We start from the raw sequence: 136,477 nt of genomic DNA on the forward strand, positions 1-136,477 counted from the left end.
TTTGACTGGGGGGGGGGGGGGGCAAGATTACGAAAAAAGGGCACTTTTTTTTACTAAAAGGCAATTTTTTTTCAAGTTTTAAGATAAGATATAGCGATAATGCTAATCTATCAGCTCACTATGTATTGAGTAATGATAGCCTACAAGTGTCCAGTATACAAAGAAAGGCATCATGCTATGTTATAATGATGTAACCTACTGTCAAGCCTTAAAGCAGCCGGTGGCCATGGCCGCTAAGTAGTGCTTGAATGACCACCGGTGCTACCTCCTCAATCGGCCAAGTTTGGCCGCCGGTCTCTTCTAGCCAAATATTTAATTTCGCAATAGAATGATCGTGGATTAACTGTCAAAAATATGTAGTATCAAAGAGTGACGCAAAATTAGGTCAGCGCGTCATAATCACCACTGTTGCATTGTGCGGGGATATTTGTTATTGATGGAATATATCCATCTGCGATCACCAGCGCTGTAAGTCTTGTTTGTAATTCTCGACGTTTATTTTAACAAAGTCTTAATCCCAAGTGCTAATTTACATCGGCTGGCAAAATGGTCGTTTTTATGTCGATTCGATGTTGTCGGACATTGAATCGTTGTTAAAAAGGAGAACTAGGTTAGTTGACATCCAAGGGGAAAACATTTTTTGATCATATTTTGCAAAAATTCTGCTTCTTTTAGTAATGTCCTTCACATCATTGAAATACTTATTTTATTACCTTGTCGTCATCGTCAACACAATCATGTCGAGCGTTGTTTTTCGTTGCTAAAAAAAATTCTAGGGGAGTGGCGAACTTCTTTAAAATCAGCCACATTGGAGACACTCGTGCGAGTGTCGTTAGATGGTCCCGCAGTACTGGATTACAATCCCGATAAAGCAGTTATTGCGTGGTGCAACGATTCTATTGTAGGACGTCGCCCAGGCCCAGACTTCAACAACGCTAAGTGATCATTTTAGCATTGTTGCAAGTTTAATTCTATTTACTTGTGCTATCGTTATTTTTATTTTGTATTTTGGCCTCCAAGCACACAGATTTGGCCGCCGAGAAGGAGCTCCCGAAAAAAAGACCTGTACTGTGTTGCAAAATTTTCTGCCGTAAATATTATTTTGAGGGAAAAATGAAAGATTATTATTAGGCTAAAAGCGAATAGCAGAAATTGTTATATTGCAAAATGTGCAGTTGCTTACATGACTTTAAAAGGGCACCATTGCCCTTTTAATCCGAAATAATCATTCAATCCGAAATAATCGTCAATGTTGTGACAATAAAAACAGTCACGGACCAAGTTCATTCATATAATAAATTTTTTCGTGAAAATTTTAATACTCGTAGCCCCAACTATTTCTGAAGGTAAATCATTCCATATTTTTGGGCCTAAGAATTCCAAACTGCCTTGACCTTATTTTCTTGAGCTGACACTACGTAGACTAAGTGAAAGTTATTTTTTTGAGAAGCTCTCGTGCCATGGCAATATACTTCAGTACGGTATTACTGATAGAAAGTATGTCGAGATCTTGGTACCGTACAGTGGTGAAAGTTTTGCTCTTCTGTTGCTAAAGGTTATTGTGCAAATGATTCGATTTTGCATTGTTGAAATTTTCTTGAGGAGTTTTTGTGTGCTTGAACTCCAACATAAAATGCCATATTGTATTACTGAGCGTCAGGCCCGTAGCCAGCCGGGGGCCAGGGGGGGCCTCGCCCCCCCCTGAAAAAAATTTCGCCCCCCCTGGCAAAATCCCAACATTCTCGAGCAACAGCTACAACTATAATGATTCAATTTTTTCGCCCCCCCTAAAAACAAGTTGGCCCCCCCTTGCTCTGTGGTCTGGCTACGGCCCTGCTGAGCGTGCAAGAGCAAATTACAGCGTTAACATGCTTTGTTTGTTTGTGTAGTTTCTAATTTTATAAAATATTCCAGATATTTTCCCCAATCTCCCAGATAGATCTTCAATGTGATAATTCCAACTTAGTTTGTCATCAAGAAATATGCCAAGATATTTGATGTTGTTTGTTTTTTGAATTTTTGTATTGTTTAAGACTACATTTAGTTTAGAAGTGGATCTCCCTTTTCGTTCAAGTAACATGTAACACGTCTTGGAGTAGTTGATGCATAATTTGTTTGCATTGAACCTATCAGTGATAGGCTACGCTGCATCTCAATTTCAATGTTTTGTTGCAATTTCAAAATAGATGTGGCTGATGTAAATAAAACAGTGTCATCAGTAGGCCTAGGCTAAATAGCTGAGAATCGAAAGTTAAGTTATTATAAGAGGCAAATCATTTATGTAAAGCAGAAAAAACAATGGTCCAAGTACAGATCGTTGCGGAACACCACATGTGATATTTTCATGTTTGATTTGAAGCCATCAGCAAAAACATATTGTTTACGGTTGTGTAAGTAAGATTTTATAAGGCCTCCCATTAAGCTTCTCAAGCCATAACACTCCAGCTTTTTAATAAGTATTTTGTGGTTAACGGTGTCAAACGCTTTTGCTAAGTCAAGAAACAACAGGTAAACGTAATGATTTTTTTCTTTGAGTTTAATTAGTCTTTCATAAAGATTACTTATTGCTAACGTTGTAGAATGACCTTCCCTAAATCCAAATTGTTGATCATTAATCTCATTGAATTTGTCAAGAAAGCTTATCAAGCGTTTGTAAATGATTTTTTCTAGAAGTTTGCTGATATTTGAAAGCAAGGAAATAGGACGGTAATTAGTTGGATCTGTTTTTGCATTTTAACAGAAATAACTTTTGCAATTTTTAGAGTGTCAGGAAATATTCCTTGTTTTAAGCACGCATTAAAAAGTTTAGTTAAATGAGGTGCAATAATACTTTTTAATAACTTTAACATTCGAGAAGAGATGTCATCTGGTCCATCTGATTTTTTAACATCTAGTTTGTTTATTAGACTTTCGACTTCACTTTCATCAGTTTCATATACCGCACATGTTTGTTTTAAAGGAGGCCCCATGAATGAATCAAAGTTTGACTTTTGCAAGTTAGTTTTTTGCCAATATGTGTAAAGTGGTAGTTAAGTTGGTTGCATATTTGTTCACGATTTTTGCATGAAATGTTTTCTGCAATAAGTTCATTGGGAAGAGTATCCTATTCGCTTTAGTTTTCCTTTTTTGAAGAAGTTCATTGATAGATTTCCATGTTTTTGATGAGTCGTGTCTCGATTCATTGAAGCGATGCTTGAAGTAGTTTTGACATTTGTTTAATGTGAGTTAATTTGTTTCTATGTTTTTTGTAAAAACTTATTTTTTCAGGACAAGTTTTTTTGTAGCAAAGTTTGAATAATTTATTTTGGTGTTTGATTGAAACCAGAATTCCTTTTGTGATCCATGATTTGTTGTAGCCTACAATCCAGACTTTTTCCTACTGAGTTTTTTTCTAATGGGAAATGAGAGTTGATTAGTGTTTGCATAATAAGTAGCCTATGAATTTATTAGTGCTGCCGTTAACATTTTCATAGCTTGTTATTTTTAGGTTTTCAAGCTGATCTGAAAGATCGCTCAAAAAACCATCAATTTTATTTTCTTCAATTTTTCTTTAAAATACTGACGTTTTTTCGTTTTGTGTGGCACAGTTTTGATTAATAAAAATGTTGGTAAGTGATCAGATATATCATAAGGCAATACATTAGTTTGTGCACTTTCACTGTTGGCTATTAGTATAAATGTGATTCCCGGATGTGATCAAGTACGGTAATGTTGAAGAACTTTCGGTAATTCTGGTAGGCACACTAATCAAATTTGAGCATCCCAAAGCAGTTACACCTTGCCAATAAGAAAAAAATTCTGGATTCTTTGTTAGATTTGGCTAAATCAATGTTGAAATCATCCAAAACAAAGAAGTCACAACGTTCTTTTTGAATCACGTGTAAAGTATCACTGAATTTATCCAAGAAAACTTCAAAATTACAGTAAGATGGATGTCTGTAGGCCTATAATAATTTTTTTAGAATTGGTATGAGACAGTACAATACGGTAGGCCTACATGAGGCCAGCAGTTTGGAACCAGCTTCCACGAAAATGAATATAAAAACTGTAAAAGGCTTTAAATAAAAATTTGATGCTCTGATGCTTTAAACCCAGAAATCTCCTTTTCTTGTTTGATTATTACAGTGAAATGGTGAGCTATTGGGCGCAGAAATTAAAGCTGCCTAGGACGTTAGCCTTGCGCCGGCCCTAATGTAGGCTTAGTCGTTCCGTCTTGCTTCAACGATTGGCACTCCAGTTGTTTTAAGGAACGAGGAGACGGCTGATTAAAACAAATCAGTTGCACGCTTTCAAGTTGCGTCAGTAACTTGTCTGGCGGTAGTTTCAAAAGCTGTTGGTTCAACCCCAATTGAGCACACATAACTATTTCTTAGAAAGACACTTGGCAAGACATAGCCTAGTCACTAGTGCATGCCCCAACTGTGATGTCTTACAAACTTTTTACCAAAGTGAATACAAGTAATCTTTCAAGTAAGTTACATGTAGCTCCACACAAAGTGAAAATTATGTGACTTGTTGACTATTTTTTAAAAGTATAATCTCTATAAAAAAATTAGCAGCTACGGTATAGTATAAAGTCTAGCAAATAATTTTTAAACCTATAGATGCTTGGTTGGTTTTGATTCTTTATCTTTGTACTGACAAAGCCTTTGATAGGTTGTTTCTCGGCAGTAGAGTGCAGCAAGAATTGACAGCGATAGACACGTGTTCGGCTGTTCGCCCATGAGGCTGGGCTTATTAGTATGGCACTACAAATACATGCCACATAGTTCTCAATCGCTGCTTCTGTTAGTCAAGTGAATTCTTACCTTGAATTACAAATGGGCACATACAAAAATATTCAGCTTTAAAATCCACTGATGAAAACATGCGTGCCTGATACTGACGTTGATGAAAAGCGATTGAGCTAGCAAAATATTTTTCAAAAACGGCAAAAAATTAGATGTGTCTTGTCGGTAATTGGGAGAGCACCTGACCAAGGGGACCCCTAGAACTGGCTGTTACCGTTTTGTTAATCTTAGCCCATAGCGTACGCAATATAAAAAAATACAATAAATTTTGACTGTTTAGATAAGGTGTAAGACGTAAAGTGACAATACAAGTCGCATAGGCTACCTTAATAATTGTTTACAAAAATAAATTCCAACGAAGTACCAATGCATTTAGTCTGCCAGTCACCACGTTCCTCTGCATTGAAAAGATCGACAAAATAAAGATGCAAAAGCTTTATTTCTGGAGTAGGTGATATATCATAGAAATTACGACACACTAACCATGCTGGTGTTACAGTTCGCCAATTTGAACGCGCTTTGTCATTTAACCTATTAAGTTAAACGAGAAAAACTGGGTGCAAATTGAAAGCCAAACAAAAAGTAACAATTTGTTTAATTTCTTAATCCAAACTGACGGACACGAAATTTTTCTTCAGATGATATGTGACAGAATAAAACGGGATGACGAAGGCTGATCCCATAAACAGAGACATCTTCATGAGAAGCATCCATCTGTTCTGTTGCGGGTTGAAAGGAAGCATATCCTTGCTTGTGGGTGGCCCATGACCTCCAGCACGTCTGGCCGAGCTGCTGAATCCACGTCGAAGAAGAAGAGCGGATGTCCGTCCAATCATAGTAATTCTAAAATCCCAATGAAAGTTACAGTCATGCAGCTTTTAAAATGCATGATCTGCACATGCAGTGAAGCCGGAAAAGGAATAAAATTGTAGAGTTAGAGATAGACTTGCGAACAAATTATTTTGAAATCACAAGAAACTTTCTTTCGATAAAAATTTGTACGTCTCTAATGAAGAAATTTGTTTTGTTCACATTAAATTCATTTTGAACACGACTGCCGAGAAACACATGTTTTTTGGGAAAGTCTTAATGGCTAGTGTGGAGGCTACACTGGTATGGTTAGCGAAACACAATGCTCGCTGTTCTATAGTGAGTAGTCAGGTAGTGTTAACGCCAGGAAGATCGCTCCTTCTTAAATGAACTTTATTCACACTTGTTTTTATAATCAAAGATATCAGTTACTTGGTATCCTGGTTAAACGCAATTTTGAATTGTAAGCCACATTCAATTGCAATGGCCCGTTTTGGCGAATCTAATTTGGAGAAATCCCATTTCGAAGACAGCCTTTTTCCGAGAATTTGTAGGGATTATTTAGGTAGGTCTTAACCAGGGATAGATATCCCTGGTCTTAACCCTATCTTAATACGAGCTGTTTTCGCCGGAATGGCCCGTTTCGGTGAGTCCGATTCGGAGAGTTCGATCCCTTAAAGGGGGATTTTTTCAATTTTTTTTTTAAATTATCGGGTACCGTAGCCTAATTATCATTGCCGTTTAAGGGTTAGGAACTCACCGAATCGGACTCACCGAATAGTAGCAGACCCGTTTTCGCAGGCGGAAAGCACGTCACGAGCTATCTTAGCTCCGTGCTAATTAATCGCTAATAACGGGAGCTATGAAAATCACAGAACCAAAATATTTTACAAGGTAATAGCCATGTGTATTGTGCGGTTATAGGCGAATTCTTCGTAAACAATTCTTCGTAAAACAATTGTTCGTAAACAGTTGTTGGTGAAATGAAATCCGTAAAAGAATTTTCCGTAAAGCATTTCTTCGTATACATGAAATCTCCATTGCATGCAGGAATAAATGCTTTGGGAAGAATTGTTTTACAAAGAATTAACTTTACGAAGAATTGTTTTACGAAAAATTGCTTACGAAGAATTGCTTTACGAAGAACTGTTTACGAAGAAAACGTCGGACACCGTATTGTGCGTATAGAAATTAAATTTTTACCCAACAAATATATTGAAATAAAGTGTTTGAAATGAAAAAACGTCAGAAAGTCGGTTTTTATTCTAATTTCCTGAAGATAGCTTCAAAATTGAAATTTTTGGATTATAACATAAAGTAATACTAAACTAAACAAAAATTACTTTTGCTCATTAATATAAGGCGTTTTTGAACGTTTCTACATTTCAAAGTAATTACACTACCATTTAGATTGCACTAACATTAACATATATATAACTAGCATTGCACGAAAATGTCTAGTCACCTGAGACGAAATGCTTATTGTGAAGGACAGGAAGGTAGAAAAATGACCAGTTTAGGTTAAGAAAATTCGCAAATAATAAAAACTAAAAGTCAAGAAATTTAACATTTCTAGTATATTTCCTTCTGTGAAATATTTCACTAATACAAAGGGGCGTCCTCATAAAACCCTGTGTCGCTACAGATAGGGTTGGTTAAACCATTACGGCTTTGCCACTTTTAGCTTTTGTTTGTTATATCACTGCATTTTTATTTCAACAATATCGTTTCTTCTGCATGACAAATAAAAATACATATGCACATTGCACAGTGTACAACTGCAAAAAATGTATGTTTTAATGGGGAGGCTGTTGTCGCAAACAAAACTTTGACTTTATTTTGCGTTTGCTGGGATTTCTCCAAACTGGCTTCTCTGGATAATAAATAGCAGACTGGCATTAAATCAGGTGGTGTAAGGCAAGCTAAGTGTAATACTGTATGTACTGGTATCTTGTAAAACAAAGCAAGTTCATTAGCAAACATATTCTGATTTGAACAACACCAAAATTCAACCAATAAAATAACCTGAACAAGTTGTGTTATACGGAATTCATAACATATCAGAGCTTGGAAGACATAAGAGCAGTTTAGTAGAACACTCATGTCAAAATTAATACTATAATTATGTTACATTGTTAAGTTTATTTATTAAAATTTCTGAAACAGTTCACTTACTTTTTTCCAGCCAAATCAGAACAAATGTTTCTTTTTTCAAGGAAAATGCAGTCTATTATTAAACTTTAATACAACTGCACTGAAAAATATGTAACAAAATTACACTATTACAAGTTACAAAGGTTTATAGGAAAGGCTAATTAAAAACTTTTGTATTTTTGTTAAAAGAAGACTTATTATGAAGGATCCACAGAAAGTATAACGTTTAAATAGGATGACATCTTGAATATAAGAAGGACAATCACCATAACACTTAAAAATAAAAAAAGCAGATATATATGATTGGTTTGGTTATGAATCTTTATCCTGGGACTGACAAAGCCTTGATAGGTTATTCCTGATAGTTTTGCATAGTTGTAGAGCAGTGGTTCTTAACCTTTTTTCTATCTAGTCCCCCTTCAATAGCCTAATGGTCATGTGCCTCGCGCCCCCCCCCCTAGATTTTAAATAAGTATCATATCAAAAAAATTGCATTTTTGCCTGTTTATTGTGCACATCAGTGAGATACTTGACACTGCTGCTTAGCGACTAGATTTTTAATGCAAGGTTTAACTCCAGAGAGTGAACAATGTAAGTCTACTTCAACTCTCAGCCTGTTTCTGTACTTGGTCTTGATAGCAACGAGAGCAGAAAATGCAGCTTCAAAAAGATACGTGGATCCAAACATTGTTAGAATTCGAAGAGCATGAGTTGCGATAAAAGGGTAAATAGGAAGGTAATTGGCTCAGAACGTCTTAAGTTCTAGTTCTTTGAAGTCTTCTTTAGCTTTGGAGTTGAACTTCATCTGAAGAAACTCCTCTTGTCCTTCTTCGAAAATATCAACTACTTTGCATTGAAACGGGTTTCTGATGGACTTCCAAGTTTCACGCTTCTCATCCAAATCTGGAAAGTATTTGATGAACTCAGCTTTCAATTCATTAAGGTGGGTTGAGAGTATGCAACTCTTCAAAGATGTCCACGAGGTACGCTTGTGCTACTTGAAAGCCTTCGGACTGAAACTTGGCCAAAAGTTTCGCATTCTGTTGTGATTCCAAAAGTATTGAGACTTCTTCTTGTAATTCATGAAGCCTTTTGAGCATGTTACCTTTGGACAACCATCGAACACTCGTGTGGAAAAGCAAGGCTTTATGATCGGACTGCATCCTTACACAGTAGCTTCAAAAGATAGCTGTTAAAGTGCCCCTGACAGGTTGGACCCACGTATAGTAACTTTTCTAAGCATTTCCTAGCGCAGAATTATGCTTAGCGAACGTTTTAATCTTAACCTCGAAGCTCGACTGGTTAGGGAAAAATTTATACAAACGATTTCACTGCTCTGAGACGACTTTGGTGGTGTTACGTCATCCTGGGTGGGCGTCGTTAGCGACGGATGAAACAAATGCTTTCCAGATGTAATTGGTGGATCACAGTTTGGTCGGAGTTGGTACAAGCGGTTGCTTTTTTCAAAGACTTATTGTTTTTTGCAGTTTAATAAAACTGTATTGGATGCGTTCCTACAAAACCTAAAATATACTTGAAGTGAAAAATGAAGAAATCGTAGGCTACGAATTATCATTCATATTTAATTCATCATCATTCATCACTATTCATAAATAAATAAAAGTTCTCTCATAATGTGCTTTCAGTTGGCCATTGAAATCCGGTGTAACAGCCATCTGGACTTGAAAATTGTTTCAGGTTCGCCAAACAATGCATGACGGCAGCACAATCCGATTGTTGCTTCCGAGAGCATCACCTTGTAGTATCCACTCCAATACATGCCTGTAAGCGACTGATTACCAATACTGCCTGCAAGGAAATAAAATCACTTTTTTTAGTGTGCATTCATTAGCGTTTAGAGTATTTTTAGCCAAATGTAGCATCCTTACTCTTTTGATAGGTCTCTGTTTTCTCCTTTCAATTTATTGCTTTTTCTCCAGTTCTTCCTGCTCCTCATAAAAAAAGTCCTCAGAACTGAAGGATGTAAGTGTGCCTCAAAATCGGTCAAATTGGTAACACAGCTAGATGCGTCGTTCTTCAAATGTTCTTTGGTCTGTGGCACTTCTTGGCAATATACACATTCATTGGGCTGGGACATAGACTCGCACTTGTGGCAAACGCACCACCTAGAGTTCCCAGCACGCCACTCATTGCTGGGAAGATCCAAATCGGGTTGGTGGTGTTAACAAAATCATCACCAGTGAAGTGAAGAGAACATATACGACTAGTTTTGTTTGGTCCATCCACTTTCGAACTCTTGAAGAAAACTTTGACTAATAATATTATCTTCTCAGCACCTTGTTTGTTTGAAGGCATGAAAAGATAGCACACGTCTTTGTCACTGACACATAAACAGCAATTTGCAGGCATTACCTCAACCATAAATTAAGGATACTGTTTATGAGATACTGCTGTTACACTGCAAATGGCTATAGGCAGATTAGAGCAAATAAAAAATTATCAAAATTGTAGCCCTACAAGAGTTTAGAAAAACTGCAATTTCAATTGAATTGAGATGCTGTTTGATAAAAATAAACTCAACCTATTTGATCTAAACCTGATAGTAATAATAAGTTGACTTTCATTTCGGTAATTCTCATTTTGCACATGCTTTAGACCAATAGAGCCCGACACATTGACGTTTTGTAGTAGTCGTACCGTACCTTACCAACTCACCAGTGAGTCACCACAGAGAAAGAAAGCATCCTTCCCACCCATGGTGACGTCACAGCGGTGTTGCCGTTTTTATTTTCACAATTAAATGAGTGCCAGATTTGCCGAAAGTGAACGAAAGTTTGCAAGCGTGTAACTTAGCAGCCTGTTGATATTTTTTACGATTTTCTAGTCAGGGAAGTTTGTTAGAGTCATCTCTTTGGTATGTTAGGTAAATTTAGCGAATTTATTTTCCTGTCAGAGGCACTTTAAGGGCTCCGGCTTTTATAAAGTTGACCAGTTGACCACCTCGATAGCTAAGTTCAGGGCATCCTTCATTTCAGGAGGCATAGTTCTGGTAGCTAAGGCTTCACGATGAATTATGCAATGAGTAGGCTACCAACAACAAAATAAGAAAAATAGTTTTGTCTGAGTTTTGTGAAGTTCTGGTCTAACTAATAAAGCAAGAATTACTGAATACAATATAAAATAAGATAAAATACAAACTATGACGAACAGCATAGGTCCTAGGATATTAAAGTAATTAAAATAAAAATTGAAATTGTTGTAGAGCTCGCTTCCCCCCTGAGAGATGCTTCACGCCCCCCTGGTTAAGCACCACTGTTGTAGCGGCTTTTCACGCAGGGCAGGTCACTAAGATTGACAGAGTGAAGTTTTTTGATTGTTGAAATGTTGTCGGGAATTTATTCTATCCATTAGGTGCCGCTGAATGAAGAGCAGTCCTTAGAATGCGTTGCTCAAGCGCACACCTCGAAAGTCGAACCAGCACCACTTCATCTTGAAGCTTCTTTGTTCTTGAAGTCAAGTGCTAACCAACTAAGCTATCGAAATGAACTACCAGTATATGTAAATATATTAAGACAACTTATTGCCTTGACTTATTGAAATTTTGATTGGTGTGTAATCAAACAACTTTTTAAGTTGCATTTAAAAGCATATCTGTTTTCAGACATTGCAACTTGATTTGTTAAAGTTTTCCGCTTGGTAATCGATCAATTTAAGAATTAATGTCCTCGAATATTTGTTTGATAACGTTCTTTAGCTTTACATATATAACGGCTTGAAATTTTTGATTGTCTTTGGGTAGATGCCTGTTGACTTACAGTTCTTCAAGTACCAGATTGGAGCACATGTGTGGCCAAACTTCTCAATGACTCTCATCATTTTCTTTGATAAAGCAAGGGTTTTATGGCTGTCAAAGGTTACCGTACCGTATGCAATATTATAACTATGGTAGATAAAACTTGTTGTTGCTTCTTAATCTAGAATTTTTTCTTGGGGGGAAAAACTTATTTGTGTGCAAGAATGGTATGTATATATTTTAATTAAATCGTTTTTTTCGTCTGATTGCATGACTAAATATGTCAAAAACTATTTCTTTCTGAGGAGTATAAGATGCTACTGAACTGGGTATAAGATGCTACCAAATTTTAATAACTTAGTATCTATAGCCTATGTATCTAGTATATTACACCTAGGCTACATAGCATCAAGCGAGTATTTGAACACAATTGAAATAAATTTTGCAACCGAACAGTTAAACTGATGTAAAGTTAAGTTATCATTTCTATCCCTCCTTATAATTATATCCAGAAAATCATATGAGAAATAAGTATTTGCCAATTTGATTCTATAATAGAGAAGCTCTCTATGGTTCAACAAAGCAAACTCTCTACCAAAGCTTTATGATTCTATAATAGTACACAAAGCTTACATTACAATAACATATTATTCAAAAACATAGAGAAACGCTCAAGTACATTCAGTGTTGAATAATTCAATCTGATTAGCCAGGAGCAGCGAAAGACGATTATCGTACCGTAGGTCATCCAGTCAGCTGCTCTCATTGAAGGCTGTTAAAGTCATGTTCAAGAAAAACTGTTTAGTTGCAGCTATTAGCTGATGATAACCGCATAAATTTTACTCAGGGACCTATTTCAACTCAACTTTTACAAAAAATTGACCCACTGCGTAATCCCAGATTACTCGCTAATCTTAAATCTCGGTGCTATTGAAGGTCGCAAAACCAGCGTTGCCATACCTTACAAAATCAATTTTCTGTTGGGAAAACTTTCAATTGCTTTCTCATTTCTTTCAGTTGTCGCTTTTCACAACTTATTACTTTCCAGGTCTGAAGGGCAGGTTTTACCTTTAACCTCCTTTCTCTAAATCTCAAAATTCTTAAAATGTCACTTGTTGTTTCCAACAACTTTAAAATTTCTAACTTATGTGAGTTCAGTGTTGTACGTTTGTAGGGCTTTTATCTTTGAACATTAGATATATTTGTTATAAATAAAAATTACAATATTAAATATATTTGTTAATTTAACCTTCTCGTTCTGCCGTTCAGTCCGTTCGCTTTGCAAGTCTATTTCTGAGTTCTGAGTGTTTGCATTTTTCAATTCCCCGCTTATATCGTAATATCCTATAGTGCCTTTTATCAGCAATATAGTGGGAGCCATGAAAACGATACCGGTTACATAGTTGTGTCGTTTTAGAAATACAGTGTGACATTGGTTAATTCCGTGTGACATTGGTTAAACAGGAAGCGTGACCTAAGTTTCGTGGAAACTTAGGTTTTGAATTTGCAGCGTTGAAATGCATTTTGCAATTCTGATAAGTTTCGGTTAAATTTTAAAATATAAATTTGTTGCTTGAAAACATGGTACATGTTACACGTTGACGGCGTCAACTTTTTGTTGACGCTGAGGCTAGCGCCGTCATTTTTTTTATAATTGACGGAATTGATAGCGCCGTCAACTGTTTTGCCGATTTTAAGCGTCAAGCGCTATGTGTCATTTTTTGTTATATCGTTTCACAATGAGAGTTTCATAATGTATTTTGGCCAGCGCGACTCATCCGAATCACCGGCTTTCGCGTTGGTTGGAATGGCTACATGGAATACGAGCGGAAAAAGTTCACCAAATGGTGATTAGGCCTACTCATATCGTGAGCAGTATCGAGAACGAGGGATCAGAAAGAGAAAGCGAAAAATCAATGAATGTCATCGCGGAGGTTGAAGAAACTTTATTTCAAGAGCTCTATGCCCCTGAAAAAAGCGATTTTGTTGCAGTGGACCTCGTTAAAAGATTTAGGGGAGAGTGTCCAACAGTGCCCCGCTTTTTGGAAAATTGAGGTTTAGACATCAAAAAAAAAATTTTTTTCAAAATTTTTTTTTCTATTATGAAAATTCATCCTTTTCTTTAGTATTTCCACATAAAAAAAAGTTTAAAAGTTTTACATAAATTTCATAATCAGGCGTTAAAAATCACCTGTCAAAGTGGGGCACTGTTGGACATGGTATCCAACAGTGCCCCGAGTAGGATCCAACAGTGCCCCTATCAAAGTAATTGATGTCTTTAGTTGCAATGTTGAGCCACTCTTTTTGCAATGATTACCCTAGGTATAAAATTTATGTTAGTACCGGTAGTATTTCACATGATGGATGTCACTGAGCTGGTCAGGTCAAGACAAAACCTTTAAAAAGTGGTACATAGGCTAGCCTACACAGTTATCACAGACACAAAATATAACAGCAACAATTATCATAACATGTGGGACACGCTGTCTACTCGTCGTGGTGACTGTGCTTAAACGAAAGATAGCGAATAGGTTCCAAGGAACCGTACGAACCCACTGACCTTTGGTGTTATGACTTAACTACCAATTGCAATGACAAGGAAGGTGTTTATTCAACAGTCAATCAGTAAAAGAACATGCAATGCAGAAGATTAAAGACATCATTGATTTGGCCTACATAGAAGGTATTAACACAAGATACAGACACAACACACTTTGGTAGGCCTATATTGGCATGTGGTTTACAAGAAATGGCTTGGTAACCTTGGTTTATGGAGAAAAAGAACCAAATTTGACAAAATTACTAAACAATAGGCCTTCATTTAGTTCTATAGCGAGTACGTCTTGCCATTTCTTAACACAAATAGCTTTTTAATTCAGAAAATACCTACAATCTGCAATTTAGAACATAAAATGTTGATAATCATTTTGGCACTGTACATTGATTAGTAAAATCTCATGGCTTCCAACAGTGCTCCACCGGGGCACTGTAGGAGACCTCAGGGTGGGGCACTGTTGGAACCACGGGCCTACAAGATAAAATGGCGTCAGTTTTTTTTTACCCAGGCCTACGATCTGAAACGTTATTACTGAAACCTAGTCTAGTGACTGACCAAACATAAAAAACTAGTGAAGCATCCCTGAAGCCACTGTAAAAACTGTAACAAAAAAAGTAATAAAGTTCTGAAAATTTACTTTTTACCACCTAAAACAAACTTTCCTTTCTGCCAATAGCAAGCAATGACTTATTTCTGCCTAACTTAGTTTCAGCAGCTTCTACGGACCACGTGGCCATGGTAATGCACGCTTGAGTGAATAATTTGTCACGGATTGCGAAAAACGATGGGAGGGGCACTGTAGGAACCCGGGGCACTGTTGGGCACTCTCCCCTATATATGCTAAACCACCCATCACCCATCGCTTGGAACAGTGATACATTTCCGAGTGAACGTTTTCAAGGCTTGTTTTTAAAAAACAACATACCAATACCATCCAGCGCTGCTGTGGAACATATATTTTCACTTGGAAAGGACATTATGCGTCCCAAACCCAGTAGATTGTCACACAAACGTTTTGAAATGTTTGTGTTTCTACAAGGGAATAACTAATAGGCCAAGCGGCTAATTACAATACAATCTCAAAACACAATACCTACCCTTTTATTCATAGCTATTGTTAAGCCTAAACTTGGTTGAAATACTTCCGTTTTGTGAGACCCTGGCTAAAATAGCGCTAGAAATTAGCGCTGACGTCGTCAATTTCTTTGAGAGCTGACGCAGTACTTTACGCCGTAAAGTTATTAGGCAATTTGCACTGACGCTGACGCCGTCAATTTATTTCATTGACGCGTAGCCTACAACACTGTGTGAGTTACAATTTTCTCTCAGGTAACCTTGCACCAAGCCATCTTTATCAAATGTTGCCAGATACCATCAGTGTGAATTTCCTTGGCAGCACTTGCAACAAGTCATGTTTCTCAAAAGATAATAAGAACAATTTTTACTTTTTAGAGATGGTATTTTCACATGTCGCAGTAAAAACTGTGCTCATCTTAAAAAAAAAGGTTCTGACAGGCTAGCGCCGTCATTTTTTTTTTTAATTGACGGAAGTGATGTAGCGCCGTCAACTATTTTGCCGATTTTAAGCGTCAAGCGCTATGGTTAAAATGATGATTTTATAGGTCAGCGTGGTCCACTGCAGGCCCGTGGGCAAAACTTGGCCCGCGAGCTCCGTTCTTTTGGCTCGCGAACTGATAGTCAGCTTTGCTTTAATCTAGATTCTAGCAATATCACAATAGTGATAATCACTTCAATTTTTGTTTCTTTGTTAATGTAATTGACAAAAAAACTTTGTGAATGATCCTTTGTGATGCATACTAACCGCTAAGCCAATCGATACGCAATGCGAATGTAACCTTTTGATAGTTATGTTAGACTTCCCGTGACAGCACCGAGTATTGAACACGAGCCGGTTGAGTGAGGCACCACTCCACTAACCGCTAAGCCAATCTATGCGCAATGCTAATGTAACCTCTTAAGAGTTATGTTAGACTTCCCGTGACAGCACCGAGAATTGAACACGGGCTGGTTGAGTGAGGCACCACTCCACTAACCGCTAAGCCAATCTATGCGCAATGCTAATCTCTTAAGAGTTATGTTAGACTTCCCGTGACAGCACCGAGAATTGAACACGGGCCGGTTGAGTGAGGCACCAATCCACTAACCGCTAAGCCAATCTATGCGCAATGCTAATTGGTCACAGCGGTAAACCATAATCTCTTCGTGGGAAAATTGTAACGTAAGATTCCCAAATCCGTTCGTCTGCATGCAATGACCCAAAAATAAACACACTTTCGAAACGTCTATTCAAAAGTGTATTCCAGTAAAATTAGCCCGAGGCTATCGAAATGACTGGTGCAACGCCGTACACCTAAAAACTGTCACTACAATACAAATTACTTGGATAAAAGACGGAACCTTTGTCCAGCTAGCAAGCACTAAGCCAACAGTTAAATGTGCGGCCAACTTTCAAACAATCATTTTACGAATGACCAGAATAGATAGCAATATCTCAAATTCACGTATGCAGTACTGTGACGCAATAAATGAAAGACAATTATGAAGTCATTCCAACAGGTGTTTAAGCTGATGTAATATTTCCTGTTTAAACAGGCCCAAACAGGTCCAAACAGGTCTTATGAACGATGGTGCAATTTTGGCACATGCTTTAGGAATTTCCATGACGTAATATTCAGTAGACTTGAACGGTTTTATATGACGTTTGATTTGTACAGAGATTGGCCGTAACATAGCGGCCCCTAGTTATGACAGTCTAACATGGCATAACTAAAAAAGAATTGAAGGACAATCGTGAGCCAATGAATAAAACACACGATACACAAATTTTTTGAATCACTCACGTTTAAGTTAATACGCAAATACAAAGGGCATGCAAAGAATGAACAGCAATAAGAATAAACACGACGATACATGAAATTGGTACCATAGGTACACGCTAAATGACGCTATATACAATAGTTGCGATAATAACCGACTGTTCTGGGCTCAGACAAGGGTCGGCCACCGCAGACAAAACCAGGCTCAAACCATAACACTTAGGTGTTCTTTACGGGGGCGAGGCACGAAATATCCCTCAACACGTAGTCTACTTTCACTTTCCCCGTACTCTCATCATAGTTGCAGACGGCAACTTTGGCTCTACGAACCACAGGCTTCCCTTTCCTAATTTGTGGAACTACCTCATGCACCCTCCCAAGTTGATACTTCCCACGTTTACCAATGTCTTGGAGAGAACCTACCACTACAAGTTGACCAGGCTCCAAATTCTCGGCCATTTTTAGCCATTTTTTCCGGCCCTGAAGACCTGGCAAGTAAAAATCGATCCATTTATTCCAAAACTGCTGAGAAAGTGACAAATTGAACCGATAATCCCTTCTTAATTGGTCACGATCATGTGGTTGCCCAACAGCACAGTATGGGTCTAAGTATGGGGTCAAAAGTGAGGCAGGGGTGATGACAGTAAAATCCCTAGGATCGTCACTCAAAGGTACCAAAGGGCGTTCGTTCACGATCCGAACGGCACTACCTGTGTACGTAAGCAGTTCAATAAAATTGGGCTTACGAATTGAAGAGTCCAAAATGTGAAAAAAGTATTTGGTCACATCAGCCATGAAACCAAATCTTTCAAGCCGAAATCTAGCCAAGATATCTGCCAGAGGGTTTAACAAGTCAGACAAGTCAGGGCAAGAAGACATTACATCATTTACACAAGTTCCTCGAAATTCAGATTGTTTTAAAGCCTTCTTCCTTAAAGCAGCAGCTCTATCTGACGCCAACACAAAATTGTTAGGTAGATCAATATCTTCCTTCAACGGAACAGGTATCTCAAATCGACCATCTTTCAACTCAATATTCGGTTCGACAAGTTCTCTAGCCAAAATATCATTGCGAGACAATTCACAGGTTTCATTTTGCAAAGTCAAATCCTGAATGACTTTATTCAGGTCTGCTATTTCCATATCACGAGACTCAATTTTACGCTGAAAGCCAGAGATGACATCCGACTCTGAAGACGTCTGCACTCTGCACACTTTAGCAACGCTTTCAACTAAGGGTGACTTACCACCACAAGCCAACCAACCGAGAGGAGTGAGTAAAGCATGCGGTTCACTGCGATTTTCACCAACACGTTCTTCTTTTGCCCACATCAAATAAGCGTTGTCATTGCCAATCAGTACATCTACAGTACTACAATCATTCACATGAAACATATTCATGTCATGGAAATGACGGAAACCACTTAAATCTTGTTTATGAGGTAAAGTTTTAACATCGTCAGCCCAAGCTGGGTTAACCACCGAGGTTATATCACAAAACAGTTCATCAGTCTCTAACGACTGGATGTTGAGTTTAACAAGGTCAGCACAAGTAGGTTTCTGACCAGCCAGAGTATCTATTTTAAACGACGCTTTATCATACGGTTTAAGACCAAGTTCGCACACCAAGTCACTCGAAACAAAGGTCAACTGCGAACCAGGATCATGCTGACAATACACCAACTTCGATTTGCCAGTCATTGGATTCAAAACACGAGCAGCAGTAACGCGGTTAAAGGCTGCTTTAACATTTCCAATCTTAACATTACGGACAGGAACTCTGGCACCAGCATCATCTTTATCGACCGAATCCAGAGAATCACGTGACGTCACATAAAAATCATGCAGAAGAAAATAGTGTTTCCTATCGTTGGTAGGTCCACACTTACGACAGTTATTTGCATGATTACAGTCTCTAACCATATGCTGGCGCAAACAATTCAAGCATTTGCCAGCTTTCACAATGACATCTCTCCGATCTTTAGGTGTCAAGCGCAAAAATTCTTTACAATTAGACAAAAAATGATATTCAACTTGACCACGTGACGAACAACAAAAACACGCCGGTATGTCACTATGTCTGGCCACACCGCCGCGCGGTGCGCCAACAGCAGTCGAGTACTGCGAACTCCCTGAAATCACATTATCATGGGGTTTTACCGACGTCTGCCTAACCGGACATGAAGGCAATTTTCCTTTGCCAAACTTTTTAAAATGCTGCGACTCACCAGAATCGCCCATTAGCATAATGCTAAAATCAGTCGACTTGCGCGTTTCCTCCCGTACTACAAAATCAAACAAACTCTGAAAGGTAGGTTCCTCAGTGCTACCATACTGATCACCTAAAAAGTCAAGATAACGCTGCTTAGCGTCAAACGGGAGTCGCTTAGCCAAATCCAAAACAAAACGTCCTTCTAATTTATCACGCTGACCATAAGCTTTCGCGTAAAGCAAACACTGCGACAATTCATCTTTAAACTCTTTCAAATCACTGGAAGAGATAGAAGTCAATTTGCTACCATAGCGATACTTTCTAATTTCTGGTTCTGCGAAAAGACCTCCACGAACCCCAAAACGTTGGGACAAGCGAGCTAACGACATTTCTATCCTGTCTTCCTCTGACAAGCCAGGAGTGTCAGAAACCAAATTAGCAATCGTTTGTGCAGCTGTTCTAACACAAGCTGCTTGCAACAAAGTCAAACGAGTTCCCTTAAAGGGCGAAGCTGCCATCAAGGCCATAACACGATTTTTAAAGAAGACAAATGGCATATTATTACCATCGTAACCAATCAAGGCCGCCTTATCGAAGAACGTCCTACTATTTTGGTATTCAAAAAAGCAATCCTGCTGTTGAGAACTCGATTTAGCGGGAGAAGACAAGCTATATCCCTTAATGGGCTGAGTGGGCTCAGTCACATGCACAGCCCGATCACGATCCTCACATACGTTAAAATCAGGAGACACGATACGCCTCTCACAACCACCCAAATTACGTGTAGCTGGGCGATCAAAAACTAGCGGCGCTGGAAACTGTGAAGGGGGCAAAGCATTACTGCTAATGGCGGCCCCGTGACCTGTACGCTCTGGGGGAGGAGTTCGGTTGTAATTTGCAGACCTTGGCTCTACAGCCTTCGGAAGATCCTTAACCGCGGCCCCGAGACCTCCTGAAACAGCTGGAAAACATGTGGATTGTACAGGTCCACTTACGGATTGAACAGGCGTGTGGAAAAGGTTAGGTAAATTAAACTGTGATTGATGTTCACTTCTGGAATGCCTAGAAGAGCCCTTCCTAGAGCTACGCCGGGAGCCCAACTCAGAACGATATTCAGCTAAAACTACCTCTTTACGTTGTTCGGCCCTCAACTGAGCGTCTTTGAGTGCGAACTCAGCAGCTCTAGCTTCGGCTCTCGCGGCGGCCTCAGCAGCTCTCGCTTCGGCCTCAGCAGCTCTCGCGTCGGCCTCAGCTCTCGCGGCAGCCTCAGCTCGTATGGCCTCAGCTCGTATGGCCTCAGCTCGTATGGCCTCAGCTCTTGCGGCAGCCTCTGCTCGTGCGGCAGCCTCAGCTCGTATGGCTTCAGCTCTTGCGATGGCCTCAGCAGCTCTTGCTTCGGCCTCAGCTTGGATCTGGAGCTCCTCTCGTCTTAACTGTAGGTTAATTTGTGCAACTATCCGTGACGAGCTCTCAGACATCCTAGTGCTTACATTTGAGGCGCTATCCTCAGGATGTATGTCAGCATCCAACCTATCTGACAATTCACTTTCTTTTTGTTCGAAGTTATTTTTTAACGAGTTAAATTCGGGATCTACCCTATCACGAAGTTCTGCCAAGATTGCAGAGTTAACAATTTTACTCAAAAGAGCATGGAAATGCCGTAATTCCTCTTCTAAAGTAGATAAGTTAGATCTAAAAATTAACAGTTCCTGCTTATCACTCAAAGAACCTAGGGCTACAGAAAGTTTCCCAATTTGAGTCAAAATATCCCGTCTAAGATGCCGGGCCTCTCGAACTGACTTAGCCTCATCGTTAATGGGCCCCTCCCCAGAATGGCCTGCCCGACCGCAAAGAACATCATCAGGCTTAAACTCAGTCGAGTCGACGGCGGTCGAGTCCCTGTCACCACCGAGTGTAGACATATTAAATGTTAGGGCTAAATTTAACAATTAAAAAATTAAGTTACACAAACACACAAAATTACAGTAGTTATAAAAAACTTAACTGCAAAGACCGTAAAAAATACAAAAAAGAATTTAAATGCACGATACCGTAGCTGTACGAGTATGTGAAGTCCAAACGTCCACAAAACTTGCTTGGATTCTTCCACTTGAATCTTCAAGCACAGATGGATTGCCTTTAATCTTCTTTCTTGCCAATAAATGTCAAAGTTATTTTTCTTCTGTACCAAACTGAGAAGAAATGTCTTTACTTTTCTTTACTTCTTTAGACTACCAACCAATAAGATCTTCTTTTATTATTTCTTTGCTTCTAAGTGCTTCTTAGCCTACCAACTACAAACTTCGTCTTTTATTTTTTTGCTTCTAAGTGCTTCTGTGCCAAACACTAGACAGAGAATCGTCTTTTATTTTTTTATGCTGCCTGTGCTTCCGTACAAACACTAGCCAGAGAATCGTCTTTTATTTTTTATGGTCACAGCGGTAAACCATAATCTCTTCGTGGGAAAATTGTAACGTAAGATTCCCAAATCCGTTCGTCTGCATGCAATGACCCAAAAATAAACACACTTTCGAAACGTCTATTCAAAAGTGTATTCCAGTAAAATTAGCCCGAGGCTATCGAAATGACTGGTGCAACGCCGTACACCTAAAAACTGTCACTACAATACAAATTACTTGGATAAAAGACGGAACCTTTGTCCAGCTAGCAAGCACTAAGCCAACAGTTAAATGTGCGGCCAACTTTCAAACAATCATTTTACGAATGACCAGAATAGATAGCAATATCTCAAATTCACGTATGCAGTACTGTGACGCAATAAATGAAAGACAATTATGAAGTCATTCCAACAGGTGTTTAAGCTGATGTAATATTTCCTGTTTAAACAGGCCCAAACAGGTCCAAACAGGTCTTATGAACGATGGTGCAATTTTGGCACATGCTTTAGGAATTTCCATGACGTAATATTCAGTAGACTTGAACGGTTTTATATGACGTTTGATTTGTACAGAGATTGGCCGTAACACTAATGTAACTTTTTGATAGTTATGTTAGACTTCCCGTGACAACACCGAGTATTGAACACGGGCTGGTTGAGTGAGGCACCACTCCACTAACCGCTAAGCCAATCTATGCGCAATGCAACCTCTTAAGAGTTCTGTTAGACTTGCACCGTGACAGCACTAACCGCTAAGCCAATCTATGCGCAATGCAACCTCTTAAGAGTTCTGTTAGACTTCCCGTGACAGCACCGAGTATTGAACACGGGCCGTTTGATTGAGGCACCACTTCACTAACCGCTAAGCCAATCTATGCGCAATGCTAATGCAACCTCTTAAGAGTTATGTTATGTTAGACTTCCCGTGACAGCACCGAGTATTGAACACGGGCCGTTTGATTGAGGCACCACTCCACTAACCGCTAAGCCAATCAATGCGCAATGCTAATGTAACCTCTTAAGAGTTATGTTAGACTTCCCGTGACAGCACCGAGAATTGAACACGGGCTGGTTGAGTGAGGCACCACTCCACTAACCGCTAAGCCAATCTATGCGCAATGCTAATCTCTTAAGAGTTATGTTAGACTTCCCGTGACAGCACCGAGAATTGAACACGGGCCGGTTGAGTGAGGCACCAATCCACTAACCGCTAAGCCAATCTATGCGCAATGCTAATGTAACCTTTTCAGAGTTATGTTAGACTTCCCGTGACAGCACCGAGTATTGAACACAGGCCGTTTGAGTGGGTAGGCACTTTAACAAGCAAATTTCTAATAAACCACGAGCCAATCGAAGTGCAACTATCTTTACGCGTTATGCAAGAAAGAGCACAGTTGATATCGGTTTTCAAGTCAGCGGCATGACGCGGCCTGGAATTGATCTCAAGAGCTATCAGCACTGGAGTCGAAGGCGATAACCACTCGGTCACTGAGCTGATATCCTTGATGTACTGGATGCAGAGATGTACGTGTAAGCCACAAATTCTACGCCGCATACTTGCGGCGTAGACTTTTTGTTTACGCCAACGCTTGCGGCCACATTTTTTTGGATAGTTTGCGCTTGAGGCTACACCGTAAAGTTTTCGCGCTTTTTTAGCGCATAGCGTCAACGCATACTTTTTAATGTGTTTTTTTCGCTACAACACGCCAATACCTTCCAGCGCTGCAGTTGAAAGAATGTTTTCAATGGGCAAAGACATATTGGAACCAAAACATAGCAAAATGTCAGATGAACACTTTCAGATGCTTGTGTTTCTTCGTGGAAATTCAAAATAAAACTTGTTTGTTTCGAGTGGTTTATACCGTGTGAGTGTTTGGCACCTAGCAAACAAAATGAGTTTACGCTAGTGTATGCGCTGACGCTGACAACTTTTTTTACAAGTTACGTTGACGCATACGGCGTATAGTTTTTCGAACGTTTGCGTTTACGCTGACGGCGTCAATATTTTTTGTATGCGCGTACATCACTGACTGGATGTGACTGGCTTTAAAATCAGAACTTGGCTTTTGACGTCGCCAAATGAACCGGGATTGATTACATTATATTCTTGAAAGGTTTTCGTTAAAAACCGCATCAATTTTGTAAGACTCGCGTTTGCACGGTTTTCAACTTAACCAGAGTGCAGATGTGACCCACTCTCCACTTCCCGTTTGTTGGCTGTGTTGCAAATGCCAACGAAGCATGTTTAACTGATTTATTGTCGAAGTTATCATTTATGGCAGTACGTTGCGTTTCCCAAAACAAGAAAAAACAATCGTAAATTAAACCACAATTTGAAAGAAAACAGATGACACGACCAATGGAAAATCTGCGGTTTTGCTGATTCCCTTCTACACAATAATACACCAAGTTGGTGAACAAAGCCTGATTTGGAAGGAGGTTGCTGTTGGCTTTCCTATTTCCAGCACGTTAAAAGTTAAAACTGACATGACAAATTTGGTTAAATTATGGGAGTTTTACTTACAGTAGGCCAGTATAAAAAATAGAGTTTGTTCAGACAAAACACAGTAAACAAAAAAGGGAATTAACGCGTGTCTACGTTCGACATTCGTTAAAAGAAAATTGAAGCAAGGAAGTACATTTTTCTTGCGTACAGTAAGTTAAAAGTCAACAAGAAATAAATAATAAAAGTCCAGTTTGCAAAATCAGCTTTTCCAGCGCCGCTTCGACGCCCATAACACAAAACAGATTACAAATCTTGCAAACCAAAACAGCAGTGATCAAGACACAGTAAAACAATGAGGTGAAAAAAGGAAACAATACGGCGAATACTCGACTTGAAAGCAAAAAAAAAACAAAAAAAACGTTATTTATAAAAAAAAAAAACAGTTTTGAAAATACAATAAATTGCAAACAGTAGTAACACAATATACTTTAAAATAGTCAAAAGCACCAAAAGAAAACACGTTCGCCATCTCCATTCAAACCTGAAACGAAAAATAATAATTTTAATAAAGTTGATTGAAAACATGAAGGATAAAATTCTAGCAAGGCTTATATTGATAATACGCGCTTATGTTGAACAGTCAAGATTAGACAAGATATAGCCTATCTGTCAGTTGCTAAGATGTTGCATGTTTTCCAAATGAGCGATGCATCCTAAGAAAAATAAGACTGCTGCTACGTAACTTTTAAGTTCAATTTTAAATTACAAGTTTACTTTAAGAAAAAATATAGCGGCATATGGTCATTTTTACATCGTCTCAACTATGCGTTTGCTAAATGGATAATGATTCCAAACAAATTCTTGGAAGTTTTATTGAATTTAGAGAAGCATTAATTTTTATCCGAATTAGCTTGTTTTTTATTAAATTAGCTTGTTTTTATTGTGTAAACTTATTTGAAAAAATCAACCAAATATAATACAAAGTGGATAAAGCTGCATGCATGCTTTAGCAGAAACAAACCTAATCTGGACCAACAGCTGCTCAAACATTTACCGCTTTCTAAAAATTAACGCAACACAATTGTACAGGTCACTTTTTCAAAATCTCTTTTCTCAAGTTCAAAATGCTGTTTTCGTGCAAAAAGTTAAGTATTACACAGCTACTTACACAATCACGCCTTTGACATCTCTCAATAAACTTCATGTTACCAGCAATTCAATGTTAGGCTGCAATTGAAATTAGATTGTGAAAACATGCAGTCATTGCAATGCTCAATGTTGAGCCATAATACAAGCGAGATCTTTTTCACTCCAAGACATATTGTGCAAAGTGAAATGTTGCATTTACGTGTACAGGTGTAGTGGTACAGCAGTGCCGAAATTAGAGTTGCAGAATTAATTTTTAAAGATGCTTAAATGCAATATCGGCAATAATAATTGTGTGTTACCCTTTCATCAATTACAACAATGTGATTGCATTCCCAATAATACGCAACAACCCAGACGATAAATTAGCAGTTTTTTTTAAGTTAAAAAAACGTTGATTTGCCGTCTGGTAACCCGTGCTGTTTCACGTCCATAAATGCCATCATGTCAAGCCAATATGATGTCATTTAATGTCAAATCAACACAAAAATTGCCACATACAGTCAGGGTTAATTAATTGGTCCACAAAAAACATTCCCAACCGCAAATCGGATCCGTTATTACACGTTGTATCAACATTGGTATGACATAGAATCAATGTCCATAACAGCCGATTTGCAAGTTAGTTTGCAATTCTCACACGCAAGACCAGACAGTTCAAAACCCATTCAAAATGGCAAGTTCAAATGCAAGCATGAGTAAAATATCTCAACTCACCGCGGTGACGTATTGTCTGTTCACGGTTGACTTGTTGCTGACGTTAGAATGTTCGCTGTGAGACGTAGAGACAGATGACGATTCACTTCCAGTTTCTAAACGAAAAAATACATTCATTGCTGAGTCATTAAATCTGAAGGCATTGCTGACTCATTAAACCTAAAGTTACTGCCCGATTTCAGAGGCAAACTTTGCAAGCGCATTGCTAGAACACAGTAATTTCTTTTGTATCTAATTCAGTCTCTTTAACGGTAATTTTGCATTGCAACATGATCAAATAATTAATGCTGGGATAACCGACTTACCACAGTCTTCGTTTAGGTTTTCAGCTATGGCGTGGAAATCACAGTAGGCCATGGGGGGGCCGGAAACGTTGTGGGATCTCATATCACCCTTTGGTGGCCAAGATGCTAAAGTTAAGGAAGATACAATCGATCCGGATGGATTGTTCCCTGATCCCACACTTGACGCAGAGGAGGATGTTGAGATGGTGGAATGCGGTCGCTTAGTTTGTTGATTGGCGTGGTCAAATGCTGAAACCGCTATCGACGAACGGCATCGGGAATGGACTAGTCGATCAGCAAGCGTGTGTGAGTCGCAAGCCTGACTGCCAGCGACGGCTCGATCCAAGATCCGATTTTCGTTAGAGAACGCTAAATCCAAATGTGGTTTGCTTCCGACACCCATGCTCGACATCTCCAGTTTTCGGTGATCTAGGAAATTAGTTGATAGGTTAGAAAAGAAATTGAACATTAGTAAGATAAGTTTAAAATAACAAACCTTTGTTTAAATAACTTTTATCTTGTCCCATAACATGATACGCGATCTTTTGGCAATGAAATTTTACAGAAATGAAAGTAACTACTTAACACAATAAAGAGAAAAAAAATGACAAAGCCTATTAAAACTCAGTGTATAACTGTATATGCAGTAACAACGTCCATCAATTGCGGCAGGCTTACCTTTATTTTTGAGAGCTTGCTTCCATAGCAAGCTTCTGATCTCTTCCACCCACGCTCTCTTCACAGCTCTGGTGGTGCTTTGCAAGACAAATCTGTCCTGCGTCGTCTGCGGGCGGCGCCTTCGAAACCAAACTTCAAACTTAAACCCGGAATCGCCGATGTTTTCCGTCATGCCGATCTCTGTCGTCTGCGAGAGGAAAGGATGTCACCAGTCATGTCGTCAAAACTTGTCGGTGATGACGTCATCAAAAATGACACACCGTTAATTCAAAACATAAAGTATGAAGCCCACAGTGTAAATATCACTCAGAGATTTTACTTGACTTTTGCGAATACCATGACCAAATTGTGAACGTCATTGTAAACAAGCCGGTGAGTTTTTCACAAAAGGTTTAAGTTAAACAGTTGGCGTCATGGGTGAACAAAACAACACTTACCTTATAACTCCCTTTGTATTGATAGACATCGTGGCCACCATGCACATGGACTGGTTTACTGAACAAGATTAAATCTTCGAAGAGAAATACTCGGCGTATGAGTTTCTTGCGACCCGAAAACATGACGAACTGTTCCTATAAGTATCGCGGTATATGAGTGTTGTTCTTGCCACAAAGTTCAAAATTGGTATCAATGACTGGAAGTTATGTCTTTCCGACTTAGATAAATCTTTAATTATTAAGATAACTTTTTATCTCTGAAATGTTAAATGTGACATACGTACATAATCTGATATACAGTAGTGAGCATGATGGTTAAAAAGTGAGACATGCTTTATAAAATGCAAAAAGATGACTTTACTTTCAAGTTCCATTTGATACGAGTCAAATGAAGGCAAAATGCCACAGTTCCAAATGGGATTACCTGACGTAACAAATTCCCCTGCTCTTTCAAGTTTACGTCGCAATCCTGGATGGAATCCATGGTCAAAAGATCATTGCCGTGCCGAAGCTGGAACTTCACCAGTTCCTCCGCATCTCGAAGACTTCGTTCATCGGAAGGCAGAGCTCGCTTGGACATGGCGTGCAACAGCAAAGCGTACTTTCCTAAAAGGTGATCTTCTTACTAAATTTTTATCCTCAAAGTGAAAAAAGAGAACACAGAAATACCCAAGAAAAACTTTTTCAAAATTTAGGGGAAGAAAAATTTTTGAAAACGCTGCTTTTTGATTTCTTAATCGTTTCTTACCCATCCTTTGCACAGGTTTAAGGAGATACGAAGCAAGGTCCATTTTGTCCTCCAGTGCAAGTTGTTTCGTTTTGAAATACTTATTGCCGTGTTCCTTCAATAATTTGTCTGACTGAGGCTTGTTTTTGCTATAGAGGGCGTACAAACCAAAGTTTTCTTTCTGCAAAAAAAAACAAACAATCATATTAATTAACCACCGGCATCTAATCAAAGCGCAATGTATTGTTTTCATTATTATCATTGCATATTTTACGCATTCTGTTGCAATTATGAAAGTAATCTATAAAAAAATATTCTTTTAAGGTTAAAAACGCTTTGCAAAAAAACGTTCATTTGCACGACATTTTAATTTTACAATCCTTTTGAATTCAAGCCATGAACTTTGTCTTGAGGTTAATACATGATCAAACAACTTTTTAATAAGCAACTTACGTGGGCTTGAAAAGTTTTTGCCACCAGGAGAGGGTTTCCATCGCATTTTTCCAAATCTCTAAGAAAATAGCCAGAATGGAATTCTGCTATCTTTTCTATGTTTCCGAAAATGACATTTCCTTTACAGCGCAATGCTTGAGGGATATCAAGCCTTTTCATCTCAGGAAAGTAATTCTGGAAATATAAAAACGTCCTTGTATAACGCTGGCCTAAGTTTTTTTCTAAAAAAAAAGAAATTTCCGTTTACCATCTCTAAATTACTGTACTTTACATTCTACAAAACATTTGGAGAAGCTGAGATTTAAAAAAACATGCTTTTATTCGCAATGTACCTCGATAACGTAGTTGAGCGAGCGAACGTATTCTCTCTCGGTTGAAATCAGTTCTTCAACAATCAAAGTAATTTTTCTGCAAATCAAAACTACATTTCAAACCAAGCTAGTAAACCATTTTACTAAGTTTTTAATGTCACCAAAATAGTGCTATGTGCAGAAGAAGTAAACAGACGTATTGATGATGGGCTAGACCTGACATATAAGAAATTCAAAATACAAATACTTGAAAAACTTTATATGTGGTAAAGCTAAAGAGAAAGTGTAAAGCTTTAGATAATTAAAACTTTAAAGTAAAAAATAAATCGTTTTAATTCAGACTGATGCAAATCTTTTCGTCTGACTTTATTGTTCATTGCAAAAGCAACGCAATTTCGATTTGTCGTAAATTTGAAACAAAAACGAAATGCCCATTAAATAGTAGCCAATTATTCAGGCTTATCAGACAAAAAGACTTCGTTTCAAATTAAACTTTTTTGCGAAGAATTTCAAGTTGACCAAAAACATTCCCTTCGAAATCCTATAAAACCATTTTCAGTGTTCTTCTAAAATTATCTTATCCTCTCTACGCCTAAAACTTTCTGCTGACCAGCATCATATTACGTAAACCAAGAAGCTTGTTCTAAGTAAAATCCAAGGAAATATTGGTTAGTGATTCTGTTTTGTAATATACACCACTTACGATTTTCCGGGAGTGTTTAATTCGTCTTGTAAAGGGACAGGAGATCCGATTGAAAGCGTCACGCCTGATTGCGAATGCACGTGACTAAGTGTTCTTACAATTTGATGGCTTGGCATGGTGGTGGATTTTTTTAGAATTTTTCGGGCAGGTTTTTGGTTTGATTTGGAAGAAAGGTTCAAGTCGCTCATTTCGGTAAAATTGCTTGAAGTTGAGGACAAAATCGTGTGCTGGCTAAGTTCATCAAATCCAGATGACTGGCTAGATCGGTTTGATATTGTTTCCACAAAACTTCCATCACTGCTCATAGAAAAGGTCCTGCTTTCGTTAGGACAGGAAATTTCGTTTGCGGAAGATGGATTCGTGTCTGGACTTGTACTTCTAGTAGATGATTTTCTCTCAGATTTATCTCGACTTCTTGCTTTTAATGAAGTGGGCCGCTTCTTGCTGCTGTTGGTCAGGATTCGATCTTTCACCTGAAGATGTTGCATCAAGGCTACTCAATAAAATACTCTCTTTATATAATACAATATCGTTTTTGCTTAAAACAAATGTTTTTAAGCATAAATCTAACGTTAACAATCCTGAAAAACAAGCAAACTAAGGAAGCGTCACAAAACAAGCATCACTAAAGGGAACTGATGAACTTTGAAGCTAAAAATAATCATGCAAGAAAGCTTCCATAATATATAGTTTCTTTCAAACTAAAGACTCAGCGCAACAATTTAAAAACTTGGGACATTCTCAGTGTGGCAAAATTTTTGTTGCTTTTACCTTGGCTATGAGATCTCTTCGTTTTGTGAAAAGTTGTTGCGTTTCCCGACACTTCTGTTGTGCAATCTCGCATTGTCTCATGCACTTGGTGTTGCCATGGCAACTAGCTAAATTCAAAATCTCAGCAAAGTTTTTCTGCAAAGTTAAATTATAAAAATTCGATTAAAAATGTATTTTTGAGTGAAACCATGGCCACCTGGCGATGCGGCCTGATTTGTCACATTTTGCAGATTTTGATTACAGCTACTGCTAGTGCTTGACTGACATTTTTTGAGATGTTTTTACTTTTTGCGGTTTCCTAATGACATAAAACTTTTTTGTTGCCTTGGGGAAGCAGTAGCAAATGAGAAAAAGTAAGTTGAAAAACGCAAAATCAGACTGTTATTGAAAATTAACAGTGTGACTAAAATCTTCGAAATCAAATTTTCTTTGTTTTTCAACATGTGAGAATGTTAAAGCCTATTGTGTCATCTGGGGAAAAGAATAAAGAAAGCGTAAAAATCTAATTTTTAGAAAAATTTATTTAAACGTTCGCCCAAAGTTAGAAAACGTGACAAATCAGGCCGTATCTTTAGGTGGCCATGGTGAAACTAATGAATTTAACCTAGAAACAGTAAATTCATAGCTCCCGTCGACCCATTTGCTTTTGACAAAGGTTTTCAATGCATTTGTTCGTTAAAGCATTCTTGGTAAACTGAAATTAATCAAAAAATAAGCGTCCTACAGGCTACAGATTGATACTTGATGGTTGAAGATTTCGAATAAGTGGACGAGGTAAGGAAGACAGTTTTTCCGATGGGAAAAATGGAGCTGTATTATGTTAACATGTGACATACCTCTTCTATTGGAGGATGCTTCATCATGTAATCATCAAAGCATTCCATAGCTTGTTGGCAAGCTTCTAAGGTCAAACATTCTTCCATGTTCAACATAGCAACGAACTTCATGCCGTCCAAAGCCCACGAATAAGCCTAAAGAATAAATCAAATCAGACACTCATCACTTGATTTTATAAGAACAGTTTTTAAAACTCGTACTTTTAACGCAGCGGAAGTATTTTTCAGTAAGTCAAGAAAAGATGCTAAGTGTCAAGCTGTGCTGCTGTGGTGAAGAATTTGACACAGAATAGCCCGTTTGCTACTGATGATAATAATTATACAGATCTGTCAGCAAGTGACAACACCTCACTTGCTGGAGGTCAAAAGAGGTTGCCCAATGCTTTTTAGCTTCAGTCAAACCATAAAATTACGAAATAGTCAATCAATCACAACTCAGCCAGTAAATTAGTTCTTTTTTGTCTGCAAACGTCGAATCAACATAAATGCGGGCTGACTTGCTTGCTGAAGCCAAGCTAGTTTTATCGTTCTGACGTGTTGTGATGTCCTTTGAAAGTAATAATACAAAAATGACGATCCGGCTATTTGTGCTTTACTGATCATTTGGAACTCACAAAGCGTTCGGTTGTTCAGAGCGCACCTGGGCTATATGACGTCATCACCAACCTGAAGTTGTTTTTTGTTTATCTATTATCGTCATATGATGTCACTCTCCAGCAGTAGACCATAACACGTCTTTTTCATCAAAGAAATTACTATTAAAATATCTGGGACAGGATATAGTCGTGCTTCTTCAGTAGTTTTCTAGCGTTTTTATTAGCATTTTGTCTGTTTTAGTCAAACAAAGCTGCATTTAGAAAGCAAAACATACGCAATTTTTCAATTACGCAGCTGATTGAGTGATAGTGATTGCGCTTATTGAAACGTCTGGTACAAAACAAGGCTTTTCGTTATAAAGTCACGTCTTGATGTTTGAGTAAATGGCAGATTGATAACACTGCACTTCAAAGAAGCAGTAAAATATCAAAAACACAATCTGTTTTCTTGGCGCTAAATTGAGCTATCTCACAATCCCAACTTAACCTTTTACCGAAGGACTTCTCTCGATTGGCTTGTGAGATAGACTTTTTAAGTGAAAGCAGTTTTTGTGTCTCCGTATGTTAGCATTAAATAGCCTAACTACGTCAATGCAGACAAAATAGCATAACGCGGTTTGTGAGAAGAAACAAACGTTTCCACTCGCTGCAGGCTAATACGAACGGACGCCAAGCTTATTTTGGTAATATGCAATTAACTGAGAACAGGTTCATAGACTTTGCAAAAGCCTGGTTTGTAAGAATGCTGAGATGTCTGGAGTGAAGAACAGAAACCTTAATAATATTGCATCATTTCGTAACATTGTTTGTGACATTTCAAAAGAAATGGCAACTCTTTCGGTATCGAAATACTAGTCAGAAGATGGAATTACAACACTAAATATCATTAAAAGGGCGCAGCAGCTAGCGCGCAAATACCTTGCTCCAGACAAATAAGTACATACAGTATATTGAAAAAAACCATAAATATACTAGAAATTTTATGAAAAACCGTAAAACTTAAATAAATTTTTGATTAGGTTACCACCATGCATATGAATATCTACAAGACATCCGGCAGGTAGTTAAAAGAAACAAAACAAACAAAACTGCAACATCGGATTGTATCACGGCTTAGGAAAATTAGTTTATCCATATTGCCAAAGTTTGACTTCACGTTTTGTAAATGCAACATTTGGGAAACAAAAAAACACAGAAAATGTACCAATTGTCACAAATATCTTACCTGGTCAATGAACCTGTACATTTGTGTGTTGACTTCAATTTCTTCTTTTTTACGCTCCATTTTCATAACCAATTCTTGGACTTGCTCTTCACTTATTTTTGCTCTTTGTATCAATTCTACTTCGCATAAATACCCAAGTCTGTTTAACTGATCGACTTCACTCAGCATACAGTCGCATTTCGCATAATCAGCCTGAAAATACAGACAACGTCAAGTTAATTTTAAATAATAATTTATTATGCTGTATTTAATTTACTTCTGTGGCCTGACTGATCGAATTTTAATCATGATTTAGCCGCTGCTTGCAGCTGAAAAGAAAACAGTTGTGCGACCTGTTTGCTGGTGGTCAAAGAGCACAAAACCTTCTACAACAGCAAATGGAGTGATTGAGAAAAATCAACGTGCATTTGAAAGGTATTGGCACAGTAGTTGTAGTGTGACTACGTTTGTTTTCAAGCTAAACAAGTCAATATCAAATAACAGTCAGATTTAATTTACTTTTCCGCTAAGCAAATTTTCACAGAGGATACACCGCTAGATGAGTGACCGCAATATCTCATCCAGAACGGAAATTACTTAGTTTTTAAGGAGATAAACATGGGTTTTTAACAGCCAGGATTCACGGCAAATTGTTATGACTCATCTTAGACGCCGAGTTTGAATAAGTCATTGCTTCCGTGGGCTAGATGTCTTTCTGATTCTGACTGGTCAAACAAATTTCTCGTTTTCTCATGACAATGTTGAAAATTAATTAGAAAATCAGCTGATTTCATCACAGAGGATAGATATCTTGTATTTCAATAAATGGTCACTAAGCAAAAGCATGATTAAAGTTACATTGTGCAGTGCAGCCAAGTTTTATCCTCAAATAAAAAAAAACTTCATCGTGGCTGGAGAGAACCCAAAGTGCCAAAGTACTTTCTTACAATCGGAAAATATAATAAATGAAATAAACTACGTATAAATTTACAATAGTTTTCTTTATAAAGATCACGTTGATGTCATAAAGAAAGCCGCTTGACAGTGAGGTTTACAAAAAGAGGATCTATCTGGGGGCTAGCAGGGGCTCCTTAACAATAGATGGAATTTGACTTGATAAAATTAAATTATCAAATGTCATTCCTTGCGCAATAAATGCTTTTCATGCTATTGTAAAGCAAGGATCACAATCCCATTCCGTTCGCGAGCACTAATTTAATCAAATAAATGCCTTTCCGTTCGAATAACAAACATAACATATCTGCAACGGTATTTCACGACGTTACAAGGTATAGCAGTGTTTTAAATCAGTTCGCGTTGTCAAGATGTAGAAAAAATTTCGACAAATAGCAACAATCAGATCAAAACGATTTCTTAAATTTTAACAAATACATTACATTTTCACGACTGACATAAAAACCTTGCTGCAAGAAAGGATGGATAGCAACTGAAAGAATGCTGTAAAATCTCATAACATGCTAACAACAGGGTCCTTCAAATGTTGTTGGTACAAAATAGCAACTGCTATAAAAACAATTTGCTATCAACAACCCAAATAGCAAATATTCATTTTTGCATTGATCAAACGTCTGCAAGCGTTAAGGGAACGAATTTTTTTGGCTAAGCACGCTTTTTCTGCTTGTGAGCGTTTGCAGACAACTGTGAAAACTATTTCGATTATTTTTTGACTCAATGGTTTTTTAATTCTGCAGCACCTAGTCCAAGATTGGAGCATTCAGAAATTGTATGAAAGTTAAATCACTCGATAGTTGTTTTTTTGCAAGTTATGACTGGTTTATGAAATTAGATTTCACATAAGCTTTCAAGGTGTAACTTTTGGTTCAGTCTACTGTGAATTTAAAGTGTTTTTCACTACGTATATTAATCCTCAAGATACTTCAATAGCAAACACCTGTAATGAATTTAACTAAGAAAGATAGCCTACATATTGAGCACTCATCCATTAGTTCTGACAAAACTGAACTTTTTTTTGATTTGGAAATAACTCATCAAAGTGCATTCATTGGCTTTACAAAATTATCCTTCTCTTCTCTGTCTGTGAGACTCAAAACTTTTCCTGATCATGCAAGCTCACAAGCTAGCTTGCTTTACTCCACTCTGACGCTGCCATCAAATTCGAAATGACCTGAACTCGCGAGATGCGAACTGCGAAGTGCGAGTGATCGCTTCAAGCATTCGAGAGCGAATAAAAAAAGGTTTGAGTGGGCGCCAAAGCGAACATCAAACACACACCGCAGAAAAACTCAGCTCCACACCACACAAGATTGCAAACCAGTATTTTTTATATTGATTCAACGTCTCATTTTATGGCTGGGACAGCACACTGGTTTGTTTCAGCCACTTTCTGTCAGCAACTGTTCAGAAATATATTGAATTGTTATGATTTCAAGCATAAACTTTACACAGGCAACGAGAGAAATGCAGTTTATTGTCACCTCAATAAACAGGTTGTTGAAACATCAAAAAAAGAGAAGGGAGGCATGGACTATATAACTTCGGTTTACAGGAAGGTTTAACTTCTTTGCAAACAAACTTGAATAAATAGCAACTGACAGAAGGAAAACATAAAATCACAGCAGATTCTAAAAACATCAAGTGGACTTGCCTTTTACGGCATACTTTTACTTAAAATTTCTATCCTGCTGCAATATAGCGGACGAATCAGTCTTTACATTGATTGAAATGCAAAAAGTATTTACAGATTCCATTACAGTGTAAATGCCAATATGTTGGGATGACGATAGCGGAACTTAATATTTAAAATGTGAACTTCTGTTTTACAATTAGCTCGCAAACTCGCTTGAAATCCAACTTGGGTCACGCATACTTTTTTCAGGCCAGTTCTGTCAATGCCACCAATCTGTAATTACTGTTCGGTCTAGTTTTGTCAACACTAAGAAACAAATTAAATGTCAGTTTCAACAAAAAGTCAACAAGCAATGTTTTTCTATGTTAAAATTGTTGAGCAAATTTTAGTTGTAGCTTGTAGGTGTGACCGTTTCAACACAGCCCAAAGCTAAATAAAAGCTCGTGCACGAAATAATCTATAAAATTTCCGCTTCAAAACTTGTTTGCCACAATGCTTTTTCCTATGTCAATCTTATAGAAATTAGAAACGGAAAGCAACAGAATCTATTTAAAAACTTAGGATTTAACTTTTCACAAGCAAACAAATTCTTTCAAGTCAAAAACAGCATAGAGACTACCACTAGCATTAAAATTGTCCAAAATGACTGAAGTTCCCAAAGCCAAGATCGAAGCCCAAAGTTCTCATTTGTAGGAACAGGTTACTGTTGGTACCAACGACAAAGTTTGACATTAATTTTGCATAACGTCGTCTTGCTGGAAATTAAAGCATACATGAAGCGAAATAACGTCAGGGAATCAGTCGCCTTCTCTCAGAAAAATTTGTACAAGCATTAATGCTCCGGTGCTAATGTAAGACTTGTAAGTCAAACAAGTCCTTCAGTGCAATCTCTTTGACATCGCATCAACGTAAGCCGAGGTTGAACACATGCAAGAAAAAACGACTCTGCAAATTTGAAAATAGCTGAACCTTCGGAAGAACCCAGTGATTGCCTACACCCAGGTCAACAATAATTTGTACATTTCAAGCAAGATTTTAAAATAAATTATTATAGGCTACTGTAATAGTCAGATTTGAAACAATTACACGACTTGTTTGAAGCAGAAAACGCCAGAACATATAAGTGGTGCTTGATATTAATTTTACAATTATAATAAATTAATCTAACCAATTATAAAAAAAAGTACGTTTATACTTATATATGATTTAGCTATAACAAAGACTAAGCTTGGTAATATTTGATTTATTAACACAGTGCAAAAATAATAACCCACTAAACATCCTTCTCAATATAAAGAAAAAAACAAAAACAAACAGAGAAATGACGATTGTATCAAATGTAAGTTATAGCATCACAATTAGAAACGCTACAAAGTTTCTTCTTTATTAATTACAACAACCAACTACAAGGGTTTGTAACAATGGAAAATACACTATCGCTTTAAAATTATTTTTTCATTGACATTACCACATCAGATTTGCGCAGTTCTCCATCATTACTTTCAATTAGCTGATCTGAAAGCTTAATTATTAAAATAACTTCAACATTTTGAAGTTTTTAATACTTTGTAGTTAATCTAAACAGAGTAACATCGTACAATCAGGTATTGTCAGTCACCCTAACATCAAGACTTTATTTATTTTTAATGCAAATAGATTTAATTAGAGTTTAACAGAGCCGGATTTGATTTTTCTGCTTTGACAAATTTGATCTAATTTAAACTCTACTTTTAATTGGTCTAGTCAAGCGTCGCAACAATAAATTCAACGGACATGATTTGTTCCATGTTCCTAAAACTTCGGGTGGTAAGTTCGTTTGTTTGCAGCAGCACAAACTGCGGCAGAAAAAGTAAACGCTTCAAAACGTTTCTGAATTCAACCTTACAAGAATGTAAGACTCAATCAAAGCAGACACAATGGAAAATCGTATTCACCAAAACAGCTGCAACAAAAAGCCACCAGCTGCGAGCGTTGAGATTCATGCAGTTCAATGGCATTGTCCGGCAAGACGAGATCATCTGCTTGAGTAGCTGTAAATCACCACTCAGTATAATCACAACTTAAAACCCAGATCAAAAAGTAGTTGTTTAGATGTTGTTTTACGGTGTTTGGCACAAACAGTCCATGAACTGACATAAAGTAATTTACTTTTTGCAAAACGTCTTCATTTGCAATCCCATCAACGACAAAAAACACTAACTCAATACAAAAGCTATAGCAGTATATTGCCTGGAACACTTTGTCCCTTAAAACGGCACCAATTACCACCTACTGGTACACGTATACATCTCAAACACAGCTTGAATACAAGAATTCGGATGCGTGTACGGTGTACTGCAATATAGCATACAAGCTGAAAATAAGATTATGGTTTCAAATTTCGTCATCCACAACTGCCATAAATATCAGTTACACACGACAGCTACTCTCATCATAATTGTGACGCAACCGAAGGAAATTGCACTGAATTGAACCGCGAATAGTCCTGCCTTTTGTTGAATGACATTGCATGAGCTAAAAACATAAGAAACTAACTCGGAGTGCAAGACTTCAATCAAAATTCACTCCACTGTGAAACTAATGGATGGGAACCTGACACACAAAGAGATTTTTATCTTGTCGATCAACATACAGACAGATCAAGGATTTGGACAGGTAGATGTTATGATTCTCTTAAATGTTTGCAAAACTTAGCAAAAGAACACATCTTCAAATTTGCTCATAGACAACAAACTGTTTAACTGCAATTGTACGTTGATCTCTGAACCAACAACAACTAACCCTTGTTTAGCTAGATTTCTACATCTTGTTTGAGCAGCTCCGCTATGTTTCGCTTAATGGTACGATATGACAAAGCACCTTTATTGAGATAATAGTAAAAACTGGAATGTGGAAATAGGAAAAGTCCATTACTAAGCCAAGTAAAGCCTTCAAAAAGATTGATGAAAGAAGTCCATTTGCTTTTAAACTAGGAAATCTATTTCAAGCTCCTGAACTGAGGCTCCAATTCCTAAAATTTTTCATTTACGATTTGCAAACAACTCTTCGCTCATCCAAGTAACAGCAAATAGCATAACGTTGATTTGAGATTACAAAATAGTAATTTAACGTAGAATATTGCGGAAATAGTTCACCAATCTCACTCAGATTGAACCACTGACACCTCCGTCCGAACTCGAGCAGGCAAGAAAGCAATCAGCAAACCACCAAATAAATTGGACAAAATTTGAACCAACAAGGGAACAGCTGATGCTCAATTAATGCGAAAAAGTGAAAAAATCGATAAATTTATACTTGATCGATTGCTGCCAAATGTTCACACAACAAGGGCCAACTGGATTTAGTTTCACCTGACTTGCTACATCCAGCAATGAATTGAAGAACAGGCTATTTCTGGGTACGAAGTTTACAAAACTATAAGGTTACTTTAAATCTCTCCAGGCCTAACAACAATACGTTGTTGCAAATTAACACAACATTGAAAGCAATCAGTTTTGTGCAGTTTGTTTTCGCTGTATTTTCTGTGCCATTCAAGCGAGTATACGTATTTCTTACAATGATTTTACACTCGCAAGATATGGAATCGATGAAAAAAAGGAACGAATTTACTGGCTGTTTTTGTGCAGAAGTAAATTTAATCTCGCTTTCCAACTCCAATCAACTACTTCCAGTTTTTTGTGTTATCAATAAACTGCTAACAAGGATGTCCATACTCTAATCTGCTACAAAAAACTCGCCATTGACGAATTAATTAACCTAATATCTACATTAAAACGTCAAATATTGGAACTTGTTTGAGGTTGATAGGTTTTAGAGATAAAATAGCATGTAACACAATTCTCTTCAATGCTAATGTTCTGTTAATTTCGTTTGCACTTCTTCCCAGACAGCGAACACAAGCTGCGCATCATAAAACCCACGCATATAATTACTTTCTCCCAAACAAACTACAAATCACTTTACTGAAGCTGTGCTAACTCAAACTATATGCTGAACCACGTAGGTAAAGTCCAAAGTAAGAATTATATCACTAATGATGAAAACAGAAACAAAATATATCGATGAAAACAATTTTCGTCGTTGATGGCAAGTGCAAAAAACGTCGGTTGAGTAAGAAAATTAAATCATTTCTTATTAAGTAAAGAGAAATTTAAGTGAAACCATGGCTCTTCAGGTGGCCATGGTGAAACTAAATCAAGATTTTTACAAGAAGCAAAACTATAGCAAGGTATTGTTTCAAATCCAACTGGTAAATCGTAGTTGTGTGGTTTAACAAATAAAAAAGCTAGATTTTTTTACTTTGAGACGGATCAAGTGTTTTGGTCAACCGCAACATGATATCTTGAGACTATATGCCCGGTGAACAATCTTGTTCATTTTTTGTACTTGAAAAGTTGTTTGCTGCCTTGGGCCATCATCGTGAAGTAAACAGCCGAATTTCTTCGGCATGTCGAATACTTGGAATTTTTGAGAGATTTTCTTTTACTTAAACTTGAATGTTTGATGCGGTTGATAGTTCGTGTCACGCATGACACGCCGTAGAACTTACATTTAAGAATTGACATTAGAAAACATGTTCTAAAAGTACACCGCTTCACGAATGCGTGTCAATGCAATTAACTTGCAGCCATGCAAGGGGAAAAATGTAATGCTATCTCGCTAAAACCTCGATTATTTATTTTAGCTGGCTGTTTCCAGTTTGTTTTTGAACAGAAAAACGTCGAAGTATTTTAACTAATTCATGAATGTTCAGCTAAACACGAAGGGAGCACAAGGTCATATTCATGCAAAACGTTTCTTTCAAATACATCTTTTAGAAAGAGGGTACACGAATTCATTTATTTGAACTTCTTTGTGCATATTTTAAAGTCTAAAATTAATAGTAGACACAACTTATAACTGTAAATGTTTGTCGAGCGACGTTGAAACCATGAAAAAACGGGAACTTACTGTAAACTGGCGGGTTCAACCTGTTCAATTGGAAGTAGAAGGTGTAATGAAACACCTGTGCCATTGCTTAATGTTTGATTTATTTCTACGTTTATTTCACAAAAGACAGTTCACGTCTGTTTATCAGCTACAGCTGTACCGACTCTCGCAATAAACGACCCAACTTTCCAACAAGGCAAAAAACTACACAACAGTAATTAATTATGGAATGCCAAATATTATACAACAAATTAAATTTTTGGTATGCTCATGGGCATACTTGGTAGCTCTTTAAAAAACAGCTTAAATGTTTTTTGTTGTTGCATCCAGGTTTACGCCCGCAGTTGAAGATTTAGATTAAGTGGACGGAAAGGCAAGGAAGCCAATCCATGTCTACATTCAGGCATGCCTTCAAGTGTCTTGCCAAAGACGCAGCCACGTGCTCTTGAGCGGTGTAGAACTGGCCTCCTTTCGAACGTCAAACCGGGGCTCTCACCACTCGGCTATGTGTTTCCACACGACAAGATTTTTCCTGTCAGTTTTATCTCAAATATGTTTTTTTCACACGGCGATCAATCACGCGTGACAAATCGAGACTAAGGTCATAAGGTCAAATGACTTTATCAGTATCTTGCAACGACATGTTTTCTGAGTATTGGACACGACTGATTTGAGATCCATTCAAGTAAGTCCAGACAAACAAAAGTGCAATTGGTACCAGTAAGGATTGTCTTGTTAAGACATAAAACTGCCGCAAAAATGTACTGCTCATAGAAACTGGCTTATGACTTTCTGTTAGAGGCAACATTAGATTTTTATCACAAAAATTGTTAGAACAGTACAATATGTAGTGAGTTCTTACTAGAACGACATTTTGTAGTTTTATAAAGATAAGATCTCAACTGAAGTTTACCAAAGCTTATGATACACTATGACCCAGCTAGCAAAATCGCATCTTTTTCATCAATTGGACGGCTGTAGACGTCGAATGTATCAAAAACATATGATCTTCTTATCAGGAGAAATATTTTGAAAAGCTTTTAAGAGAATCTTGACTTTACGTTAGCAGAAAAGAAAAAGCGTTCCGACCCCACCACAAACAAACTAAAGCCTTTCTTTGACCAAACGTTTCCGAACAATAAAAATACACAAAAAATACCTTTTTTATCCATTGGCTTTACTTCATCCTAGTTAAAGTGGTTCTCAAACAGGGAGGCGCGAACGTGGGTAGGCTCTTGCACTAGTCACAACTCACAATTTAGTATACTACTGTATTATACAAGTCATGAACAGAAATACTGGTAACATCTTACGGTTCTTACTTTGTATCACGGTTATTAAGTGATCATGTGACCTGGCTTTCGGTTTAGTTTCCAGCGCCTATTCTTGCGCTACACCCTTACACCGCTACAACCCTACACCGCTACAAAAAGCAGCTACACCCTTCTCCTTAACACTACATTAATCCTTCTCTGTGAAATTTATGTAGTTTGACTTTGATTTATAACTTAAATTCGAAAAGGAGGCAGACAGTTTTACAAGTGACGTCAAGGGGGGGCGCAGCCCAAAAAGTTTAAGGACCTCTGTTGAGTTGAATTTTTTGTCAACGAACATTTGAAACAACCAAGCCAGTAGAAACATGCAATGCTCACATTTGAGACGTTGGCTGCATAGCCGAGTGGTGAGAACACTGGAACGGCAATCGAGAGGGCGCCGGTTCGACACCGCTCAAGAGCATGCAGCTGTGTCTGTGGCAGGACACTTAAAAGGCATGCCTGAAGGTGGACACGAAGATTGGCTTCCTTGCCTTCCCGTCCACTTAATCTAAATCTTCAACCACCGGGTGAAAGCCTGGATACGACAAGCAATGCAAACTATTGTAGCAAGGACGGATTTTGCTTGTTGGCGAACAAAATCCCCAGCTGACAAAATTGTTCCTTTTTGGAGTTGCTGTTTGTTATTTTAACTGTCTTTGATACGTTAAAACAATGTAAGCCTTGCGGATTTTGTCACCTGGGTTATGTAGCAGAATATGTCAAACCAGTTGAATGAAAACAACGGTTGAGTAATGAGTACATGCAATGGTGCAGTTAATGGAGTTAGTGAGCTGACACAACGCCCTTCATTAAATTGTGGGATTAGCTTTCATAATAAGGGATTATCGCTCTATATCAAACCAACGCCAGTCGTAAAGCCTTTTTCTGTTTCTGAGGTCAAGTATGTTCAAACTGCTCATACAATTTAACACAAAATGAGTTGTGTGGATACTAAAGATCATATCAATCTTTACCAAATGTACCCCTTTTCATAACAAATATACCATGTTTAGAGGATAATTTTTCTTTCATGTTTAATCGACATTTGACAACACAGCAATAAAAATGTTTTTAATGAAAAATTTTCCGCTATGAAACCTTTATTAATAATTTTGCATTAGAAAAATGATACCATTGCACAATATATTGTAAGGTGTTTCTAAGCATAAGTGTAAATTGACTCAATCGTTCCTCAAAAGTTTTCCTTAAAGTTGACACAACACTATCAATCCAGGCAAGACAATGCCAAAGGCCTACCCACCTGATAAAATCAATTTGTTATTTCCTAGTAAGAATATGCAAATGCAACGTCCAAGCGATGTAGTATTTTTATGAATGGAAAGCATCAACAAACATTTCCAAGTTTTCATTAAATTTGTCATTATGCCATGTGAGAAGGTGTTAGATTTCAGAATCCTGCGACATGATCTGTGTATTCCTCAACAACATTTTGATCAAAACTATCCGGTTACTTGTTGATCTGTACAAAAATAAGGGAGGGGCAGTTTTTCTGCACGGCTGTCAGTGACGCAAAACATGTCATCAGTGATGACCTCATACATCCAATAATAAAAAGTATGGAAACTGTGTATCCTGGAGGAAGTCACCAAAAAAGTTTCTCAGCCATACATACGGTACTAGGGACACTACATTACTGGAAGCGCAGCTCCACTTTTTCGACCACAATAAAAGGATCAATATTATCAATTTGACATTTTTTACGCCTCGCTGCAAGCTTGCTTTTAATAAAAAATCTGAAATTATATTTAAAAACCAACTTCAATACTCTTATAGAACCCATAAGAAGTACAATATTTTGTTTAATCAGAAAAAAAAACGCAACTCCTCTCGTGTAGTAAATAAGTAAAAAACGGATGTAGTTTTGCATCCCCATTATTTAAAATCCTTAATACATACACTCTCAGTGAAATCGTATTGAAACATTATCGAAAGAGGCCATTTTGGTCTCATTCATATGCTAAAGAAGTTAAAACAGCTTCAGTGAATATTTGAAACCGAAAGCATACATAGATATAAAAGACACAGATAAACTAAATTGAAAAAGTAGCAATATCTCAATACACGTTTCACTTCTGGAAAAAATATATTTCAACCAATGCCTCCAGGTATGAGAAAATGTGAGATCGTCGTAGTTTCGCGTTCCGGGTAAGCTACTGGGACAAGATCTTTCATGTCTGACAAGAACATTTTTTGAAAAGCTTGCTTGTAGAGAGTATGCTACGAATAGCTAGCTGATTATATTATCTCAGTGGAAACCTGCCTCTGTGTATGCAGACACTGGTCTGGTACCATGTCTGCCTGTCTGGTCATACCAAAAACCTCATGAAAATGGTACTAAAATTTACTGGCACTTCTTAGAATCTGAGAAAATGAGTTTCGGGTTACAATGTATTCGGCAGTGCCTCTACACAGCTGCTCCGAAACTGTCTGCTTTTTGATATGCGGAAAGCATCACTTCCCTGTGATACAATACTATTAACTCTTGATGATGTATTGATGATGTATTGTTAAGTTACAAATGCGAACGAGTTTTTAGAACCCGTTTTAAACTCTTTCGAATCTGCTTTTGAAACTTTTGTAAAAAGTCTAATATTGTAATAATAATGAGCTCGTCGTAAATCGTAATCGTAAGCTAATCGCAAATGCGCTACAAAAGTTGATATGCTTCAAGATCAACTAATCCGGAATACATCGTGGCGTATAAGAACGAAATAAGAGAATATAGCAGTTAGAACAAATTGCTTTTAAAGCTAAATGTGTCAGCTGTTGATTAAAAAATATGGGATTAACACCTACGGCAGACGTTCGAGTCCTTTTTACGTTTACGAACGGTTTAGTTGCGTTACTTTTCCTTAGAAAACTGTGGAAGTACTTATTACAGGATTCTATTTCATTGAAGGGATAGAAGTAATGATATTAACTTTCAAAGCAGCTGCAACGCTCCTTTAAGATCAAACATGCTTTCATTAATAATTAATTAAGCATTTTTTAAACCGAAATTCAGAAGCCACCTTTTATCCGGGATACAATTTTGAAGGAAAATGTTGATAGGTTCAAAGTGATGCAGTGTTGTATGTTGCTTTCGGCCGTTGCGGATATGTGTTGCTTTTAAGTTTTCCAACAGCAGCCAGTTTCAGTGCAAACACGTAAGTGCACTGCATGACAACCTAAAATTCAATCTAAGTAGGCAGCAGTTATCTAATTCTAATGCACTGATCTTGGAATGGGTGTAATTCGGTATTGAACTTACGTTTACCAACTCAGAAATCAGCATTCTGTTTACAAGCATAGATTCTTTGTTTTCATTTTTTTAAATCCAGTATTATCCACACATTGAGTAGGAAAACGAGTTATTTTTATGTTGCCAAAATTAAAAGGCTTATTGAAAAGCACACTCGTTCATAGACAGTGTAACAAAATTGATGCTGTAAAAACTTACACGCTGCAACAATACGGACTATATAGAGGCCATGACAACGTACAATGGGATTGTTAAAACTGGGGGCAGATAGTGACGTCATAGTGCCATTGTCTTCAATTGAACCGACATTGAACCGTACGTTAGGCTAATATTTATAACATTGAAACTAAAGCTGTGGCACTGTGTGGCAGCTTTAAAAAATTAATATGTTGTTACAGAACGGTAGCCTACTGAAAGTTGAAATACAAATCACCAAGTACGCTAATCGTCTTGTAAACAATTTATATATTTTTTAATCTCGTATCAAACGGGCCCACTACAAACTTGTAAAAGGAAAATACAATTAAATCGTTTGTTTGATATTGCACCACACCAACAATGAAAATTGCGATGGATCAGCCATGATAAGTAGATAACACTGAGATATTTAAAAAAGTGGTAACTTCACTAGCAAAAAGTATCTAAAAAAAACAATGCACCAGCTACTCGTAGCCAAGACTCGCTTAGTGAAAAGATTAATTGTTAACGTGTAAAAAGTAAGGCATCATTCACTTAGCCTTATAAACAAATCGATATCGAGACAAGGCTGATACGCATCATCTTTAGTATATAATTTGACTAATATGCTAACCCGACTTATTGTAGTATTAATGAGAACCCTCAAGAAAAAAAATTGATAAATATCCAGAAAAGCTCATAAACTAAAGTTAACTAGTCTATGATAATTAATTCCCAAGCTTGAGAATTGTAAGTGTTCTAGTACTGGGCAACTCGAAATCCCGTCTCAGTCGGTTACAGTATGAGCTTCTGGACAAAGAAAAATATTCGAAGGACCTAACGATTGTTTCCACGGTGTATTTGTTTTCCACAGCCTGCATAAAATTCATAGATTTCATCTGTTGTAAAAGAATACTTTGTTGATGAGATAATGCAAGAATCACAGCTTCTTGAATTTGTGACCATCTGGAACATTTACTTGCTGATAGAGACGTTATAGAGCATTTTGCTCCAGAATGAAATGCTTCAAAGTTCAGATTGTCAATTCTTAACACAAACTTGGGTATGTCGGAATCTTGCATAAATTCCTTGCATTGAAGAACAAGCGTCTGATGAGCCCGAAATACAACATCATCACCTGCTAAAAAAGGAAATTGGACACTAAAAGCATTAGCCAGGACATTTTCAAAGCTCACAATAATGTCACTTTTGTCAAAACTTGGTAATTCATCAACAGGCTGATTGCGAGTTCCACTTAACGCCCTTTGAGTACTTCTAGGAAGAAATAGTAGTGAGGAACTAAACTCAAAGGGACACAGGTAAACACAGATGGTGGATACAAAGGTCTTACTTTCCCATACTTGATAGTGGTAGGATAGTTTTCTGGCCAATGGCGTTCACAAACGAAGGTGTCTTTTGAATCGGGAATATTATCCCTTGAAATAGTGGCAAGCCATCTATCACGTTCCGGTCGGCATTTAGGCAGTTTAAACACTGCAACTTTATTTTCTTCACTATAATTTCCATTGCAATTAAAGACACAGCACTTCTTAACCACATTTACAAGAGTACTAATATATCACAAACAATGCTTCACAACGTAAAATAAATCAAATATTAGATTGAATCAAATATAGACGTATTAGGACGTTAAATAGCCTATCCATCAAGGCTGTTCGAAACAAACATAGCCTACTGTATTTCGAAATACGGGTACTTACGGTGCATCCTTACTCATTACTAGTAAGGTAACCGGGTTGCTCAAGGGTAGACCCTCCGCCCAAATAGCTCAAATGACGGCCAGCAATTCAATTAGGCTATGCTTGGATTTTGAAACGATTAAAAAACATATTTTGAAATACCAAAACAAATCAAAGTAGGCTATTTCTATTTCAAATATCGATCTATCTCATCCTTATGCTGATATAGGACACTGATAAATCACATTCCTACCAAGTTTAGAGTTGTAGCTTAAGTAGACTACTGTACCGGTACTCATTAAAGTAAAATGATTCCTGACTACCCTGAACTAAACGCACTGCAAAATGGAAGCATCTGTAGAGAAATTCAATTGAAGACAATGGCACTATGACGTCACTATCTGCCCCCAGTTTTAACAATCCCATTGTACGTTGTCATGGCCTCTATATAGTCCGTCCGTCTTGCGCTGCAATCAATCATGGTCCTTTTGAAATTGAACACCATTTTTAAATGAAGCTACTTTATTACCTACTTTAGTGACTGTGTGTAAAAGTTTCATCAGATGTAAATAGTGATTTTTAAAACAAATTAAAAGCAAAAATACCTGTAAAAACAAAGTATTTAAAAAAATAGTTGAAAAGCAAAAATACTTGTAAAATACAAATTCCTTCTAGAAAAAGCGAAAACAGGTATAAAATTAGCAGGAAAAACACCAAACAAGAAATTTACATTAAAAAGAATAAATGTTTTAGAAATGTCTTTGCCCTACTCCGATTAGTCTTGAAAGAAGCAAAATTAGGAGAAAGCTCTCCTAAAATCGACGGATAAGCCAAAGCTCTTCTAGAGAAGTGGAAAAGATTTAGTGAAAGGTTGAAATGTCAAAAAAATCTCTTGAGGTCAAAGAAAAATGAAAATATGTTGTTTATGACAGAAATACGAGCATCTTTTGAAATAAGGGCATATCCAAGCAGCTTTAGAGCTCAGTTTGAGTTACAAAACGATCTTTCGAAATTTTGAAAAGGAACCTCTATGAGCTCATGCACTAATCTCGTTCATCTTGCTAAGTAACTTGATTTTGAACTTCATCTGACATTGCACAATGTTAATTTTACGTAAAAATAGCAAATCAGCATGTACCAGGTGCAGCGCGTCAGAGGAAACAGGTTTAGATAACAAGATCTCAAATGATATCAAAGCATGACGTAATCATTTCTCGAAAACTAATCGAACAACTTTTAAATCGATAAGAAAACATTATTATGAAGCGAGTGACCCGAGGTTTACTTTACAGTTTTTTTGTGAAAGTTATAAGCTGAGCTTCAACATGCAAGGTATGAAGATATTTTGAGAACTATCAATAACCGACCAGTGAAGTACCGGCACCTTTTTACATCCCGTACCTTTTTACATGAATTACGCAACAAGTTGAAATGATGTTTAAACGGCAGCTTTTCCTGGCTGGGAAACAAATTTGCATGCGGTCCGGATGATCAAGTGATAAGAAGTGGCGAAGAAATTTATTTTGAGGAGGTGATGCGCACAGCAAATTGTTCAGCTCTCAGAAAAAGTTAACTTTTGTGTACGGACAACCATACAGAGGCTAGGCATTTTGTTTGATACTGTAGCACTGTAGGTAGTGCTTAAACATTAAGTAAATTTTGACCGGTAGTACACTTTTTTTAACAAAAATCAGAAAACTTTACTTTAATTTTAACAAATTATTATCATTAAAACAAGTCAAAATGCAAATAGGTTGTTGGTTTTCGTCACGTTATGTTTATAGTGCGTATATTAGTTTTTACAAACATTATTTTCTGAAGAAAGAAATGTCAATACTAGTTTGGTTGACAATCTGTTAACTTTAAGCTTCACGAAAATTATCTGGCAACGCTTCGTAGCCGGTTTTGAAATTGGAGACTTGGTTTTAATTGCTCTGTCATTACGCAGGCTGTTTATCGCTTTAAAAAAACTAAAGATAGACTACTTTGAAAAGAGGTGTGTTTGGGATTTTGACCACAAAATATAACGAGGTGTAAAAACCGAATATTTTTTTGATTAGTTTGTGTAACTTAACGTCAGATATACGCAGAGATAACCGACACTTTGATCTTTGTAGCTGCCACTTAGCTAAGCGACGATGCCAAGGGACAATCGGTATACGCACGCAATCTATTGACACGAAGCGAAAAAATTCATGAGCAGTTTGAACATTAAAGTTTTGTAGACACAACCAGTAGACACGCAATGCGACTGAAATGATGTGTTTATAAAGGAAGTGTTTGTCGCAGATCGATAACATTTGTTTAAAACTGCGATATATGTGAAGGAATTTTCAAAACTAATTATTTGGGGTGGCATAAAAATACTTTTTACTGTCAAAGCAGATCCCAACAAAGTCTTTAGCTTAGCTACGGCTGACTTTACTAAGACCGAAAATATGTCCCAACACAATAGCACCACGTCAAATTCACTTTGATGACGTAATAACATTGTCACGCAACAATGAACAAAATTAGAAAGGAATGGGTGAGGAAATGTTTTATTTGTGTTAGTTTTGCGCTATTTGACAAAAAGCAACTCCCTTTTGTTGACTGAAAGTGTGGGACTTGCGAAGCACAATAAATCAAACAATTATTGTGTCAGCGTCGGACATTTTTCCCAACTTAATCACATTCCGTGTTTTATTGTTTAAGAGGCCGATGACAAAATCCATGCTGACAAAAGAAAATTCACTGGCAGAAGATTTGTCAGAAAGTTTGAAATAAACAATACCAGTTCTATGATACGGTCGCTTCAATCTTGTTAGTCACTTGTTCGTATCATGTGGTGTCACGATTTAAGAACAACGCAAGTAGACCTATCCTTAATCGAGAACCGCAACGTAATCTAATTTATGATGATCATTTCATAATCAGATGATTTTTAAACAAATGCATGATACGGTACTTAACATAACCTGTCTTAGAGCCGTAACAAAACGATTTCGAAATTATAGAACGGTTTGACCAAATTGAAGACGAACTCATAGCTCGGGCTGGGGCAGAGACCAACAACAACGAGTTGAAACAACAAATTTTCGAAATCTTTTGTTTTGATGCAAAATTCTTTGTTTCAATTTCGTTTCAGATTAATGTTAAAGCGGAAAATTTCGTTTTGTTTTCTGTTAAAATAAAAGCGATTTCGATTTCTTCGGAACTCGAAATGAAACGCAAGAAAGTCACAGAACAATTCAAAGCGGGTGGTCTTGCAATGTTTTTTGAAAAATTTATTGCTGGCGCTTTGGTGTGTTTGACGCAAAAATATTTTGAGAACATTTCAACATAAAACTAAATTTTTATTTTTTATTATTTTTTTTTTTTCGCGCAACGCTCAGAGTTCAAGATATGGGTACCCCTACATCTTGCAGGTTTACAAATTTTCCATATGGAATGGATTTGTTCCCTGTCTCATCATTAGTGCGTCCGCCCCGGGAGCCGTCCACACACCCAAACACTCAGCAGGCACACCATACTTACATGGAAGATACCTACCAGGGAGGCGAGGGACTCACTACGACCGAAGGGACCCACCGCTTTATTACCACAAGTTTTATTTTGGCGCAAAATTCCTTTGTCTTGATTATGTTTCCATTTGAGTTCCCTCCTGAAGATTTCTTTTTATTTCAAACCACTTTTTAAACTAAAGTTTTGTTAGTTTAAAAATGCTCAAAATATGGATACGCTAGCAAGTGGTAGGGACTGGCATCTTCGTTTTACAGTTTCATTTAGATAACATTTGTTTTTCTAACAGTAACCCCGAAAAAGGACAGCGGTGTTGTATGATAATAAAAATCTTTGGTCACACTTTTTCTGCTGCAAATAGTAAACAGCATTTTTGACAAAAGTTTATGGGCCAGCACTTTTGCATTGCTTTAATGAGTCTTAACGTTATAGCAACAAGAAATATTAACGAATTATAACAACGCCAAAAATGTGGGCCCCAGGTCCCTTTTAAAAAAAATAAAATTAAACAAGAGCGAGACTGGCCGGTTGTGCTCACTTGATATCAAACAACTGCCTTTACGCAAGGCTACACTTGGACAAAAGGTTTCCTGGCTGCGAATCCTTATCCACAAGCCAATCCCACACTCTCCGCCCACTTTCATAGGCTACTTAAAGTTGGTATGTAGTTCTATTTCAAGATGCTCGGCAAGATTTTACAAACTACTTGTTGCAAGTTTCGAGCAAAATACAGAATCTTTATTCAACGGCATTAAACCCACCACCTTGCTGCCAGCAAACTTTGTGCTTCACACAAAATAAAACGAGGGAATGATCAACCAATTAGTCTGTTTTTTACTAATTGTAAGGTTTAGTCTTCTCCGCAACCTTTTTAATTGATTTGAGCGATGTGGAATGACTGGTTCTTCCACTTTAACCAATTTATTTGACGCCTGTTCTTTTGGTTGGTTTTGGTCATGTATTATTGCAATAAACTAATCGTTTTTATGCATTCTGCCAATAACATTGAAATGAAACAATACCGTAAATCATAAAAAGATGACACAATGCTTTTCATCTCACGGTTCAGCATCAGTAAGCGACATAGTAAAGTCTGAGCGAATGGTATACATTCTTTTAGTCAAGAAGAATGATTTACGTTTAAGGATTTATAAAATTCACAGGCATCCAAGAATTTATGCAAACACTTGCAACAAACTAACGGCAAAGTGTGTCAGTTGAACTGGAAACTTAAGTCATCTAAAACTGTTGACAGAGGTTTGGTTTCGCTATGAACAAAATTATCTTGAGTTACTTTTTGATCTTCATCGGTAAAACACCAACAATCGGAATGTGAATTGTGCGATGGAATTACGGAATATAAAAATGTTCTATTTATACATAAACACGGCCCCTGAAAAGATAACTTTGACGTAATACCAATGAGATCTTCAGGTCTCAAATCAAGACGCATCTAAGAAAAACGCAACGAATTGAAATAATATACGGGGTTTTCTTCAGGTTTCTGGGACCCTTGGAATAGTTACGGGCTCCTATATCACCCCGGCCCGTGTCCAAAACTACTTCCCCTGGACCTCTTGTCAACACTATAGTGAAGCAATATGTTTTGCTTGAAAACTGTTTCTTGTAGTTTTCGATGTCAAACCGCTTCATAGAAATAGAACCAAAGAAATTTTTACAGACTATAGGCATATTCTCGACTTTGCCCCAGAAGCATCAGGGAAATTTATAATGCAACAACTTTTGTGAATATTAAATTGATTAAACGTTGAATGACATCAGGTAGTTGACAGAAAGAAAAGTGACAGAGCGTTACTTGGCACCGACTGAGCTATTTTTGTTGGAATTATGGAATATTTGTCAATGATCAACATCAGACTCAAGGGCATTCGATATAACAGAAACAAAAATTGTTTGAGCTTCTGTTAACTAGCAGCGCCTTCAAAATATCTCCACCCTATGTCACAGCGCTTTCAAAAACAAAATTGTGCTCTACTGGATCTCATGTCAATGCGATTCCCCGAAAGGAGGCCGAACATAATAAGCCCATGTTTGTTTCTGAATAACGCACAAAAATGTCACTCAAAACTCTTCCAACGTACTTGACCTTTTCTAATGTCAAGACCGTGTTTTTGAAGATCAAATACTTCGAGCATCGTCTCTGGATACTTCACCATCACCTTTTACCGAAATGTGATTTTTGACAAATAACATCAGTAAAGGATATATCTTTCAGTAGCATATCCCGGGTTATGCGACAAGAATTTAGTCTTTCTAATTTATAATTAATGGCAACGACTTTGAATTATTGAAAAGTGTTTTGAAAAACAGTGCCATCGATAGTGCAATATTAGATTACGTCATGCCCAGACAGCAAAATCCGTCATTTTTGCGTTGATTCAACGTCATCAATGTAGAAACGACAGATTTTATTGTCTGAGTGGCTGCTTGCAGCTCCACGCTAAATCCTCTCTTTGCGTAATATGCAAGTCGCCAAGAAGTTTATAGACAAAGAAGCCAGTTGTTTGAAGCAGGCGCGGATTTATGGGGGGGGCCCAGGGGGCCCGGGCCCCCCCGAAATTTTGTGAAAAATTGTAGAAATTGTATGTTTCCGCATCAAATGGTTTGATATGCTTCTAAACAGCTGATATTAGTCCCTCGGCATCACAAGCGATGAAAATGGTTGTTTTAATGTCTATTTTATAGCATATCGTATATGTCGTAGTATCATTGTTCATATCTGTTTAGCTTTTTCTTTCTTTTTAATTGATTTTCAATTTTTCTGGCCCCCCAGGAAAAAAACTCTTAGATTCGCGCCTGGTTTGAAGCGTGGCGCTTTTTATCCTTGAAGATCTGGCACAGATAAGCTGGGTCCTGGGACAATATTTTGCCAAAGATAAGCTACAAACTATTAAGAAATCTAGAAAAGCTCTGCTGTTTTTAGCTTTGGCAAGGTTTATGGGGTGAACAGTGAACCACACCCACTTCTTTGCTGCCATACTACGGACGTAAAATAAATATAACTAGACACTGTCGGCGCTCACGGTCCAACTCAAGAATACGAGACAAACACGTAAGTGCTTTATTGCGAAGCAAAAAAGATTTTGCACATGGTTGAACTCTCGGTAAAAAAAAGTTGGTTTTAGAAAAACAGTGTAACCTTGAAAAAACGTATTGTATTTAAAAAAAACTGCATTAGCTAAAATGATAAACTTAGACATTGTATTGTCACTTGTCACTGTCAGACTGTGATAAGCATTTGGGCTGTTGAAATACAAAATGTTTACCCCTTTCTAAATGACGCTTATTGCCAGTCTATATGACGGTAAGTATAGACACTTATCAAGGGGCGTCCAGTAATATTTCAAGAACCCCTTAGTCGTCGTGTTGTCAAGTAGTGTCATTAGATACAAAGGTGTGAAACCTACAGCCATGCACCATCCTGCCGAAAAGGAAACAGAGTTTTAAATCGGCTTGCAATCCAAAACTTTGTTGAGCCTTACACTTTAAACTACAGATCTTGAACTTACCTTCAGCTCAAATTGATGTTTATCAAAAATGACGTTATCGCTTAAAAAAAATTGGTAAATATTTTGCCAACAACAAAGGTTTATGCAAGCGCTACAAAACCATTGCAAATTTGGTGTCTATAAAATAGTAGTTACAATAATTCTGCGCAATGCAAGGTGGTTACAATTTTCAAAAAACGCGCAGATAAACGAAGTTGCGTAATCTTTCAAATCCAACTGACAGACTAATCGAGATTCGAGAGAAAGAAAATGGGCTGTTGATCAAGACCGAAAACAATCCGACCATTGTCTCTAGATTCAAGCATATCCACACAAAAAGCGTCAGCTTCGAACAATGGCGCACTGTTAGCTGCTAAGCTAAGCTTTCAAAACGAAAAACATACATAACCAGGCCATAAACCGCTGGGACAGACAACAGGGCATAAACAGCTTGAAAACCAATGCATTGCCCCATCCATAGATTGGTAGAGAATTATGACGTCATTTTTATATGTGGCTTTACAGTTTTTTCGTTTGATTTGAAAACATACTTATAAGTTGCAATCTTGTAAGCAGATAAACCAACACCTACATGGACCAAGGTGAAGTAAAACAAACGTTGTGGTTTACATAAGACAATTGAGCGATTGATATTTTTTATCATACATACAGTACATGTTAAGTTTTCACAAACCTAGGTTTTTGATATGGGGTTGGCTCCTGAATGGCTTTTGTTAATAACCAAAAAGCAGCAAATTTGACGTTTTATGTGGTGTCATTTCGACAAAAAAGGCAAATTTTTGATGGAAGTAAAGTTTTGTTTATGAAGCTTAAAAGACAGCGATATAAAGTATTGCTTTATAAGTAGTTTCAATTTTAACATTATTTGGAAAAGCTCAGACAATGTCATAGTTTACGCTTTAAAAAATAAGCTCATAGGCTTATCGAAACAAACTAAATAGCAGTGCAAAGAAAGTTTAATATGGATATGTTATATATTTGTCCTGGAGAAGTTTTCATGAAAATTTTGATGCCCTTTTTATAAATCAAACACCTCCAGCCAAGAAAGAGCTACAGTGTTATTTTAAACATTATTAAATCACGTATAGCACATATAGAAAAAAAAAAACAATCTGCAAAAACCCAAATCTTTGCCAAGTGTCGAACCCACAATTTTTTAATTCAATTCTTCTGAAGGTATCAATGCAAAGTCAGTGTAGCATCGCATGAAACCCGGTGTTCACTTCGTGTGCAATTAAGGAGGAAAATAATTAATCAATTTCTTGGTGATTGTTTTGTCCTGGGTTTTGTGCGCAAGATCATCTCGATGTTAGATGAAGCAATCATACCCAATGATTTCAGCTTACAAAATCCATCAATGCAACATCGATTCAATGTTTGCAGACATAATCAGGACGAATATTACCATCTGCAAACATTTCCACCGGCTTCTCGACTCAGTAGAAGTCGAGATGGATTAAACACACCAGCCAGGTAGTGCAAAGTTTCCTTGAGAAACAATACAGTTGAGTGGTAATGTATCTTATTCTGCTCTGATATTTATGATTAATTAAAGAAATCCTCTTGAGGTTTGCTATGGATTATCGTGATTAATAAAATCAAAACTAAAAAGCGTCCTGAAAGGTATTACCGGAGATTAAGTGGGTTACATTTACTTTCTGTGACGTAGCAACGTCATTTTCAGGCCCTGTTAAATGTACGAAAGAAATTGCCGAAATAGAAACATACGTATACCCTGTTAGAAAAAGTTGCTTTATTTGCATCGTTTCAACGTCGCCAGAAAGCGGCAAATTTTCCCACTTGACCACTGGACACACAAAAAGTGTGGACAAAGCCACCAGCATTCCTATGATGACGTATTTCTATATTTAGTTGATGTTGCATAAAAAGAAAACGTTAGAAACTTCTTCATTTTGTGTGTGAGTGACTAACCGAAACTTCATTTTGAAAACAAAAATAAGGAGGAAAAACAAAACTTCAACCTACTGCACACAAATTTCACAAAACGACTGACCGCTATTCAACAAGTTCAGCAGAAGCAAAAAAATAATTTTGTTTTGCGGTCTAGCCTGGATGGTAGAATATTTTTGAGAAGCAAGGCAGTGATTCAACCATAAATTACGTTGCCTCAACTAAAAAATAAATACTGATTGGTTTGTTTTGAAAAGGTAATTAGATTTGGTGGCTAACCGAGATAGGAGAAAACGTCATCGTAAAAAATAAATTGGCTACACAACACACGCAATCTTGCGCTAGTCAAAAAATGAGGTAAACACACACAGATGCATTAGATTAACGTAAAATAGCACATAGAATAACATTCACAAAGAGTAACGAACCATAGCGTCCATGTAGAAGCGATCGAAGTCTAGCCGCTGTTCTCGTAATTCTTCAAAAGAATCAGGAATCTCAGAAAACCGATCAGTCAAGGATTTCGTGTTGTTCGTGTACCAGGTACATATCTACATAGCAATAATAATAATATTTAAAGCACTGTATCAATCCATCGCAAGTAGATGCTGCCATCAGAGTTTCACAAGACAGACAGTTTCGGTGCTACCAAGCAACAGGAAAATGCACTCGAAATCCGTAGCCTCAAATTCGGAGAAGATTTAGAAGGGTATTCCTTTTCGTAGATTTGGAATCACTGAACGGGTGTCAAGCCGTCATGTACCGGGTCAAAGGCAAAAACGTTACCCTCTGGACCAACAAAGGGGCTGAAAACTGTGAAAACGCATGGCAACCAAACACTAGTCAATTTAACAAGAGTGGTGATGGACCAGGTAGTGCCTTCGTCTCTGCGTCTGAAACGTCTGGGTTCGATTCTGAGTAAGCTGATACCACGGACTTAAAAAGCGGTATTGTTTATGATCCTTCGCAAAGATAATAATTTGGCCCCATCGCAAATTTCGTACAAACTAAAACACCAAATTGCTAAAAGTCGTTGAGTGTTATAAGCGACTATAAATATATCACAACATTAATCAGTTCAAGTTAATTCCCGGTTAGAAGTGCACCATTGTGTGCGTTTTTACTTTTTTAAAGTTAAAACGTTTACGAAACTACCCCAGCTATTAAAATCGATCTTTTTTTCATTAATTCTGCCTCTGCATACTATACATGTGATGGTGAACTGTTAAAAGTAAAAAATGATTGAGTTTGGTAGTTGAAAAAGCACAACGCCAAAAACATTAACTGATTTATGCTGGCTTTGCATCGCAATGAGTTGATCCAATATCATTAAACGTTGTCTTTACAATGTATGTTCATTGGAACTATATGTAACAGGCAAGAAATCGATAATTAAGCTGCAATCTTTTTGAGAAAATCGATTTCACATTAGACGCTTTTCTACTACGTTTGCAAACCACAAATAAAGCAGTGCTTGTCAATTTCTGTGTAGAATTACTTAGAAGTAACTTTTACGCGGTTTTATCAAATTTGATATCATTATTTTCTAGTTATTCAATGTCACAATTCCTAAACAAATCGAAGTGTTTGTTGTTAGCTCAAAGTGGCACAGATTGCCCTTGAACATTTTTTAAAAGTTTAAAAGTGCCTATGGATTCAAGTTCAACAACAAACAGAAGTATGCTCAGTTGAAAGCGTGTTGTTTGTTTATTTATTGAAGCATGAAAGAACACTCACATAGTCGCAAGACTGTTCGAACTGTTTCACAAACAGGTGGCGCTCCAGAGCGAGCAACCGTTCGTCACCGACTTGAACAAAGCGACTGACTGCAGCATCCGCACCTTCAAAGCTTGATTGCACTGAACTTGCGCATGATCTGAAAACACAAAGATTCAAAAATTAATTCCACTCCATCAAGTCAGTTTTCAGCTAGAAAATCAATTCTTTCTTACATTGATTCAACGTCTACGGAAGATTTAGCACAAAAACTGATTTGCGTGCTGAAATCAATCATAGATATTTTGACCTGCTGCATTGTAGGCCTACTTTGATTTTCAAGATTTTGACTTCAATTGTCTCAAAAGAAAAGTAAATGTACACCTAACCGTTCAGACGCGCTTGACAAAGGCATAAACATGAAACAGCCTTAGCATCGGTTTTCCTATTAAAATTAAACTCTAAATCTGAAAACATCTGAAATTGAACTCTAAATCTGAAAACTTAGTTTCGGGAAAAATTTCGCTTCTTGAACCACAGACAGGCAAAGCACAACGTTGAGCATTTGTACTATATTCTTAAAAATCTGAACACTTCAAGAAAGAAAATTGATCTACAGGGTGAACAGAAAGTCCTTGGATTTTTTTCATTTTATGATTGAATTTCACTAATATGCCAATATGCTAAATATATTGCTAAACTCTCTAAAATTTAGGTTTAATTGTAAGCATTAATTGTAAAGTCTAACTCTAAAATGAGCCATAGAGAAGCCATCACTCAGCTCCATCACACAGGGAAAACCAACTCTGAGATCATAAAGCTCTTAAAAGTTACCAAATCCACCATTTACTATGTTGTGAATAGATTTAAGGTACTTGGTACATCGTCCTAGGAGTGGAAGACCTCGCACTGCTCAAACAAAGAAAGCGGTTAAGGTTGTCCGAGAAAGGGTGAGGAGAAACCTAAACAGATCCATCCGTCAAGTGGCCAAAGACATGAATGTGAACAACACTTCAATGAGAACCATTGTGGAAAAAATCTTCAGTTGTTTCCTTACAAGATAAGAAAACGCCGTCCCTTACACCCCTCCAAAATTAAAAGAGAGCACAGATTCTTCGACGAAAAACTCTGCACAACTGAAGCTCGATTCAATAATCAGAATGATAGAATTTATGCGAAGTCTTCAGCAGATATTAAAGATTCTGTGAGAACAGTTAACAGCTGTTAAAAACCGTCTTCTGTCATGGTGTGGGCCGCCATACCCAAAACTTGTAAGTCTCCTCTGATTTTCGTGGAACAAGGAGTTAAAATCAATTCAGATCGCTGCATCAATGATATTTTTGTTCCAACCCTTAAAAAGATGAAGAAACACTACAAAGATCAGCCGTTCACATTCCGACAAGATGGTGCACCATTCCACACCTCAAGAAAGACTCAGAACTGGTGTTCATGTCAACTTCTAAGATTCTGGAACAAGAAAATGTGGCCTCCCTCACCGCCTGATTTGAATCCCATGGACTTTTGTGTGTAGTCGTTATTGGAGGCAAATACCTGCTCCGTTGCTCGCCCAAGTGTTGATAGAGATACCAAATAACAAAAGAAAACAAGTTTATGGAGTTGACGATTTGATGAAATTTAGTTTATGTTGTTGACTTTAAGCTGGCAGTTGGAAACAAGCCCAGGAACTATTCAATCTGTCTTCACTCTGACCGACGTGCTAAGCCACTCCTCCATCAAATTTCTTTTTGTGCATCGTTTAAAAGCTCGAGCGACATCGGAACGACGTAAAAAGAAACGGACGACATGGTTAGTTCAAAAAAACTTCAGCTATCTCATGAGGTGTCAATCAATAAGCTGTTTATGTGCAAACTAAGTCAGGAAAGTTTCTGTGTCGGGAAAAAAATGAGCGGTTCTCACGAATCGGCTGCTTGGCTTCCTTGTAACCAGTCGTTCAGCATCGTTCCGTTTTGTTGTTTTGACGCTTATTGTCAAATCAATTTGTTAAGCATACAACTTTGTAACGTAAATGATCGCCCGCCCAACGTTCTTTTTACATTGATTCAATGTCTGCGAACGTAATTCCACGTCAACGGACTTTCAAAATAATGTAAAAGGGGACTGATTTTCTGGCTGGGTAATGGTGATTTATTTGAGTCTTTATATAATAATTTAAACGTTTTTATCAATTTTTATCTCGGTGGTTGAATTCTGAGAATGTACAAGACGTTGGTGTGACATGCAGCAACATTACGTGACTTCAGGGTGGAGACGAAAATTGGCTCCACTTTATTGGTTCAAAATATCTTTATCCCAACCAACAATCCTTTTCAAGTATTTTTTTATTATTCAACGTCGTTGAATCGATGTAAAAAAGAATTGATTTGCAGGCTAGGCAAAAATGCGAAACTGCCTTAATTAAGTTTCGAAAGTTTTTTCAGTCTGAGAATGAAGGTACTTCAATAAAGGTTCTTATCAATCCCTTAATCCAAATCTCCGACCATTAATCATGAACCTGGTGTAGCTTCGGTCAGTGATGCATGGCATAGCAGGCAACACTGAACAAAGCTACTACACACACCTGGTTTTTTATCACCTGCTCTGAAATCTGAACAATCCCATCTTACACGAAAGAAAAAGAACCAAAATAAAAAAAGACAAAACAAGATATTGATTGAGGTCTTACACTGTGTGCGGTCCTCCATCTTCTGAGAGCTGCTGGAGAATTCTCTGCCCCCGGTCCCTTAAATTGGCCACCTGTCTGTCGTCTAGCATGTGAGACATGTCCTTATGGTGGTGAGCAAGCAAAGTGGACGTTTCTTTGACCGTTGGTGGCAAAGTTTGTGACATCATAGATACGATTTCCCGAGCGAAGTTATGACGTACGTTCTCGCAGAACGACACGAAAGAGTCAACGATCTGAAATTTGAAAGTAAAATGATAGAAGATAGCTGGCCACAAAATTTACAAAAACTAAAGCTTTAGAAATTGACGAAAACCGATTTACAACATCGTTTCATGAAGAAACGACTTGCAAAAGATCAAAATTTGGCTGAAAATTAAATGTAAATCAACAGTGCTAGACATATTAAAAAATTGAAAGCAACACCTTTCAGCATAAATTCAAAAACGTAAAAGAATTCTTTTTAATGCGTAACTGCATTTTACTAACTGGCAAATAAGAAAAGTGCGAAGGTCGAGGACTAAGAGCTTGCGGCCGATAGCTTATCAGTCGTATCAAACTCTACTGTACGAGAAAAATATTTGCTCTTGAACACAATCAAACTAAAATCTTAGCCAGTAAACCATTCCTTTTACATCGATTCAACATCTGCAAACGTTGAGTCAATGGGAAAAAGAAAGTAATTTTCCGGCTGTGATACGTACCAGTCGACAATGAGCCCACGAGGCCTGGGAAAAGGAACTGGCTCCTCCTAACTCCAGTGGAAGATGACATGGTTGAATATAATGCGATAAATCGTCGGTCGGATTGAATGTCAAGCACTAGAAACGAAAATTTAAGAACATATTGCAGCGCAGAAATACAAAAAATATGTAGTTTGATCAACATCATGAACTGCGGTAAACAGAAAAAATGTTATGAACTTCAGCAATAAGCGCAGCTTGTTTATTAAAGAAAAAAGCTTTATCGATAGCACGCAAGAACTAACTTTAAAAGGGTTCCATGCCAAATCAAAGCTGCCAACTCATACTATCTATTTGTTTTATCAAAACTCACCACCGTTGGTCAACAATCTAAATTCTAAAATACATAACGATTAAACTAGTTTTGTTTTAAATAAGTAACAACGGAGTTATAGTGTTAATTTTACGTTTAGAACCGTTGGATAACTAAAAAACACAGTTTGAAACTCTACAACTAGTTTACAAAACAATCTGTCGAAACTTAACCCAACAGCGGCAATAAGAGTGAAAATTACCTCACAGTTAAACAAAGACTTCAGTAACGCTAGAATATTGGTGTCGGCATCAGAAGAAAGTAAAAATACCCGACAAACGGTAGCTTTGGAATTGCTCTGGAAATCGAGATTGGTTATTGTTGTATCACCTTTTGAAACAAAATGACCGTCCAGCCAGAAAATCAGTTCTTTTTTGCACTGATTCAACGTCTGCAGACGTAAATCAATGTAAAAAAAGACTGATTTTGCTGGCTTGGTGAGAATCCACAAGTAGGATATCATCATAGCCTACACAGTAGAACAAGTGCCGTACTACGTTTGTATAACATACTTCAACGTCAAAGCAGCGGAAATTGGATGTGGCTCTTCAAAGCCAGTGAAAAGACTTTTTTATTATGTCGCTTAAATGATACCTAACTGTAATAGTGTGAAAGAGACTTTACTAGCAGGGAAAACACTTAGCTACTGTAAACAATTTTAGTGGTTACCTGGAAAAGAGCAAAGCAACCATTACTACCCTTAAGTTACACTGCATGGTTAGATTTTTTCTTTTTACATTGATTTAACGTCTGCAAACAATGAACCAATGTAAAAAGTACAAATTTTGCTCACTGGGCTTGATATCAAAGTCCATGAGTCAGTGACAAACGCTAAAAAAGTAAAATCCTCACCTGGAAAATGCTCAAAGCTTCCAACAACTTTGTAAACAAAGTCAGATTTGAATTCCTGTCATCGATTATGAAAGTGATTTTTTCAAGTTTAGATCTTGAAAAAAAAACAAAAAACGAATTGTATCTATGTGCATGTGACATGTAAACTATCAAGCATTTTAAAGTGATTTCTGCGGTATCTTGATCACAAACATCAGCACAAGCCCACGAAGGTCAGGTGTAAGCCATATGTTTTTCAGTTAAGTAAAGTAATTCTGTATTTCATTTTCTTCTACTCACGTTAAGTACAGTAAGAATCGGGCTAACGAAATGGCGCCAATGTCACACTTCTGCCACAAGATGTCGTCAATGGCAATAATCACAAGAAAGTTTTGTTCTTCATCGCAAGTCCCTGTAACGAAACAAAGTTTGAGTTTCGTGTGTGCTGTGTGTTGTGTTTGAATCTAAATGCGAATACGTAGTTGTGACAGCGGAGTGGCAGCTACTCTTGTTCTTCAGACGTAGCCATCACAGTTGAAACTAACTTATTTCAAAGAAGAATTACAAGTTTCAACACCACAATAACAAATCTTCATCACAAGTCTTTGAAAAAACCTTTCCGCCATAAATTGGCGGGTTGATCGACTCATTGCAATCTGATGTAGATCTGATGTAAAATTGATGCTTTGCGTACATTAGCTCGAAGGATTAGCAGCGTACACAAACGCTTTAAAGATTATCTGAAGGATCCAAGTTGATTCTACTATAATTTTCGTTTGCGGGACTGATATCATGTAATCATGCGTTTGGCAGTGACAAACCCATTACAGCGATTGTCTTTTTACATCGTTTCAACGCCGCAAGACGTCGAAGTGGACAGCTTTAAGAAATTGTTTGGACGAAGATAGAAAGATGAGTCAATGTCTTTGGATTTCTGCTCTAGACTGGCGAGAAGTTTACAGATCGAATGAGTGATGTGACAACTCTACACAAACACAAAGTATTTCACACCGATTTGTATACAGGATAAAAACAATAACAAACAATGGAAAATTTCGTCTATGGTAGGTTACGACATAAATAGATTTGCAGTTATACTACAGGACTCAAACTCTCCAATTTACCAACAGTTTGTGCCGAAGAATTCTTGGTAAGCAAGTTATAATGCGTGTTTTTATATATATATATACGCAGTATACACCGTAAATATGTATTGCTCTCATGAGTAGGGTTGACAGGGGTGGTCCAGGGGTACTTTCAAACACGGCCTTGAATGATTAAGGTCCGTAAACTTTCCAAGGGGCCTGGGACATAACTTGATCTTGTAGTGGAGTGGATTCGGAGTATAACATGATGAAATTTTTAGGTGCCGGATTGGAATGAAGTCTGGTTTCATATAATAACATAAAAAGTCATTTCACGGCAGTTTGGCTGGGTGTAAAGCGCAAATGAATAATGATTAGCTCAAGCAAACTAACAATTAATAGTAGGTAATGTTTTTTTTACTTGCGTGTATTTTATGCACAGACCCCTTTGAATTAATCAAATATATAAATTAAAACAGCAGCGAAAGCTAAGTCACACAATCTGCAATTTCGATGCTTATTTTGAATACCAACACAACTAACAAAAATGTTGAAAACGTTCATTCGTCATGGTTGTTTGCTATTTTAGCAAAGCTCATCTTGTTATACACAAAACAAGAAACCGCAGCAGTGTAGTAGAAAAGAAAAGCCACAATCTCTTCGAATCAAGCCTAGTAAATCTCACATGTTAAGTCAACAATCACGCCAGATGAAAAGGTTTTTTAACAGACTTCTGTTGATAAAACTTCGTCATAAGAACACGCACCTATACTTTGTGCAGCTTAGAAAAAGATTTTCATTTGAAGATGATACGCTGACTTGCTCATATCAAATATACTTTAATATTTTTGGAATCACATATACGTATGTGACCGCAAGCAGATTATATTATTATGCATTTTAGAATTTTAATGACATACAACCTTACGTTTAGTTGATTACACTTTTACTGGTGAGACAAGAAGCGAGAACACGCGTTTTGGTTACAGTTAGGCATAAATTGTTTCTCCATGGATAACATAGAAATACAATCCTTCCAAATACAAAACAACTGGAGTATAATGTTCCATATTATTCATAACCAACTGCTTCAAGTTCAACAATTTTAATCAGTCATACTAAAATATACTATTCCACACTACGCTGAAAAAGTAGAGCTCTGATTAAACATGGCAAAAATCTGAAAAGTAACAAAAAACAATATTTCGCTTTACTTCAATCCTTTCTGCAGCCAGAAAATAGACAATTTGCAGATCCAATTTCAATGAAACTTGAATGCGAAGAAAAGTCGCATTGCTCGAATACGTACCAGGTGTATAAGCGATTCCTGAATGGAGTAAACCTGCAGGTATGTCAGAAGCTTGTTCTGGTGTGCGTAGCTTGAGGCATGGTTTTGATATAGCTGAAATTTTTTCGTCTAATAAGTAAAAAAAATAAGAGTTATTAGTTTTATGAAATCTAAAAAGAGGGAAACAGTTTTGTCTTGGGTAAAAATAGAGGAGATATTGAAGTATACAAATGGTAATTTGATTAGCCATGGCCGCATATCGGCAGCCGACTTATCGACTAGGGCGAACTAGAAAAATGGGAGACCTGTTATTTCGCACAGATAGCAAATCAGTTTCTTTTTGTACTGGTTCAACGTCTGAAGACGGTCTTGTCCATTGTCTTTGTCCAACTTAAGCCTTTTCTTGCCGCACAGTCGCTTGAGTTCTAAACCTGGTGCTGATTGCTAATGGAAACGCCACATAGTCCGCAAATGGTATTTTTCTAATAGCTTTCCCAGTTACAGTGTAACCATTATCTTGTCTAGACGCGGGATAAACTGAGGTCATGTTGCACCCAAAATAGATGAGGCAAAGATAGTTGGAGATTATATACCACAATTTCAAGGGTGTTTTTCAAAATCAGTAAATAAGTACTGTACTTTAAATTTACCTTTTTTTTACAGTGTGTTTGTTTTATGCTAAAAAGCAAATCTTTTTTTGTATTTATTCCTAGCAGTTTTTCTGTTTTTTAAATAAAAATGTAAACTCTTTTTTGTATATCTACACAAGAAGGCATTTTAGCTTTGTTACCATGTACGTACAGTATTGCGACGACAATAAACAAATATGACTTTGTCATCAGATGATTGTAGTTGTGATTACATGGAAATGAAACTGAAATTAAAAGTGTCACACGACCCTAATTTGAACTTAACACGAATCGGTCTTCTATCAACGACATCGGTATCTGTTACAGCCATGGTCCATGCTTCTAATATGCAAAACCGCTCAGATAAGAACGTTTAGCTCAAGAGGTTGATTGCAGCAAGGTTGTTAGCGTACTGACAAGAATAACCTGCATGATGCAGCAAAACAAGAAAATTCCCCACTTAAGATTACAGAAAGTCACATCTCTTCAAGTTAATTTGATGTTGCATTCTCGTCACACAACGTTATCAAGAAAAATATACATTGAACCTGAAATTAAAAAAAGTTTGCCACGTCATATTGATTCAACACAGAGGGTGTTTTGTGCCTTGAACTTTTAAAACATGATCAACTACTGCTTGTCATGCATACACATTACACAAGCAAGCGAAAGTTGCCTTCTTTTGTTGTTTCAACGAGTTCAGACGTTGAAGCGACGTTATAAAGTCAACTTTTGCTCGCTGTGTGGTTGAAATTGTCTTACAATCAAAATTCATCATAACTTTTGCAAATTCAGTCAAGATTTGTTTGACTGTTTTTGTTAACTTGATTGATGGGAAAGACCAGTGACCCATTTAACCTTAATGCGGCTTGTGGTACCACAGCTGATGCTATTGATGTTTGTATTATTCCGCACAGTGGACACAGCCTTGCAGGTGCTTCATACAAGCTATCTTGTTTGCAAGCCGTGGAGTTCGTATGAAAAGTATCATTTACATTGTATGGACTAACATCAAATCTAATGTTGCAACGACAAAAAATACAGCGAAACCTTTCAAAATTTTTTAATTTTTTTAGCAGAATAATTTTGCAATAAAACACGCATTGTGAATCTGTATTGTTTGAATACTTCGAAAGCAAGATTTTTAAACTTCTTTTTGAGGTTGATTTTACGAATTTGTTAAGTCCTTTTAAATCAAAAATACCCAAAACAAGGGATAGTGTTTCCTGAAGTTCTTGTTTAAAGATGGTAATGCTTTTCATCCCAGCGTATAAAAAATTGCCATTTTTACATCATTTCAACGTGTAGCGACATTGAAGCGATGCATTAGTGATGACCTTTGCTGGCGGAATCGTTAGAACCGGGTCTTTGCTCTCGAATATAAAGGCCTTCCATAAAATGACCTATCCCTTGCATGACAAAAACAAACCTATTGTTCGCATTTAGGGCCAAATAGAAAAGTGTTATGCGTCAAGAAATTACGGCACAACCGTTTTTCGAACAAAAATAAACTTCAACAAACGCGTGCCTTGATAGGACGTTAAATAACGTCAGATTAGAGAAAACTAAAAAGCTTTTGAAATTTAGATGCCCAAAAAAAAGAAGATGAGTAATGCAAAAGTGTTTTATTTGGCGGACTTAAAACTGTCAAAAACATTCAACAGACGTCGAAAAAGCAAAACGAAATTACGAAAATCAAGAAGCGTTTTATATCTGGCTTTTATCTCGATAAAAGTTATTGTTCTTTCAGGAGTTAAAAATTGAAGAGAAACTGCATACTAACAAAACAAAACGTAACCCTCCATTGGATAGAATTGTACAACATCAATCTTTTTCTGTCGTATATTTTTTTACCGTTCTCACTAAGGAAAAAGGAATTGGTGCTATTTATTTCGAATTATTTCATGCTGCTTAAGACCAAAGCTAATTTTTTGATACTGTGCTTTGTCTTGTGCGTTTATGGCACACCAAAGCAAACTATCTTTAGAGCTCTGTCCATTGTCCTTAGACTACCTAAAATGATTTCACATGTATCCTTCTAAATATAAACAAAGTCATTTTTACCTTCATGGCTTTCCGAATCCCTGGCTGGTCCACAATAAACAAAATCTTCTTTTCGTGAAGCAGCTCTCGAATTTGTGTGGTCGGAACGTTGTTTTCGATTGTTGAGTGTACTCAGCCAGCCGTTGGGTACAGCAGTATTTTCCAGCCTTTCTTCGTCGGAATTTGACCAAAGCTTTAACTCAGCAAAGTCATCACTGCACTCTGGGGTGGTTGGGATATTTGGGTTTAATCCGTTTTGGACCGAGTTGACAATTTTTAGTACAGGTCGTGATCCTGCTTTAGACTTGCGCTTGCGTTCCGCAAATGGGCTATTTTGAACAGCACGGCCATCGTTGTTAAACAAATCATCAACAAAATTCTCAATATCCTCCTTAAAATCATGTGAAGAGTTTAAATCGTTGTTAAACATAGACATGAACTCTTGGGTGGATCGATGTTGTGACGCTATACCTTCACAATGGAAAGGGCTGGGGTTTTCAGAGGTCAGTTTCTCTCCAGTGAAAGTGAAAGAGCAAGCTCTTTCGTTTAGCTCTGCTGGGTCATTTAATGCGTTTTGCGGTGGGTGATCTTCAACACTGACGCCCTTATGTGTCTCTGTATCTAAGGAATGGAGCAAAACTTTGATCAGAAGATGACATTCTTCGTAAGCATTGTTGATCGGTTTACTTAGCTCTTCATCAGCTGTTGTCATTTGAGTTTTATTTTGACCGTGCCTGCAGCTATGATCACTGTTATCAGCAAGAAACATCGCGCTAGGACCGTCACTTGAGCTTTTACGATCTCTCCAAGTGTTGTTGACTTCAAATATCTCATCATCAATGCCATTGCTGCTTGAATCACCTTTTGACGAGGAAAATGAGTCAAGTATGGCTGACGTTGATTCAGGTAATGAAGACCCACCTTGAACGCGAACTTTTGACTCTTCAAGTGAACCGTTTCTCGAGCACACCAGCAGCACGATTGACTCAAGCACCCTGGCGGCCTCGATTTCGATCAACTCGTTACACTCCATTGAATATGTAAGCTTGTATAAATGGGCAAAACAAACACTTGTAATTTACACCTAAGCTCCAAACATTAAATAAAACTGTAGCCTATACGAAATAATATCTCATCAAGAAATGAAAAACAACACATAACGTGAGTAACCGAAACCGGTTTAAACTGGTCATAGACGAAAAGTGATGAACAACAATATTTGCCAAAGCCAAGATCAAAGTGCAAATTTATGTCCACATTCAATGAAATATCAAACTAAAACCACGCGCGTAACATTATCAACTACGATTCCCATCGCAACAACAGGAAAATTTCAATGTTGGGAAATTGGTACTTTATGACAATTTGTCCGGTTGTGTCAGTTAATCCAACGTTACTAGACATCTGGACAACACTGAAGTTTGGTAGTTCACTCCCAGCTTGGAAACTTTGCCATAATACATTTTCCAAGCACCGGGTGGCTGTGGCAAGTTGAGATTGCAATTGTTCGGGGCTACCGTTTTGGTAAGTTGCCATCCAGCTCGTGAAAGTGTAAACATACTGAGAAAGTAAAAGTCAGACGTCGTTGTTTTGAAAGTTGTTTTTGTCGATGAGTGAAGTATAAATCTGTTTACCAAATTCATTATCATAAGATATGCTGTCTAATTAAATCAAATAAGAATATCGTGAAAACCTCCCACGGGAAATTGTGGAAATTGTGCGGATATTCAACCTTTCCTAGTTTTATGGAAATCGTCTCAAGCGGATAAAAGGTAGCTTTTAGGTAGCTGATGTTGTACACAAAAATTTGCGCATTTACTAAAAAAAACTTTGGGATATTCAATGTTTTAGCTTGACAAAGTATTCCTTGAATGCCTAAACAGCATTTCGTATCTAGCTTATTCCAATAGAGCAGAATTGGACATTTTTGCAGGGATTAAACGTCCGCAAACGTTGAGTCAATGTAAAAATCACAAAGTTTGTTGACTGGTTTGTAGGTCCCTGCCTGTTGAACTGAACAGACTGCGAACACACAGTTTCGATGAAGCTAACGATAACAAACCGCAATAACAGCTCACAATCTCATAGTCGCCCGAACTATCAAAAATACATGACCTTTCTGCTGCTATAACCGGATTCTGTGCATACCCTATGGCGCAGTGCTGCCACATAGCCTAATGTGTTTGTAAGTGATATGAATAACTTGTCATCTTTTTAACGTTTACAAAAGTTGTAGTAACGCATAAAGCAAATAAGCTGCACTTTTCGTGGCGAAAGGAATACATTTACTTTATCTTTGTGCCTGTAGCCTGTCTAATCCTATTCTGAAGCCTGGCGATGGTAAACATGACGTGAATGCTTAAAATAAAACGTATTTCAGTGAAAATAAACCACCCTGTTATCTGCACACGTGCGAAACTTTTGTTGTTTTCTTGAAACATCATTAAAACTACGTTGACCTTGAAAACATTATTATGCTGAAAAGTTATTTGTGCTGGTGACTTTTCATTATAGAGACGCTACACAAGTTTTACAGGTGAACGGGTTTTAATGTCTTCTTCCCTGCGCTACTGACCAAAAGTAAATAATTCAATTGAACCATCGCTATGAATTAAACAATAACACAGCGCAATCACCGCTTCAAGTTGAAATGCCATTAGTTTTTAATGTTTTACTACGGTACCTTTCATTAGATCTTACACCATAACAGTTTAATAAATGTGAAGCATTATGCAGCTAGTATAGCAATAACTGAATTAACTACCAGCGACTACCAGTCACGTTTTAGATGTAATCCTAGCCTACAGTAGCCAAAGTCAAAAAAGCCATTGATGTCGATGTCAAACACATCACCTTAACTCTTGGGCCTACCTGTCAACAACAGCTAAATTCAAAGTAAATAAAGGTACAGCCAGGAAGAATTTGAAGCATCGTTATCTCAGCGTAAACTAGCAGAATAGAAACTGCAACCTAGCCAAGGTTAAAAGGCCCATTCCCCACTGCATTTTCTAGCCCCTAAAACAAAACAAATTTCCTTAGGGCAATTGTCTGCCACAGTGCAATTCAATAACAAAATTGATAAGAAACCAAATCATGCTTCAGCGCATGTTCATGGAAATTCAAGTCATTAATGGTAAACCTCGTTTCTAGCACTAGTTGCAACGTTCATCTGATGAAAGTGAAAGCAATAATAAACAAGCTGATTTATTGCTTCACTGACGTTTCGCGCACTATGACAATGCGCATTGCACATCCTCAGAGCGAATAAAATACCGCAGTGCAATGCTCAACTAGGGAACGTTCAAATATTATGTAACGCTTTTTTTCCGAATTTATGACCCCCCCTCCCCCATGTAACGTTTTTATCAACCCCCCCTCTCCCATGTAACGCTTTTTCACTACGAATTCAGCACAAAAAACTAACATTCCGTACTCGAAAGCGTTACGTAACGTTTTGCTTGAACCCCCTCCCCCCCCCGATGTGACGCTAACGTAACGCTTTGCATAACCCCCCCTCCCCCTCGAAGGAGTTACGTAATATTTGAACGTTTTCCTAGTGCTAGAAACGATAATTATCCTGATGAACACCCAAGCTTTTCAGTATTCAATGGTAGGCCTAAACCTATTGTGGCCACTGATGCTAAATCAATTTCACAGATCTTTGCATACCGTATCTTTAGACAAAGTGCTCACACAACGCTGTCCATAAAACACTTCAGAAACATCAACACTACTGTCCAATTCAATTCATGAAAAGCTACCATGAACGTATGCGTGACAGCTTTGTTCTTGCATGAACTTTTTTCCATTTGGCAAGGTAGAACCTGATGAAAAAATTGCGCATTTTTAGCTCAACAGCGACAACGCACGGAATGGGTGTTTTTGGTTACTTAAGTTGAATCAAATAAGTCGCATATCAACTTATCAGTTTTATATGCAAGTAAAAAAGTTTAGTCTGAAACTTGAGTAATCTCTGCTTGTTTCTTGGAATTGTGTGTTTACGTCATCTTCTTATTATTATAATATTATTATCGTTATATTTATTATATTATTAATATTATTATCTTCTTATTCTTACGTCAGTCTTCTCATCTTAAACATCTTAAACAAGATAAACAAACACACACACATGTTTTTTTGTCTGTATTTTGAAAGGCGGGAACGTTGCGTTTTTCTGTGACATTTTTTTTAATGAAAAAATTGTCATTTCTGTAGGGTGGCAATTGACTGGTAGGCTACACCGTATGGTCGTCTCCCTGTCATTATGGGAACATGTGCAACTTTTGCAATGTGTAATGCGTATGTTACTTGCATATTTCAAACATGTGGCCTCAGTGGCGTAGCCAAGGGGGGAGTTTTGGGGGTTACAACCCCCCCTTTTGGCACGCATGTGACGTCACGATATTGAGAATGATGCTTTCAGTCTCTATGTCTCTAAAACAAAGTTTGCCTAATTTTAAACGAAACTGCATTAAAAGAGCGAGTTTTGCCAATACCAAACATTCAAATATCTCAGCCAAGAATTAGCAACAAGAAAACATAGAAACTTAGCTTTATTACCGAAAAATGCCGAAGAAAACATGATCTTATCCTTTTGCCATGCCACCGGACAGCACCATTTTACAGGAATGTTTATACCCACATTTTTGTTGAAAATGCTCTCAGAATGCACCAAATTCAAAGTAATATTTCAAAATTTTCTGGGGGAGGCCCCCCAGACCCCCCCGCCGCTGGGTGTCGCCTTTGGAGAAAACACTGTCAGGCTTCGCCTACCGGTCGTCAAAACCCTCCCTTTTCAAAATTCCTGGCTCCGCTACTGTGTGGCCTAGCCTACTATGTTCTTGTTTCTGATAAATAAACCATTAATTGATTGTATAGTTCGTATGTTACTTGCATATTTCAAACATGTAGGCTAGCCTACTATGTTCTTGTTTCTGATAAATAAACCAGTAATTGATTGTATGATTTTGGACTTTGCAATGATGACATAAGTGTGCACCACTGAAAACATTTTTGTGTCAGGCACTTGAAAAAACTTTTTACACCCCTGAGCTGTTTTGTGCTATAGCCTAAGCATTGGCTAGTATCATGTTAACTCATAGTTGCATTTTGGAGTGAAAAATAATGAAATCTTTCAGAATCAGATTGGAGTCTGGTTTCATGGAGGAGGAATCTCAAAAATCACATTTTGCTAAACCAGAGGTGGGCAGTATCGAGTACAATTGTACCGCGGTACTTTTTGTGTACCGGTACCGCGGTACTTTTTGAAATTTGTACCGGTTGCCTAAATACCCAGTACTTTTTTGGTCAAAATACCCGGTAGCCTACTTTTATCGGTACTTTTTTTGAACAATGTTAACTCATATCGTTAACAATATCGTTGGTAACAATATCAACAATGTTAACAATATCGTTGGTGTTTGCTTGCCGTTAGTGGCAGTTTTGATGGAAGCCATCCAAACGAGATTTCATCACGTACTCCACAGCACTGATCATCAACTCGCCATGGCGTTGCATCCACATTTTCGGCTCTCGTTGATCCCACAATCGAACATGGATAAACGATATTCATTTCTTTCGGAAAGCATAGCGAAAAGCATCAAGACTCAGTTGATCAGCAAGCTTGAATCTTTGCTTGAGCAAGAAGGTCAGAATGGAGCTGAAAGCAGCAGCGACGACTTAGAAGAAGTTGCTCAGCAAGACGAGTTTTTCGGTGTTTTGTTTGAGCAACCGAGAAGCCGACGACTAAGTGCATCTAAACTGGTTGATGAATTTCTCAAAATGAGTCCTCAGAGATGCATGCTTTAAGCATCCGACGATCGAAAGATTGTTTATTAAAACAAACACTGCAATCCCTTCAAGTGCTGCTATTGAAAGAGTTTTTTCCACCGCTAAAGACATTTTGAGGCTGAAACGAGCTGGATTAAGTGACACTCATTTTGAGATGCCGTAAACTGGGGATACTTTGAGTAGTTTTCGTCTTTTTTATATCGTAAAATTTTAAACTCTGAACCAACCGTCCTGATATTGAAATATATTAGGGGCTACATATACCCCTATTGACATGTGCAAGGAATGTTAAAAAATTTTTGCACAAATAACCTTTTTTTGAAATTATGTGGTGTTCAAAGTTTCACGAGATTTTGGGGTTACTTTGAACACCACTAAATTCCTTTCTGTGTTCAATATTGTTTTACGTATCACAATGCTTTGAACAGAAAATTGTATTTTAAACACACAAGTCAACGAATATGTACACACAACAGTTATTTTATGACATTTAACCTTATCTGGGGGTTATTTGAGACAAGGGGCAAGATTCCTCCAAATAGTGTTCAGGGTTTATTGTCTCTATTCTTTTCCAAGGTCAGGGATTCGAAACAGGCCACGATTGTTAACAGGAATAGCCTCAAGGTTACGTTTCAAAACGTCTTTCCATTCATAATCGATTTCATCTTTGAGTGTAGGCCAATTCCATCCTTAGTATAGATGGTTGGTTTGTTTGGTTTTTGAATCTTTATCCTCGGACTGACAAAGCCTTGAAGGTTATTCCTGGTAGTTTTGCATACTTGTGGAGGCTCTTGACGCAGGGCCGGTTACCGAGATTGGCAGAGTGAAGTTTTCCAATTGTTGAAGTCCTGTTGCTGGGGAATTATTTGTCATTTTTTTCATCAGAAACGGTAAAGTTGGAGCTTGCTCCAACTTCCAGATCATTTTCATCGCAGTTGGATAGACTTGCATCACTCATTATTTCTTCATCATCTTCGTTTCTTTCCTCACTTGTGATAGAAGCCTCATCTCTTAGCAAACATTTTTTCTTACTGCTTGGAACACTTACGTCTGGATTACGGTACGTACAACTTTATTGCAAATGCTTTTACCCGGTTCCACAGCCATTTTTCTTGTTCAAAAACACCGTTCAAAGTAACCCCATCAGTAAAATAAAAGCTTAGCTAGCCGGAAAACCCTGATTTTCAGAAAAACTGAGAATAATACAAAAAAAATCTTTTTAGATCTAAGATCTTGATGATATTTCCAACATCTGCTTAAAAAACTGAGCTGAAATGCCATCAAAAGGCTGAGAACCAGAGAGAAGTTGGAACACAACACTTCACCATGCTGTTTTGCTAGAATCACTCATTTATGAAATTGTGCATTGGAGCGTGAAGTAAATTAAGTCTCGAACCAAATTTCCAGACTTAATCGAAAGTAATTTTACCATGGACTACGAAAAAGTGACTTTTAACCCGAAATTCCGCTTTATTAGGGAGTTTTTAACAAAACTATTACCCTGTCAACTAATTTTGGGGAACTGTCCAAAGTTTACCCCGGTTTCAAAGTATCCCCATTTTACGATGCTACTGTTTTTGAAAGCGAATGCCTAGAACAGGCTTGCCCCAAACTTTTGCTAAATACCCAATTAGTTATAAAGTAATAGGCCCATAACTTTAGGGTCTTATCAAATTTTTTTTTTGTAAAGTGTTGGGGACTGTAGGCCTACTGCAATTCCTAAACTTTTTTAGTACTTTTTTTGCTTTGAATTGTGTCACTTGTGTGTGTTAAATAGGAGTCCAATGAGGATTCGCTGTTTTGCGTTTGCTCCGTATGTGGCATAATTAGGCTACTGCTTTTCAAATGTTATGGGCCCTTGTTTAATCTTTAGAGATAAATGATGAACAGAGGTGTAAAAAGTAGTCCATTTGAATAGTCAAGTAAAAGTAGGCTACAGTTACTGAAGGTCAATTCTAATTAGGCTACAATAAGTAGAAAGTACCAGAGCACATTATCACTCAAGTAGAAGTAAAAAAGTACTGATCTTTAAAATTACTCAAGTAGAATTAGTAAATTTTGCAGTCAAAAAACAAACATTTTTGACAAATTTTATCAAGTTTTGAAAAAATATTTCAAAATCCCAATATTTTTAGTCCTAAAATATCTCACTTAATTGTTTAATTTTTAATGAATCATTTAGGTCTTAGGAAGATAAACTTTTCGTTTTAACAATTCTTTTTAACAAAACTTTTCATTTTTAACACTTTCTCTTTAAAATATTTTTTTTATCTTAGAAATGAAACCTTTTTAACAGATTTTTATCAAAATTCAAAGTTACAACTTTCTAGCCTACTTGACAAGAGACAAAATATAAAATTACTCGAGTAACGTTAGGCCTACTTTGGCATAAAACTAAACAAGTGAAAGTAATGAAAAATAAAACTACTCAAAAAGTAAGTTACTAGTTACTGAACATTGCTACTTAACAAAAAAGTAAAAAAGGAACTATAGTGTCACTGTCTTTTATTTTTTACAAACTGCTTTTATGTTTATGCTAATTGCAAGCCAGTTCATTTTAGATGGATACCAGTTTTTTGTTTTATTGCTACTTAAGTACCGTAACACTACTTTCATTACTTTACACCTCTGATGTTGAATGGCCTTTACTTCCAATAGCTTTCTGTACTGCATGTTGGGTTGGCCCTTAATTATAAGTCTATAAACTAACAACTATTAATATGCCTACCGTACCGGTACCTTAAATTTATGCATTTATACTGAGCAAAATCAAGAGACTTGTGACTTTATTTTCCGATCTGTTCCATTCAGCTTTGCGTGCCTACCAAAGGGCTGGTTGAGCAGTCTTTGCGTAGAATATGAACATTGTCATGGCGCGTTGCTGTTACTTGTTAATATAATCGGGATGGAGATGAATCGCATTTGTGGTTTTAAATGTAAGATTATTTCGATTACAATCACAAAAAAAAATCTTCATTCTAAGTCTTGTAACTTGTATTTAAAAAGTACCGTACCGGTAGGCCTACCACGGTACTTTTTGAAAATAGTAGGCTACCGGTACCGCGGTACTTTTAAATTGTACCGTGCCCTCATTCTCTGTGCTAAACACTGTTGGCTGCAGATTGTGAAATCAGTTTGATTCTGAACCACGTTGCCAAAGTCTTTTCCTCGGTAACATGCAGGGGTTCGCAAATACTTGGCGTAAGTAACCCTAAAATAAATTACCAGTAGGCCTAGTTCTAAATTCTCAAGACATTTCAGGAGAAAATAAATTTGTGGAAATAGCCTACCTTGTAATGGAATATTAATTTTAAGACTACTACTGACATTAGCAATGCTCTTACACAAAATTATATGAAACTGAGCACATAATTGCATTAACTGCAGCCAACAGTGTTTAGCACAGAGAATGAGGGGCACGGTACAATTTAAAAGTACCGCGGTACCGGTAGCCTACTATTAGTCGGCAGCCGTGGCCGAGTGGTTAGCGCGTTGGGCTCGCAGTCGAGAGCCTGCATGTTCGACTCCAGCCACCCGCACTTGTTGTTGTTTCTCTGGGCAAGAAACTTAACGATAATTGCCTCTACCTAGTGATCGATTTCGAGTAATGGGTAGTACCAAATTTAAGTCATAGGTAGAGTAGACAACCGGAAACAGACATTGCCGTCGGCTGCAGCGTGGGTCAGGTGTATGTCGGAAGGCGTACACCGATGCATAGCGCTCAGCAAGTCCGCTTTCCCGCAATGCAGGATAAAGATAAACAAACAAATTTACTTTTCCTAATAAGGTTTGTAGGCTCTGTCTGTAGCCTGGTTTATTGACTTTTGTGTTTAGAACACAAAAGTCAATTGGAGGTTTGGGAGACAGCAACCAGTTTTTCTAAACCTTAAAATTCTATTTAGGAGTTGCGACCGTGCCATATTTTAACTGATTATTCTGTTTCGGTATCAAGCACGTTGTAACGTTTTGTCGCTTCTACCTTTCTCCAGACCCCGGCTATGTTTGGCATATAGGCAACTGTTTTTCATTGTGATGGTCAGTAGGCTAATAAAAACAAACCAAAGATTTTCTTTTATTTCTTGACCTTTGTATGTTTTCAATGTGTCATAAAGCAAAAAAAAAAACGCCCTTTCACGCAGACCAGGTATTTTCGGATGATAAAAGAACTTTCATTGTAGGCGCTGTCGCTGATAGCTGTGGATATTCCTTTGCAATTGAAAACCAAAATTTTCTTAGTGATCAAATGCGATCGTTAAACCGCAATTACTTGAGAATTCATCTAATGAAAGAAATAGTCAACATTTCCGCAGACACGATGAATAAGCAGTAGAATTCGTCAGTTCGCCTTATTCGTCACATTTTTGTCGGTCCAGTCAGAAGTCATTATAGTTTTGATCTGTTTGCATAATTTGTCACTTCGCCTAACGTGTCACTTTTTTCTATCTCCTTGAGGTGACAAATTCTGCTGTATTTGTTGTGATTAACAGTACGGTATATCTTTAAATTATTTCGCGCCTCCTGCAGGCAGTGGACCTACAGCTTGATGATTCTCGACTTTCAAAAGCTACGATTAGAACACTCTCAACAATTTATTAGAACCATTACACTGTTCAGATACTGTATATTAAAAAAGGAATGCTTCAATCGCTGGCTTTTCCAGGAAGTCAATTTCTTTTGGTGGTTTAAAATAAACTTAGTTAGTATAAGCAAGGTCTTGAAGTAATTGGGCTGCAATATTATTGGTACGATTTGTAGGCTATTTTCCATTTAGAAATTTGGGCTACAGTAGAAAAATTTTACCTAAAAGCATTGACTTGTTTGACAAACCTTTGGTCATTGTTGAGTTGAAGTATTTTTGAAAAATCCAAACAAAGTTTCACTTAGTCTTCTATAAGTTCAACCACAAGACAATTGCAATTCACGTATTAAATAACTCAAATACTTTTCTGTTGAACAAGAGCGTTAAGTATAGAAATCCATCGTTTTCAAAGTTTATTTTAAAGCTAATTCAAGAATGGTTTTATTTCGCAACAGTCAACCACCCAATAAAAATCAAGCTAAAAACGACGGAAGTTATAAAAAGAAATTACAAAGCTGGCAGAGCATACAGGTGCAGTTTTTATCTACACAATGAGTTTGCACAACAAAATCTTGTTCAGTGATCTAATGACAAACGCGCTAACCTGAAGGTTATTTCGCTTTAAATGGCGTTAAATTACACCAAAATAAAGCAACCTTCATTTCGACTGTACTAAGTCTATTAAACAGTCTACAAATAGTGACAGTTAATGTTTTGCGTTCAGCGGTGCTGTTGTCCATAGTATTGGCTCCATTGATTGTAGTACTGCTGCTGTGTGTCGCTTGGCTTTTGATAATTCCAGTAACCTGCTGTCTGTTGTTGTTGTTGCTGCTGTTGATAATACAAGCTTGGGTCACCAGTTGAATAGGCAGATTGTTGAGCAGCGTAAGTTGTCGCTGACGAAGCCACCACGGCAGAACCATTGTGTGCGTGAGTGCTGGTGGCTGCTGATGTGGCAGTGGTGTCCATTTTTGCCTTCTTTGAAGGAGTTTCATCAACGGTGAGGTCAATTTGGACTCGCTTTTTCTGATTCCTGACTAACTTTTGATGTTCGTCGTACACTTTTTGCAAACGCTTCACATCACAACCAAAATCTTCTAGAAACTCAAGTTTCCTTTGCGAAAAGTTGAACTTTTGTTCATCAGTTAGTTTGTCGCTATTAAGAGCAATGTCGAACGCCTCCATGGCAGCCATTTCTTCAACATCATTACTTGGGTAGCCCTTATTGGCACACTGAAATTCCATTTCAACCAAGTCATTATAAAGCTTTAACTCGGAATTAAATTTTGGAATAAGTTCTTTTAAGAGTTTTTTAGCTTCGTCCTTCTTGTCCGCAATTTTCAAAAGAAACCAGGACAATTTTCTGGTGTAAAAAATCTCTTCTTTGTCCTTTGCTGCCGCGGCTACGTAAGTTCTAAGGAGATCTTCAGCAGCTTGCAAATTTCCGGAACGACGTTCTATGGCGACTCGACGCATTTTTATCATCGCCATTCCAGGCAATACGTTGTCAAGACGCTCCAGAATCTCACAAGCCTTTTTACCATTTCCTTGAAGCTCCTCATGAGCGGACCATTGGACGTGGATGTTGGGTTTTTTTGGAAGATGAATGGAACACGCTCTTTCGAAGATTTTTCCAGCTTTTTCAGCATCGATTTGTGACATGTACTTTGCGTATTTGAGCCAAAAATCTTCATACAAGGCACACGCAATTAAACATCTTTCAAATAAAAGAACAATACGGCCACAATTCTCTCTTGCTATTTCCATATCTAAATATTCTCTCCAGTTCTTCAATTGAGCTCTTTCCAATTGCTTAACATGAAAATAAGGTCTTTTAATGCCCTCTTCAAACGCCCATATTTTTGTGACTTCTTGTTCGGTGACGTCATAGATTTTTTTCATTTCTTTTATGATTTTGAGACGAATGGCTTTGACTTCCTGTTCATTGGGGGGTTTTTCAAATCCGTCAACTCCTGGTGGACCTTCGTCCATCTCTTCATCTTCAACCTCTGCAGTTTCACGATCCTCATCTTTGTCAGTAGTCTTCTCTTCAGCTTTCTTCATCGCTTCTGCAGATAATTCCGTCCGAGTGGTAGTTAAGATTTCCTCAAATTGTTCACTCTTCATCACATCAGCTGGCGAATGTTTATTAACGAAGGCTTTGAAGTCAGTGAAAAGTATGGAATAATGCTGAGTTTGTGTGCCGAGTGCTTTTTTGTATATGTCCATCACACCTACCCAGTTTTTGTTTTCCGTTTCCCATTTAATAAACTTGTTCCACAATTTTTCAGAACGAAATTCTTCGCCCGCCGATGCAATAGCTCGCTCAAATATTATCCGGGTTTTATCGCTCCCAGCGTCCGGTCTATTATAATGATTGATGTAGAAGTCTATGACATGGACCCAGAGATCTATACTCAAAGGAATTGCTCTCACACCTCGTTCTAAAATTTTTTGTGCTCGAAGTAGGTTGTTGTTTTTTCTCTCCAATTCTGAAAACTTTTTCCAGTACCCATAACAAAGTGGATAACGACAAAAAAAGCTGTTGTAAGCTCTCCGAGCTAATGCCAATTTCCCTTCCTGCTCCACGAACTGAAGTAAATATGTCCAAGAAGTAAATTCATGTGGATTGTCTTGCACTGATCTCCAATATTTAAGAAACTCTTTGGATTCTTTAATTTTTCCAGGACGATCTTGCTCTGGATCAATTTCAAGCTCCACTACACTTGGATCATCATAATCGGGAACAATATACTCCGGAATAGGCTCCTTAGACTCTTCTTCATCTTCTTCACCAAGTTCCATGCCATCATCTTCATCACTCTTTGTTAAATCGATTTCATCCAAAACCTCAAACGAGTCTATGTCTGGTGATGTCGCCTTGTTTTCACCATCACCTGTTTCTTCTGCAGTTGTCTCTGCAGCACAATCTTTTGTAGGTGATTTCACTTCCTCATCCATAGACTCTTGTGTTGGTGAAGCATCTTCTTTTTTATCACTTACAGTGACTACACTTTCTTCAGAATCTTTCTCTTCCTCAATTTCATTTTCTTGCTGTTGTACTGTTTCTTTTTGCGTTGTTTTGTCCAGTTCCTGATCACTTTCAGCTTTTGATGGGTCAGCTTCAATGGGAGTTCCTTCAACTGGAGTATCACCAGTAGTTGTCACTGGATCGTTTGTCTCTGCTGAAACAACTTCTTTGGACTGGGAGGTATCATCAGTTTTTGCTGGAGAATCTTGTTCCAGTTTGGGTGGAGATTCCGGTGCAGTGGAATCATCAGGTTTCTCTTCAGCAACGGAACCGGGCTCCACAGGCTCTGCAGTGTTATCAGATTCTACATTATCCATTGAAATGTCTTTATTGCTATCATCAGCATCTACTGCTGCGTCAGACGGTTTTATTTCAGTGGTAGGGTCTGTGCTTGTTGTTTCATCTTCAGGAGATGTTGCATCTGATACCTTGACGTTTTCAACATCACAAGGATTTTCTGTTGGATTTTCTTGTCCAGCATCTTCTGAAACAGTTTCGTCTAATTTTTGTGATTTATTTGCAGCTTTACTTGCAGATTTGCGTTTACTCCGACGTGTTGTCATGGTAATTTCAGCAAAAGCCTAAAGTATCATGAAACCTAAATGAAAAAGATACAAAAGCTGAAAAAAAAACAAGCGGGTATCCAATCAAAAACACAAATATAATGTTGATAGTGAAAGGAAGAGTATTTGATAAATAAAGTTGAAACAAAAAAGTTTCATAATGCAGTTGAAGTAAATGTGCTGGTCTCATAACAGCATACGATGAAATTGTCTTACATCATTCATGGCCACCTAAAGATACGGCCTGATTTGTCACATTTTGCAGAAATTTCCAGGTTTTTCTAACTTTGGGCAAACGTTTAAATAAATTTTTCTAAAAATTAGATTTTTACGCTTTCTTTACTGTTTTCCTCAGATGACACAATAGGTTTTAACATCCTCACATGTTGAAAAACAATGAAAATTTGATTTCGAAGATTTTAGTCACACTGTTAATTTTCAATAACAGTCTGATTTCACTTACTTTTTCTCATTTGCTACTGCTTCCCCAAGGCAAAAAAAAAGTTTTATGTCATTAGGAAACCGCAAAAAGTAAGAACATCTCAAAAAATGTCAGTCAAACACTAGCTGTAGCTGTAATCAAAATCTGCAAAATGTGACAAATCAGGCCGCATCTCCAGATGGCCATGCATCATTGTACACTTTGTAATAGCTGAATGCATGATTAAAGAACAAGTACAGCTTTTTTTTTTTTTGAAGTTAGGCTCTTCCTAGAATCAATGGAATATCGAGGGGGGTATTTATTATGATTAGGCTTGAAAAATGGCCACTTTGCTTTCAGGTAACATTTAGAAGAAACTGAAAGGAATTGGAAATCACAAAAAGTAAAATTTGAAAAAAAGCAATTGGGTCTGTTTTGAATTCACATATTCAATTTAAATTTTAGGTGGTTCCTATTATGTTGTATATATAATATATTTAAAAATAGCATTGTCCAAAATGCAAAAGTTCATGGGTTACAGACATATCAAGTTGGTTGCTTTTAGTTTTTACGTTCAGAGTCCATCTGCACTTGAGGTCATGTTAAGGGTTCGTTTCTGAATGGTTTTTAATTTTTTTTTAGTCTTTTGTTGCTACCAGCATGTATCATGTTTTCTGATTCAAAAAATTTATGGTAAATAAAAGTATCTTAGATTAATATGCAACAAACACGTGAAGTATGTTGGTGGTGCATAGCTGAGTGGTAAGATCTCTAGCATGACACTTAAAAAGGGTCGGTTCGACACCACTCAAGAGCATGCAGCTGTGTCTTTAGAGGGGCAGTGAAAGGCATGTTTGAAGGTGGACACGAAGAATGGTTTCTTTGCCTTTTTGTCCATTCAACCACAAGGCATATGGATTACAAAAACAAACCAAGTTGCATTTTCCACTATATGTGAAAAACTTAGATCTATGCCATTAAAATAAGGGGAGCAAGTCTTTTAGGCGTAGACAGTTAGGCGCTGGTCAAATAGGCGCGCACACTGTGGCGTCTGGATATTTAGGTGCGGAGCACTGTGGCGCCCATTCATTTAGGTGCTATTTCCAGTAAAGCATGCAGATTGCATCAGCTTGCCAGGTAGGACAATGCTTTTCACACAAAATGTTATATTGAACAAAAAAATGTGTTGTTTTGTTAATGCACGTGCATTTATTTGTTGTTTGTCATGACTTCAGTGAGTGAAGCTGCTTTATCCGGCAATGCTTTTCACACAAAATGTTGTATTGAACAGAAAAATATGCCATGGCTTCGGTAAGTGAAGCTGCTTAAACCGGCAATGCTTTTCACACAAAATGTTATATTGAACAGAAAAATATATTGTTTTTTTTAATGGGTGTGTTCGACATTTATTTGTTGTTAGTCCAGGTTTGCGTTGGCGAAATCTTTATTAATAAATTATTCAAGTTTCCAAACATGACTGAGTTCACTTTTAGTTATATAAGTCAAATAATAACTACCACTAAACAGTAAACATCAGTAAAAAATATACCGTATCCTATATTCAAGCGGGTGGTAGGCTTGAGTGAAGAGTAACTTAGTCTTTCGTCAAAACCCCGACTAGGTTTTGCCAAAGCTGAACTGACACAATCTGCAGACTTTACTAAGAATAGCACCTAAATGAATGGGCGCCACAGTGCTCCGCACCTAAATATCCGGACGCCACAGTGTGCGCGCCTATTTGACCAGCGCCTAACTGTCTGCGCCTAAAAGTTGTGGACCCAAAATAAGTGACATTACCACCTACATGGAAACATATTTCTTGTTGTAACATCAAGCTATTGTTAGACTAAGTTGTTAAATTACCTACATGCAAGGCAAGCATTTGCTTTATGCAGTGTTTCTTAACCTGTTCTACTTCAGGATGCACCTGTAAACCTCCAGATGAGCAAAGCAAGTGCAAAATTTTAATATACCGATATTTCTCTTAAATTTTTGGCAAATTTTTATTGCATAGGCGTATCGTAATAGGTCTCACAATTGCATTATCTTCAGTATATACATATATACCGTATTATTAAGCCAAAAAACAAAACAATTTATAAGAAATAGAGCCTTTACTATTGTCAATTGTCATACCGTAATTTCAAACTAAAAACACATAGCACAACAATTGGATAAAAAAATTGGCACTGACCAACAAAATATCACACCTTTTAATCAACTAAACCAGGGCTTCCCAAAGTGGGGGTCGCGTAACAAACTTCAGGGGTTGAAGAAAATATACAAATTTTACACAAAGCACTGCATAATATATTAACATTTATGTACAAGATGCTGCACAAGTTATATTAAAAATTGTGTACTCAATAGGCTACCGTACCCGTACTTTGTAAATTTATCTATATAGTGAAATATGGAATAGGAGTTTAAAACCCTCTTTGTTGCATTGTAAATGTGGATTTCACAACCAAAGCCACGTATGTCGTATATGTGCGTGTCAGTGTTTCCAACGTTGATAAAATACCGTTCCAGTGTAAATAACATTGAAACTGCCTATTGACAAACATCGAGTGACGGCTAGACTTGCATTGTAGCAGAGAGCAGTCGCATCTATCACACTGAATAAATACAGTATGTTCATGTTTTAGTTTTGTTTCCAGCAGGCTACAAGTGGGGAAGTAGTACGGTAGGCTTCGAGTACGGGTAGCTTGTTTTTAGTTTTCGTTTAAATTAAACCTTTCAATAAATATCACAAACGTATATTTCACATTGTTTATCCTTCTAACCTTAAAGAGTCGCGAAAAATTGTAGGAGATTGAAAGGGGTTGCGAGCAAAAAAGTTTGGGAAGCTCTGAACTAAACTATATACTTATTTCATTAAGGCAATGTAGGTAGGCTACTTAAGGCAATGTCAATGCAACAAAGTACTACTAAACTCCTCTGAGTTTCCCTGAGTCACACCTGGAAACCTTCCATGGTGCAACAGTGTGCCACGCTGGTTAAGAAGCGCCGACTGTGAGGTTTAAAAGCTATGTTTGCAGTTAGCAAGCAACCTAAAACATCACAATGCCATCTTCTATCGAGTCTTCTACAATGCCATCAAAAAGAAGTGCAAAAAAGATGTTATTAAAGTGCCTCTGACAGGAAAATAAATTCGCTAAATTTACCTAAGATACCAAAGAGATGACACTAACAAACTTCCCTGACCAGCAAGTCGTAAAAAATATCAACAGGCTACTAAGTTACACGCTTGCAAACTTTCGTTTACTTTCGGCAAATCTGGCACTCATTCAATTGCGAAAATAAAAACAGCAACCTCGCTGTGACGTCACCATGGGTGGGAAGGATACATTCTTTCTCTGTGGTGAGTTGGTAAGGTATGGTACGACTGCTCCAAAACGTCAATGTGTCGGGCTCTATTGGTCTAAAGCATGTGCAAAATGAGAATTACCGAAATGAAAAAGTCAACTTATTATTACTATCAGGTTTAGATCAAATAGATTGAGTTTATTTTTATCAAACAGCATCTCAATTCAATTAAAATTGCAGTTTTTCTAAACTCTTGTAGGGCTACAATTTGGATAATTTTTTATTTGTCTTAATCTGGCTATAGCCATTTGCAGCGTAACTGCAGTATCTCACAGACAGTACCCTTAATTTATGGTTGAGGTAATGCCTGCAAATTTCTGTTTATGTGACAGAGTCAGTGACAAAGACGTGTGCTATCTTTTCATGCTTTCAAACAAAACAAGGTGCTGAGAAGAAAATAGTCAAAGTTTTCTTCAAGTGTTCGAAAGTGGGATGGACCATACAAAACTAGTCATATATGTTCTCTTTATTTCACTGGAGATGATTTTGTTAACACCACCAACCCGATTTGGATCTTCTCAGCAATGAGTGGCGTGCTGGGAACTGTAGGTGGTGCGTTTGCCACAAGTGCAAGTCTATGTCCCAGCCCAATGAATGTGTATGTTGCCATGAAGTGCCACAGATGAAAGAACTTTTGAAGAAAGACGCATCTAGCAATTCTAGCTGTGTTACCAATTTGACCGATTTTGAGGCACACTTACATCCTGCAGTTCTGAGGACTTTTTTTATGAGGAGCAGGAAGAACTGGAGAAAAAGCAATAAACCGAAAGGAGAAAACGGAGACCTATCAAAAGAGTAAGGATGCTACATTAGGCTAAAAATACTCTAAACGCTAAAGAATGCACACTAAACAAAGTGATTTTATTTCCTTGCAGACAGTATCGGTAATTAGTCGCTTACAGGCATGTATTGGAGTGGATACTACAAGGTGGTGCTCTCGGAAGCAACAATCGGATTGTGCTGCCGTCATGCATTGTTTGGCAAATTCGAAACAATTTTCAAGTCCAGATGGCCGTTACACCGGATTTCAATGGCCAACTGAAGGCACATTATGAGAGAGAGAGAGAGGGAGAACTTTTATTTATTTATGAATAGTGATGAATGATGATGAATTAAATATGAATGATGATTCGTACGATTTCTTCATTTTTCACTTCAAGTATATTTTAGGTTTTGTAGGAACGTATCCAGTACAGTTTTATTAAACTGCAAAAAACAATAAATCTTCGAAAAAAGCAACCGCTTGTACCAACTCCGACCAAACTGTGATCCACCAATTCATCTAGAAAGCATTTGTTTTATTCGTCGCTAACGACGCCCACCCAGGATGACGTAACACCACCAAAGTCGTCCCAGAGCAGTGAAAAATGGAGTTTCGCCTGTGGTGGCGCTGCGGAACTGTCGTTTTGTATAAATTTTGCCCTAACCAGTCGATCTTCAAGGTTAAGATTAAAAAGTTTGCTAAGCATAATTCTGCGCTAGAAAATGCTTAGAAAAGTTACTATACTTGGGTCCAACCTGTCAGAGGCACTTTAAGTACCGGTATATAATATTTCACATCTCTTTTACTGCCAATTGGATATATGGCCTATACAGTAGCTCAGCTGTACAAACTTACCATACACAGGAAATGACTATGTACAATTACTTTAGCAATGATTAATCAGTGGTTTCCCACTATTTTTGATCCATTTTTGTCTTTTTCCTTCTTCCACTATTACATTAAGTAGCCAGCATGTGGCTGAATTGAAGCAGTGCATTTTAGCAATCACTTATTGACCGTACCGGTAGTTGTTAAGGGGGTGAAAACCAAGGTGTGTTTTAGATAAAAATAACTCAGTAAAATTTACCTTGTTTATGATATAAATGTGTCAGTAGTATCAGATACTTCATCACTATACTACTGTTACTATGCAAATATTCAATACAAAAACAAAATAAACAATAGCCTATATTGTTGGGTGTGCTATTTTGTTGATATTTGTTATGCCATTGTAATGAGTGAATTATATCTATGTTATAATACTATATTAATAGAAAATTGCTTTTTTGAATCGCTAACAAGCTGAAAATTACATTTTATATGGCTTGTAAAGCTTTCTTTAAACCTTAATGTAGCCCTTCATACATGTAGTTTTGGACCGCCATGAGCTAACAAATTGAATTAAATTTTTGAGATTGGCTGTTGTTTCTACATAGTTTTGCCTTGGGGTTCATGTGATTGTGATGGTTGCTTATTTAAACTCGCACATGCTGATAATAACCATAACCACTGCCTGCATTTTTATCGCAAAAGAAACTGTAAACCTTTATAAAAAAAGCTTGATTTTGTCACTGTGAACCCTAAGTACGATTTGTGAGTCCTGGAATTATAGTATTCATACTGATTGACCAACCACAGTTAACTAATACAAATGTAAAAAGGCCTAGTCTTGGTTTTTAGTCTTTATTCTCGGAGTGACAATGCCTTGATAGATTATTCTAGGTAGTTTTACATACTTGAAGAGAGCAGTCCTGAAAATACGTTGCTCAAGCGCACACCCGGAGAGTCGAACCAGCGCCATGTCATCTACTGATCTTGAGTTGGGCGCCGTCATCTAGCTTAGATTATCCTAAACTTTTGGAATATAACTAGTATGATGCATTTAAAAGTAAACTTACATATCATCTAGTAAGTAGAAACTGCAGTGCTAAAACTCCTCTTTTAGTATTTTGCCATGGATTGCTGTCTTTGAAAATAATGTAAAAGGCATAAGGCGTAAGGCTGCCAGATATTTTTTTAATTTCCAGCTAAATTTTTATTGAAAAGTAGCCCAATGTCAAAACGGATAAAACAAGCCCAAAGGTAGCCGAAAACATGACAAATTTGCCCAAAATATAGTCAAGATTGAATTAAAAGACTTAAAAAAGAAAACCTTTGCGGTTGTGAGCGACCTTTTTCTTTCACACCTCTATTTTTGTAGCCACGTCCACGTTCCGTACGCATAACGACACAACAGCTGTGGAGCTAAAAATAGCACGCTTGAAACAAGAATATAGACTCAAAGCTATGGCCTAAACATACGTTGTTGTTTTTAATTTTTTTGAAGATGTTGCGACTGTGTCAATTTTTTTTTCAACCTAAAAAGTTTTGTCGGATCTACATTTTTCTTGACCTTTACTATGTTGACCTACATTGTTTTTGCTGTGATGGTCAGAAGTAGGCTAAAAACAAATGAACTAAACTGAAAATTTTGGTAAAGGAGCGAAACTTAACGAAAAAGTTGCAACTGCTAAAGTTCTCCCGCGACTCCAAAACAAAAATGGCCCATTTCCTCGAGAAACCCGTGAAACTGGCAACTTTGATCAGGCGAAAGCAAACTTTCGAAAAGGAGCGCTTCCACTACTTGAGTCAAGGCTTGAATGAAGATGATGTCTCAGACCAATTTTAATCAATCAATGGTTTATTTGCAAGAAACAGGAACAGTACAAGGTCGAAATATGCAAGTTGTATTTACAGTCTATACATTGCAAAAGTGGCACTTGTAAGTTGTAAGTTTCCATCCCTGGTTTCCATACTGACAGACAGGGAAACAATGAAACGATTATTTGATGACTTATAAATAACTAACGACATATTTGAATTGAATGCCGTGAAATAAATTAATGTAGGCCTATATCGTAAATAACTATTGATGTAGCCCAGATATTGATATCAATCGTTGTTATGAGTTTGATATAACTTTCAAAAAATGATTAAATTTTTTTATTTTTTGTACCGTACTTTTGGGCTCGATGGCATAGTAGTTACTTTAGTAGCTGTAGGCATGGATTCGATACCTTGTCGGGTCATACCAAAGACTTTTAAAAATGGTACTGAATCTTCAATGATTTCGTTTTCTCCGTGTGTCATTAGACTACTGTGTCCTCTAGCCAAGTAGGCCTAGGATCAAGTATTTTGCTGGCGTTAATAAATGACGAGTCTGTTGAATTCAACACGCGATCTTGGATGGAATTTCCAAAGTGGTGATAGAAGATGCGGGGATTGATTAGCGGGCTTTTTCTGCAATTGTTTAAATGCAATTCCACACATTTGAACTCTAAGTTTTCTTCATCATCCTTAGCAATGCGATAATGTCACCCGGTTTCGTTCCTACGTAGGCTAGGCTACTTCAAATAATTTTGCAAGATTATTAATTTTGTTATCTGCATCCCCAGTAGGCTACATGCTCTGTTTTGCAGTTCGAGGCTTACTTTGGATAACTCTAGCAAGGAATCCTGGCCGGCCCCCCAACAATCCCAGTCCTGGGCCATCAAGGGTACGCGTACCCTCCGTAACCTCCTCTCATAGGCCTTGGTGGCAGGAACACTACTTCAATGAATAAAAAGGGTTCGCCACTGAGATTGAAAAACAACTGCGGTTGGTTTGAATCTCCATTCTCAAACTGAGTAAGCCGAGAATGAAAATTCAAACCATCGACCAAGAATAAATTTCTTGCAAATCAATAACTTACTTCGGTCTCAAGTTTGTCGCTCGGTCGCGTTTTGTCGCTTCTACCCTTTTCTCGACCTTTGCTATGTTGACGTGTATTGTTTTGATATGATGGTCAGAAATAAAAACAACTGAACTGAACTGAACTGAAAACAAATATAAATATAACGAATAGATTTGCAGGTTCGCTTCCTTCAAGGCTTGTACGAAGATATATTATCAGAGTGGATATGCGGCTCAACGTGGTTGACTCATCAAGAATTATAGACATACTTTTACGATTCTCAACAAATTTTTTTTTTAATAGATTTGTCCTTATTTCTGTACTTACATACTGCACAATGTTCTTACAGGCTTTACGTAAATGTAAAATACGTCCCATTTCAAGTCCATTAAGTTCCTGCACACCTATTTCACTTTCGAAGTTGTTAAATGATTGGTTTTCCTTTGCGACTTTGTACACAGTTCAAAATATTTTTTGTGTGACCTTTTTTCACGGGAAATTGTAGCCTACCTCAACAGGCTCAACTGCACTTGAAATACGGTTTTCCTTCGAATGTAGCCTAACAGAAAAACTAATTGTGACATAATACGGTGGTTCCATAAAATATTGGAGTGTAAACGTCAGGGTGTGGCAATAGGACAGTCAAGCTGCCTTAAGATTGCACAATAACGGATCGAATGAATGATACAAGTTGCAAACACCATGTTAACGCTACTCTCAACCAGGGTTGATCTCTAAGTGGTCAAAACTGGTTTTGACCACTAAGCGGTTTAAAGCAGATATTAAAAGGCAAGTGTGATCTCTTTATGTCGCTGCCAATCAGCTTAGGTCCAAGTTTGGAAATTGCTCTACCGAAGTTAAAAATGTAATGTACCAATCATATTGTATGCCAATGTATGGTTCGCAACTATGGTGTAACTATAAAACTTCTACTTTAAATCGCATACGAGTTGCTTACAACGACTCATACAGAATTATCCACAATTTGTCGAGATGCGACAGTGCTAGAGTTAACATTTGATGCTCTATTAAGAAAAAATTGTTATGCATTTGTAGAACGTTGCAAAAGATCCATTAATCCACTTTTGCGCAATGTTATGTCTTCTGATTATTACTTTAATTCTACATTTTATATTCACTACAACAGTATTTTGTACGTTGTTTGATGTAGCCTGCTTGATGTTGTGTTAGTCTGATATTTTGTGTGATGACTGTTAAAAATTTAAATTCTATGGACTTTGAGTCTGATTGCAAATAAATAAATAAAATAAATAAATAAATAAATAAACCTGGTTTTAACCGGTGAAAACTAGGTGTAAATCGGTCAAAACCCAGAAAAATATTTTTATGTAGTGAATGGTCAGCTACCTGGGCTATGGGCTATTTAGGAAATATAAAAGCAGTTGTGAGTTGTGGCCATTTTGATATGCAGATTTTCCTACACTCAAAACCAGTAGGCTACCGATACTAGGCTATTATTATATAAATAAATCACCGTCTTACACAATAAACTTCGGTAAAAGCAACTGTGATATATATTCACTAGGCCCATTTTTTCTTTTGCTCATTGTACTATTGTGACTTGCTTACATTTATTACGCATTTTTGTTTAAATGAGCTTTATACGGTAACCCATAACTTACTCCTTAAAATACGTTGCATTCTATTGCTCGATGCGCCTTATGTCTGCACAAAAACTAATCAAAGCAATTTTTTGACAGTGCGCCTTATAATCGGATGCGCTTTATGGTCCGTAAAATACGGTAACCAACTGATTGAAATATCAAAAATAAACAGAGAAATTGAATATTTTTTGTCCCAAATCCAGGATTTAGGTTATTGTTCATCAAAACAAAATAGGCTATAGTTGAACATCATTACTAAACATGGAGGTTAAAAGCAACTTGATTCATGCACTAAAGGGGGTTTGACCAGTAATAGGTGGTCAAAACTGCCCGGTTTAAACCAGGTTTTACCCGGTTTTAACCAGGCGGTTTAAACCACCCCGGTTTAAACCGATCAACCCTGCTCTCAACAGGGCAAAGCATAATAAGAGCATAAAATATTTGAGCTTCCAGAACGCCGTTCTGGACAAGTCAACTTTTTAATGGAGCTTCCGGAGCAGCGTTCCGGACCGTTCCGTCTGAAATCCAGCCCTGGTTTAGACAAGATAAACCACTACCCAATTCAGTTTAGTTTATTTTTATTTCTGACCATCACAACAAACAACAAGATATGCCTGTTACGGACAATCTTCAAATCGAACGTCACATAGAGCCGTTGTCTACTGAACCAGACGTCTTACGTCATGGACTGTTGCTAGAAATAAGCAAAGATTGCATCACCTTTGTCACACCTGTGAATCATTACATAATCGTTAAATCTTGAATTACGAAATATGGTGTAAGCCAAATTCAACAGGTGCTTGAATAGCTTCATAATACTTATCATTATTACGTCACAGAAAATGGTTACGTGCGTTTGAAATATCGTAATCTATTCTCTCATTTGTAAAATTGTTGCTTGAAAAGTTGGTCGCATATTAAAACTGTTTTGCTTGTGTTTGCCAACTAGACGAAATTTCCGTCCTTATCTCAGTAATTTGTATTGTAGTGACAAGTTTTAGTGGGTATAGTGTTTCTTCCATTCTTCGACAGCCTTGGGGCTATTTTTACAAAAATACAATTCTTGAATAGACGTTTTCAGAAGAGTGTTTCTTTCGGTCATTGCATACAGACGAACGGATCCGTAAATCTTATGTTACAATTTTCCCACGAAGAGATTATGGTTTACCGTTGTGACCAATGCCAAACTCAGCAGAGGTCTAGAAAAAGATAGAAGCGACAAAATGCGAACGTTATTGTTATTAATTATATATTTGCATCAGACCAATAGGTCCATATTTACTACTAAACATGCGAAAAACAAAAACAAACAATACAAGCAATATTCACAATAACCCAGTTAACAAATAATGCTGCTGCGGAGAATTGTCAACCAGTAAACTGCGAATTGCCGCATTGAAATACGACGATTTGACAAAAGCGTCAAAATTGCAGAGAGCATTTATGTAACCATTTTTTGAAGATTGACATCTGCATTCATAAAAAATTGTAAACATATTTGCGAAGTACTGCATCAAAGGTCAAGATTATTTGCACAATTTGAATAGTGCGGGCACTTGCATAACGAGGTAAGCCATGCAACATACGAAAGGCATCGTTGTAAGCAACACGTGTAACGTGCATGATACCAAAGCAGGACAATCAGTTTAAAATATGACATGGTCGCATGAACTGTTTGTTCCAGACGGTTGTTCGCCTGGTCAAACGTCATGTAGAAACCGTTCGGGTCTACTGAATATTACGTCATGGAAATTCCTAAAACATGAGCCAAAATTGCACCATCGTCCGTAAGACTCGTGTCAAACCTGTTGAAACCGGTTTAAACATGAAATGTTGCGTCGCCTTTGAGTTATCACAAATTTTTCTGATTCATTCTCGAAGTTGTTTGTTGTAAGTCGGTCGCACCTTTAACTGGTTTATTTGGTGCGTGCTAACTGGACAAATTCTCCGTCTTTTATCCAAGTAATCTGTATCGTAGTGACAGTTTTGAGGTGTAAGGCGTTGCACCAGTCATCTCGATAGCCGCGGGCTAATTTTACAGAAATACACTGTTTGAAAAGAAGTTCAAGTGTGTGTTTCTTCGGTCATTATATACAGACGAACGGATTCGGGAACTTTATGTTAAAATTTTCCCACGAAGAGATTATGGTTTACCGCTGTGACCACTGTTAGAAAAAAGTGTGGGTTTCAAAAACAGAATTGTTTTTTTATTAATTCTATGGTCATGTTCTAGAGTTTAGCCATTGGTGCTATGTTTGTGAAGATTTGTTTTTTTTTAATTTGAAGGAGGAAACTTTGTACACGAGTTGGATTTATGCAGATGTAGGGTTGCCAGATTTTCAAATTTGTTGCACACGGCATTGTCAGAGAACTCAAGCCATCATTGAAACCTTTTTCTGAATCAGTTTGCTGCGACCTATTTTTAACAGAATTATTTGATGATAATTAGTTTACACGGTTGTTAAAACTCTGCATACACTTGATAAAACGAGCCGAAGTCAAAATCGAATGTTTCTGAGATAAACTTGCATAAAAAATATAAAAAGCACATAATAACTGGATAAAAAGCACATAATATTTTTATAATCCTTTGGTTTTATAATACTAAAAAATACATTTATTCACATGATAAGCTATTTTCTATTTGTAAAAAATAAATTGAATTGAATATTGGCGTTTGTATTTTTAATTTGTAATTTGCATGTGGAGCTTTTTTACAGTACACTGGCAACTCTAGTTCAAACAGATTTTTTTTCATGTGCTTGCCAGTATGTCTCCAATTGTTCAACCTCAGGATGTTATAAATGAATTAGATTGTTGGTTAAGTTTATAAATAATGTTTGTGTAACTTGTTAGTTTTATTTACATCCTATTTTTGATAAATAATGGCTGTTGTCGTGTAACGTAATTTTTATTAAAGCTAGCATGATGTAGGTAGGAGATGTTTTTCAGTTTGTCTTAGTTTTGTATGGGGATTCTAGAGTTTTCAAGCTAGAGGAAGGTTGTGAGATTTCTTCTAGTAAGCATAGCCGATTTTTTGCTTGCGAGTTGCCCAGAGAAGCAAGTGTTTTGCGCGGTGCAAAACAAGAAGGAAGGTGCAGTTTGAAATACAAATTTGAGCTTTCAATTTTAAATCAACTCAACCAAACTGGAGACAGACGGATGCAACCTAGTTCGTACCATGAACAGTTCGTACCTTGAAAAGATCGAGAAAAAAAACCAAAAAAAGCCGAAGTCGCTGATCGCAGTTTTCGCAATCGCTTTAAAATTTTCCCCTGAAAAGATCGAGAGAAAAAATAGCTCAAAACCGAAGTCCGCTGATCGCAGTTTCCGCAAACATTTTTCCGCAGTTTCCGCTAACCCTAACCATAGAGTAATTTATGCTCTAACCCTAACCCTCGCTGATCGCAGTTTCCACAAAAATTTTTCCGCAGTTTCCGTTACCGTACCCCTTACCCTAATTCTAATTTCTAACCATAGAGTAATCTATGCTCTAACCCTCGCTGATCGCAGTTTCCGCAAACCTTTTTCTGCAGTTTCCGCTGTTACCCTAACCATAGAATAATCTATGCTCTAACCCTCGCTGATCGCAGTTTCCGCAAACATTTTTCCGCAGTTTCCGCTAACCGCAGTTTCCGCTTACCCTAACTCTAACCATAGAGTAATCTATGCTCTAACCCTAACCCTCGCTGATTGCAGTTTCCGCAAACATTTTTCTGCAGTTTCCGCTAACTTTTACCCTAGCCATAGAGTGATCTATGCTCTAACCCTCGCTGATCACAGTTTCCGCAAACATTTTTCCGCAGTTTCCGCTTACCCTAACTCTAACCATAGAGTAATCTATGCTCTAACCCTAACCCTTGCTGATCGCAGTTTCCACAAACATTTTCCCGCAGTTTTGCAATTTCCGCTAACCACAGTTTCCGCTAACCCTCGAGTTTGTTTCAAATTGTTTGGGGAAACTCCGATCAGCGACTTCGGCTTTGTGCTATTAAACTGCGATCAGCAACTTCGGCTTTTTTTAATTTTTTCTCTCGATCTTTTTAGGGTACGAACTGACTGTACGAATGGTTCAAGGTACGAACTAAGTTGCACCCGAGACAGACGACCCAGAAAACAAGAAGGAGACGCCGTCTCTAAAAAGAAAACGAATGCATTCCAAAGAAGAGTACCAAACGGAAAACAACCCAGACGAAAATGGCAACAATACTACTACAGTCATATTGAAATCGAACCAGCCGGGAGAGCAAAAAAAAACATTAAAAATGTATTCGCCGATACTGATCGACCGATGTCTGCAATATCTAATAGGCGAATACAAATCCTGCTCAGCAAGACAAGATGGAGGACTTCAGATAAATGCAAACCCAAGCCAGATAGAGGTTATCCTCAAAACCAAGACACTGACGGATGGAAACACCATCAACATTCCGATCACCGCCTACGCCAAAAGACCACCTGGAGCAAGTGGAGTAATATATAATATTCCTCTCGGCATGGAGAATGGAGATATTCTTGCGGCGCTGAAGGATGCGAACATAAGGTCGGTTAAAAGGTTTAATAAAAGAAATTCTGACTCGTCTGAACTAATTGCATCTACCACTGTGTTATTAATCTTCAATAGCAAATCACTACCAGACTCAATAAAAATAGGTTATCAACGTTTTAGAGTCTCGCAATACATTCCAAAACCCTTAAGATGTTACAACTGCAATCGATTTGGACACATAGCAAAATTGTGCAGATCTAAAACCAAATGTCTCCGATGCGGTGAACAACACAGGCATGATGAATGCCCAAGTATAGCAGTAAAATGCTCAAATTGTGGTGGAAATCACGTCGCTATTTCTAAAAACTGCCCCAAGTACTTGAAAGAAAAAGCCATTCAGAAAATGAAAACCACTAAGAACCTAACATATGCTGAAGCCTGCAAGCAGCAAAGAGCTGTAAATACAGAAATGCCAAGTTATGATCTGGACTTCCCTCCTCTTGTAGCAAGCACAACTCAAACAAGCCAATTGAATAAAAATCTATCCTCTAACCAAACTAATGACGGTATAAATATTACTCCAGTCACAATGGAAAAACCCGGACCCTCTAAACCAACCAATGTAGGAGACGAGGGCGGCCACTTTATAAATAACCCAATCTTACTTCTTGCCTTTTTAGCAGAAGTGATTACCAAGACAACGTATGCTCAAAGCCAAAATAAAGAAATTGACATTTTTCAAATTATCGCCGATGCAGCAGGTTCTAGAATGGGATTTCTAACAAACTCGGACATGTTAAAATCACTAATAATTTAATGTTCCTCACAGTGTGGCAGTGGAACTGTCGGTCAATTTATAGGAAAATCCCGGAATTGAATCAACTAATAGCAAGCTCACAAACCCCACCGGATATCATTTGCTTACAAGAAACACACCTAACTCCTAAATACTCCCCTAATATTAATGGATATCATCTCTACAGAAAAGACAGACCTGCTTACTTGGGAAAAGGAGGTGGTGTCGGAATCTGCATTAAAAGAAATATCTCCTTTACAGAGCTACCCATCCCGGATGCAGACCCACGGCTGGAAATTATTGCAATTAAAATCGAACACCTAACTGTATGCAGTATATATAACCCACCCACCAACGCATTTGCAGGTGACCAAATAAACTGTATTTTCAATAACCATAATAAATTATTAATTTGCGGTGATTTCAATGCCCACCATGTCATGTGGGGGTGCAACAACAATAATAATAGAGGGTATGCTCTACTTGAACTAATTGAAAATCATGATGCAGTAATCCTCAACACCACTGTTCCCACCCACATGTCTTTAAATAAGCCGGAAATCCGATGGAACACTCTAGACCTCACTATTGCTTCTACTTCCCTTGGGCACAAATGCATCACCGATGTCACCAATGAATTTTTGGGTAGTGACCACTGCATAGTCGCTACTACAGTCAATGTTTCTTCAGATAATGCAAAGTTTGTACCATCATGGGCATTCCAAAGAGCTGATTGGGCAAAGTATTCCAAATTATGCCAAGAAAATCTAAATTCTTCTGTTGTCTCAAATGATATAAATACATTTAACTAAAACCTCTCCGAAACTATCCAACTCTGCGCGTCTATAGCAATTCCTAAAGCCAAACCATTCAAATTAAATGGCGTTCCATGGTGGAATCATCATCATCATCATCATCAACCAATTTAGATTATACAGGCCATGAATTAATCCTCATGTCGAGGGTGTGGCCTGTCTGTCTGTCGAGAACGAAGTCTTCCCCTCCACACTTCGCGATTTATTGGGTTGGCAGAGTCCATGTTCAGGGCTACAAGGTCACGTTTTACAAGTTCTTCCCAAGAAAGTTTTGGTCTACCTTGACCCCGCTGTGCTGCGATGTTGACACATCTGACCTGTGAGATCCAGCTTGAGCTGCGCTCAACGTGACCAAGCCATCTCAGTCTGCCTAATTGGAGAACTTCACCGATGTCTTTTAATTTGAGCTTTGATAGCAGAGTCTCAAACCGGATGTTGTCCTCAGGCCCGACCAGGCAGGTCCATCTTACCATCGCTCTGTCATTACGTTGTAGGCGCTTGACGGTGCTTGCTAAAGTAGCCCACGTTTCAGAGCCATAGAGCATGACACTCCTCACACAACTGGAGTAAACTTGTCCTCTGGTTGCAGCAGGAAGTTGCTTGCTTGTGAGGATAGGGAGAAATTCTCTAAACTTTTTCCAGGCTGACTTGCACCGAGTTATAGCCGCATGCTCACACCCCCCTCCAGAAGACATGGTATCACCAAGGTAGCAAAAGTCAGCTACCACGTCAAGTGTGCCACCTTCAATCTCAACCTCGCTTACCGGCCTGCCATCTATTGGTCTTGCTGTGCCCTGACAGCGTGGGCATGAGTAGTGTGGGTCCGGTCTGAGTGACCCTTTAATTCCACTACACTTTTTGTGGACCCAGTGGGAGCAATTGGTGCAGAAGATAGAGTTGCTACCGGTTCCACTTAGGCATACCGGGCAAGGGTGCTTTCCTGATCTTCTTAGGGAGTTCTGGTTGATGCCAAATGACGATTGTAAACGAGCAGTAAGGAACAAAAAGATAGCACTACAACGTCTTCATCGTACCAGACACCCAATAGACATCCAAGCCTTTAAACGCCTCCGAGCAATTGCCAGAAAAACCATCATCCAAGCAAAAAAAGAAAGCTGGAACAATTTCTGCTGTTCCCTCGATAGTAAAACAAAGCTTGACAAAGTGTGGAAAATTATTAAAAAATTTTCAGGCATAAAGGAAACCAAAAGAATTCCCACTCTTGCCACTAAAGCAGAAAGTGATACCAACAAAGCCAACATCCTTGCAGATCAATTTCTCTCAGTTAGCAGCTCAACCAACTATTCAAAAACATTCCGTGAAAATTCCAGTCGTTCAATTTCGAACAATCTACAATCAAAACTGGCAACCCATTTCTACAATAAATCTTACAATTCACCCCTGCAAATGAACGAGTTGAAGACAGTCCTAAAAGGTAATAAAAACACTGCCGCAGGAGCGGACGGCATTTATTATCAAATGTTATGTCATCTACCCCCTTGCAGTTTGAATATCCTCCTCGACTTCTTTAACTACGTCTGGTCAACAGGTACACTGCCACTCAAATGGAAACATTCAATCATCATCCCAATTCATAAGCCAAACAAACCAACGGGTATACCCTCCTCCTACAGACCAATTTCTTTAACCAGCACCCTTTGCAAAACTATGGAGAAAATAGTAACTAATCGCCTCAGATGGTATCTAGAACAAAACAATCTACTCCATCTTCAACAGTCTGGATTCAGAAAAAGACGTCGAACGACAGATCATATTATCAGACTCCACGACACCATCCAAATATCCTTATCTTGCGGTGAATCAGTACAAACAGTATTTCTTGACCTTGAGAAAGCTTATGATATGGTCTATCCCGACGCAGTCCTCCTAAAACTATATGACTTAGGGATTAAAGGAGCCATGCTATCTTGGATCAAATCTTTCCTGTCAAATCGTACTTTTCAAGTCAAGGTTGTCAAAGCTTTATCTACCACAAGAAAACTAGAAAACGGAATTCCTCAAGGCAGCGTTATTAGTCCATTACTATTCAACGTAGCGATCAACGATTTACCAAACTTAATTACCTCTTCTACAGCACTTTTTGCAGATGACTTCTGTTTTTGGAAAACAGGTGAAGACATCTCAACTCTGTCTAATATAATCAAATCTGACTTTTCAAAAACCAAAGACTGGTGTGATAAATGGGGCTTCAAGATCTCCGCAAACAAATCAGCGGTTGTGCTCTTTACAAACAAACGTAAATATGATCCGTGTACACTCGAAATAAAAAAATCGTTAATCCCCATCAAAAAAGACTACAAATACCTTGGAATCACATTTCAGTCAAATGGAAAGTATAGCATCCATGCTAAACATGTTGCAGAAAAATCCAAATCAAGACTAAATGTTCTTCGTGTACTGAAGGGCACAAACTGGGGAGCAGGAAAATCAGCACTGCTTTGCATCTACAGAGCCATAATACGATCGGTTATTGAATATGGTATGGAAGCATATTTTGCCACAAACAAAACCACACTCCAACCAATTCTGACATTACAAAATGAAGCTCTAAGAATATGCTCCAGAGCAATGAAAAGTACCCCAATTTCAAACCTACAACACTACTGCAATGAATTACCTTTGTCACTTAGATACGAGCAACTTTGTCTAAACTACAAAGCCCACATTCTGACATTTTTACGCCACCCAGCACATGACATCCTCGAGGAAAGTTTGCCAAGAAATTTGATCAACACAAGTAACTACCAACCATTCCATTCCCTCATCGAGACAATAGACACGAATATTACCGTAAACCTCATCCAAGAACCATCTATCCCACCCTGGGAAGTCTATATACCCACAACTGACTACACCCTTGTAACTGAAACCTCCCAGTTTGACCATCCAAATGCCATCTCTGGTATAGTCGCTGAGCACCTCACAAAAAATTACTCAGAATTTCTCAACATATATACAGACGGATCCAAGACCAACACGAAAACCGGATCTTCCTTTTTTGTAAACCGCCATGGAATAAAACGCTGTTTCACAATTAATAGATCCGCATCTGTGTTCAGTGTCGAACTGTTTGCAATAAAGGCTGCACTTATTTGGATAAAAGAGACCAAACAAAGTAAGTCGGTCATCATTAGCGACTGCTTAAGTGCACTACGGACGATTTCAAATCCAACTTGGACAAAACACAGCTTAATCAATGACATACTTCTGCTTCACTCCAGCATTATATCAAATACAACAAAAGTAAAGTTTTTATGGGTTCCTAGTCATGTAGGCATTCCTGGAAACGAAACTGCTGATTTCTTAGCAAAACTTGCTGCAGGAGCCATACCAGCAATACCAACATCAGCCATTACCCCCATCTCCGCAAACACAAAACTCAGCCTAAGTGAAGTCAAAAACCTCACCAAAGATCTAGCTCTGCAAAAATGGAATAATCATTATATAAACAGTACCACAGGCCAACTCTACAAATCTATATATCCTGACACCAAAAGTGCAGGAACAAACAAAGTGCCTGACCATCCAACCGTTTTTAGACTCATCACCGGTCACTGTCGTTTAAACCAACACCTCTTCAAGATCGGATGCCACACTTCTGGACTATGCGACACATGTATGACCCCTGAGACTGTGAATCATTTTCTATTTCATTGCAGTAAATATGCAACTCAAAGGAAGTGTCTTGAACAAAATCTGAGCAAGCATGGAATAAACATATCGGTGAAAAATTTTGCTGAAAATCGTCCAACTACTACACATCTGCTGGCTTTTATAAACTCCTGCAATAAGCTCATTTAAATTATTGTTTTAATCACTGTAATTATCCATGTTATACTGTAGTGCACCCGTGTCGTGTCTGCTCCCAGCCAGAGATCGATCGCTTTTTACATTGATTCAGCGTCTTTGGACATTGAATCGGTGTGGAAGGCGATTGATTTGCTGGCTGGGCTTTCCTTATTTTGTTTCAGTTTGTAACACCAAGCGTGCAATTCCAAAGAAGTACCTGACTTTCGTGGGCCTAACCTCCTACAAGAATTTCTTTTCCACTAATGATGTGTTTAAACTATTGTATCATATTATGTTGTGCTGTGTCGTATTGCACCCTTCACTATGCCCTGTTGTGTTCTAACTGTGCTAAATAGCTATTATAATAATGACTGTCGCTAAAAGACCATAGATGTTGTAAAGCGACATAAAACAAACCATAACAATCAATCAATCAATAGTTTTGTATGGCAGCATTCTTAATAAAACAACTCCTATCATAAGATTTCAGAGGCTTGAAAAAGCAGAAAGATTTAAAATGCCAAAGATGTGCTTAAAGCTTAAAATATAACAATAAAGTTTGTTGTGGGCACTTTGATTGTGATGCTGGACATATAGTAAGTTACGTAGCTGTTTGAGGACCTATTTACGGGTCCACGTCTTTTAGGTGCAGACAGTTAGGCGCCGGTCAAATAGGCGCGCACACTGTGGCGTCTGGATATTTAGGTGCGGAGCACTGTGGCGCCCGGTCATTTAGGTGCTATTACTAGTAAAGTCTACAGATTGTATCAGCTTGGCAGATAGGGCAATGCTTTTCACACAAAATCTTATATTGAACAGAAAGATAAAATGTTGTATTGTTAATGCGCGTGTGGAGATGAAGTGCGAGACAACGCTCTACTACTCTTGATATTAGCACATCTCCACAGGACATTTGCTATGCATCCTTTACACAGGTTGCAGCCAGATGGAACCTTACTTAATCTGTTATCTTTCGCAATTACTTCTACTCGGAATGGATTGGTAGTGTGGCGAGTTCGTATGGGACAACGCTCTACTACAATATGAATACATTTCTATAGGGCATATGAACCCTGGCTACAAGCTGCAAGCATAATGGTGCGACTTTGCTCGTTATTAAACCTAGTCGGGGTTTTGACGGAAAACTAAGTTACTCTTCACTCAAGCCTACCACCTGCTTGAATATAGGCTACGGTATATTTTTTACTGATGTTTAGTGTAGATATTATTTGACTTAACTAAAAGTGAACTCAGTCATGTTTGGAAACTTGAGTATTTATTGATAACGCTTTCGCCAATGCAAACTTGGACTAACAACAAATAAATGCCGAACACGCGCATTAAAAGACAATATATTTTTCTGTTCAATATAACATTTTGTGTGAAAAGCATTGCCGGTTTAAGCAGCTTCACGCACGGAAGCCATGACATATTTTTCGGTTCAAAATAAGATTTTGTGTGAAAAGCATTGCCCTACCTGCCAAGCTGATACAATTTGCAGACTTAACTAGGAATAGCACCTAAATGAATGGGCGCCACAGTGCTCCACACCTAAATATCTAGACGCCACAGTGTGCGCACCTATTTGTCCAGCGCCTAACTGTCTGCGCCTAACTGTCTGCGCCTAACTGTCTGCGCCTAAAAGACTTGTTCCCCTATTTACGTTAACTTTTGAAATGATTTTAATGTGAACTTTCTGTAGATCATGGTCTAGAAATACAGTTGTAGAAAGATTTTTTCACTTTTTTGGTCAGTTGCTTGCAATTAAATTCCAAATATATACAATATACATACACAATAACACATTGGCATATAAACCCTTCAAACCGAAGAAACTAGAGAATTGCTATACGACTCCTGACATTAATGAGATGGTGTCTCACATGGATGAAGAAGGTGCTTGGGAAGATGTAAAGTCACGGAAGAAGCATCATGATGTTACAAATGGGTTTGACTCTGAAATTAATTTTAGTGATCCTGAAGATTACGTCGATGACATATCTGATTCAGGTAAACAGGCAATTTTTACAGTTTTAGCAGTGTTTTACAATTTTTACTCTCAAGAAAAGTGTATTTTTGATAGATTTATTTTAACAAATTTGTGTGTGATAGCGGTAAATCCCAATTATTATTTATCCTTCTATTTATGACATCTGGCAGTAGCTGTACTGTAGCAGGGGTCGATCTTAACTTTTTTTTTTTACTAGCAGACCGGACTAATTGCTCCCCGATTTCACTAGCCCGCACGATTTTTCACTAGTCCGACCAGTTTACTGACTTTTCACTTGTCTGATTAAGATAAGTGTTTTGGCTTAGACTGAAACTAACTAAAGTAGCCTAAAGGCTTTCAGATTTCAGTACGCACAAGAGAGCAACAATACACACAAAAACACCTTCTCGTACTACAGACGCAAACAATGCAATTTCAAAACATAAAAAATAAATGTGGCATGCTGTGTGCTTAATATTTATTTATGTTTTAAGATTACATTGTGTGCATCTGTAGTACGAGATAAACCAAAACTTTTCACCGGCAAATATTTTCACTAGCCAATCGGACTAGTACTGCAACATTTCTACTAGTCCGCGCAAATTTTCACTAACCATTGGCTAGCGGACTAGCGTTAAGATCGAACCCTGTGTAGCAATGCCACTAATATCGTCCGGGTGCAACCTAATTCGTACCATGAACAATTCGTACCGTCAGTTCGTACCGTCAGTTCGTACCTTGAAAAGATCGAGAAAAAAAATTAAAAAAAGCCGAAGTCGCTGATCAAAGTTTCCGCAAGGTTAGGGTATCGGTAGGTAGGGTTAGGGTCGGAGTATCGGTTAGGTATCGGTATCTGCAAACAAACTAAAAAGGATCGAGAGAAAAAACTAGAACATTGCTGATCGCAGTTTTCGTTTTTCTGCAGTTTCCGCAAAGATTTTAAAATTTCCAGTAATGATCCTTAGGGTCGAATGCAGAAAGGTAGCTCAAAACTAGTTTTAAGCAAGTCGAGCTTAAACAGTGGCTTGAGCCGAGTTTTGCGCTGCAGAAACTATTCTTACTTTAAGCCTAGCTTAAACCTCGTTTCATTCCAGGTTTTGAGCCACCAATTTAAGTCGCCAAAAAAGGCGACTTAGCAACAGCGCATCTTGACTTAAGTATTTTTGCAAACTCGATTTCAAAGGATTGCGGTGAAGTTGTGTAATCAGTCCATCGTGCAGGGCACTTTTTGAAGCTTGCTAAAATGTGCATTCTCCGTCTGTAGAACACTGTAGGCCTTTCTGGAAATGCTGAAGCTTACTAGAAGCATTTCATATGACCAGGTTAAAGAGAAAATTCTGACCAGATTTATTTGAGTTACATGTGGAATACATACAACTGTAGGATAATAATAAGTTATGAATGCTAATAAACAAAACATGGAAATTAATACTGGTAGGCCTACAACAGTACTACCAAAAAAAAACAGATCCAGCAATTACACAGAGGCAGAAAAGAAGTTACTACTCGAAATTGTGAATGATGGAACTTTCAACTTCTTTCACTCTATTGAATGCAAACAAACCGACAAAGTCACCACCAAAATGAAAAGCAATACATGGCAAAAATTAACCGATATATTCTGTTCGAGTACACAAGCGCCGCAGAGAGAAACAAAGCAATTGCAAAGTTTATGGAAAAATTTAAAATTTCGAGCGAAACAACACAAAGCAGCTATTCGTCGAGAAATTTTTGCAACAGGAGGGGGAAAGCACATCATTGCTCCTGACGATATTGCGGAAAAAATTGCAAGTAAGTGTAGCATTTTACCTTTTACAATATACAGTACTGGCTTCAAACAGAGACATTTATCAATAATTTTTACACACACAGGCATGATCCCTGCTCAGATAGAAAGTTTGAATAATCCCTTTGATGATGATGCTGAAGTTGATGCTACAATACCGTCATGTAGCACCCCTGCAGCTGATGAAGCCAATGTGGACGTCCTTTGTGTTAAGAGTGATATCGAGTGAGGTTTAACCTATCTCATTATACTATTTCATCAGAAACCTGTCTTTAAAGATTGTACTTCATTACAAATTCTTTCAGTAGTACACACACAGAATCCTTATCAAGAAGTTGTAATTCCCAACAGATTGACAGAAAACAAAAACCAATGATACCATAAAACTCAGAAGCTGATTTGAGTAACAAGAACAAGCATGGACAATTTGCATAAAGTTAACCAATAGCACAGATGGATAGTCAGTACTGCCACAGAATAAACACTGGTACTAGAAAATGTGGGAACTACTGTTGTACATTATCTTTTTTCTTGCAGGTGAAGAAAGTCAACAAGACGACAGTGATGATCCAAGTATCACAGTGGTGTTACACCCAGTTGATGATGATAATGAACAAATAATGGGGTCTAGCACTTGCAAAAGTGTGAACACTCCCAAGCTAAAGCGGAAGGCAAGTACTTCTATAGATGCGCTGAAGAGAGAACTGCTCCAAACTGAAATTGCTGTTAAAAGACAAGCACTGGAGTTGGCCAAGGAAAAACACTTGGCAAAAATGGCCAATTTCAAGCTGCAACGCAAGCTCATGATAGAAGAACATGAAGCTAAACTGCTCAATTTGAAAAAATCACAGTAGACTTATCCATTGCGGTGTCCGACGTTTTTTCGTAAACAGTTGTTCGTAAAACAATTGTTCGTAAACAATTGTTCGTAAATAATTGTTCGTAAAATTAATTCTTCGTAAAACAATTCTTCCTAAAGCATTTTTTCGTGCATGCAGTTGAAATTTGATGTATACGAAGAAATGCTTTACGAAGAATTGTTTTACGGATTTCATTTTACGAACAACAGTTTACGAACAATTGTTTTAACTTACGAACAATTGTGTTACGAACAACTGTTTACGAACAATTTACCTATGGTTATAGGTAAATTGTTCGTAAACAGTTTTGTTTGTTTGTAAATTCGACAATAAAATGTACAGAGTTAACAGAAATGATGGTAATGCAGCAGAGCAACAAAAGCCCTTTAAGAAAAGTGTTCAGTGATGAACTGGCTTCGAAACAAGTTGCCTTGTTGATTGTTGTCATTTTGATGTGAATATCTTGAAACGTCTTCATGGAAGTCCGTTCCCGTAATCATATCATTGTGAGAGATAGCAACATTGTGCAGACAGGCCACTGCAACAATGATAACCAATGTATTTTCTAATTTGGTCCGCAGCGGCGTTCTCATGCAGCGGAATCTTTGTTTAAGAACACCGAAAGCTCTTTCCACAACTCCTCGTGTCTTCATGTGGCTTCTATTATAGCGCACTTGTGCTGCACCTAATGGGTTTTGCAGCGGAGTCAATAAATAACTTCGGCAAGCGTAACCACCATCTCCTAGCAGGATTCCATTAACATCGCCTTGTTGAAATTGGGAACAAATCCGGCTATTATCAAAGATCCGTGCATCATGGGTTGTTCCTGGCCATGATGCGACAATATTTGTAATGCGTAATTCTGCATCAACAATGCACTGGGTGTTTATTGAGAAATAGCCTTTTCTGTTCCGGAAAATTTCAGCGTTTTCACCACCAGGTGAAACTATAGGTATATGTGTGCAATCAACTGCACCTATTACACGAGGAAAATTGGCAATAGCATAAAACTTTTGTTTGGTATGCAGAATTTCTGCTGGCGATGATGGAAACTTTATGAATGTGCTTTTCCTTGCAGCTATATATGATGAAACTTTTTTTACCGTACGGCATACAGTCGTTTGGTGACATTGAATCAAGTCACCATCACTCCGTTGAAAATGTCCAGTTGCATAGAATCTCAAGGTAACAAGCAACTGTAGCATTGGTGAGAGGGATTGACTTCGCTCTGTGAAACTATCGGATAGTTGCTGGCACAGTTCTACTACAACAGCTTTGCTAAATCTGTAGCGTGCATGAAACTGGTCATCATCATAATAGTCAAATGGATTTTGTGCATCCCTAATCATCCTGCGTGATAAGTTAACCGTTGGTTCTTCATCTTCAATGAATCTTTCAAGCAAGTCTAATGTATCCATAAAGTACCGTATGTTATTGCTAAAAAGTAAACCGTTTTCTGGTAAAAAATAAACAAACGTTTGTTATCCTCCTCTTGCTAGCAAACAAAATATTGGATGCATGATTAACCAATGCTTATCACTTCGGCAATTTTATGTTTTTGTTGTAAAAACTATTTCCGAAGTATACCTGCAGAGGCTGTAGTACAGCATGCAGGTAAGCTATTTTATGGCTATACATTCAGTAAGATGAGGCTCTGCCTTTCTACAACCATTTTTTATCAACGAAGTTCTGTAGATATAAAAGAAAAAACTCTACAGTACTTGTAACAAGTTGCTGTTTGTTCATACTTGCTAGTTGATTTTTTGGCTCTCATAAAGAATCATCTCTCTCTCGCCATTTTGTAGACTTCAATAATACTTTTAATTTTTATTAATAGCCTACCCCTCCCTAATTAGCCCCTTGACAAACCTCCAGATAGTTTTGGTTCACTGCTATTTTTCAGTTACAATGTTGTTAAAAAACAACTGCTACTTGTAGCCTACAAATTGTTGTCTACCACTACATGCTTGCTAGTTGCTGTCAACATGCTTTGTCAAAAATCACCATGGCAATTCGAGTGACGTCACACTTTGCGTCAAAAACGTGGCTTAAAACCAGTTTTATTATGAAGCGCAGCTCAAAGAGTGGCTTGGCCAAGCGACCTTGCAAATTAGTTTCTGCATCGCGCTCAAGTTTTAAACCGAGCTTGACTAAAACTCCGCCTGCCTGAGAAGAGCTTGGCGTTAAGCTAGGCTTATTTTGAGCTACCTTTCTGCATTCGACCCTTAGAGTTTGCCGAAGTCGCTGATCGCAGTTTCTGCAAACATTTTAAAAAGGTTAGGGTTGATCAGAGTTTCCGCAAGCATTTTAAAAGGGTTAGGGTGTTTCCGCAAACAAACTAAAAAGATCGAGAGAAAAAAATAGAACAAAGTCGAAGTCGCTGATCGCAGTTTCCGTTTTTTCGCAGTTTTCGCAAACATTTTAAAATTTCCGGTAATGATCCTAAGAGTTTGCCAAAGTCGCTAATCGCAGTTTCCGCAAACATTTTAAAATGGTTAGGGTTGATCGGAGTTTCCGCAAATATTTTAAAATGGTTAGGGTTGATCGGAGTTTCTGCAAACATTTTAAAATTTCTGGTAATGATCCTAAGAGTTTTTGTTTGTTTGCGGAAAGTTTTAAAATGTTTGCTGAAACTGCGATCAACGACTTCGGCTTTTTTAAATTTTTTCTCTCAATCTTTTCAAGGTACGAACTGACGATATGAATTGTTCATGGTACGAATTAGGTTGCATCCATATCGTCTCATGAACCATGAATAATTGCGCATCCTGATGTATGAGGGGACGATATCAGCAAGGGATGGCATCTGTGCCATCTGTACTGTAGTGCTATGACTTTAAAATAATCAAATTTTGAATTGTCCCGAACACAGCATAAGGTGCAAAGATTTAATATGTAGGTTCTCAATCTTTATTCTTCCCTATACTTTTTGCCAACTTCCCAAAGATGAATTTACCCTATCAGTTATTTTCAAATCAGATCGTAAGCATTTTCTATGTAGTTTATCTTACCCCTTTGATTGATAAAACTTACCCATGCTTCTGGTTTGAAACTTCTGCTTTGGTAGGTTACTATAATTTGGTATGAAATTTCGACCATTGTTTTCTAATCATATTTTTCAATGTTTTATAGAGCTCTTGCCTGACATTTTGGAAAAGCGGCCAAAAGAAGCCGATGGAATAGATGCTGTGATAATTGTGGACTGTGTCCCTATTGTTGGCCAAGACAGACTGGCTAAATTGAAAACTGTCATAACAAAAATTTTTTCTAAGTTTGGTTCGATTCATTCAAACTACTTTCCTGATAAAGATGGAAAAACTCTTGGGTAACATAATACAATTACGGTAGTTGTTTCAATATTATTTCAAATTGTGTGTTATATAAAGGAAAATTCTTATTAAGTTTATTATTTACTGAAATTTTTGTTCTCCAAACGTTGTGTGTATTGACGCTGACTGATTGTTGCAGGTATATTTTTCTGGAATATGAAAACATTCACGATGCTCGTGAGGCTGTCAAGGGTGCAAACTTGTACAAATTGGACAAATCTCACACCCTTCGAGTTCAGCTGTTTAGTGACTTTGATAAGTATGCAACTATAGTACTTAATTATATAGAACTGTCTTGCTTTTTGTACTAATATACGTTCAATTTTTTTATGTTGAAAATTTAAATTTGTAAAATAAAAATTCATTTTGAGATAATTAATGTAATATACATGACCAGGCGCGGATTTATGGGGGGGGCCCAGGGGGCCCAGGCCCCTCCGAAATTTTGTGAAAAATTGTATGTTTTCCCATCAAATGGTTTGATATGCTTCTAAACAGCTGATATTAGTCCCTCGGCATCACAATTGATGAAAATGGTTGTTTTAATGTCTATTTTCTAGCATATCGTATATGTCGTAGTATCATTGTTCATATCTGTTTAGCTTTTTCTTTCTTTTTAATTGATTTTCAAATTTTCTGGGCCCCCCCCGAAAAAAACTCTTAGATTCGCGCCTGTACATGACTACATGTACTCTATTTATCTACTCCAATAAGTATTTAAGTATTGTTAATACCGTCAGACGAATGCTTATTGCTTAGCAATGGAAATTCAAGTAAAGGAAAACCCTAGTATTACCAAAGTCACCTCCAAAACCTGTCTCTTCTTCCATTCTGTTTGAATAAGAACCTTCTGAATATCTTACAAAGGGTAAAACACTAAAACAGGATGTTAAGGTGCATTTGACAATCTACTTTATATGTAATCTATCGTACTCTACGTTTTCAAAAGATGTGTTTTACATTTTTTTCTAGATACAAAAATATATCAGAGGATTGGAAAGCACCAGAGAAGCAACCATACAAGGATGTGGTTAGTGTCACACTTTTTGCATTGTTCTTTATATAATTGGTTTATTTATTACACCTATTAGTTGCACATGCAACTTCTCCAATCTCCATCTTGATTTTGTTAAAAACTATTCTGCTAAATTCTTGCATTCACACACACAAAGTTACATTTTACGATTTCAAGTATTGTTCGGTTTTACTCAAACCAAACACCTTAATGTTAAATATAAACGGAACTAGTCGATGTGGCATAAACATTTTACTAAGCTTTTGTTTGTGCAGAACCAACAGATGTGATACAATAAGTTTTGAATTGGCATGTGATTTTGTCATTATTTTTAAAGTTGACTACTTCGAATCCATTGCCATGTGTTTGCTCTTATTTTCATATGAAATAGGATTGTTCAGATCTGGTTGGTTATGATGAACTATATATAGTTGATTAGTGAATATGAACAACTGAACATATAGCAGCCTATCATCTTAACTCACTGTCATCTGATAACTCAAATCGATTTTTCCTTTTGTGGTAAAGTTTCTCAAACTCACAAGTAAACTTGCTTGTATTTTTACTATTAAGGGCAATTTGCAATACTACCTAGAAGAAGAGGACTGCAATGACCAGTTCAGCGTTATCTACGAGGGTGGACAAAAAACCGCCATCATGCTCAACACTTCACCAGAGACTACAGTTTTGGAAGAGAGGCCGGTAAATTGAGATATCTTTTAACGTAATATATACTTTGTTTTTAACAACTCTCAAACTCCAAAGAAAAGATTATTTCAAGACATGGTGACCATTTGTAACTTCAAACTTGTGCCAATGTTTTTAACTTGCATGCCGACTTTAGTGTATGGACATTGGAAATAGAATTTATTGAACAAAATGCATGTACTGGACTTCACATATTTAGCCAAGTTTTGTCATTTTTAGCGGTGGACAGAGACGTACACCCGGTGGTCCCCTAAAGGCTCGTTTCTTGCCACCTTTCACTCGAAAGGCATCGCTCTGTGGGGAGGAGACAAATTTAAACAAATTCAGCGCTTTGCACATCAGGGTGTGCAACTCATTGATTTTTCTCCTTGTGAAAGGTAAACAGTTTGACTGCCAAGTATCAAACTATTCTTCTTACACGTTTTTCATTCTGTGTAAACTTTACAGCAATTAAGGTTAGTTTGTGAGAATTAATGCAATCAACGTAGAAGCTGAATAGAAAAGTGTTTACAGCTTTTGTATACATCAATAAGGATTTTTTTTGCACATATATTTCGTTTTGTAATTGCATTAGCATTTAGACTCTAGCAAATACTAAGCTTGTAGGGTTAGGTTTGTCCGAAACAAACATGTTTCGTTTCGACTCAAAATTTTTCGTCTTGGTTTGGTGCGATTTAACTTTGTGAAAGATTTCGTTTCGGACTGGCCTGTTGACATCAGTCACTCTATTGTTCAGGTTTCTAGTGACATTCAGTCCCATGCCGGAACCGGGCGGGGACGATACTCAAGCGATTATCATCTGGGATATTTTCAAGGGAAACAAGAAGCGTGTTTTTCGCGCCGATATGTCCGGTGATGACGATAGGCAGTGGCCGATCTTCAAGTGAGCAATGTCTAAGCAGGGCTGTAGAGTCGGAGGGATTTTGGCGTGTCCGGAGTCGTTAAAAAAGCGGACTCCGGCTGCTTACAAAACGATGAACAAAGACACTTTTGTTTGCATTTTTTTTTTTATAAAATATTGTTTTTTGTTCTCCAAACTTTTCCATGTTGCGCTCTAAACCTTCACCAGGAAATGGAAGTGCTTGTTCTTGTCAGATTTTGTTAAAGTCACAATTTCAATTGCGATCACAACTAAGTGAAATTAAATTGAAAATAAAAAAGAGCCAAATTTGAAAAAAATCTGGTAATCTTCAAAAAGTGGCAACGCTGAAGTCGGAGACGGCCATTTCTAAACTGAGAAGTCGGAGTCGTACGTTTTTTTGCCCAATTCCACAGCCCTGTGTCTAAGTTTTAAAAGTTTTTGTTAAGTTTCACAGTCTAACAAGCTTGAGTTGCGTTTGTCCATAATTGGTGTGTTTCACTTTCTTTGGTGCTCGCGTAAAATCGCGTAACTGCGTTTTTGCTTTGATTTAACTTTAACATTTCCAACGTCTCTTGCAATTTTAGGTGGAGCCACGACGGAAAATATTTTGCAAGGAAGACTAAAGGAGTACTAAGCATCTACGAAACTCCGGTAAGGGCAATGGTCTTTTTAAAATAGTTTGAAAATTGCAACTGGAACGTTAGCAAAGCTTTAATCCTATTTAACGTGTGGCCAGTTTAAGCTGCGAAAAGCATTAAACTCTATCACTCTAGTAATGACAGTTTAACGATGGATGTGGACTTAGTTTACTGTACTTGAGCTCAAGTAGTATATTTATGCTGTACCTTTGCGTGGTCGCAGACGTGCATATTGGGTCACATGGTACAGCGCTTAGTCTCACCATTTGGTTGTCAACTTCAATTTCGGTTGAAGTGAAATGCGCCTGACATGCTTCAGCTTATAGCATTTTGTGCTTGCATAGGCCTTTGCCTTCACCAATAGTTCTCACGCTTCAACGAGGGATGACAGGTTTCCTGTGCAACGTGGTTGTTCACGAGCGTGACTTTCAATGTTGACTAGCTCTGATTTTATGATTGCTTTTCAGAAAATGGGATTACTCGACAAGAAGAGTATTCCAATAGATGGGATCAGGTAGGAACACTTAAGCAATGTCTAGTTAAAATTCTTCTGCGTCACCAACTAACAATTTTCAAGTCCAGTCCAGATACGTTAAAACGAAAACTATGGAAAGCAGTGAAATTATATATGTAACTAACAAATATACGGTACTTAATTTAAGTTGTTGTTTATGCAACAGTCTTTAGAAACATTATGTCTGCATTGCTGCGACATAGTTTTGACGTTGTAGGTTGGTGGACTGTGGATATGTTTATCTTAGAAGTTTTGAACCCCTGAATCAGACCCGTTCGGCGTTCACGAAACTTAACGGTTTCAATTTTCAGCTTGTTGCTGAACCGTTTAGTTCCTTCATCTACTAATAGGTTTCACTAACTGATGCATACGCCACGGTGGTTGACAATTTGAGCTTGTAGCTGAGCTACGACTGTAGCTGCTTTATCCAGTGGATTTCACTAATACATTCATGCGTCGATAATTGATCCATGACCGCATAATCTCACCATTTTGTTGGTAAATAATACAATACAACTATCCAGAATATGCTCAATTGGGAATTGGAAAGGGGCCGAGAGAAAGGAACTGGCCACCCTACTCTCGTTAGTGCCAAAGGCTTAGTTTGATGAGAGGCTCATTTTCACATTCTCCTAAGCTCAATTACTGTGTATTGCGTTACCTGTTTGTACACCTACAGCCTACAGGACAGCTATTTGTGATGTCATTACCTAACTTGTTTGTGTTCCTCGTGCAGCGAATTCTCCTGGTCTCCATCGGATAACAAAGTGGCTTTCTGGATCCCGGAGCGCAATGAGATCCCAGCGAGAGTCACCATCCTGGCGATCCCGAATCGCAAAGAAGTGAGGGTGAAGAACCTCTTCAACGTCTCGGACATCCGCCTCAACTGGCACAAGCAAGGGAAGTTCCTTTGCGTCAAAGTGGATCGCTACAACAAAGCCAAGAAGGTAAACGTTGTGAAACTATTGTTTTGTCACCACAACTTCTGTTGCTTTTTTCTTCATTTTCATCATGGAACCATTTTCCAAAGCAGAGGTTTATCAACGAGGTCCCAGAAGGATTGGTTTGCTCTTTTATCATGCTCCTACTATCCTACATTTTATTTTATGCAGACGAGGGCCTCCCCCCGAACCACTATCTTTAAGAATTAGGGTCCCCGTGATTGGGAAGGTTAAAAATCACTGGTCTATACTGTAGAAGGAGTCTAGAGTCCACAACAAAGCGACCTATGTGCGCAAGTCTTGTCCAACGTGCCAGCATTTGACTGAAAACTGACCTGCTACTCCATAATCCCTATGTAATTACGAATAACCATAATCTTAACCCGTTTACCATATCGTCGTACAATCCGTGAACTTTTTTCCCTTCTCCCACCACGACACCAATGGCGCTCAGTTTGAAACCCAACCAAAAAGTCTCATTCAACCCCACCTGGCTAACATTGTTCAACTCTCAGGCTACTCTTTCCAACTTCGAAATTTTCCACATTGAGGAAAAACAAGTTCCTGTTGACATTGTGGAGCTCAAAGAACAGGCAAGTCTTGCGCCTATTGTCTAAATAACCTAATCTGCTTTTTGCCGTTTCGTTTTATGCAAAGAAAGTGTTTTTATAACCATTAATAAGGTATTGTTACGGTACCCTCTGTGGTTTTGGTGCTATCCGCACATTTCCATTCTAGTTAAGACTTTGACACAAAATATTTTGGGTATTTCAAAATGAATCCTTAAGTTTAGCTCGAGACATACATTGAAATCAAGTTACGTAATTTCAAATAATTTTTTGTACTGTGATGCCAATCTCTTGCCGAGGGAAGCATCGACTAAAATCATTGGAATAATTTTGGTCAATAAATACAACCGTTAAGAACCTAGAAACAAAAAAACAACAACTCATATTTCATCTTATTTTTACGAAGTACCCCACGCCTTACGTCTATTTACATCTTCAGGTGATTGCATTCGCTTGGGAGCCAACTGGCAACAAGTTCTGCTGCTTGCACGGGGAAGCCCCTCGCGTCAGTGCAACTTTCTATGAAATCAAGCGCGGCAAAGTAGAGCATCTTGGTGAGTGGCTTGTCGAAGATCTCTGAGCGCGTTCTGTTAGTGTTTGCATATTAAACACATTAAGCCTTTAAGACTCATTCAAGATGTGAAGCAGGTGCACGATTTGCACGATGGCTGTGGTCGTACCTTGTAGTCACTTCTTTTTTTTACTTTTCATTTGGTGTATGTGCAATAAACTTTGACTATAACGAGTCCCTGCTTCTTTAAGATTGTTCACGTATACAGCTGAACTCCGAAACTGAAATATGTTAATTGTTAACTGAAAACGACAACATCACATAAGCACAATCGATTTTCTTATGAATAACGAAGCAGCATATACAATAAGATGACGTTACTTTATTGGGGAGATCACCGGGTGGTTATCTTGCAGAAACAATGGAAAGGAAACAAGCGACCCACATTTTCTGGTCTCCGGCTGGACAGTTTTTGCTGTTGGTTGGACTCAACAGGTAAGCGCTTGTTCAGAACTTCAATTGTTGTTTCATAATTGTTTTTGTGAACAAGTTTAACGAAGGCTTGTTGGCTGGCTGAGATATAAAGATGTGTGAAAGGTCTAAAAAGGGTTTTAGATGAAATGTTCATGGATTTGGTTCGAATTGCGTACAACCGAAGCAGATCAATGAGAATGCAGTTCTGTGAGCGGGGAGTTTCATGATTCTTTAGACCCTACGTTCCTATACCACAAAGCTGCCACCATAAGACACAAAATGACTTTTCCAGTTTTGCATGCAGATTAAACTCAAACAGCTCTGCGTTTTTTATACTACTGTATTTTCACTTTTTATCTCATTCAGCGCCACCTCTCAGTTGGAATTCATCGACACCAGCGACATGACTGTCATGAACACGGGGGAGCATCTCATGGTCTCAGATGTTGAGTGGGACCCGACCGGTCGCTATTTGTTCTCTGTGGTCAGCTGGTGGGCCCATAAGATAGACAACGCGTACTGGGTCTGGTCCTTCCAGGGGAGGCTTTTGCGGAAGTGTCCCACCGAGCAGTTGTGCCAGCTTCTCTGGAGGCCAAAGCCCCCCACCCCATTGACCGAGGGTGATATCAAGGTAAGATCTACAGTACGGTACCGGAAAAAAGTTCGCAAACTTTTCGAAAAATCTCTAAAAGAGACTATTGTTGTTTTTTTCTTCAACTTCAAGAAATTTTATCGTATTTAGTACTCCTTCATTATGTATCAAACTGAGTAATTAATATTTAGTCAGGTAGCCCTCCGTTTATGATCACATTTTGGATCCAGGAGGGCATAGAGTCTGAGAGCTTTTTGCACAAATTTTGGTCAATATCCTAACACTATACCTCTTTAATAATTTGTTTCAGTTCCGCGACACTTCCCAGATTTAATTCAGAGACTTTTTGTTTGATTCAGTAGTAAAATAAGTTATCACCATTACTCAAGTGGAGATTACAAGTTTGGGTTTCTTTGATTTTTTCCATTTTAGCAGGTGGTTTGATCATTCAATTATCCGCTTTCACTTTTCGGCAGCAAATCAAGAAAGATCTGAAGACCTATAGCAAGATGTTCGAAGCTAAGGATCGGCTTCTCCAGAGCCGTGTGTCCAAAGAGATCATCGAAAAGCGCCGTCAATTGATGGAGGAGTACAACAGCTACCGCGAACGCTGCAGGCTCATGTACCAAGAAACCACCCCGTACAGAAGAGAGCTGAGAAACGGTGAGGATTTGCAGATTTCAAAAAGATGGATTGACATTTTAACAAAGAACATGCCTGATCACTACATTTTATGAAACTAACGCTTGCAAAGATGAGGTAGATTGGAAACGATTAGGGCAGTCTCTATCCCTCCATGATTGATGGTAGCCAATAAAAAAGGTTAGTTAGTTAGCATAAGTCGCCTTTGCAACTGCTGTCCAATGCCTATCTGCATCTATTCATTCAACTGCATATAGAAGAAATCATGTGTTCAAACTTTTGAACGTTTAATCTTTTTTCAATCGACTATTCCAAATTACGACCCGAGTAGCTGACAATCAATTTCCTCGATACTCAATTTGCACATCTCTTCCCACTCAGGAGTGAACACCGACGAGGTGGACAGCCATACCGAGGACTGGGACGAGGTTACCGTAGAAATTTTAATCGACGAAGAAGATATTGTATTGAACGACCAGGAGTAGTCTGCCAGACCACTACAGTGAGTACAGTTTCTTTCTGAAGTGTTCGTTGGTAAATCAAAACTGAATTGATTATGTTCATAATTTGGTAGGTTCATCAACCATAAAGTGCCTTCACAAGTTTTTCAGTGTTCATACGCTCATTTGGTTTGTATTTTAGTGTCAAAAGAAAACAACACTTTCCAAAATTTTTTAAAGTCATTTTAAAAAGTTAATTACATCTTTATCGAGGCCAGAGAATCAAAGAGGAAGGGAAGATGAAGCTAATCTTCCTGTCCACCTTCAAGTGTGTTAATAAGGGTTGGGTGCGGCAACAACGGATCTTAAGCGGCCGATTAAGTTCATCTTCTGATTAGTTACTCGTGAATCAGTTTGTGTGAAATTCATCTGAAATCAGTGATCGGCGTTTTCAATCAGTGGATCACATGATGCGTGAAAGCAAACAATAGTCCACGGGTTGGGTTTAGAAAAGCTACCCAGAGAGCAAAATTCGTCATTTTTCAGACGTTGAATCAAATGTAAAAACGACTGATTTTGCTTTCTGGGAACTTAATCGGTGAATGATCCACTGTTGGTTCATCCGACTCTTATTGTCTTGCCAAAAGCATTTCTGCGTGCTCTTGAAAGGTCGAACTGACGTCCTTCTAACCCTCACTCAAATTTCTTACACCTTAGCTATCCTGCTGTGGTTACATCAGCACTCATTTCAACAGCGTTTTTCTCTTTTTCTAGAACCAAAGAATTGCAGCTACGGTTGTGTCTGCACCGGCTGTCTCACACAGCAGGTGCTGTCTTGTGCCATTTTGTGGTGGTTAATTAATGTAAATATTTCAAAATGGATTTTGATGAAGTGCTGAGCTGGAATAGGATAGGTGGATGTTTGTGTGATGTGCAGCTTGCAACATCAGATTTGAACTTACTCATGAATAAGTTAAATTTTTGGTCGATTTTTACCAGTACCCGCGTCTTGGTATTTCTGAAATTAGTCTCTCGTTTGAATATTTTTATTCTCTTATTGGAAACCTGCAAATGTGAAATGTCATCGCTAAGTCGTTGTTGTGTATAGAACATTAAAGATTTCGAAAAATACTTTCTCGTTGTTATGATATCAGGCTGTAGAATTTAGATTAAGTCGAAACGAAGGCAAGGAAGCCAATCTTCGTGCCCACCTTTGGGCACGCCATTAAGTGCCGAAGGCACAGCCACATGCTTTAAACCGGTGTTTAACCGGCGCTCTTTCTAGCGTTCAACCAGGGTTCTCATCGCTCGACTGCGTAATGAGTTGCTTTATAAAACAGAGCGTTACAGTGTTTGCAAAGTATTTCATTTCTTATCCAATTTCGGTTTTGTTATCATTAGCGGGGATGTCCAATACCTTGCAGCGACTGTCTATTGATTTTCCTAAAACATTGGGCAGGGATTTCTAGAAATTTATTTCAAACGTTTTGTCTGGAAATGTCCAGAAAATCTGATAACACTTTTGCATGACTCCAGCAAAGGGAGTTGTTCAGTTTAATGTATTATGTTAAATACCGTGTGGTTGCTTGGTTTTATCTGTCTGTGGTTAATAAAAGTCACCTCTTTACCAAAATTGTATTATAAACAAAGGGAGATTGCGAAATATACCAAGTAATTTGAAGTTTGATTTATTTCATTAAAATAGAAAACGCTCTCGCAACGGGTTGAATGAGGAGTACAATACAGAGCACATTATGGAATAATACTTCTACGATTGGAACGACACTGTAGGTTACTTTTAGAATATCTACTAGACGTAGATTTCCAAGGAGATTAACAATTCTAGTGAGACCGATTCTTAAGCGGTCGACACACTGAAAGAAATACAAAAAAAACACCTGTGCAGTAAAGTAGGTTAAAACGCTTGAGGCTTGTTAGTGCAATATGTTTTTCTCATGTGGGCCTATTTACATAAAATGTCATGATGTAGGACGTAGGTTATAATGTATGTTGATGCGGATGTCGTTCCATGGCTTGGCTACTGCTACTACACAAATCAGAGGCATTGTAATTAAACACACTGCAATATAGCTATAAAAGGCAAGATATAAGTATAATCTCTGATACAAGTAGCCTACTGTCGGCAGCGGATCTAGAAAAACAAAAACGGGGTGGGCACCAGAGCTTCAAAAACGGAAAAGTGAAATACATAAATTGAGGTATGAAACTAAAAATCGTTCAACTTAATGGGGGATTTTTGCAAAACAAATTGATAATTTTTTTTCTTGTTTCGGTCACTTTTTGCGTATTTTATGATCTAAAACCAGGGTCCAAAACACTCTTTCTATTAAGACGCATAATTAAAGAAACTGAAAGAAAGCAAAGAAATTTTGCTAAAATAAAAAGCTATGTTTTTGATTAATTGGAGAGAAGCGTGACCAAATGCCCCCTGGACCGTTACAGTACACCATGACAGACCGAACTTTTAAGCAAGGTTTAATAAAAGTGTATTTAGTACTGTAGTGTTAATTTTTTTCAAGGAAATTAATCTGCTCGCTAAGTTTAGATTAACTTTTGACTCATAGACGGCTAATACTAGCCTACACAAAAATAAGTAGGCTACCGATAAAAAATAATTTCAATTAGTATAAAATAAAAACCATCGTCGTCGTCGTCTGAGCTTCTGGGGCCGAGGGTCTATCCTCTACCACCCCAGATTCACGATGTTCCCGGACTACACTGGAAGGCTGCTACAGAGCAGCCAGTCTTTAGTTTCATGCTGCCAGTCTTTAGTCTTTAGCTGCTAGAGAGCAGCCAGTCTTTAGTTTCATAAAAACCATAAGAAACTAACATAAAAAAGTTATAACAAACGACAAGTGTTTGGCAGAAAATATAGCTTGATTACCCAATAAGCCTATACAACGTAAATGAGTAAGGATGCTGAGTTGATGAAAATATTTGAAAGAATGCACTTGAGAACGTCAGGACTCGGCATGCGATACTGAAAAATACAAAGTAGCATGTTCAATATTTATCATTGAAAAATAAAAATATATATTGTAGCGATGGCTATCTGAATGGGGCAGCCATAGCTGCAGTCTACTTTATTTAGCTTAGTTAAAAGTACAGAAAATAATAAAATAATGTAGGTTAGCCTACTTTTAAGATAACCATATTAGTAAAGAATAAAGCAAATATTTAAGTTGCCTACCGAAGACAAAACAATTGTCTTTTCTACAACCAGAAGTCATCTAACCCAAATTGCGTGATTGAGGAACTATTTATTCTCAGATTGGAAAGATTTCTTAGAAAGCTTAATCTTTGCGTTTGAAAATGTTGGTTCAGTAGGCTAATCGTGGAAGGTTCAAACTGTTCTCACTAGGTGACGGGTAAGCTACCCGATAGTTAGGAGTTTTTGTTTGCAGTTGTTGCATGCCAATTTTTCCCCGTTAGGCGTTGCTGAAGAGATTACGTCTTTGAAGAGATTTGCTCAAATGTACACACCAAGAACTGAACTAGTATTGCTCAAACTTGTCGTTTCTTTATTCACCGTGCCCGGTGTTAGTGTAAGTCATCCATTGATGCGAACAATGGAAAATTATATCCACACTCCAAGACTTGTGATTTTAGTTAGCATGGCGCATTCCAGAAGATTATGGTAATTGTCGGCCCCGTTAGCTCAATGGTTAAGCGCCCGATTTAAAATCATGCAGAGCTGGTTTGGCTCTCGGGGTGTGCGCTTGAGCAACGTATTTTAGGACTGCTCTCCATTCAAAGGCTCCAAGTGGATGGAATAATTCCCCAGCAACAACACTTCAACAACTATCGGAAAACTTCACTCTGTCAATCTCGGTGACCAGCCCTGGGTCAAATCAAAAGCTTTTGCGATTGCGCCGGTACCAATGAGATATTTGGGCCCCAGTCAGACACTTCTAATAAAAACACACTATGTTTACAGAAAACGAAGAGGTTTTATCTAGTATCCGGGCCTCTTGAAAAGATTACTCTCCTAAAATCATCTCGGGTCCAGTTGTAAAAGTTCTTCCTGGACCCCGTGCCAACGCTACTGTTTATACGTGCGCTTCTATCATACAATATGCTAGAGCTGACTTCATCAGCGTACAATATTCGGTCCAATACTCACGTTGGTTTAAAGTAATTTTCTTTTGATGCTACTTTTTTGAGACCTTGAAGTAAAGATTTTCTTTTGGTCGTAAGCTGCCTTGTTTAAAAATCACTTTCAGCGGAGGCGTCTGTCAAGCAAAATAAAAAAAATGATACTGGTTAGCTGGCCTACTACAAGGAACTATAAAGGGCTTCAATGTAAAAAACTAACCTTTTTGCACAGAAACGTAACCACCGAGGCTTGGGAGAGCAATCATCTCCCACCCCCAAAAAAAGTTTATGTTGCCATCCCCAAAAATAATTGTTTTTAATACCTTTACAACGTTTTAATGACATTGTATTACATGTTGAATGACCATTCATAAATGTTTGGCTGTATTTAGTAGCTATAATTTTAAACCAACTCGTTATTTCAAATATTAAAATATTTGCTCCCCCAACAGTTGTTTTTGTCCCTAAAATTTTTTTTGTAGCTACGTCACTGTTTTTGCAACAATTTGTCTAGGTGCCAACTTACAGGGGTGTCCTCACACGTATCGAGGTAGAAATGCTGCAAAAGTTTACAAATCGTCATTTTCACTTCAAAGATTGCAAATCTCTGTCCAATGCAATTACGTGGACCGGCACCGAACGGTTGGAAAATGATTGGATCAATCTTGCTCATGTCCGCAAATCTGAATAATATCGAAAATATACAGTATGTAACGACTATATTTATCAACTACCACTCAGACTATCAACTTATAGGTGACTAACGATTTTGACTGCTATCAAGCATAGCAGATCAGCCTCCAAGTCAAATTTGAAGTTTGCACGTTGGAAAGATCTGCGTAGACTATATAAGTCACCATTTTTATTTTTGTCGTATCCAGGTTAACGCCCGGTGGTTGAGGATTTAGATTTAAGTGGACGGGAAAGCAAGGAAGTCAAGTTTTGTGTGCATTTTCAAGAATGTGTTTAGGTGTCTTGTCAAAGACACAGCCACATGTTCTTGTGCGGTGTCGAAGCGACGCCCTTTCGACTGCGGTACCAGAGTTCTCACCATTCGGTTATGAAGGCGACTGATCGTCATGATGCAACATCATGGACACTAAAACAATGGAAGACAATACAGAGATAAAGTCAGCGCTCCCAATTTGGAACAAAAGTTCTCGAGCTGTTAAAATGTAGCCTATTGTTGGGGTGAAAAACAAGTGGAAGCTGTCATCAATGTACCGTACCGATAAAAACAAAAGTAAAGCAAAGGTAGCTGCGTTGTTTACGAGGATTATACACTTATCTACTATTGTTCATTTGATAATATAAAATACAAGTCTGAGAGTGAAGGCGCATCGATTTTGTTGCATTTGGTATCAGTTAAACATCAATCCCCTGGAAAGTGGGAGTCGTATCTTATTAGTTTGATTCGATTTTGGCTCCGTGCTTTCAAAGACAGAGAAAAATCTTAAAGCATTTCAATTTGGAGATGGATTTGGAAATGCACGTCCCCATACATTAAATTACTTCTGCAGCAATTAATCTGAAGATGCCCATCATCATGGTGTGCAAAAGGTTAAACGACATTTTTAAGTGGTTATCTTAGAATAGAATATGATCTTTGCATTTTCAGAATGTTTTGAAAGAAAATGAAAATCGCAAACAGATCAAAAACGAAACAGATAGGTGTCGTTGTTTCTTATCACAAGTATTTTCATTTTTTGTTAGACTTCCTTGCAAACTAGGAGGCTATTGATTGAAAACAATGTTTGGCTTGTTTTATAACAATACTTTAAATTGTATACCTCTCTGGTTTGTACTCCCATGGTTCATCCCAATACTCTTCATCATGAGCCATCCCGTACAAAGGAACATCCACATGAGTCCCAGCTGGGATTCTGATCCCATTCACTGCGATGTCTTTGTCCGAACAGCGGGAATTTCTATCAATTTAAATAAATTTATTAGAAAAAAATGTTTTTCCCTCTAAACCAATAGTTTTTGAAACAATGATTTAACGAAAAGTTTCTCCATCAGTAGGTGATTATTATTGAATGGAATGCCATAGTGTTTTTTCCTTTGGTTACTCGAGGCTGAGTTTCATTTTTAAGAAAATAAAATTTCAGTGATTGCAACTGTAAGCTATCAAAGTTAGATTCTGTAGACTTTCTCTCACTTTGTTTCGGGGCCATATCTTCTAAAATATTTAAGCTGTTGTAAAGCGACAATAAACAAAATAAGCCATAACTTTATTACTATTACTTGGTTTTGGCACTCTATGGAAAACATAGCAATGTTTTACTCATCTTCGTTTGAAAATTGTTTAAAAAAACGGTTTAATATTCTACAAAATAAACTTTAAAAGTAATAAATATGCTGAACCATGGCCGAACCTTGGCACTACTCCATAAAGTCTTTGAGATTCCTTGAGGCACATATCCAAAAATTTCATTCTGTTTATTCCTTCATACGTTAGCCCACCCTGCTGTAGTTAAGAAGTATCTGAGATGTGTTGTCAATAACCAACACACAAAAGGTAAACCACGTCCATAAGTCACAACACTGCGTATGTATTTTCAGTCTCATTCAGTTATCCAGATGTGATCTTGTTTGATTTGACTATTCACACTCAAATTTAAAAGCACACAACAGCATGCAAAAAACACTAATTCATCTTATTTACGTATTCTTCCACTGTGTCATCTATTTCCTTTGCTAGCTTTCTTTGTACTTCTTTTGAGGTTGCAAGGCAGTACGATAAGAAAACTAACGTATTTGCTGTTGTTTCGTATCCAGCAAGAATCATAATAGAATTTGCTATGATTTCGATTCTTGTTATTCCTGAAAAGTAAAAGTTCCCGGCAATACTTCGGTGTTTACTGCAGAAATATTGAAATAAAAGTTTTTGTTTTTTACAACCTGCATGACTTATTGCACGCGCTATTCAAATTCTATAAATTGAGATGCTGCCACTGAAACTAAACTTCTCAACTGGACAGTTTCAGTTTTATTTCCAACCATTCAGTTTTATTTCCGATCATCCAAGCAAAAAAAAAAAAAAACAATATCACAAGCAAATGGGAAAGAAAAACTAAAAAAATTAACCAAAAATACCTAAATTTGTAAAAGCAGCCGACACCAAGGTACAGTAGTCTCATATTTTTGTGAGCCAAATAGGGGCGAAAAATGTCGCAGAACATAAGAAAAAATTTAATCAAATATAGTTATTACTTTCTAAAACCTCAACAGCCTATTTCACCCTAAAAGGAGGGTCATCAGAAGGTCCTTATGCTTATTCAAATAAAATTTTCTATTTGTACAAGGACCTTCTGATGATTCTCCTTTTAGAGAAAAACAAGCTGTAGAGGTTTTAAAAAGTAATAACTATATTTGATGCACGGTATAATTTGCTCTGCTTAGCTTTTTTGCTTGGCATTGAGCACTTTTTGTAGTCTTAATGGTATTTATTGCTTAAGAAAAAAATATATAAATATTGAGAAATGAAAGTTAGGCCAATTGTTTTGTTTGGGTTGGTGCATTTGTTTGTAAAACATTAAACTTAAAAATTCAAGACTAGCGTAGCAATTGCCCTCAAACAGTGATACTAGGGCACTGTATCACTATAGCACTTTACTGACCGCTTTTTAGTGTTCCAGCTTTGACATCAGTTTCAAGGATTTCATTTTTTAGCATTTGTTGCATGATGTCGACTCTCTGCAAAGACAAGCAAAACACTTAAAATCAAAAACTGCAGTAAATAAGTTTCAGTTGGCCTACAGCAGACACATACTTGCTTTGCACGTTTGCCAAAACAGCCGCAGCCGATAATCAAAAAGAGTTAAAAATGCAGATTCTTATTATTGATAACCCTTATTATTATAAAATTGCTTTTGACAATTAACAATAGATACTTTCTCGTCACCGTTCTGGAAAGTTTGATTGCGCTGTAGTTCTATTATATGGCTTCTATGATAAGCTTATTGCACATGACTCACCATCTTGTGGTTTTCTTGATTTTTTATGATTGCTTCAATAAAATTCTTGAAGTATGTCATCAAATCATTTGAAAACACAGAGTAGTTCAACTTTTCTGCTATTTGTTCAGTCCATGGTAGCAAAGCTATAAAAGAAACAATTGTTTTTGTTGATTCCATTAGGTATGCTTAAAGTATAAGCCTTAATTCGACCAACTCAGTCGGCCTACAGGCCTATGATTTTTCGGCATCAATCAAGTACAATGAAGTCAGGTCGTTCAATACAGCAATACTTAGTACGAAATTCCACTTTTCTCCAAACATTTTTAATTGCCCTTTTGTACATTAATTTATGCTTAATCTTTAAATCTCTGCAAAAAAATTGAGAAGCACGGTTCAGGAGTAGAAGAAGTGACGTCACTTCGGTGAGGGCTTTAGGCTTAATAATAATAATCGTGTTTTTTATTTCCGCCCATTGCGATAACATACAGTACACTGATGCGATACAACAGACGGCATGAAGCAGCGAAGTGACATATAGTTTTCTGCTCCCCTTATTTTGGCTTGCCATTAAGTGTCTTTGCCGAGACACAGCCGCGTACTCTTGAGCGGTGTCGAACCCACGTCCTTTCGACCACTCGGCTACGCAGCCGTCCAAAGTGCTGCAAAGAATTCTCACCCCAAATAAGAAAAAATGTTTAGCGTCAAATATCTTACGTGCTGATATGTGGTGCTTTGTAAGCTCTTTTTGCGGGAGCCCTTGCTCCACGGTCGAAAGGCCGCCAGCGACACCTATCGAGGTCCCGTTTACTTACAGAATTTTCAATCACCGGGTACCATGCTGATGCTTCAAAAATGCCTTAGCCTACTGTAGGCTTAAAAAGAAAGTGGTAAAACACAGTTAAACAGTGTTAAGCATACAGAAGGCTATTTACGTACAAAAAAGAACAACTAAGAAGGAGTTTCTGAACGGAGAAGAGTCGAAAAATTGCTCGATTCTTTTGACAAGTTCGTCTTCGTCCTGAAAAAATATCAAGAAATAAATCATAGCCCTTGTCATATCGGTACCGAGAATAAAGCAGTGTTTAAAAAAAGACTAAAGATGAAACTTGAAACAAGTGGGTTTTAACCAGTTTACCAGCAAATACAAAAAAAATTTGCCATTTTAAAGAGATTTGTAAAATCTAGGTGAAGCGCAGAAGTGGAATATGAATAAATAGGTTTTCAGATGAATCTAGTTTGTTAAATGAGAAAAAGATGGTTTGCATATATATCTTTTTTAACTGCAAGGCAATGTTTGAAAGATATCCACCCAGTAACCTACTTTTCCTCCTTTCAGAATTCAAAAATGTTTTCTAATTGACTTCGCCATACAACGTTATCTTGCTTCTTTACAACTCTACCTATTAGCCTACATCAAAATGTAAGAACTACAGTTTTTAAAACTATAAAAATTCACGCTTAATTGATCATTACATGACATTAAAACCACGTTTCAATGGCCTACCTCACTGTGTAAGCTGACTCCAAATCTAGTGGAACAATTCAAAGCAACAGAGAGCTTTCCGAATATTCTGCAAAATATTAATCGAAAAAGATACAGAAAGATTGGTCATGGCTGTGTCGGGCATGGTTTTAAGCCAACAGCAGTGGCGTAGCCAAGGGGGGGGGGGGGGGGGGGGGGGTTTTGAGGGCTACAACCCCCCCTTTGGCACGCGTGTGACGTCACGATATTGAGAATGATGCTTTCAGTCTAAAAAAAAATTGCCAAATTTTTAACAAAACTGCATTAAAAGAGCGAGTTTTGCCAACACCAAACATTCAAATATCTCAGCCAGGAATTAGCAACAAGAAAACATAGAGACTTAGCTTTATTTCCGAAAAATGCCGAAGAAAACATGATCTTATCCTTTTGCTATGCCACCGGACAGCACCATTTTACAGGAATATTCATACCCAGATTTTTGTTGAAAATGCTCTCAGAATGCACCAAATTCAAAGTAATTTTTCAAAATTTTCTGGGGGAGACCCCCCAGACCCCCCGCCGCTGGGTCGTCATAACCCCCCCCATTCAAAATTCCTGGCTACGCTACTGGCCAACAGATATGGTAACAATTTGGTTCATGGCTTACTCTTTTGGCTGACATCTTCCGTCGTTTTCTTTAGATATTTTGCTCAAATTTTCAATCATTTTATCAATGCACTGTTCCATAATCCAGATTGTGTCTTTAAGTTTTGATGTAGAAAATGAAGGAGAAAGTGTGTTTCTGTAATTTATCAAATTCTTTAATGTTTGCTTAACCAAAAACAAGGTTTTGAAATCAACGTAAAACATGTGAAAATAAAAAGTATCCTGCTCAGAGAAACAGCCTTAATGTAAAATACAACTTCCATGTAGCCTAGTTTTTATATTCAATTTTTCTATTAGTAGGCACAATCCAAGTCTCAAGGGATGTAACTGTATGCCATGTTTTCTTAAACAGCTACTAAAGTCAAATCGGCCCTTTTAACATTGTTTTCACGTCTGCAGACGTTGAATTAATGTAAAAAATGCTAGTTGTGTGTACTTTAAGTTTAAAACACAAGTTTCATCTCCAAACTGTAGTCCATTGCATTATTTTGGCTGCTTTGATCCGTAGCACGAACCCTTTGTTGCGACACTGATCGTAATATCCTACTATAAAACTACGAAAAATACTTCTCGGTGTACAGTACCGTATTTCGTGTCTTCGAAACTTGCTTTTCCACCTATCAACTATAGTCCATGTAATGCCTCACTGTAAAATATTAAGGGCTGGGCTTCCAACCAGTTTCTGATAGCTGTTTCAACCTCCACGTCATTGCAAAAATGTAGCCTTGTTAAACTTTTTTTGGAAAGCCGAACGAAGGTAAGTCAGCTGTTGCCATATACGAAAAATTTAGGAGACGTACACGTGAGGTCCAGCCAAAAGAACTGATGACTTTGGGTTTTGCGGCTGGCGTGAAGCCTAATTTTGTCACGTTGAACCTATCATGCACACACTTTTGAATACCCCAGTGAATCCACGATCTTTATGAGCACTCTCTGCACTTGCTTTTAATGTATCAGCTATCCCATTAATAGTGAGATAAAAATAAAAAAAAGCTATCCCATTAACAGTGATGACTGATGCGTATGTTTTCCTTAATCAATGTATCGGCCTGATCAATGTTAACAGAATTCTGAACAGAAGAAAGTTTACTACTTCTTCTACTTCTTCTTTTGCCTTATGCGAAGATTGCTTTGGCCAGGTTCTTCGTACGACTATGCCAGTCATGGATTCGTAGGCTATCACTCTCCTCCTCACTGTGCTTTAGTCTACTTCATCGTCACCATGCAGCACTTGCTTCAGCTGTGGATGCTTCAGCCTTCTGCTTCAAAGCTGTTTCTCTTTCTGACAGTAGAAATGCAATAGCAACTTTTTGTTTTGCCGAGATTGGTTTTGGCAGTCATGCCGGTTTTACTTTCTAACGAAGAAAATATGGAGCGATATTAAAACTTAGAATAATAATTGCAAATTGCAATAGATAAAACGTTTTTTTATTTAAACAAAAACTGTAAACCTTCGTTAACAAGTTATGAACAGTAAAAAAGTCACATGGTAGTAAAATGGATGTTGGAAAAAATTAAATCCTTTGTACATAAGCAACATATTCTGTAGAAAAAAATAACTTGCATTCTAAAATAAAGAATCAAATCGAACCGTATTCGTTTCCACTGATTTCCAGAAGCAGCAGTTAAAGCCACATTCATTTCACTTCCGTTTATTTTGTTAAATATATCCTGAAACCAGAAATTCATAAAATTAAACTAACTTAGAAATAAAATTTAAAAAAAACAGTGGGATCATTACTCTTGTCTAGACCTTAGATAAAGTTCCACATCAGTCAGAAGATATTTATTTAGCACGCGCAAATCTAATTGTATTCATTGTTTTTATTGTGCTAGCTCTGTCCGCCCTGATAACTCAGTTGGTTAGTGCGTCACTTCTGGAACGAAGAAGCTTTAAGATCAAGCGGGGCTGGTTCGACTCTCCGGGTGTGCGCTTGAGCAACGCACGTTAAGGACTGCTCTCCATTCAGCGGCATCTAATGGATGGAATAGTTCCCCGGCAACAAGACTTCAACAATCGGAAACTTCACTCTGTCAATCTCGGTGACCGGGCCTGCGTCAGTGGTTCAAAGCCTCTACAAGTATGCGAAACTGCCAGGATTAAACTCTGCAAGAAGCTTTCCCAGTTCGAGGATAAAGATTCAATCAATCAATCAGCATTGGCAAAAGTTAGTTCTTACTTTTCTGTTTTGAAACGCAGCAAAGTCTTTGATAAATATTTTTTTCAGAATTTGAGGATCACTGATGCATATCCTAGGTCGCAAACCCATGTACGATCTGTAAAAATTAATTTTGAAGAAACAAATTTGTTACTTGATAGACCTACCACCGACACAATTATTGCTTACTGTTATCCGAATATAAATTTGTCGGTTAACCGGATAGCATAAAAGTAACGTTGCAAACACGTTTTTAAACCTTTTTAGCAAGTTTAGGTGTCCTTATCTGATAGGATTGTGAGTTTTTGTGACTCACAAACACAAACGACGGAAAATTATGCTATTACTTTTTGTCAATACTTGAAGTATTTTAATATGAGGACTGTAAATAGATTCAGTCAAAAAGTTTTGAATTTTTGGGTATACTTTGAATTGACTAAAGTTTGCAGAAGAAATGGCAATAGGAAAAAATGGGAAAATATAAATTCTTGTAAAGTTGTAAAGTATCCACAGGAACAAAACTCCTTTTCTGTTTACACGATTTAACAATCGATGCGTTGTGCTAGATAAGAAAAGCGTTGCAGATACAATAAATATTGAAAATGTGTAACTTTTTCATTTAGATGACATGTGTGGACATTCACGATAAACTGTGTGACGATCAGATGATATTGTAAGCCACGATTTTTATAAATTTTGGAAAAGCAGTTGACTGACGATTACTGTGTATTATCTGGTTAACCGATTAGCTAAAATATAAATATCCTGGTATATCCGTTATCAAGATAAGCTTAGTAAAATTGATTGATATCCGAACTAACCTTGATCACTACTGAAAATCAACTAAATCACCAACTTACCACCGAAATTACGCTTCTCCGCTGATGAGTTTTGCCAAACAGAAAGTATGAAATCAAATCAAGTTATTGGGAAATTGGGCTAATCATGGGCTGACCCATGCAATAAAATATGATGCCTTTCTTAATAAATAGCGCAACACGCCGTGCCGTGCAGGCCGCTTCTCTCAACTTCCTTCATCTCATAACTTATATAGGCTAGTTTAATAAATTGCAATGATTTGTCTACCATTCACTCACCCATACACCATTCCTAACCTTTTCTTACGAACAAGATCCTGATCGAACATCTGAAAGTTAAGCAATTTAACTTCATTGTCGGTATAGAAGACAAACAGCAACACAAGATTAAACACGCGAGTCTTACTATTTTAATTATATCTTGTCAAAACATTAAGGAATACGCAAAGCTAAGCCAAATTCCACTTGAATACATGGTCGATCGTGGCGATGGCCACCCCCCTCTAAAACACAGACAAACAACTTTAGTTACGGCACATTCAGGGCCGGATTTAGCTGATGGGGGGCCCGGGGCACTTTTAGATCGGGGGGCCTCGCCCAAAAAAAACACCTCTACGTCTACAGTAGCATTAATCCAGCACTGCACTGCACAACATTTTGCAGAAACTTCAAAGGCTGAAAGAAAAAAAATAATAATAACATAAAATCACATTTTTTCCACGTAGGGGAGCCCTTCAAAAGTCGGGGGCCCGGGGCACCTGCACCCTCTGCCCCCCCTAAATCCGGGCCTGGGTACATTTGCGGGCCGGATTAATGTGGACCTACACATCATTGTGTTTTGTTGAAACCGCCCCCATTCTAAAGCTACTTGCTGGATCTTTTTCTGGGTCACAGGCCGCATTAGGTTTTTATTAGATCTGCGGCTAGACCTACATCTTCAGACCTATATTTAAAAAATCTATCAGCGCATACTTCATTGCATGCGTCGTACTAACCACAACTAAACGAAATCCAAAAATGATGACCTGAGATGACCGAGAAATTGAGTCATCACCAAAAGTATATTGTAAATTGGTCAAAGCCTGTCCCTGAGCAAAATTTTATTTAACAAATGACTTAATTTCGCTATAGCACACGCTGGTGTTGGCATACAAATAAAACCCTCAACAATTTTGGAAAAACTTTAACTACTTCTAAGAATTACCCCGTCAAATGAACTGTTTTCACGGTTTAAAAAAAAGCTGTTTTCTTGATAACGTCGTCGGTGTCTCATTTTTCCAAGGTTTTATTTTCAATGTGGAGTAAAACTAAGATAGGAAACGTTCTTTTAGCTCATAAACAAACGGATTTGTTTGCTTTTTCGAGTTCTGAAAATTATTCGGTATATGCTACAGTTAGTTAGGTTACTTACATGATTCGGATTTTTAAAATAATTTTTCAAAATTTCCAATCCAAGAATAGATGGAGGGTCATGAGGAATTTTTAATTTCTTCAAAATCTGCCATTTGTAATGAACATAAAATCTGAGAAATAAAGAAAAGATTTCATTCATATGCAAATAATAATCGGTAGTCGTTTTATATAGTTTCGTCACTATTGGTCTATATACAATAGGCTACTATCAGTTGACAATAGACATAATTGACAAAATTGTTGCCGTATGGTCAAAAATAGATAAGCTTATAAAGTATACAGGTTAGGCCAAGGTCATAAAGACTTAATTGATATTGTAGCTTACCGAATTAAAACTAAAGCGATGAGTAAGAGAACCCATGTTCCACAGACCAAATATCAATCGGAATCATTATTCTCACTTTTGGTAACCTGGCCGAGGACCCAGTAAGTTGAACAGATGGATGCAACTCAGAAATGCCTGTTCAAATATTCGATTGTTTACTGTTTTGTCGTTGTTTTGCATAAATTTACGTTTTGAAATTAACATTGTTACTGTGTAGTAAAATGCATCAAGCTGGTTTAAAATCTGTTAAGGTACCGGTGCCTGCTAAAAAAAAATAAACTTATAAAAAGTACAATTAAAAGTATAGGCCTTGGTCTAATTTATTATGAGATCAACACAAGCTGAGCTTCAAGATTAACATTTGTTTGATATAACAAGTTGGTCCAGAGGCTCATTTGCTTGATTGTTTTTGCGCACGCGTCACCTAATTCATTAGCGCTTTACCTGCGGGAAGGCGCCTTCTCAAAGGTAGAACCATCGTTGCACTGTTTTATTTCACTCACTTTAGTTATTTGTTAATGCCTTCTGGATGGCTAAGATCTTTTGATGTTGTCGTTTGGTTTTTGTAAAGAACTATTTTTAATTCTTTAAAGAAAATCAAATAAGCTTCAAAAAGTTGTGTGTTGAAAGAAGTCTTTGAAAAGGATAGGGAGACTTATGATACAAGCTTCCTAAATTTGAAAGTCTCTTTAAGTAACCTTGAGGACGATCCAAAAGTTGGTCTTGAATTTTACTTCAACGTATCTAATTTGGAAGGCAAACACAAGGCTGTCAAATATGTAGCCAATAGAATCCAATATTAAAAAACTGTACTCCAAGGCGTTTGTTGCGTTTGTGCTTTGTTAGCGTACATTTATGTGGTAAACGCTCCAACTGCGTGCAGTCAGATTTTTTTCAGGGATGTTGCTGTGTTCCAACTAATCCATTTTTTTTAATATCACCTCAATTAGCGTTTTCAATGTACTTTATATTGTGTTAACGGTTTTAAAATTTTTCACCCTCTGGTTTGCAATAGAGTGATAGCTGCACAGGGGACTAATAGACTAGTTGTAGAACTTGTAGGCTATGCCTCTCATTGTATGAGGCAAAAATACAACAACGTTATTTGTTCACCTATGTTTAATCGTAACCATATTAGAAGATTTAATTTCAAGAATTGCTCAGTCACAGAAAAAAGTATTTGACCACAACTGGGTTAAAATGTGGTAATAAATAGCAAATCGAGTGCCGAAAGATCTTGTATCGTTTTTAGTGTAACAAAATTCATTTGTTTACGAAATAGAAAAATTACGCAGGGTTATGCTTCTACCATTACACTACTTTTACTGCTACCATTGCTACAACTTCAGCATTAACTCAAATTTCAATATTATGACTAGCAGTTATTGAATTCAGGTCTATAATTTGATATAGTCTTTCTATGCAATATTTTGGAAAACTTACGTATTTTACATCTTTCAACTTCACTGGTGAAAGCATTTTTTGCGGTGTAACAACTACGCTTTAACATCTGCTCATTTTGTAGTTATTGATTTGTGTTAATTGAATTTACTCCAACTTTCATATGTAACGATCAGAATTGAACATAAACAGCTAATAATAGAGAATCGAAAAAACAGGTTTTTGTATTTTCAGATTGACAATTTTTTTTTTGCCGAGCATGAAACAGTTTTTTCTCCCTTTTACTCAGGAATGTAAGTTATCTGGGTAGGTTTAGTTGACGTTTGCAAGTTCAAAGGTTTTTGACAAAATAGTTTTTCAGCAAGACTGGACAGTAATTGACTATAACATACTGTAGCCTAATTGAAAGATCTCAGAAGAAAAAATTTTGGCGCTTCATTGCCTCCAGCCCTCGACGAGAGAAGTGAGCCTGCTGATGGTTTTTCGACAACTTAACGGTGTAAACTATCATTATGATGTTTACCGGTATCAAAAAAGTTTCACATTGTACAGCACACTATTGAAGGTTGCCTGTAGGCCTACCTTGAATGCGTTTCGTTGAGATGCGATGGAAAAAATTTCTTAGCTAAGTACCCTGCACTGAGCCACTGCTTATAAAATTTCAACCTCTTCTATCTCATTGGGTTCGTAACTTTCAGATGACCTAAACTTAGCAAACAGAAGCGTTATAAAGGTGTATGAAGATCAGCACGCTAAGGAGGGAAATGCCCTAAATAAGTTTTGCACTTTTTAAGTGTTGAAATTGTGCTACAGTAATCCATTGCTAATGGTATTCGAAACAAATTTGCAATAACGTTTGTTGACAAGTTTAGTTTGGAACAGTTCTACTGTTCTACACATTGCTCAAAAGTCTTGAAATATTTAAGATTCTATTGCAAACGTAACCTAGGTTACTTAATTATTTGCTAACAAAACTACTCTGGAAACAAAGAAATGCCAAGTTTGCTTTAGCAAATTATAGAAATAAGGACCCAGTTTGGATAGATTGGGATAGAAAATTAAGACATCTGATACCAGGGCCGTGTTAACCTCCCCCGGCCCCGTCCGAGGGGCACGGTGCACGGCTGTTTGGGAGCACACTCATTTAGGTTTGTTGCTTTTTGACTGTTTAAAAAAGAAAAAAGCTGTTATAGAAGCTGCATGATACACTGGTCTACACAAAATTTCAGGTTTGGGTTTTGACAACTCATTTTAGCTAATTTTGGGGTGCTGAATCCGAAAATGAACTCAAATTTTCTCTATCACATCACGTTTTTGAGATATGAAATATCCCTAATTTTTGAAAAAAATCAATTTTTGTCCCCCTTCTGTTGTCAAAACAATGAATTCTGATGCAATAAACACTGTTTTACCTGCAATAATCTAGCTTTAATTAGCAAACAAGCATTCTATATTATATTCACACAAATTTGCGTTGTCTTTATTAAAATTTCATGCCTTGGAATAAAAAATAGGCATGCAAAAGAGCAACCATAATAACATCAAACGCTACATTATGCTGACGAACATGTCGATAGGACAGTGACAAGGTATTATCTGAATTATAGCCTACAGTTCACACAATATGCACACAGACATTCCAATGGAGTGCAGAAATTCTGAAGACACACACAGAAATAGCAAAGTGCCAAAATAAAGATTGACTCAAAGGGACTTGGGCAGGGCGAGTTCAGAAACAGTCAAAAAAAGAGCTTTCATAAAATATGAATTCTTCACTTATAAGCTTAAAAATGCTCTTTTGAGGGACTTTCTTTTATGAGCAGCATCTAGAATTTCTCTTTTAATACTCCAGCAATAGTTGGCCAATGACAATCCCACCGACCTTGATAACGTTCCTCCATAATTTTAATATCCTGGTGGAAACGTTCACCTTGTTCTTCACTAACTTTCCCAAGGTTTTCTGGAAACTCATCCGCATGGCTCTTCAAATAGTGAACTTTGATGCTCACCCTGCATCCCAAATCTTCAAAACTAAGCAGTAGCTCCCTTAAGAGATCTTTATAATTTTCTGCTTTTCTGTTTCCCAAAAAATTTCTCACAACAGCACCGAAAGCATTCCAAGCTCTAGCCTCGAATGGCAACATTGATTTTACAAAATTTTCATCTTTTAACAATTGCCTGATTTGTGGTCCATTGAAAATCCCAGCTCTTTTTTTCTCTTCACTGAGACCAGGAAAAGCATAACATACTTAAAACACTCTCCTTCATGATCCAAAGCTTTTACATATTGTTTCATGAGACCAAGTTTGATGTGAAGAGGAGGCAAGAGGATCTTTTTGATATCAACTAACTGATCACGTATGATATTTTTGTCTCCAGTTCTTCTCGTTTGCGATAAAATGTCACGCTTGTACCAGCTTTGAGAAGTTTCCTTTCCTGTAGCCTTGATGTCAATAACTCCGCAGATTGCTTAGGCAAATACAAATCTCTCACTAAATCATTTAATTCCATCTGATTAAACTGGGAAGGCTTGTCTGACAGATCCTCGGGTGCTGGTTGAAAAATTTCACTTTCTCCTTCACTAAACGATGCTTCTGAAAAAGAAATAGCCTCTTCGTGTAGTTCTGGAAGTGATGTAAATACTGGCAGTGGCTTTTCATCACTGTGAGGAACTGGGCGCAATTCCGAATCCAGATTTGGATATTTCAAACGATGTTTACTCTTTTTGTTATACCCTTTCACACCAACAAGACAAAAATAACAATCGTCAAAATGATTTCGTTGCTCTCGCCAAATCATGGGTATTCCAAATTTCATTTGTGAACCTTTTCCTTGCGACCAACTTCTCAGACATTCAACTCAGGTCTTGCACACTTTATGAGGAGCCCAGCTTTTGTCCTGGTCCCTCAACTTGACTTTAGAGTAAGCAAGATATGCCCTTTTTACAAACGTGGTAACATTGCATTGTTGAGACTTCAACATGAAGCATCCACAAATGTAACAAAATATATCCGGATCATTACAACATTTTCTTCTTTTGCTGGAAGCAGACATAGCTTGAGATCAAATATAACCTTTCTTTGTTAGTAGTTTTCTAAGGGCAAGTTTTTCCACAGAAACACCACTATACCAAAAACTCTAACCGACTTGAGCTCAAACTTATAAAGTATGAAAATACCTTTTCCTTCTACAAACCACTTTTCAGCTTGAACTCTGATGTTGGTCTGTACAATGTACATGTGCTTTATGAAACTTCTAAATAAATCTTCCTTACTAAGCAAGAATTTATTACTAAGTCAAATCTACTCCCACCAGCTGTCTTCCTACGATATTCCATCTGCACAGTGCACAGAGATAGCAGCTGACCCACAGATAACGCCTGAGACGCCAAGACAGGGAGTTCAAGCCAGCATGGAAAAACTCAACGCTACCAATCTC

The 136,477-nt window shown here is 37.6% G+C and overlaps 7 protein-coding genes across 8 annotated transcripts; 3 read left to right on the forward strand and 4 right to left on the reverse strand.

Annotated features, from left to right (window-relative positions):
• Positions 1-23,752: 23,752 nt before the first annotated feature.
• On the reverse strand, positions 23,753-68,146 carry LOC145771739 (puratrophin-1-like). Of its 2 annotated transcripts, XM_082583469.1 has the most exons (23): positions 67,105-68,146; positions 64,433-64,540; positions 62,339-62,450; positions 62,060-62,153; positions 61,410-61,505; positions 60,856-60,972; positions 60,155-60,387; positions 57,493-57,631; positions 56,184-56,306; positions 32,843-33,034; positions 31,022-31,156; positions 30,186-30,320; positions 29,415-29,887; positions 28,733-28,808; positions 28,401-28,574; positions 27,969-28,128; positions 27,645-27,826; positions 27,221-27,355; positions 26,784-26,970; positions 26,127-26,534; positions 25,822-25,916; positions 25,127-25,185; positions 23,753-24,499 (listed from the first exon to the last, which is right to left on the reverse strand). In XM_082583469.1, exons 1-22 carry the CDS (start codon positions 68,114-68,116, stop codon positions 25,159-25,161), a joined length of 4,413 nt encoding a protein of 1,470 aa, XP_082439595.1. In that variant the 5' UTR covers positions 68,117-68,146; the 3' UTR covers positions 23,753-24,499; positions 25,127-25,158. The 2 variants fall into 2 exon arrangements, with proteins under 2 accessions (XP_082439595.1, XP_082439596.1); XM_082583470.1 differs by lacking the exon at positions 25,127-25,185.
• A 9,213-nt stretch (positions 68,147-77,359) lies between these two features.
• On the reverse strand, positions 77,360-81,083 carry LOC145772245 (pre-mRNA-processing factor 39-like). Its single transcript, XM_082584102.1, has one exon. It carries the CDS (start codon positions 81,044-81,046, stop codon positions 78,173-78,175), a length of 2,874 nt encoding a protein of 957 aa, XP_082440228.1. The 5' UTR covers positions 81,047-81,083; the 3' UTR covers positions 77,360-78,172.
• Positions 81,084-95,201: 14,118 nt separating this feature from the next.
• LOC145772373 (uncharacterized) lies at positions 95,202-96,242 on the forward strand. The gene has a single exon (XM_082584252.1). The coding sequence runs from the start codon at positions 95,202-95,204 to the stop codon at positions 96,240-96,242; it is 1,041 nt and encodes a 346-aa protein (XP_082440378.1).
• Positions 96,243-98,002: 1,760 nt separating this feature from the next.
• On the forward strand, positions 98,003-100,858 carry LOC145772374 (uncharacterized). The gene has a single exon (XM_082584253.1). It carries the CDS (start codon positions 98,003-98,005, stop codon positions 100,856-100,858), a length of 2,856 nt encoding a protein of 951 aa, XP_082440379.1.
• A 1,694-nt stretch (positions 100,859-102,552) lies between these two features.
• Positions 102,553-118,340, forward strand: LOC145771530 (eukaryotic translation initiation factor 3 subunit B-like). Its single transcript, XM_082583226.1, has 17 exons — positions 102,553-102,856; positions 108,615-108,807; positions 108,951-109,070; positions 109,784-109,841; positions 110,400-110,528; positions 110,754-110,911; positions 111,271-111,417; positions 111,981-112,047; positions 112,502-112,548; positions 113,285-113,495; positions 114,005-114,082; positions 114,498-114,612; positions 114,986-115,064; positions 115,410-115,674; positions 116,112-116,298; positions 116,659-116,779; positions 117,492-118,340. Exons 1-16 carry the CDS (start codon positions 102,718-102,720, stop codon positions 116,760-116,762), a joined length of 2,097 nt encoding a protein of 698 aa, XP_082439352.1. The 5' UTR covers positions 102,553-102,717; the 3' UTR covers positions 116,763-116,779; positions 117,492-118,340.
• Positions 118,341-120,889: 2,549 nt separating this feature from the next.
• On the reverse strand, positions 120,890-125,632 carry LOC145772375 (cytochrome P450 3A17-like). The gene is made up of 8 exons (XM_082584254.1): positions 125,623-125,632; positions 124,814-124,938; positions 124,457-124,532; positions 123,502-123,659; positions 123,212-123,300; positions 122,624-122,761; positions 121,360-121,516; positions 120,890-120,970 (listed from the first exon to the last, which is right to left on the reverse strand). The coding sequence occupies exons 1-8, from the start codon at positions 125,630-125,632 to the stop codon at positions 120,890-120,892; spliced, it is 834 nt and encodes a 277-aa protein (XP_082440380.1).
• Positions 125,633-125,743: 111 nt separating this feature from the next.
• LOC145772376 (cytochrome P450 3A56-like) lies at positions 125,744-131,744 on the reverse strand. Its single transcript, XM_082584255.1, has 7 exons — positions 131,639-131,744; positions 131,312-131,423; positions 130,180-130,229; positions 129,104-129,200; positions 128,515-128,594; positions 126,925-127,059; positions 125,744-125,813 (listed from the first exon to the last, which is right to left on the reverse strand). Exons 3-7 carry the CDS (start codon positions 130,227-130,229, stop codon positions 125,744-125,746), a joined length of 432 nt encoding a protein of 143 aa, XP_082440381.1. The 5' UTR covers positions 131,312-131,423; positions 131,639-131,744.
• Between the last annotated feature and the right edge of the window lie 4,733 nt (positions 131,745-136,477).

The sequence above is a fragment of the Aplidium turbinatum genome, chromosome 6 (genome assembly GCF_918807975.1).
Source record: "Aplidium turbinatum chromosome 6, kaAplTurb1.1, whole genome shotgun sequence".
In the NCBI taxonomy this organism is placed as follows: domain Eukaryota; kingdom Metazoa; phylum Chordata; class Ascidiacea; order Aplousobranchia; family Polyclinidae; genus Aplidium; species Aplidium turbinatum.

Coding starts and splice junctions, on each gene's coding strand:
- LOC145771739 (XM_082583469.1), bottom strand. CDS start 68,116: ATGGAGTGTAACGAGTTGATCGAAATCGAGGCCGCCAGGGTGCTTGAG. Junction 33,035..56,183: donor GCTTCTACATGGACGCTATG/GTTCGTTACTCT, acceptor CTGTATTTTCAG/GCTGATTATGCGAAATGCGA. Junction 31,157..32,842: donor TGTACAGGTTCATTGACCAG/GTAAGATATTTG, acceptor TTTATTCTTTAG/GCTTATTCGTGGGCTTTGGA.
- LOC145772245 (XM_082584102.1), bottom strand. CDS start 81,046: ATGACAACACGTCGGAGTAAACGCAAATCTGCAAGTAAAGCTGCAAAT.
- LOC145772373 (XM_082584252.1), top strand. CDS start 95,202: ATGTATTCGCCGATACTGATCGACCGATGTCTGCAATATCTAATAGGC.
- LOC145772374 (XM_082584253.1), top strand. CDS start 98,003: ATGCCAAATGACGATTGTAAACGAGCAGTAAGGAACAAAAAGATAGCA.
- LOC145771530 (XM_082583226.1), top strand. CDS start 102,718: ATGGTGTCTCACATGGATGAAGAAGGTGCTTGGGAAGATGTAAAGTCA. Junction 110,529..110,753: donor CAGTTTTGGAAGAGAGGCCG/GTAAATTGAGAT, acceptor TGTCATTTTTAG/CGGTGGACAGAGACGTACAC. Junction 112,549..113,284: donor ATTCCAATAGATGGGATCAG/GTAGGAACACTT, acceptor TTCCTCGTGCAG/CGAATTCTCCTGGTCTCCAT.
- LOC145772375 (XM_082584254.1), bottom strand. Junction 124,533..124,813: donor ATCAAGAAAACCACAAGATG/GTGAGTCATGTG, acceptor TTGTCTTTGCAG/AGAGTCGACATCATGCAACA. Junction 122,762..123,211: donor CTTTATGGAGTAGTGCCAAG/GTTCGGCCATGG, acceptor TTAAATTGATAG/AAATTCCCGCTGTTCGGACA.
- LOC145772376 (XM_082584255.1), bottom strand. CDS start 130,229: ATGTTCGATCAGGATCTTGTTCGTAAGAAAAGGTTAGGAATGGTGTAT. Junction 127,060..128,514: donor AATCAGTGGAAACGAATACG/GTTCGATTTGAT, acceptor GATAAATTACAG/AAACACACTTTCTCCTTCAT. Junction 125,814..126,924: donor GGAAGATGTCAGCCAAAAGA/GTAAGCCATGAA, acceptor ATATTTTTTCAG/GACGAAGACGAACTTGTCAA.